The sequence below is a fragment of the Carcharodon carcharias genome (genome assembly GCF_017639515.1).
Source record: "Carcharodon carcharias isolate sCarCar2 chromosome 21 unlocalized genomic scaffold, sCarCar2.pri SUPER_21_unloc_4, whole genome shotgun sequence".
NCBI lineage: Eukaryota > Metazoa > Chordata > Chondrichthyes > Lamniformes > Lamnidae > Carcharodon > Carcharodon carcharias.
This window is the reverse complement of record NW_024470578.1, coordinates 58,782-192,014: the sequence shown is the minus strand read 5'-3', so window position 1 is coordinate 192,014 and position 133,233 is coordinate 58,782. Positions and strand designations below refer to the sequence as shown.

Below are 133,233 nucleotides of genomic sequence, written 5' to 3'. Positions count from 1 at the left end.
GGGGGGTGGGTGGGTGGTGGGTTTAGGGACATAATCTCGGGGGGTTGGGGGGCTGGGTGTGAGGTGGGTTTAGGGACATAGTCACAGAGGGGTGGGTGGGTGGTGGGGTTAGGGACTTAGTCTTGGGGGTGTGTGTTGTGGGTTTAGGGACATAGTCTCGTGGGGGTGAGGGGGGTGGGTGGGTGGTGGGTTTAGGGACATAGTCTCCGGGGGAGTGGAGGGCGGTGGGTGTGTGGTGGGTTTAGGGACATAGTCTCGGGGGGAGTGAGGAGGTGAGTGGGTGGTGGGTTTAGGGACATAGTCTCGGGGGGAGTGAGGGGGTGAGTGGGTGGTGGGTTTAGGGACATAGTCTCGGGGGGGGGTAGGGGGGTGGTGGGTGGGTGTTGGGTTTAGGGACATAGTCTCGGGGGGAATGGGGGGGTGGTGGGTGGGTGTTGTGTTTAGGGACATGGTCTCGGGAGGAGTCGGGGTGGTGGTGGGTTTAGGGACATAGTCTCGGGGGGAGTGGGGGGGGTGGGTGGGTGGTATGTTTAGGGACATAGTCTCGGGGGGAGTGGGTGGGTGGTGGGTTTAGGGACATAGTCTCGGGGGGAGTGGGTGGGTGGTGGGTTTAGGGACATAGTCTCGGGGGGAGTGGGTGGGTGGTGGGTTTAGGGACATAGTCTCGGGGGGAGTGGGTGGATGGTGGGTTTAGGGACATAGTCTCGGGGGGAGTGGGTGGGTGGTGGGTTTAGGGACATAGTCTCGGGGGGAGTGGGTGGGTGGTGGGTTTAGGGACATAGTCTCGGGGGGAGTGGGTGTGTGGTGGGTTTAGGGACATAGTCTCGGGGGGAGTGGGTGGGTGGTGGGTTTAGGGACATAGTCTCGGGGGGAGTGGGTGGGTGGTGGGTTTAGGGACATAGTCTCGGGGGGAGTGGGTGGATGGTGGGTTTAGGGACATAGTCTCGGGGGGAGTGGGTGTGTGGTGGGTTTAGGGACATAGTCTCGGGGGGAGTGGGTGGGTGGTGGGTTTAGGGACATGGTCTCGGGGGGAGTGGGTGGGTGCTGGGTTTAGGGACATAGTCTCGGGGGATGTGGGGGGGGGGGGGTGGTGCTGAAATCTGAATAGAGATTTGCACAATTCTTTCTGTATCTGCTCAACCAAATTTGTACAACTGGAGATAACAATATGTTTGATCATTCACTTCAGTCATTACTCGTGACAAAACATTAATCTGAAACCCCCTGACCGACCATACAGAATAGCAGTTTTGTGTCCAAAACTTACTGTGTGGAGTTTAATGAGTGACCATGAAGGTGGTTTCTCCAAACCTCCTAGGGTTTCCTTCCTTCCTTCTCTCCCTCTCTAATTCCATTCACCTGCTCCGAGTGTGGGAAGGGTTTCACTCAGTCATCTGACCTGCTAACACACCAGCGAATTCACACTGGGGAGAGGCTGTTCAGCTGTACTTCTTGTGGAAAGAGATTCAGGTCTTCATTCAGCCTCATTGTACACCAGCAACTTCGCACTGGCGAGAGGCCATTCACCTGATCCAAGTGTGGGAAGGAATTCACTCAGTCATCCAACTTGCTGAGACACCAGCGAGTTCACAAGTGACTACAGAAGTTGGATTCTGCTGTTATTGCTGCTGTGTCTGGAATTCGCTGCCAGAGGAGGTGGTGGAAACAGGTACGATAGTGGTGTTTAAGAGGCAGCTTGACAAATACATGAATAGAATGGGAATAGAGGGATATGGACCCCAGAAGTGCAAAACGTTTTAGTTGATGGGCAATATGATCGGCGCAGGCTTGGAGGGCCAAAGGGCCTGTTCCTGTGCTGTACTTTTCTTTGTTCTTTGTTAATCACATCCAGGGCTGAACCATGTTCATTCTGACAGTTGGGGTTTGTTTCTGCTGATGTTAAAAATCCCTGTTACTGGGCTGGAGTTTAATATTCTGGATCATTTGCTGGTTGTGTTCTCGGGGCTGCAGTGTCCCTTTAAGAACCGCTGTCTCTGATCCTTCCCCATAATTCAGGAATTCTCATTAGAAATTAGTTTACCACAAGAGGGGGGGACAATGCAATAGTGATATTGTCACTAGACTAGTAATTCAGAGATAAAAACAGAAAATGCTGGAAAATCTCAGCTGGTCTGACATCATTTGTGGAGTGAGAAACAGAGTTAATGCTTTGAGTCTGTTTGACCCTTCTTCAGAGCTAAAGAGAAGTAGAAATGTGACAAAATGTATACTGTTTTAAGATGGTGGTTGCGGGGGTGGAGCAGGTGAAGCTGGATCGAGGGCCAGCGATAGGTGGGGCTAAGGAGAGATTGACAAAGATGTCATGGACAAAATGAAAGACGATGTAAAAGGGAATAAAACATGAATAAATGAATAAAAATGACAATAAGTGGATAAAAAATAAAATAAAATTTTTTAAATGGGTGAAAAAGGGAGGAGGATAGAGGAGAGAGTAGATGCCATGAAGTTGTTGAACTCAATGTTAAGTCCAGAAGGCTGTAAAGTGCCTAATCAGAAGAGGAGGTGCTGTTCCTCCAGTTGAGATTCAATGGAACATTGCAGCAGGCCAAGGACAGACATGTGGGCATGAGAGCAGGGTGGTGTGTTGAATTGGCAAGCGACAGGGAGGTCTGTGTCATGATTGCAGACAGACCGAAGGTGTTCCTCAAAGCAGTCACCCTGTCTGCGTTTGGTCTCTCCAATGTAGAGGAAACTGCATTGGGAGCAGAAAATGCAGTAGACTAAATTGAGGGAAGTGCAAGTGAAGTGCTACTTCTCTGAAGAGGAGTATTTGGCCCCTTGGACAGTGAGAAAGGAGATGATAAAGGTGCTGGTGTTGCACCTTTCACGATTGCATGCGAAGGTGCCTTGAGAAGGGGATGAGGTGTTAGGAGTGATGGAGGAGTTGACCAGGGTGTCCCAGAGTAGTCCCTATGGAATGCTGATGGGGTTGGTGAGGGGAAGATATGTTTGGTGGTGGCATCATGCTGGAGTTGGCAGAAGTGACGGAGGATGATCCTCTGAATGTGGAGGCTGGTGGGGTGAAAAGTGAGGACAAGGGGGACCCTATCATGGCTCCTTCCTTAGTGACTGTCTCCGTCTCTGACTTACCCCGTGTGGATTCAATTGAAGTGGCATCACTCATGTTTTGAATCCACCCAGGAAGAAAGGTATCTCCGGGACATAGAATGCTCCTCGCACTGCTGTTCTCACCTCACTTTGAGATCCACACTCAGTGCCATGCACCGTCGTATGTACACACTCGATCTTTCCCTCCAGCAGCACCGACCCATCCAATCTCAAAGCTCTCCTTGTCGCCAGTTTCATTTATTTATCACTTCCAGAACCATGATTGGGTTGCTCTCCCCCTCACTTTTCCCTCACCAGCCTCCGCTTTTAAAGGATCACAGTGATTCAGTGATGTTCAAAAGAACACAAGAAATTGGAGCAGGGATGGACCATTGATTGATAGACTAATGATTGAACCTGCTCCACCATTGAATGATCTTCCAGCTCCACTCTACTTTCACCCTACCCCCATATCCATTGATTCCCTGAGTGTCCAAGTATTTATGGCTTTCCACCTTGAGTGCTGTTATGATGGAGAACGATGGATTCAATTCAAGTTTTAATCTGGAAAATGCACAAACAAGGTGCACATGAATTGAAAATTCACTTCATCACTGCTTGACAATCATGTTAACTGAACTTTCCACTGGCCCCGTGCTAAAGTCTGGTCGTTCTCTGACTGTTTAAAAATAAGAGATCACCTCTTTAAAATGGAGAAGAGGTGATTTTTTCTCTCTCAGAGGATCATGATTCTTTGGAACTCTCTTCCTGAAAGTGTGGTGGAAGCAGAATCTTTGAATATTTTTAAGGCAGAGGTGGATAGATTCTTGATGAGCGAGGGGGGGTGATATATTACTGGCGGGAAGAGGGATGCAGATTTGAGGTGACTGCCAGATCAGCCATGATCTTATTAAAAGGTAGAACAGGCTCAAGGGGGCATATACCCCTTCTCCTACTGCTTGTTCGTATGTTCATATGTTCGTCTTTTACTAACAAAAACTAAGTTTAAAAGTTCTATTTACGGGAAGAAATATTTGGTTCGCACTGCGGACTAAGACTCCAGAGAGTTCACACTGAACTGTAGAGGATTGTTCTGCTATTTGCACCCAGGACAGAACTATAGCAGAAACCCATGCACTTTGTTTGTTATATCAATTGATAAATAATGTTATATCTTGACTCTGGCATCCAGTCGTCATCGGATCACAAACCATAATTTGCTGTGCAAAAGAAAAGGGCTTTCAATGGCGGCGGGACCACCCAGCATTCAAATGGGAGAAGAATGTGCCCTATCCTCAAAACAGCAGCTCCCTGCACATGCGCATTACTGTCGGTTTCATGAGCTTGCGCAGTGCTGGTCTGTGACTGTAGTTGCTCATCGCGGTTGCGAGAATGTTGAGTGGAGCAAACTAACAGAGTTAGTGTGTGTGTGAGGAGGAATGGAGCCAGCGGAGTGGGCAGGGAGGCTTCCTAAAGACACAGTACAGGCAGCAGATCCCAAGTAACAAGGCAGCGGTTTTGTGTTTGCAGAGAACGGGCCGCAAAAGTCTGGATTTCTCCCTTCGCCAGGCCCGGTGTAATGGCCGCCATCTTTATAGGGGGCAATGTGCAGCAGGGCGCATGCGCGGTCATCCTGGACCAGATAGCAGGAGGAGAGAATGTTGTGAATTTCTATCCTGGACTGACAGGGATGGATTTTGGAAACTCCTTTTACAGGGGTTAGAAGGGGAGAATTTACACACAGCAAACTCAAACCCAGAGAAATGTTTGTCTCTTAGTTTCTAATCTTGAATTTACAGTCTCCTTTTCCAATTCCTTTTACAGCAGGGCTGTAGAACTGAACCCAGCCAGAGCAGAGGGAGAGAGAAAACTGGGAGAGGAAAGAAATGGTGGAGATTGGATCTCTTGGTTTGGATTTCTCATCACAGGAAGGAGAGTGTGTGTGGGACTGTGATTTACAGTTTGGGATGGGGGAGGGGAGATGAGAGGAAGAAATATTCTGTAGCAAGTGGAATTGTCAATTACTAATTTCCATGCTGGACTGACAGTGATGACTTTTATTAACTCCTTTTACAGGGTCTTAGAGGGGAAGGATTTTCAGATGCTAAACATCATCAAATATTAAGATTTGTAGATTGGAAACGCAAACCAAACATCACATCAACATCTAACTGAGTCACTCGATTCATCAAGACCTGAATATAATTGACCTTTGAATGTGGAAGGGGAAATGTTTGACTGTTCTTTCTATGGGAAAAGATTTCAAACATCAGTGTGACTGGGAAAGCACCGAGACACACACACACCCGACTGAGAGTGTTCCAGTGAACTCACTGCGGAAACAGCTTTAACCAGTTACACAGCCTGAAGAAACATTGCACCATTCACAGTGGGGAGAAACTGTACACATGTTCTGTGTGTGGATGAGAAAATGTGAGAATGGTGTGAAGCTATTCAGTTATCCATCCCAGCTGGAATTTTATTGACGCACTCACATTGGGGCCAACACCATGGTGAAACCGTGGAAATGTGGAGACTGTGGGAAAGGATTCAATTATCCATCTCTGTTGAGAAGCCATCAACGTATTCACACTGGAGAGAAGCCGTTCACCTGCTCCATGTGTGGCAAGGGATTCACTCAGTCATCCACTCTGCTGACACATCAGCGAGGTCACACTGGGGAGAGGCCCTTCAGCTGCACTTACTGTGGTAAGAGGTTCAGGTCTTCATCCCACCTGAGTGGACACCAGCGATTTCACACTGGGGAGAGGCCATTCACCTGCTCCGTGTGTGGAAAGGGATTCACTGTGCCCTCCAACCTACTAAAACACCAGCAAATTCACACTGAGGAGAGGCCGTTCAGCTGCAGTTCCTGTGGAAAGAAGTTCAGGCATTCCTCCAACCTCACTGCACACCAGCGAGTTCACTCTGGGGAGAAACCACTCATCTGCTCTGTGTGTGCAAAGGGATTCACTCAGTCAGCCAGCCTTCAGTCACACCAGCGAGTTCACTCTGGGGAGAAACCATTCACCTGTTCTGTGTGTGCGAAGGGATTCACTCAGTCAGCCAGCCTTAAGTCACACCAGCAAGTTCACACCAGCAAGTTCACACTGGGGAGAAGCCATTCAGCTGCACTTCCTGTGGAAAGAGGTTCAGGTCTTCATCTAATCTTAAAGTACACAAGCGAGTTCACACTGGGCAGAGGCCATTCACCTGCACTGTGTGTGGGAAGGGATTCACTCAGTCAGCCAACCTACTGTCACACCAGCGTATTCACAAGTGACTGCAGGGATTGGATTTTGCTGTTACTGCTGCTGTTAGTCACATCCAGGACTGATAGTCAGATAGTATTAGCTTTGATTCTGCTGATATTAATATCCCTATAACTGGCTGGAGTTTAATTTTCTGGATCTGTCACTGATTATCTGAGCTGCAGTGTCCCTTTTTAAAAGCACCATCTGTGATCTTTCCTCTTAATTCAAGAACTTGATTACAATAAAATTATGAATTTTTACTTCAATCCTAAACTGACCTTTGGAGCAAAGACTACAATTCAGTGTCTGAGAGGTTCCACTGATTAACATCTCCAATTAGAGAGTGCTGATTAATCCTTGCTGACAATTCTTACTGACTTGTACATTCCACACAGAGATACCTCCATGATGAAATTAATTTATCAAGGAACATAAACAAAACAGTAAAATATTTTACATGCACATCGATAAAAGCTTCAGCAGTCAACACTGATATTGTTGAATCTTGGAAGGCGCTGAGTTCAATCATTTCTGACAGCAACATTTGGGAAAGGTGGAGCCCACAACAAAGACTGGTTTGAGACCCACTCAGCAGAGATGAATCTGTCATTGAAGCAAAAAGCAAAGCCTGCCTGATTACAACATAAACCCAACAACTAGAACATTATGTAACTTGCAAGTAGCTAAGACAGTTGTTAAAAGACAGGGAGATACTATGTAAATAAACACTGGAACAGCCGATGTCAAGAAATCCAAACTGCCTGTGACAATGGAAATCTACGTGCTGTGTATGATGGGATCAGGAGGGCCCTTGGTCTGACCATCACCAAATGGAGGGTGAAGTTCTCATTGACAGACGTAAACAGATGTCACATTGGGTTGAAACTGCTGTGAGCTGTACTCCTGTGAGAAGGACATCTCCCAGTCTCTGTTTGACTCCCTCCTGCAGCTTCCTGTCATGATTGGGTTGGACGAGGAACCCTCATCACGTGAGCTCGAAAAGGCCATTAATTGCTTAGCAAGCAGAAAGACACACGGCAAGGATGGAATTCCAGCTGAACTGCTCAAGCCCAGAAATTCCCATCTACTGTCACAGCTTCGTGACCTCCTCCTTCTCTGTTGGGAGGTAGGATCTATTCCACAGGACACGTGTGTGATTGAAGAATGACCACAATATACTAAAAGAAAGGTGACAGAGGAGATTGCAACAACTACAGGGACATCTCACTCCTCAGCATCACAGGGACGACCTTCACTAGGGTCAGGCCTAAAAGACTCCATCTACTTGCAGACCGAGTGTATCCAGAAGCACAGTGCGGTTTCTGTGCTGGCAGATCTACAGTGGACATGATCTTCTCCATACAACAGCTACAAGAGAAGTGTACAATTGGGATTGAATCTAAAAAGCTGCCAGCTTCTGTACTGAGAAAAGTGAAAGGTTATAATGACTGAGTGAAAGTAAACCTTTAAGTATGAATCACAATGAACTTGTACAATTGTAAAAGGCATCGAAAAGTTTGATTCCCTAAAGATAAGCTTCAGCCTTGAGGTTCTGTTCCGGAGCTCACAAGCTGTGGGAAGCTCCACCCTCTTTAACTCTTTTCAGTCTCAGAAGGTTGAAGCTCCTTTTGCCTGTGAAAGGGAACTTTTTCAGTTTTATTTTTCTACAGTTTTATTACCGTCATTTGGAAAGGTGCCTGGAGGAAGAAGAAAAAAATAACATTTGGGCAAAGCTGAGAAAAATATCTAGAGAATTGGAAAAACAAAGATTGAAATGGGGTTTGGTTCATCCTTGACCTGAAAATGAAGTTATATAAAGGTGACACAAGTGTGCTCATTTGAGAATGTTTCTTCAGCCCCTTTGCTAACAAGCTGAGAAGTTAACCCTTTCCACTGATAGCACGGTGACAATTTAAACAAAAGGCTTTGCTTTTTAAAGATTTGGCTTCATCCCATTTGTTATCATTCAAGACAAAGTGCCTGAGAACAGGAGATATGGGAGTGATCTACAATCTGATTGCAAGTCTCTGTACTTCTGTCTCTGATCTACAAACACCATATTATGTGAGTATTAAGTGGGACAATATAGATCTTCCAGTGCTCCTGAATGAGATAGAATAGTAATTCATGAAATGATGCATTAAGAATAAAAGATAAAGAAAATCACACCACCAGTTGGGAAATGGAATAATTCACCTGGGTATAGTTCAATGGAATAATCAATCTAATGTACATGTACATTCTAGTTAAAGTCAGGGAAGTGTAGATGAGAACAGTAAACAGAGATTTCTCTTGGTGATATTTGTGTCCTTGCCTCTGTATTTTAAAAGAAACTGAATTTGATAGTCTGGCCACTATCTGAGACTCCAGAAACAGGCAGGGTTAGATCAGCAAAGATCTTCAGGCAGACACCCCATTGATATTTTGATAAGATCACCTGAAAGACCAAGAGTAACTTGCATAGGTTGGCACATGCAGCATGGTATTGGGATACAGCGTGAGTGTGCAGATGTGATATGTTCCATGTGGTGTAATTAACATGTGGAAATGCATGGTGACCCTGCACTGAAGAGCAGGTCCCAGACATGCCCAGCTACTCGACAACAGAACAACATGGAGTGATTATTGTGGAAAATTGAATGAGTCATTTTAAATCATCAGGACATTAACACACACTCCATAGTGAAACTAACTATAAAACAATCAGCATTGAATTAAACACACTCGTATCTATTAAACGGAATGAAGTTAAATTGAAGCGGGAAATAGAATCTGGATTTAGAAAATATCCACAAGGTGGATGCAGGTGAACAGAGAGCCGGAGAATCTTTAAAGTCCGTGCATGAACTTCTGTTTGAACCAGATATATTTACGACATGCCAATAATTTAGAATTGTGTGAGATGATCAACAGCTGGGGAGGATGAATCTGTAAGATCATAAGACATAGGAGCAGAAATTAGGCCATTCGTCCCATCGAGTCTGCTCCGCCATTCAATCATGGCTGATAAGTTTCTCAACCCCATTCTCCCGCCTTCTCCCCGTAACCTTTGATCCCCTTACCAATCAAGAACCTATCTATCTCAGTCTTAAATACACTCAATGACCTGGCGTCCACAGCCTTCTCTGGCAATGAATTCCATCGATTCACCACTCTATGGCTAAAGATGTTTCTCCTCATCTCTGTTCTAAAAGGTCTTCCCTTTACTCTGAGGCTGTGCCCTCACGTCGTAGTCTCTCCTACTAATGGAAACATCCTCCCCACGTCCACTCTATCCAGGCCTTTCAGTATTCTGTAAGTTTCAATCAGATCCCCCCTCATCCTTCTAAACTCCATCGAGTATAGACCCAGAGTCCTCAAAGTTACTCATATGTTAAGCCTTTCATTCCTGGGATCATTCTCGTGAACCTCCTCTGGACCCTCTCCAGGGCCAGCACATCCTTCCTGAGATATGGGGCCCAAAATTGCTCACAATATTCTAAATGTAGTCTGACCAGAGCCTTATAAAGCCTCAGCAGCATATCCCTGCTTTTATATTCTAATCCTCTCAAAATAAATGCCAACAATGCATTTGCCTTCCTAACTACCGACTCAACCTGCAAGATAACCTTAAGAGAATCCAGGACCAGGACTCCCAAGTCCCTTTGCACTCCAGATTTCTGAATTCTCTCTCCATTTAGAAAATAGTCTATGCCTCTATTCTTCCTACCAAAGTGCATGACCTCACACTTCCCCACGTTGTATTCCATCTGCCACTTCTTTGCCCATTCTCCTAACCTATCCAAATCCTTTGCAGCCTCCCCGCCTCCTCAATATTACCTGTCCCTCCACCTATCTTTGCATCATATGCAAACTTAGCCAGGATGCCCTCAGTTCCTTCATCTAGATCATTAATGTATAAAGTGAAAAGTTGTGGTCCCAACACTGACCCCTGCGGACCTCCACTAGTCACCGGCCGCCATCCTGAGAAGGACCCCCTTATCCCCACTCTCTGCCTCCTGCCAGACAGCCAATCTTCTATCCATGCTAGTACCTTGCCTCTAACACCATGGGCTCTTATCTTACTGAGCAGCCTCCTGTGCGGCACCTTGTCAAAGGCCTTCTGGAAGTCCAAGTAGATAACATCCATTGGCTCTCCTTTGTCTAACCTACTCGTTACCTCCTCAAAGAATTCTAACAGATTTGTCAGGCATGACCTCCCCGTGATGAAACCATGCTAACTTTGCCCTATTTTATCATGCACTTCCAAGTATTCTGAAATCTCATCCTTAATAATGGACTCTAAAATCTTACCAACGACCGAGGTCAGGCTAATTGGCCTGTAATTTCCTGTCTTTTGCCTCACTCCCTTCTTAAACAGGGGGGTTACATCAGCGATTTTCCAGTCCTCTGGGACCCTCCCTGACTCCAGTGATTCCTGAAAGATCACCACTAACGCCTCCACTATCTCTTCAGCTATCTCCTTCAGAACTCTGGGGTGTAATCCATCTGATCCAGGTGATTTATCCACCTTCAGACCTTTCAGTTTTCCTAGCACCTTCTCCTTGGTAATGGCCACCATACTCACCGCCGCCCCCCCGACTCTCTTGAACTTTGGGGATGTTACTCGTGTCTTCCACCATGAAGACTGATGCAAAGTACCTATTCAGTTCCTCCGCCATTTCTTTGTTCCCCACTACTACTTCTCCAGTGTCATTTTCCAGCGGCCCAATGTCCACTTTTGCCTCTTTCTTAACCTTTATATATCTAAAAAAACTCTTGCAATCTTCTTCTATATTACTGGCTAGTTTACCCTCATATTTAATCTTCTCCCTCCTTATTTCTTTTTTAGTTGTCCTCTGTTGGTCTTTGTAGGCTTCCAAATCCCCTGGTTTCCCACTGCTCTTCGCCACATTGTATGCTTTCTCTTTAGCTTTTATGCTGTCCCTGACTTCCCTTGTCAGCCATGGTTGCCTCGTCCTCCCTTTAGTATGCTTCTTCTTCCTAGGGATGAATTTTTGCTGTGTCTCCCAAATTACTCCCAGAAACTCCTGCCATTGCTGTTCCACTGTCTTTCCTGCTAGGCTCATCTCCCAGTCAATTCTGGCCAGCTCCTCCCTCATGCCTCTGTAGTTGCCTTTATTCAACTGTAATACCGTTACATCTGATTCCAGCTTTTTCCTCTCAAATTGCAGGGTAACTTCTATCATATTATGGTCACTTCCTCCTAAGGGTTCCTTCACCTTAAGCTCCCTTATCAAATCTGCCTCATTACACATCACTAAATCTAGAATTGCCTGTTCCCTAGTGGGCTCCACCACAAGCTACTCCAAAAAGCCATCTCGTAGACATTCCACAAATTCCTTTCCTTGGGATCCACTACCAACCTGATTTTCCCAGTCTACCTGCATATTGAAATCCCCCATGATCACTGTAACCTTGCCTTTATTACACGCCTTTTCTATCTCCTGGTATATCTTGTGCCCCACATCCTGACTACAGTTCGGAGGCCTGTACATAACTCCCATTATGGTTTTTTTACCTTTTCAGTTCCTCAACTCTACCCACACAGATTCTACATCTTCTGACCCTACTTCATTTCTTGCTATCAATTTAATTTCATTTCTTACTAACAAAGCAACCCCACCCCTCTGCCAAACTGCCTATCTTTTCGATAGGATGTATATCCTTGGATATTTAGCTCCCAGTCCTGATCCCCTTGCAGCCATGTCTCCGTGATGCCCACCACATCATACCTGCCAATTTCAATCTGCGCCACAAGCTCATTTACCTTATTTCGTATACTGCGTGCATTCAGAAACAACTCCTTCAGTCTTGTATTTCCCTTCCCCTTTCTCATTGTCGTCCCTTTATCTGATGTGCTTGAAGTTAGATTCCTAGCCCTTTCCAAACACTCTGTCCTATTTTGTGTTCTGAGGACTTTAATATCCTCTCCTGGGCTCTCCTTTCTTTTCAGTTTTTTCATAATTTTCCATGAAGTTGGATCCACCCCCACCACACGTTAACCTGCTGCTTTGTTTCCCATCCGCTCCACGTCTACTTTGTCTGTCTCCTTTAGCATCTTATATAACTCAATTAGATCTCCTCTCATACTTCTAAACTCTAGCGAGTATAGGCATAAACTGCTCAATCTCTCCTCATTAAACAAGCCCCACATCTCTGGAATCAATCTAGTGAACCTCCTCTGAGCCTCCTCCAATGCAACTACATCCTTCCTCAAGTAAGGGGACCAAAACTGTGCACAGTAATCCAGGTGCGGTCTCACCAATGCCTTGTACAGTTGCAGCAAAACTTCCCTATTTTTATACTCTATTCCTTTAGCAATAAATGACAAAATTCCAATTGCCTTCCTTATTGCCTGCAGTACCTGCACACCAGCTTTCAGTGATTCATGCACGAGGACATCCAGATCCCTCTGCACAGGTGCATTCTGATGTTTCTCTCCATTTAAATAATAAGTCGCCTTTTTATTCTTCTGACCAAAATGGATAACCTCACACTTATGTAGTGAGATGTATCTCTATTAAGTCCGTCTTCTTTACTCCCGTTTCTACTACCCCCTTCTCTTCTTTTCTCTCTCTCTCTCAGACAGTGGAGTTGAAGCCCAAGATCAGCCATGCTCATTTCGAATGGTGGAGCAGCTCAATGAACCGTACGGTTTATTCCGGTTCCTATCTGTTATCTTAAGGAGGCCAGTGTCTTGTGTAGGCCCAGACCAAGTGGCAGGTTCCCTTCCCTGAAGGACATTAGTGAACCAGTTGGGTTTTTATGACAATCCAGCAGTTTTCATGGTCACTTTTCCCTGGTGCCGGCCCCACAAATTCCCAGATTCATTCAGCTCAATTTCACAACCTGCCTTTGTGTTTTTGTGGGTTCTCTCTCATTCCTTTTTTCTATTTTAAATCAATTTCACAGGGTATTAGAAGGGGAGGATTTGCAGTGGTGAAACTGAAACCAAACATCACATCTGGATCTGAAGGAGTCGCCCAATTTATCATAAACTGATTTTGAACATGAAGGGAAAAAGCACTGTTCAAAGTGGGGAGAAACCATGGAAATGTGGAGGCTGTGAAGAGGGATTCAGATGCCCATCTGAGCTGGAAACTCATTGGCGCACTCACAGTGGGGAGAGACCGTTCACCTGCTCCGAATGTGGGAAGGGATTCATTCACTCATCCGACCTGTTGCAACACCAATGAGTTCACACTTCGGAGAGACTGTTCACCTGTTCCGAGTGTGGGAAGGGATTCACTCAGTCATCTGACCTGCTGAGACACCAACGAGTCCACACTGGGGAGAGACCGTTCACCTGCTCTGAGTGTGGGAAGGGATTCACTCATTCATCTGACCTGCTGAGACACCAACGAGTCCACACTGGGGAGAGACCGTTCACCTGCTCTGAGTGTGGGAAGGGTTTCACTCAGTCGTCTGACCTGTTTAAACACCAGCGGGTTCACAGTGGGGAGAGGCCATTCACCTGCTCTGAGTGTGGAAAGGGATTCACTCAGTCATCCAACCTGCTGCAACACCAGCGAGTTCATACTGGGAAGAGGCCGTTCACATGTCCTGAGTGTGAGAAGGGATTCACTCGATCGACAGGGCTGCAACAACACCAGTGAGTTCACAGGGGGGAGAGGCCGTTCACCTGTTCCGAGTGTGGGAAGGGATTCACTCACTCATCCAACCTGCTGAAACACCAGCGGGTTCGCACCGACGAAAGACCTCTTAAATGCCCAGACTGTGGGAAGTGCTTTATAAGTACCCGGGACCTGATGTACCATCAAAGTGTTCACACTGACGAGAGACCGTTCAGGTGCTCTCACTGTGGGACTGGGTTCAGGCGAGCATCTCAACTCACTGGGCACCTGCGAGTTCACACTGGAGAGAGGCCGTTCACCTGCTCCCAGGGTGGGAAGGGATTCACTCAGTTATCGCACCTGCTGACACACCAGCGAGTTCACACTGGGGAGAGACCATTCACCTGCTTCCAGTGTGGGAAGGGATTCACTCACTCATCTAACCTGCTGAGACACCAGCGAATTCACACTGGGGAGAGACTGTTTAAATGCCCAGACTGCAGCAAGTGTTACAAAAGTTCCAGGGAACTGATGCATCATCAACGTGTTCATACTGACGAGAGATCGTTCAGGTGCTCTCACTGTGGGACTGGGTTCAGACGAGCATCTCACCTCACTGCACACCAGCGAGTTCACACTGAGGAGAGGCCGTTCACCCGCTCCCAGTGTGGGAAGGGATTCACTCAGTCATCTAACCTGCTGATACACCAGCGGGTTCACACATAAAGACAGTGATTGGATTTTACTTTTAATTACATTCAGGAGTGAACGATGTTCATTAGGGTCTGTTTCTCTGATGTTAAGTTATAGGCATTAATGTCACGTTGTAGGCATTAATGTTCTGGACAAAAGTCAAATAAATCAGCTTCGTATTACACACACAATATTGAGTCTTTTTAAGATCACAAGTAAATACAATGATGAGATTTTCCTGTTAATTCCACCCGGGACTGAACGATTTTCATTGGGGAGTATTTCTGCTGATGTTCATAAATTCCAGCCCAGTTATAGGTGTTAATATTCTGGATAAAAGTCAAATAAATCAAGTTTGTGTAAAACGCACTGTCTGGTGAATCTGGTTAATCTCTCTAACACAAGTTAGTTCCTTTTGAAGGGCCTCTCCCTCTCCCCTGTCTCCTCCATCCTCACCTCCAACAACAAGTGTGAGGAGCTCATGGAGCTTCTTTGTCACTAAGATTGGGACAATCCGATCAGATCCCTCTGCTGCTTGTCTCCCTTCCAGTAGTCCACCGGGACAAACTATCTCTAAAACTCCCCCTTGTCCGAGCCCAGAATCCACATCTTTCCCCAGTTTCTTTCCCATCTCCCCTCATGCTGTCTCAGTGCTTATCTTGTCCATGAGACCCACCTCTGTTGCCTTAACCCTATTCACACTAAACTGTTGACCACCCAACTTCTCCATCTCAACAATATCAGCTAATGTTTCTGTCTCTCTCCTGGTATTGTTCCCCTCACCTTTAAATCCACCATCATCACCCATCCTGAAAAAAAACTTTTTCCACAATCGTCATTGTAAACTACCGCCCCATCTCCAACCTCCCTTTCCTCTCCAAAGTCCTTGTACTTGGTGTCCCCCAAGGATCTATCCTTGGCCCCTCCTATTTCTCATCTCCATGCTGCCACTCGATGACATCATCCAAAAGCACCGTGTTAGTTTTCACATGTACGCTGACAACACCCAGCTCTACCTCACCACCGTCCCTCTCCATTCCTCCACTGTTACTAAATTATCAAACTGCTTATCCCACATCCAGTGTTGGATGCGCAGAAATTTCATCCAATTAAAAATTGGGAAAACCAAAGTCATTATCTTCGGTCACCACTACAAATCCCATTCCCTAACGGCCGAGTCCATCCCTCTCCCTAGGAACTGTCCGAGGCTGAACCACACTGTTCACAATCTTAGTCTCATATTTGACTCCAAGATGAGTTTCTGACCACATATCCATACCATCACTAATACCAGATATTTCAATCTCCATAATGTTGCCTGTATCCACCCCACCCCAGCTCATAAGACCATAAGACATAGGAGCAGAAATTAGGCCATTCGGCCCATCGAGTCTGCTCCGCCATTCAATCATGGCTGATAAGTTTCTCAACCCCATTCTCCTGCCTTCTCCCCGTAACCTTTGATCCTCTTACCAATCAAGAACCTATCTATCTCGGTCTTAAATACACTCAATGACCTGGCCTCCACAGCCTTCTGTGGCAATGAATTCCATAGATTCACCACTCTCTGGCTATCTGCTGCTCAAACCCTCATTCATGTCCGTGTTACCTTTAGACTTGATGATTCCAATACATTCCTGGCCGACCCCTCACATTCACCCCACCCCCATATGGAAACGTGAGATCATCCAAAGCTCTGCCGTCCATGAGTTTTCTCACACCAAGTTCCATTCACTCATCACCCATGTGCTCATTGACCGACACTGGCTCCTGGTCAAGGAATGGCTCAATTTTAAAATTTGTATCCTCATTTTCAAATCCCTCCATGGCCTCGTCACTCCCTATCTCTGTAATCTCCAGTCACATGACCCTCTGTGCTCCTCTCATTCTGCCCTCTTGAATACCCAGTATTATAATTATTCCATCATTGGTGGCTGTGCCTTGATGTGAAGCTTTTAAATTCCCTCCCTAAATGTGATGTGAGGGAACATTTTTTCACCCACAGGGTAGTTGGAATCTGGTACGAACTTCCTGAAAGGGCAGTAGAGGCAGGTTCGATTGAGGGATTCAGAAGGGAGCTGAGTTGCTACCTGAAAAGAGAGAATGTGCAAGGTTATGGGATAAGGCAGGGGAGTGGGACTAGGTGGAATGCTCTTGCAAAGAGCCAGTGCAGACTCGATGGGCCGAATGGCCTCCTGCACTGTAAAGATTCTGTGATTATCCCTATTCTGGATTGGGGAACTATACTCTATCTGTATGATTGCAGTGCTGTTAATAAAGTCAGTGTGAGACAATCTGTTGTCAGCTTGATTACCTGGTGTCTGAAACCACACAATTCAATATTTAGAGTCAACAAGATGAACAAGGAAACGCCTCATGGCCCAAAACTCCAGCTCGATATTCACAGGAGAAAGCCTGTTATCTAACACCTCGAGTGGACAGAACAGAGGAAGACCCCAAATGTAAGGAACCCTCGAAAATTTGTAAATATCTTTCAGATGCTGACAGGTTCCAGCTGAGTTTCCCTCACATTGAAGTGAATGGAAGGTGAGAATGTGGTTATTCTAGAAATATAAAAAACACTAGTTAGAGCACAGTCCAGTTCTATTCAGCACTTTACAGGAAGGATGTGATCACACTGGAGAGGGCACAGAAAGATTTATCTGGATGATGCCAGGACTGGTGATTTTAACCCTGAGGAGGATTTGGAGAGGTGGGTGTTGTTTTCTTTGGAATAGAGGATGCTGAGGGGACGTTTAATTGATGTGTATAAAATGATGAGGGTCCCAGATAGATTGGATAGGAAGGACCTATTTCATTAACAGAGAGGTCAGTAACCAGGGGGCTGAGATTTAAAGTAATTGGTGGGAAGATTAGAGGGGAGTTGAGTAATGTTTTCACTTAGAGGGTGGTGGGGAACTTTAACTCACTATCTGAAAGGACGGTAGAGGCAGAAATACTCACATTTAAAAAGGACTGGGATATGCACCAGTCGTGCTGTAATCTACAAGACTACAGACCAAGAGCTGGAAAGTGGGATTGGACTGGATAGCTCATTTTCAGCCAGTACAAACATGATGGGCTGAATGGCCTCCTCTGTGCTGTAAATTTCTCTGATTCTGTGCTGACAAGTGGTCCTCATGTTTTTATCCAAGACAGGCTTCAGCCCAGTCATTTGCTCCAAGTGTTGATGTGATGGGTCAAGTGAAGAGGTGCCAGGTATCGGGAGCAGCAGGAGCAGTAAATAAAATCGAGATTTCAGTGAATACTGATAAAGTTTATCAGTATCTTGTTTCATTTTAATAACTTCTGCTGAATGTGGCCCTCTCCCAGTGCCAGGATATTGGATCAGAGCCACCATGGAAAAGGATTTGACACCCCTGAGATAGACAATGTCAAACAGATCCTCAGTATCTCTGTAACTTCTTCCAGCCTCACAACCCTCTGTGTCAATACAAGATGCTGGTGTTGGATTACACCCTGAGATAGACAATGTCAACCTGATTCCCCTCATCCACCAGCACAGCAACTTCTTCACAAAACACAAACAGGTTTCTAAGGTGTGACATTCTTTTCCAGAATCCATATTGAGGATCTCTAATGGATCCTTCTCTCCCCCAGTGATCAGAAACAGAATCAGAAACCTTCAAGCATCTTCCCTGTGATCGTGGCCACACTGATGGGCCTGTCATTCCCTGGCTCTGATTTTTCCCTGATATGGAAAGTGGGAACACCATGAGCTACTTTCCGATCTCAGGGAACAATCGCTGACTCTGTTGAGCTGTTGAAGATACGGACAAGAGGCTCACAGGGCACCCGTCACATCTCTTTAAACCCCCTTGGGTGGATATCATCTGGACCTGGAGCACCATCTAGTTTGAGATTTCCTATTTTCTCCAGGGTGACAATCCCTTTCTATTTTAATATTGATGATGTTATTGTCGACAGCACATCCCACAGCTGGAATCTGAGCATCATCCACAGGAGTGCAGACTGATGTGAAACAGTCATTTAACAGCTCTGTCATAGCCTGGCAATCTGATTCAATCTGTCCTCAACTGTCTTTCAGTGGCTCGAAACTACCTTTAACCATCTTCCCACTCCTGATGGAGCTGGGAAAGCTTTGCTGTTATTCCCACAATTATTCACCATCTTCTTTCCCAAAGATCTCTTCTCTAATGGCTGCTTTTCTCTCCCTCAATTGTGGGTGATATTGGTCCCAGTTCTCCTGGACACTGAATTCATCTTGTTCCAAACTGGGTTCAGTGTCTGGCAGTTCAGGGAGTCGGGAATCATTCACCCCCTAGACCTACACTGAGAGGTAAAGCCCCAGACAGTTCCTCAGTAAGGATTCCTCTGGTTCCTCACCGTATATTAGTCCGGATACTGAAACACTGCTTTCTCCCAATCCACTCCTGGAGGGCCCACTCCCCAAGCCTCCAACCTGCAGCAGGGTCAGTGCTGGAGCTACACAGTGGGAGTGATCCCAGAATAACTTTGAGGGTCGCAACCACATGGATGTTCAGGGATGAGTATTTTTAGTTATCCTGGTGTCTAACACACATCAATAAAACAGGGAACTCCAGGAAATGTGCTGCAGGTCTTTCTTTATCTGTTGTATAATTCTCCCAGCAGTTAACAGATACCTCTGAAATCATCTACCTGCTATTTTAATACAGAATTTTGCAAATTTATTTCAAATGGGTTTAATTCTGCCTTAAAGTAATCGATTTTGGTCTGTCACAAACACAGTAAATCTTCATAGAATAATTAGCACAGTCATTTTCAGACTGGAAATTTAAAACTGATTTTCCCTTTCAGTCAGAAACAGATCACAGTTTTACACCAATCTCTGATTTGACAACACCGTTGTTCCTCCTGACTCTAAACACAGTTGTAAAGGAGCCTTCTGATCCGTGTCTAGGAGCTCTGAACCATGGAAGAGAGCGGCTGGGACACATTTCTTACACACCTCAGGATTAACCCACACGGGGGCTTTGCTGTCAGTGAAGAGAGATGAGAAAGAACAAAGTGCTGTTTGTCCCTCTCAGTGTGACCCTGAGGGACTGTGTCCAGGCTGAAGTTCTGTTCCTGCTGTATGATCCACGACCCAGATTGTCCTTCCTGAGCTCCAGCCAGGTGATGTTAAATACCCAGGTGGGAAAGGCAAAAATCCACAACGTGTTTAAAATAAACCTGATTTATTTCACATTTATCCAGAATATTAAACTTCAGTTCAGTTACAGGGATTATGAACATCAACAGAAACAAACTCTAACTGTCAGAATGGTTCAGTCCTGGATGTGGTTAACAACAGCAATAACAGCAGAATTCAATTCCTGCAGTCGCTTGTGAACTCACTGGGGTGTCAATAGGTGAGATGACTGAGTGAATCTCCTCCCACACACATAGCAGGTGAATAGCCTCTCCCCAATGTGAATGTGTTTGTGTCTCAGCACCCATTTTGCTTTTAAATCTCGGCTCATGGTCAGAACTTTGAAAAGCTTTCTGACCCATGTAAACAAGTCGATATGTTTAGATGAAAGCAAAATACTGCATATGTTGGAAATCTAAAATTAGAAACAGAAAATGCTGGAAAAGCTCAGCAGGTCTGGCAGCATCTTTGGAGAGAGAAACAGAGTTAACGTTTCAAGTCAGTATGACTCCTCTTCAGAACTAATGGGTATGGAGGTGGGATGACGGAGTGAATCTCTCCCACACAGAACAGATGAATGGTCTCCTCCCCAGTGTGAGTGCACTGGTGAACACTGAGTTCACATGATCACTTGAACCCGGTCCCACAGAGAGAGCACTTGAACAGGCTCTGGTCAGTGTGAACACATTGATGGAACATCAGCTCCACAGAACTTTTATAACGCTTTCTGCAATCTACACATTTAAAAGATCTTCCATCAGTGAGAATCCCTCCTCACATATGGAGCAGGTGAATGACCTCTCCCCAGTGTGAACTCACTGGTGTTGCAGCAGGATGGACAACCTCCTGAACCTCTACCCGCAGTGAGAGCAGATGAATGGAGTGGACCCGGAATGAATGCACTGGTGAACCATCAATGAATGTGGGTTTTTAAAGCTCTTGTCACAGTCTAAACAGGTGTTTCAGCAGGGTGGAAGAACTAGTGAATCGACTTCCGCACTTGGAGCAGGTGAATGGCCTCTCCCCAGTGTGAAATTGCTGGTGCACAGTGAGATTAAGTGATTGCCTGAACCCAGTCCAACAGAGAGAGCATCTGAGCAGTCTGTTGTCAGTATGAACACATACTGATATAGCCCCAGACCCGTCATTCAAACCCCCCAACTCCACCCAGTTCACAGCTCAACCTACCAGCTTGCAGCTTCCTGCACCTTAACCCCGCCCAGCCCAGGTGTGGGACAGTCCAAGGTGAGTCATTTGTGTAGCCAGGGGAGTGGGGGGATGGGTGACCTCTCACCTTGTGCGGTGTCCCAAATGGTTCCATTCTCCCCTTCCCCAGGGCCCTCTATATACAGCATGCAGACGGCTGATGGGCTTTGGGGATCCTCACTGACCTGCACAGTTACATTGTCCTGCACCCCGCCCCCAATTCACTGTGTGAAAAGGTTGTTTTTCTTTATTGCTGCTCCCCCATCGCCTAAACACCTTGTTTCATACAAGTCTTGTTTAAGACTTGTTTAATCCCAGGGCAACGGGGCAAAGGGAGGGAAGTCATAGAATCAGAGTTGTACAGCACAGAAACAGGCCCTTCGTCCCATCATGTCCGTGCTGGCCATCAACACCTATCTATTACAATCCTATTTTCCAGCACTTGGCCCATAGCCCTGAGGTGGCACTAGGAAAATTGTTCCTTCAGTGGACAACACAAACAGGATGGGCCAAATGGCCTCCATCTGTGCTGTAACCATTCAATGATTCTCTGAGGTGTCTTTATCCCGCTGCTCCATTCCCAGTGATTCCCGCCTTCCGCTATTGTCCCTGGCTCCCTGTTTAATCAAGTAATTCCTCCCTTTCCTCTACTCACCCTGTGCAGTGTGTGTGTCAGGCTTCCTCCAGACACCTCCCCTCAACACCATCCCGGCCCCTTTAACCATCAGCAGCTTCCTGCTTGTCTGCTTTTAGTTTAAATTTACAGAATTGAAGGATTTAGATTCAAGCTCGCCTTAACTGACTGCTCTAAATCGGAAAATGTTTGTCCCTCACACCTGGATAGTTCATTTTGTTTAAAGTCATACCAAAAATGCAGTTACTCTCCTCAATTGAAGAGGCTCCTCATTTTAATCCGCACCAGACCCGAATATAAAACAGTGAACATTATCCCCAGACCTGAATATAAAACAGTGAACATTATCCCCCAGACCGAATATAAAACAGTGAACATTATCCCCCAGACCCGAATATAAAACAGTGAACATTATCCCAGATCTGAATATAAAACAGTGAACATTATCCCAGACCCGAATATAAAACAGTGAACATTATCCCCCAGACCCAAATATAAAACAGTGAACATTATCCCCCAGATCTGAAAATAAAACAGTGAACATTATCCCCCAGACCTGAATATAAAACAGTGAACATTATCCCCAGACCCGAATATAAAACAGTGAACATTATCCCAGATCTGAATATAAAACAGTGAACATTATTCCACAGACCCAAATATAAAACAGTGAACATTATCCCCCAGACCCAAATATAAAACAGTGAACATTATCCCAGATCTGAATATAAAACAGTGAACATCATCCATCAGACCCAAATATAAAACAGTGAACATTATCCCCCAGACCCTAATATAAAACAGTGAACATTATCCCAGATCTGAATATAAAACAGTGAAGATTATCCGTCAGACCCTAATATAAAACAGTGAACATTATCCCCCAGACTCGAATATAAAACAGTGAACATTATCCCCCAGCCCAGAATATAAAACAGTGAACATTATCCCCCAGACGCAAATATAAAACAGTGAACATTATTCCACAGACCCAAATATAAAACAGTGAACATTATCCCCCAGACCCAAATATAAAACAGTGAACATTATCCCAGATCTGAATATAAAACAGTGAACATTATCCCCCAGACCCAAATATAAAACAGTGAACATTATCCCAGATCTGAATATAAAACAGTGAACATTATCCCCAGACCCAAATATAAAACAGTGAACATTATCCCCCAGACCCGAATATAAAACAGTGAACATTATCCCCCAGGCCCGAATATAAAACAGTGAACATTATCCCCCAGACCCGAATATAAAACAGTGAACATTATCCCCCAGACCCAAATATAAAACAGTGAACATTATCCCCCAGACCCAAATATAAAACAATGAACATTATCCCCCAGACCGAATATAAAACAGTGAACATTATCCCCCAGACCCAAATATAAAACAGTGAACATTATCTCCCAGACCCGAATATAAAACAATGAACATTATCCTGCAGACCCGAATATAAAACAGTGAACATTATCCCCCAGACCCGAATATAAAACAGTGAACATTATCCCCGAGACATGAAAATAAAACAGTGAACATTATCCCCAGATCTGAATATAAAACAGTGAACATTATCCCAGACCCGAATATAAAACAGTGAACTTTATCCCCCAGACCCAAATATAAAACAGTGAACATTATCCCCCAGATCTGAAAATAAAACAGTGAACATTATCCCCCAGACATGAATATAAAACAGTGAACATTATCCCCCAGACCCGAATATAAAACAGTGAACATTATCCCCAGAGCTGAATATAAAACAGTGAACATTATTCCACAGACCCAAATATAAAACTGTGAACATTATCCCCCAGACCCAAATATAAAACAGTGAACATTATCCCCAGATCTGAATATAAAACAGTGAACATTATCCCCCAGACCCTAATATAAAACAGTGAACATTATCCCTCAGACCCAAATATAAAACAGTGAACATTATCCCCCAGACCCGAATATAAAAGAATGAACATTATCCCCCAGACCCGAATATAAAACAGTGAACATTATCCCCCCAACCCAAATATAAAACAGTGAACATTATCCCCCAGACCCGAATATAAAACAGTGAACATTATCCCCCAGACCCGAATATAAAACAGTGAACATTATCCCCAGACCCAATATAAAACAGTGAACATTATCCCCCAGACCCGAATATAAAACAGTGAACATTATCCCCCAGACCCAAATATAAAACAGTGAACATTATCCCCCAGACCCGAATATAAAACAGTGAACATTATCCCCCAGACCCGAATATAAAACAGTGAACATTATCCCCCAGACCCGAATATAAAACAGTGAACATTATCTCCCAGACCCGAATATAAAACAGTGAACATTATCCCCCAGACCCGAATATAAAACAGTGAACATTATCCCCCAGACCCGAATATAAAACAGTGAACATTATCCCCCAGTCCCAAATATAAAACAGTGAACATTATCCCAGATCTGAATATAAAACAGTGAACATTATCCCCTAGACCCGAATATAAAACAGTGAACTTTATCCCCCAGACCCAAATATAAAACAGTGAACATTATCCCCCAGATCTGAATATAAAACAGTGAACATTATCCCCCAGACATGAATATAAAACAGTGAACATTATCCCCCAGACCCGAATATAAAACAGTGAACATTATCCCAGATCTGAATATAAAACAGTGAACATTATTCCACAGACCCAAATATAAAACTGTGAACATTATCCCCCAGACCCAAATATAAAACAGTGAACATTATCCCAGATCTGAATATAAAACAGTGAACATTATCCCCCAGTCCCTAATATAAAACAGTGAACGTTATCCCTCAGACCCAAATATAAAACAGTGAACATTATCCCCCGGACCCGAATATAAAATGATGAACATTATCCCCCAGACCCGAATATAAAACAGTGAACATTATCCCCCCCAGAGCCGAATATAAAACAGTGAACATTATCCCCCAGCCCAGAATATAAAACAGTGAACATTATCCCCCAGACGCAAATATAAAACAGTGAACATTATTCCACAGACCCAAATATAAAACAGTGAACATTATCCCCCAGACCCAAATATAAAACAGTGAACATTATCCCAGATCTGAATATAAAACAGTGAACATTATCCCCCAGACCCAAATATAAAACATTGAACATTATCCCAGATCTGAATATAAAACAGTGAACATTATCCCCAGACCCAAATATAAAACAGTGAACATTATCCCCCAGACCCGAATATAAAACAGTGAACATTATCCCCCAGGCCCGAATATAAAACAGTGAACATTATCCCCCAGACCCGAATATAAAACAGTGAACATTATCCCCCAGACCCAAATATAAAACAGTGAACATTATCCCCCAGACCCAATATAAAACAGTGAACATTATCCCCCAGACCGAATATAAAACAGTGAACATTATCCCCCAGACCCAAATATAAAACAGTGAACATTATCTCCCAGACCCGAATATAAAACAGTGAACATTATCCATCAAACACGAATATAAAACAGTGAACATTATCCCCCAGACCCGAATATAAAACAGTGAACATTATCCCCCAGTCACGAATATAAAACAGTGAACATTATCCCCAGACCCGAATATAAAACAGTGAACATTATCCCCCAGACCCGAATATAAAACAGTGAACATTATCCCCCAGACCCGAATATAAAACAGTGAACATTATCCCCCAGAGCCCGAATATAAAACAGTGAACATTATCCCCCAGACCCGAATATAAAACAGTGAACATTATCCCCCAGACCCGAATATAAAACAGTGAACATTATCCCCCAGTCCCGAATATAAAACAGTGAACATTATCCCCCAGACCCGAATATAAAACAATGAACATTATCCCCCAGTCCCGAATATAAAACAGTGAACATTATCCCCCAGTCCCTAATATAAAACAGTGAACGTTATCCCTCAGACCCAAATATAAAACAGTGAACATTATCCCCCAGACCCGAATATAAATAATGAACATTATCCCCCAGGCCCGAATATAAAACAGTGAACATTATCCCCCCCAGAGCCGAATATAAAACAGTGAACATTATCCCCCAGGCCCGAATATAAAACAGTGAACATTATCCCCCAGACCCGAATATAAAACAGTGAACATTATCCCCCAGTCCCGAATATAAAACAGTGAACATTATCCCCAGACCCGAATATAAAACAATGAACATTATCCCCCAGTCCCGAATATAAAACAGTGAACATTATCCCCCAGGACCAAATATAAAACAGTGAACGTTATCCCTCAGACCCAAATATAAAACAGTGAACATTATCCCCCAGACCCGAATATAAAACAGTGAACATTATCCCCCAGACCCGAATATAAAACAGTGAACATTATCCCCCGCACACGAATATAAAACAGTGAACATTATCCCCCAGACCGGAATATGAAACAGTGAACATTATCCCCCAGACCCGAATATAAAACAGTGAACATTATCCCCCAGACCCGAATATAAAACAGTGAACATTATCCCCCAGACCCGAATATAAAACAGTGAACATTATCCCCCAGACCCGAATATACAACAGTGAACATTATCCCCCAGACCCGAATATAAAACAGTGAACATTATCCCCCAGACCCGAATATAAAACAGTGAACATTATCCCCCAGACCCGAATATAAAACAGTTAACATTATCTCCCAGACCCGAAGATAAAACAGTGAACATTATCCCCCAGACCCGAATATAAAACAGTGAACATTATCCCCCAGACCCGAATATAAAACAGTGAACATTATCCCCCAGACCCGAATATAAAACAGTGAACATTATCCCCCAGACCCGAATATAAAACAGTGAACATTATCCCCCAGACCCGAATATAAAGCAGTGAACATTATCCCCCAGACCCGAATATAAAACAATGAGACTGGAGTTTCATGAGGCCGAGACGTTTGTTGTCGATGAGGTAAATTAATTCAGGACAATATCTTTAAAATTCTCACAGTTTACAATCCTGACATGAATCTGAAAATGCTGGAATTCCTCAGCAGGTCAGGCCTTCATCTGTGGAGAGAGAAACAGAGTTAATGTGACAGCTTTGTGACCTTTCATCTGAACTGAGAATATATAGAAATGTAACAGTTCATTGCCAGGTCAAAAAGAGACACTTTACAGACTTCGGGAATCAAATTGACTTCAACAATTTTCTCTCATAATCTCTGCCTCCATTTGTTTCTTGTTTCTTTAAGTCTTTGTTTTCCTTTCTCATTTCTCTATCATTTTCTCCACATTGTTTTCAGACTGTTGTTATCGTGGCATTCACACCCAATCTAGACACGTCTTTTGTTTTTTTAATGGGGCCATTACCACTCCTTTTGACCTTACATCACGAAGCCTTTTGTCAGTTAATCTGTACCGCCCTGCAGCCTTTCATAGACCTTTCCTTCTGTTCCTCTTCCCACCTCCCCCATTTCACTGGGTCACAGACCTGAAACGTCAATTCTGTTTCTCTCTCCACAGATTCTTCCAGACCTGCTGGAGTTTCCAGTTTTTACTGCTTTCATTTCATACTTTAAGCATCATAGTATTGTTCGTTTTTCCATTCCAAACACTCTACCTGATATTATTAATAACTCAATTCAGTTACTGATAAATTAATTTGTGATCTGTACTTTTTGTCTTGAAATCTGATTACTTATTGAGCTACTTATCAGTTATCAGTGTCTTTAAACATTATTACAATTTCATCACTTTTCTCATTTTCCTCACAACAGAGAATGTTGATGAGGGTAACACGGTTGATGTGAACATGAACTGCTAAACGGTATTTGATACAGCGCCAAGTAACAGGCTTGTCAGCAAAGTTAAAGCCCATGGGGCAGAGGCAGCATTAGCTGCGTGACAGGAAACAACATGCATGGTGAACGGTTGTTTTTTCAGATTGAAGAAAAATATAGAGTGGGATCACAAGGAGTAGGTGTTAAGACCACTGTTTTCTTGATATATATTAATGACATAGACTTGTGTGTGCAGGGCAAAATTTGAAAACAAAGCCAAATTTTCAAGTTGTGTTTACAGTGAGAAGCATAGTGATAAACCTCAAGAAGACATAGACAGGATGAAGGAATGGGTAGACATGTGGCCAGTAAAATATAATTCAGAGAGGTGTGAAGTGATTTTTTTTGGTAGGGAGAACGAGGAGAGACAAAATAAAATAAGGGGTACAATTGTAAAAGGGTGCAGGAGTAGCGTAATCTGGGGCTATATGTGCATACATCATTGAAGATGGCAGGGCAGACTGAAAAAGCAGTGAATAAAGCATGTGGAATGGGGAATAAAGTAGAAAATCAACAAGTTAGAATAAACCTGAATAAACACTGGCTTAGTCCCAACTGCAGTATTGTGTCCAATTCTGAGCACCTCACTTCAGGATGAATGTGAGGCATTACAGAATGTGCAGAAAAGATTCACGAGAGATGATGAACTTCAGTTAGGTGAAGTTGGGTTTGTTTTCCTTGGAAGGGGAACCGTTCTCTTGCATCTCTCCTGGGCCCTCTGACTTCAATTCCTTCTGAAATTGCAGCCATTCAGTGCCAGGGTTGTTAAAAACTTTCTTTTGTGGAATGTGGGCAAGGCCAGCATTTGTTGCCCATCCCCAACTGCCCTTGAAGCAAGTGGCTTGCCACACCATTTCAGAGGGCCATTCAGAGTAACCACATTTCGGTAGATCTGGAGTCACATGTGGGCCACACCAAGTAAGGATGGCAGATTTCCTTCCCTGAAGGATTTTTGAGAACTGAGGCTAGCTTTCAATTCCAGATTTATTAATTGAATTTAAATTCCACCAACTGCTGCGGTGGAACTTGAAACAAAGTCTGCAGGCTGGTCTTGTCGATTACCAGTTTAGTGACGTTTCCATGATACCACCATCTCCCACAACATATATTTAAATATTATTTTGTAAGTGGTTCAATATTTGTCAATATTTTGCTTCATATAGCTTCTATAATGAGTTTCAGACAGATCTGTGCTAAGTGGACATGGTGTTTAAAGGTCGTTCATTTCGCCCTTTGCATGTCGTTGTTCAGTAAAGATACAGAGAATGATGTCCCCCTCTTTAAGTATCTATTGAGGACACTCAGATAGTCAATTCCTACTCCCCTTCTTCTGGGTGGATAATGGATGCTGTATACATTTAAATTTCTGAACAATTTGATTGCTAATTTTATTGAGTGGCTACTGCCCCATTTTATTGAGTGGCCACTGCCCCAATCTCATCACCGCAATTAAATGACCATTTCGGATTGGCCATTCAATGGTGGTGTCCTTACCCAGCATTCGCCGCGGTGGTGAATGACCCCCCTATACACATTGCTGGGGAGCGGTGCGCAGGCGCAGCGATGGACAGCGTTGGGAGCATGCGCAGTGTCAGTGATGTCGATGGGGAGAGAAGTTTCGGTCACGTTTGGAGCCGGTGAGGATGTGGAAACGCGGCGGGAGCGATGGAGCCGGGAGATGGACGGGGAGGGTTTATAAACACCTGGTGGAGGATTTAAAACCCGAATACAAACCTGCAGGTCCCGGGTTGGCATCTCTGGATCTTTTTCTCGAGCCCACAACAACATGATTGACTCTGAAATGACCCCTGAACTAGGGCATCGAGGGATGGGTAATAAATTCTGGCCCGGCCGGTGACGCCCACATCCCAGGAACGAATAAAAAAAATAATAAAACCAGGCTAAGTTTAACGGCCGCCATCTTGTTTCAGCAGGGTGTAGGGCGCATGTGCGGCCACGTTGGTGATGTCACAGTGAGTGGGCGGGGCTTCAGGGTCCCGGTTCCCAACCGGCTCCTAGTTTCCGCAGTAAATGTTTAGAGATACAGGTTTTGAAGCAGCTTCACCCAGTTCCAGGCTGCAGGTGATGTTTGCAGCCGAGAAGAGTCCATGGGCCAGGGTGAGAGGTTGCAGCCCCTGCAGAGTTACCTGAAGGAGCTCATCCTCAACTTTTGGTGACACTTCAGCCCCACGCTCCTAATCTTTGGCCAGTGTGAAGGTGGGGTGTAATTCTTCATGGGCCTGGTTAAGAGAGGAATTTGTAGATCCAGGATGGGTGACACACTTGGGTCTGGTCACATTGGCTGCCAGCCTCTCTTCGTGGTCTTGTCCGTGCCTAGGTGTCCCTGATGAGGGAACGTGCAGTGTCCACCAGTACGCCTGATACCTCCCACAGCCGATGGGCATCTCAGGGTACAGAGTGCCTCATAGACACTGGAAAAACATTGTGGTTTAGTTAGGAAGGTTCCCTTTGCTTTTGTTGGGAATTATTTGCTGATTTGGGCTTCTTTCAGTTTGATTGACCATATGTTTGGGGAAAGAATGTGCAAAAGAAACTCACATTGTCTGTTTTGAATTTCTATCCTGTACTTGCCGTGATGGTTTTTGTAAATTCCGTTTACAGGGTGCAAGAGGGAGATCATTTACACACAGGAAACTTAAACCAAACATCACATCAAGATCTGACAGAGTCACTCCATTCATCAAGACCTGAATATCATGGATCTTTGACTGTGGAAGAGGAAATGTTTGTCTGTTCTGTCTGTGGGAAAAGATTTCAAACATCAGTGTGACTGGAAAAGAACCGAAGCACAGACACACCCGAATCAGAGTGTTCCAGTGAACTGACTGTGGAAAGAGCTTTAACCAGTTACACAACCTTAAGAATCATTGCACCATTCAGAGTGGGGAGAAAGCAGACATTTGTTCTGTGTGTGGATGAGGCTCCAACTGATCATCAAATTTGGAGAGACAGAGGGACACAGGCACCATGGAGAAACTGTGGAAATGTGAGGACTGTGGGAAAGGATTCAATCGTCCATCCCGACTGGAAAACCATCGACGCAGTCACACTGGGGAAAAGCCGTTCACCTGCTCCGAGTGTTGGAAGGGATTCATTCAGTTATCCAACCTGCGGACACACCAGCAGATACACACTGAAGAGAGACCATTCACCTGCTCCGAGTGTGGGAAGAGATTCAGTCAGTTATCCCACCTGCTGACACACCAACGAGTTCACACTGGAGAGAGACCAATCACCTGCTCCAAGTGTGGGAAAGGATTCACTCAGTCATCAAACCTGTTGACACACCAGCGAATTCACACGGGGGAAAGACCATTCACCTGCTCCAATTGTGGGAAGGGATTTACTCAGTTATCCACCCTGCTGAAACACCAGCGAGTTCACACTGGAGAGAGACCATTCACCTGCTCTAAGTGTGGGAAGGGATTCACTCAGTCATCAAATTTGCTGACACACCAGCAAGTTCACACTGGAGAGAGGCATTTCACCTGCACAGTGTGTGGGAAAGGATTCACTGTGTCCTCTGACCTGCTGAAGCACCAGCGAATTCACACTGAGGAGAGGCCGTTTAGCTGTACTTCCTGTGGAAAGAGATTCAGGTCTTCTTTCAACTTCAAAGTACACCAGCGAGTTCACACTGGGGAGAGGCCCTTCACCTGCTCCGAGTGTGGGAAGGGATTCATTAAATCATCCAACCTACTGATACACCAGCGAGTTCACACTGGGGAGAGGCCATTCACCTGCTCCGAGTGTGGGAGGAAATTCACTCAATCATCCAACCTGCTGACACACCAGCGAATTCACACTGAGGAGAGGCCGTTCCATTGTACTTCCTGCGGAAAGAGATTCAGGTCTTCATTCCACCTCAGTGAACACCAGCGAATTCACACAGGAGAGAGGCCATTCACCTGCACCAAGTGTGGGAAGGGATTCACTCAGTCATCCAACCTACTGAGACACCAGCGAGTTCACATTGGGGAGAGGCCATTCATCTGATCCAAGTGCAGGAAGGGATTCAGTTGGTCATCCCACCTGCTCAGACACCAGTGAATTCACAAGTGACTGCAGGGGTTAGATTCTATTGTTGCTGCTGTTAATCACAGCCAGGGCTGAACCATATTCCTTCTGACAGTTGTGGTTTGGTTCTGCTGATGTTAATAATCCCTGTAACAGGTCTGAAGTTTAATATTCTGGACCTATAGCTGATTGTGTTCTCGGGGCTGCAGTGTCCATTTATGAACAGCTGTCTCTGACTTTTCCCCATAATTCAGGAACTCTCGTCAGAAATTAGTTTACAACAAAATTCTGATATTTTACTTCAATCTCAAATTGATCTTTGGCACGAACTCTACAATTCATTGTCTGAGAGGTTTTGATCAGGCAGATAGAGAATGTTTCCTTTTGTGGGGAAGAGCATAACTAGAGACCATAAATATTGGATAGTCACCAATAAAGCAAATTGAGAATTCAGAAGAAACTTCTTTATCCAAAGGGTGTTGAGAAAGTGGAACTTGCTACCACTGGGAGTGGTAAAAGTGAATCGTATAGCTTTTGTTTAGTTGAAAAGAGTGCACTTTGTGGATGTGTTCATTTATTTGTGCAAAGGACAGGGCCCTGTATGTGAATATATGTAGTTTCTAGCATGTGTAATTGAGCTACATTGTGAGACCGACTGATAATCTTAAATTGGTTGTTTGTGTAATTCTCAGCACAGTCAGGATTGTTGAGTAGGTGTTGTCTAATCATGGAATGACATCTAATATTATTTAAGAGAAAGCTAGGCAAGCACAAGAGAAGGAAATAGATGGTTACAATGATACATTTTGATGAGGAATGATAGGTGGAGGCTCTGAAGGAGCTTAAACACCAGCATGGACTGGCTGGGCCAAATGGCCTCTTTCTGTGTCATGTATCAGATGTAATTACACTGCTGAAGGGTCTGGTCCTAATTTTTAGACTATCCCACCTATTCCTAGACTGCCTAACCAGTGGAAATTATTTCCATTTACCCTCTGTTCTCCTTAATATGCTCGATTCAGCTTTTACCGACACTGTTAATCACATCCAGAACTGAACCATGTTCATTATGACAGTTGGGGTTTATTTCTACTGGTGATAATAATCTCTGTAACTGGGTTGGAGTTTAATATCTTGATATTTGTTAAATAAACCAGCTTTTGTTTCAAACTCTCAGAATGTCAAGTCCTTGATTTCTCCAGGATAAGAGGAGACTAATTGATGTCCTGTTACTGACTGCTCCATTTTTGCATCTTTTCTCCTTCCAAATCTATATTCTTTCAGTTCTCACACCGCTGGTTACCTTTATGGACAACTCCCAGCTCCCCACATGGCACAGAGACCCTCTTTTCACCTTGGGATCCAAAGAAGTATCGGTATTAAAAACAGAAAATGTTGAAAGTAATAACCCAAACTTTTCCAAGTCCAAGTTGAGTTTGTCCTGGATTATTGTCTCAAACCTTTCCCCACCACTGATGTGAAGCTGATTGTCCTGGAATTGCTGTGTTTTTGAACAGGGGTGTTACATTTACAATCTGTCAGTGCTTTTACATCACTATGATATAAGGAGGATTGGAAGATTGTGACCAGAGAATCTACATGTTTCATCTGAAGGATGCTGTCTCTGACAGTGCAGCAGTCCCTCAATGTCACCCTGGAGTGTCAGCCTAGATAATGTGCTCAGGTTTATTAATATTTCCTCTTGTTATTGATGTGGATCATTAAGAAACAATGGACTCCTATGATGTCATCCAGTCCCAGTGTGATGATGTCATGAAGACTATTACATACCACCGGAGCCTTAGTGGAGAAAACAGTTTTATTCGAGATGGCAGCAAGTCCATTACTGATAGATCAGCAAATGGAGTGAATGGGAAAGAAAGTGAGGCAGCTCAAGAACATCAGGAAAAGTGTTGTGAATTATGAAGGTGAACAACGTGTACACTATACATGCCCCGTCTCCCGACACACGGCCCCCGTCTCCCGACATGGTATCCCCTATCTTTAAGTCCTATCAGTTTGGTTGATAGATCACCGACCTGAAACATCCACTCGGGTTCCCTCTCCACAGAAGCTGTTTGACCTGCTGAGTGTTTCCAACATTTTCTGTTTTGAGGTTGGATTTCCAGCATCTGCAGTATCTTGTATCAGGGTCTCAGTGGATCATTTTTCTCTGAATTATCGTTCCCTGTTTGAAGGTGAAGAAGGAGCTTTTACAGAATGAGACAATAACTTTCCCCCTGTTCGACATGAAACTAAACTCACTGTTAATTCCTCCTCAGTAACAATTGTAAACACAAAGCTTCCAGCCGGAATTGAACCGGGGACTTTCTCATGTAAAGTAAACATGATAATCAGTGCACTAGGGAAATGAGTGTGAATCCCCCCGGACAGAGGGGAACTGACCATCCATCTCTAGCTCTAATTCCCAAACAGAAAATGCTGCCAAGAATCAGCAAGTCAGGCTGAGTCTGTGGCCGCTCTCACCATCTGAAAACGTCACAATGCCCGGCTGATTGACGGCAGCTCCGGACCAATAAGAAGAGGGGGGTGGCGGAAACGGTGGGGCTGGTCCTCCAACCAATCCGAGTGAATGAGGGGCGGGACAGGGCTGGGAGTGAAGCATGCGCAGTGTGAGTAATGATGATGGAGAGACGCTTCTCGGACCCGTAATCGGTAAGGAAGTGAATCGTTGTGCGGAGGGAGCGATCGCTTGGGCAGGTGGGTGGAGCGGATTGGTAAACTTGTTGTGCAATCAGAAAACCCCAAAATTGAACTTTGCGGTTGTCCGCATGCACGGAGCGGGGGCCGCAAACCCCATAAATCGGGTTATCGGCCGCCATCTTTATTGGGGGCAATGTGCTGCAGGGCGCATGAAGGGTCACCATATTTGTAAGGGGCAATTTTTTGAATGACTGGGAGGAGCTTGTTTCCCATTGTTCAGAATGGAGACAATTTGTCCATCAAGTTGCAATACCCTTTGAGTCCCAATATCTTATTGACGAGGCAGAGCGGCGACAGAGAAAGAAAGAAAAGGAAGCAAATCCTGTTTCCCGAATTCTGCTACCTCGTGGCACGCCCTGCCCCCTATGTCCAAAGATCTGTGGGTCTTTTCAGTCCTACGAAGACCCAGGGCAGAAACCTGCGCCCCTGAGGAAACGTCATCCTGCCTTTGTGTTTCTGTGGGATCTCTCTCACTCCCTTTTTCCTGTTTTAAATCAATTTCACAGGGGATTAGGAGGGGAGGATTTGGAGTCGGAAAACTCAAACCAAACATCACAACAGGATCTGATAGAGTCGCCCAATTTATCGAGTTCTGAATATCATCGGTTTATGGACATGGACGGAAAAAGCACCTTTCACAGTGGGGAGAGACCGTACACGTGTTCTGTGTGTGGACGAGGCTTCAGCCGATCATCAGACCCATCAAAACATAAATGCAGTCAAAATGGGGAGAGGCCATGGAAATGTGCAGATTGTAGGAAGGGATTCTCTGATACAGTTCAGCTGGAAACTCAGCGGGACAGTCACACCAGGAAGAGGCTGTTCACCTGCTCAGATTGTGGGAAGAAATTTGTTAATTCATCCAACCTGCTTACACACCAACGAGTTCACACTGGGGAGAGACCGTTCACCTGCCCTGAGTGTGGGAAGGGATTCATTAATTCATCCAATCTGCTGAGGCACCAGAGAGTTCACACGAGTGAGAGACCGTTCACTTGCTCCAAGTGTGGGAAAGGATTCACTCAGTCATCCAGCCTGGTGATACACCAGCGGGTTCACACTGGGGAAAAGCCGTTCGCCTGCTCCGAGTGTGGGAGAGGATTCACTGACTCATCCAACCTGCTGGTGCACCAGCGTGTTCACAATGATGAGAGACCATTCAGGTGTTCTCACTATGGGACTGGGTTCAGGCGAGCATCTGAACTCACCATACACCAGCACACTCACACTGGGGTGAGGCCATTCACCTGTACGGAGTGTGGGAAGGGATTCACTGATTCATCCACCCTGCTGAGGCACCAGCGAATTCACACTGGGGAGAGACCTTTCACCTGTACAGAGTGTGGGAAGGGATTCACTCAGTTATCCAGCCTGCTGAGACATGAACAAACTCAAACTGAGGGGAGGCCATTCAGCTGCTCTGAGTGTGGGAAAGGATTCGCCCATTCGAACAACCTGGTGAGACACCAGCAGGTTCACACTGGGGAGAAGTTGTTCACCTGCTCTGAGTGTGGGAAGAGATTTACTCAGTCATCCCACCTACAAACACATCAACGAATTCACACTGATGAGAGACCGTTTAAATGCCCAGACTGTGGGAAGTGCTTTAAAAGTTCCGGGGAACTGATGTCCCATCAACTTGTTCATACTGATGAGAGACCATTCAGGTGCTCTCACTGTGGGGCTGGGTTCAGGCGATCATCTCAACTCATTTTACACCAGCGAACTCACACTGGGGAGAGGCCGTTCACCTGCTCCGAGTGTGGGAAGAGATTCACTCAATCATCCCACCTGCAGACACACAAGCGCACTCACACAGGGGAGAGGCACTTCACCTGCACCACATGTGGGAAGGGATTCACTCAGTCATCTCACCTGCTGACGCACCAGCGAGTTCACACTGGGGAGAGGCCATTCACCTGCTGCAAGTGTGGGAAGGGATTTACTCAGTCTGCTAACCTGCTGAAACACCAGCGAGTTCACAAATAACTGCAGTGATTGGATTTTGCTGTTAATCACATCCAGACTGAGCCATGTTCATTCAGGCCTGTTTCTGCTGATGTTAATAAACTCCAGCCCTGTCATCGTGGTTCTCACTCTGAATAAAAATTAAATTAACAGTTTTGTGTTAAACACACTGTGTTGAGTCTCTTTAATATCTCAAACACACGTTAATTCCTTTGAAGGGCTCTCCCTCTCCTTCAAATCTGCCATCATCGCTCTCTCCTCAATAAAACCAACCCTTGACCCCAATGTCCTTGCAAACCACCTCTCCATTTCTTTCCATCCTTCCCTCTCCCAAACCCTTGTCACCTTCCAAATCCATGCCCATCATTCTTGGAACTCCATGTTTCAATCCATGCAATAAGATTCCTGCCCCTGTCACAGTATCGAAACAGTTCTTCTCAAAGTCACAGATTACATCTGATGTGAATGTGACAAAGATAAACTCTCCCTCACAGTCCTTCTCGATCTGTCCGCAGTCTTTGACACCATTGACCAAACCATCCTCCTCCATGCTGGGTGGGACTGCAAGCTCCTGATTCCTTTCTTATCGATCTCATTGTAACCAGAGAATCACCTACAGGAGCTGTGATTACCTGAGTTACATTTTCACAGACTGACTCACCTGGTAAGTGATCAGATGTCACTGAACTTTGATATAAAAATGTTCCATTTTCACTCTCACATTGACCGTATCTTACAGACCAAGCCCTTCTTTCCAGAATAGCCCTTCTGGATAAGATCAACAGAGAAGAGTGAAGACATTCCAGTTCACAACCCAAACTCATAGAGGTAAAAAATGTTTGCTTATTCATGTTAAAAATAGAGCATAGCAGAACAATGTTGTGTTAATGTATGACAGACTTTACTGAAACAGATTAATTACTGAACATTAGCCAACAGCTCCATTCTTGCAGGATGCAGATGGTAGGAGTTGGATATTAATCATTCTTATTTTGCAATCCCTTTGTTAGCAGAAAATCACTAAGTTATACAGACTCGCTCACTCAGTCAGTGATCAGAACTCACTGGACTGTGACTAGTTGTGTTTACCTGAGTTACATTTATACAGGCTCACTAGCTCAGTAAGCGATCAGGTCTCACCGAACTATGACACAATCATATTCTAATCACTCTCACACAGACTGTATCTTGCAGGCCAAGTTATTATACCTACATCAGCCCTTCTGCACAAGATTGACAGAGAAGACTGACTATGTTATTGACCACACAACAAGATCACAGTGCTACAAACATTTGGAACTTCTTGTGAGAATGTAAACTGGGAGAACAATGGTCTATTGGTCTCTTACAGACATAGAGATAGAGATTGACTGTCAGGATTAACCAACAATTTTTACCACATCACAATAGGTATGACGCAGAAGGAGGCCATTTGGTCCATCGTGTTTGCACTGGCTCTTCCAAAGAGCAACTCACCTAGTCCCATTCTCCCACCTTACCCTTTAAGTCCTCCCGTTTCTGATAACAGTCTAATTCCTTCCTGAATGCTTCAGTTGAACCTGCCTCTGCCACACTCTCAACCTGTGCATTCCAAAATTTAATTGCAATGCTGCATAAGAAGTTTCTCCACATATCGCTTTTGCTTCTTTGAATAACTTCTTTAAATCTGTGCCCTCTTGTTCTTGATCCTTTCACGAGTCAGAACAGTTTCTTCCTATAGACTCTGTCCAGACGCCTCATGATTCTGAATGCCTCCATCAAATCTCCTCTGAGCATCTTTTCTCTCATGCCACCATGCTAAGCTTTCCAATCTATCTTCATAACTCAAGTTTCTCAACCCTGGAACCATTCACGTAAACCTCTTCTATACTCTCTCCAATGCCTTCACATCCTTCCTAAAGTTCAGTGCCGAGAACTGTAAGCAATAATCCAGCTGAGGTCTAACTAGTGTCTTATACAAGCTCAGCATAACCTCCTTGCTCTTGTACTCTGTGCCCCTGTTCATAAAATCCAGGATACTGTATCATTTATTAACCATTCTCTCAACCTGCCCTGCCACAATGACTTAGGCACATATACACCCAGGTCTCTCAGCTTCTGCACCCCCTTTAGAGTTGTACCCACTAATATATACTGTCTCTTCCTGCCAAAACTTATTGTCTCACATTTCGCTGGATTGAACTTCAGCTGCCACCTCTCCTCCCATTCGACCAACTTGTCTATGAACTTTTGAAGTTCTACAATATCCTCCTCACAGTTTGTGTTGCTTCTGAGATTTGTATTATCCACAGATTTTGAAATGTTGCCTTTACACTAAGGTCTAGGTCATTAATGTATGTCAGGAAAAGCAATGGTCCCATAACAGACCCCTGTAGAACTCCATTACAAACCTTCCTCCAGTGCAAAAAATATCCACTAACTGCTACTCTCTGTTTCCTGTTATGCAGCCAATTCCATATCCATGTTGCTCCTGTCCCTTTTGTAACCTGAGCTTTAACTATTCTCACAAATCTGTTGTGCAGTACTTCAACAAATGCCTTTTGGAAGTCCATGTACACCATAGTGACAGCATTGCCCTCATGAATCTTCTCTGTTACCTCTTCAAGAAACTCCATCAAATTAGTTAAGCATGATTTTCCTTTAAGAAGTCCATGCTGGCTTTCCATAATCAACCTGCATTTGTCCATGTGATGATTAACTTTGTCCAGAATTGTTGTTTCTAGAAGTTAACCTGATTGGTCTGTAGTCACTGGGCATATCTTTAAGCCCTTTTTTGATCAAGAGTGTAAAGTTTGCAATCTTTAGTCCTCGAAAACTACCCCTGAGTCTACGGAGGATTGAAAAATTATGTCCAGTGCCTCCGCAATTTCAATTTACATCTTGCAGTATCCTGGGATGCATCTCATCTGGTCCTGGCGACTTAACAACTTTAAGTACAGATAACAAATTCAATACATCCTCTTTCCCGATTTTAAACCCATCTAGTGTCCGAATTACTTCGGAGTTTTACCATGGTCTGGGTAGCATCTTCTTCCTTGCTAAAGACAGGTGCAAAGTATTCATTTAATACCTCAGCTATATGTCTGCCCCCTAGTGTAAATTCCCTTTTTGCCCCATATCAACCCTAGTCTGAAGCTTTGGAGCTCGAATACGGTATTTATTATTCTTCAGCCCCTATGCTAAGAGAAACCCCACCCTCAATTCCCCAGGTTCAGACAAAGATTAACTGCGACGTTGTATCTAATGGCGGCCTGATTACCCATAATCCAGTGCGTCTCAGAAACCGCTCTATCTGCCGCGGGTTGTCCGGGTGGATGGCGCATGCTCGGAGTCTCCTGCTCTCTTTGCTTGAGGTTGGTGCCGGAGAGAAGCCGGAAGCGGCGGATAGTGACAGTGGAGAATGTTCATTGGTTCAGATTCAGCTCTGGGGCCGCACTCGGATTTGGAAACCCCGCCCCCGACACTGACCTCTCACCTGACAGCTCACAATGCCCGGCTGATTGATGGCAGCTGCGGGCTAATAGGAAGACGGAATGGGGCAGGAGTCTCGTGTTGGGGATGCTGGTCCTCCAACCAATCGGAGTGAATGAGGGGCGGGGCCGGATCTCCCTCATTGGCTGAAACTCTGCATCATTCTGAAAGCTAATTTCTCTCAAACTCCAGGAGAAAACTGGACCTTTCTGTTTGTGACTTGAAACAGATGAAACCCTGTGGGTGTGGAGCAGACATTTCAACATTTGTTACTGAAATGTGCGAACATGATGAAACAATGTACACACAATACAAGGGCTGACTTCAAGGCATAAATGGGCAGACAGGAAATAACACCATTAGAACAAGAAGGTTCCCTAGTTTCAATAAATGAACCGGCAGAAGGGTTTGGACAGGTTAGGGAGAAGGTTAATGCTGTCATCGTTCAGAACAATAGATGGAAACCAAGGCCAGTGAGAGAGGGGCCCACCGCAGACAGGTCGAGAAAGACCAGAATGGAAAATTTACCTTTGTCACAGTCATAATAGCTTTCAAAATAACTGTTCTGGAACTGTGGCGGGGCAGAAACCTGATCGGAGAGATTCAAACCTGGAGTTCAGAGAAAGATGGACACGGATTTGGGAGATTACAAAAAGTTTAAGTATTTTTCAAAGGAAAGTGAGGCAGGGAATGGGGCAGCAGCATGCAAAGATGGAGAAGTGAAGAATTTATTTTAAGGATAGTGGTAATGATGGAAGATTTAAAGGAGAGCGGGACAGTACTTGAAAAGAGAGAACTGTTGTGAATGTCAGTAGGCATGGGGAAGTTGTGTGGTCTATAGTTTAGTGGGTATAGGGTCGATGGAGCAGGTGGTGCACAGAGAGAGCACTGAGAGGGCATGAGGGGAGACGGGTGGGAAACTCGTGAAAAATGTGTGTTCAGGGTTTGGGCAAATGGGATATTCAGACACAGTTTGTCCCATTGGGCCAGTGGAAGGGAGGGAAGCAGCAGAGGCAGCTGATCGGATTGTCTCAATCTTAGAAACAAAGAAGGTCCATGCGATCCTCACATTGTTGCTGGAGGTGAGGATGGAGGAGACAAGCGAGAGGGAGAACCCTTCAAAAGGAACAAATTTGTGTTAAAGATATTAAAAAGACTCAACACACTGTGTTTAACACAAAGCTGATTTATTTGAATTTTATCCAGAATCTTTAACTGGGCTGGAGTTTATTAACATCAGCAGAAATACACTCCAATGAATATGCTTCAGACAAGAATATCATTGGGAACTAAATCCAACCCAAACAGTTACTTGTGAACTCGCTGGTGTCTCAGCAGTTGGGATGATCGAATGAATCCTTTCCCACACTCAAAGCAGGTGAACGGCCACCCCTGACTGTGAACTCGCTGGCGTTTCAGTAGGTTGGATAAGTCAGCAAAGCCCTATTTATACACAGTGCAGGTAAATGGCCTCTCCCCAGTATGAACTCACTGGTATGTCCACAGATGGGATGACTGAGTGAATCCCTTTCCACGCTCAGAGCAGGTGAACAGACTCTCTCCAGTGTGAGTGCTCCAATGAATTTCCAGCTGGGATGGGTAATTGAATCCCTTCCCACAGTTCCCACATTTCCATGGATTCTCTCCAGTGTGACTGTGGCTGTGGTTCAACAGGTCATTTGTTCGGCTGAAGCCTCGTCCACACACAGAGCATGTATACGGTTTCTCCCCACTGTGAACAAGGCTTTTAACTTCCATGTTCAAAATTCGATGATATTTGGGTTACGATAAATTGGGCGACACCGTCAGACCCTGATGTGATGTTGGCTTTGAAATTCCGGACTGCAAGCCCTGTGAAAGTAGTTTAAAACAGGCAAAAGGGAGTGAGGGAGAACCCACAAAAACACAAAGGCAGGTTATGAAATTGAGTGAATGAATCGGTAATGTTTGGGACAGACACGAGGAAAAAGTGACAATGAAAGCTTTCAGACACAACGGATTCATTAATTCCTATTAGGAAAGGGAACCCACAGACTGGACAGGCCTATACAAAACTCCAAAATCTAGGGTAGGAAAGAGAGGGAGATGGGAGAGCCAGGGCGTGAAGGAGAGGGATGTTGCACATCTGCAACTCTACCAGAGCTTTGGCAGAATCTCCCAAACTTGCAACATCTACCAGCTAGAAGGATTAGGGTAGCAGGTGTCTGTGAACATAATCACCTCCAAGTCACAGACTGTCCTGACTTGACTGACATTCAGTACTGGATGAACAGGAATTTCTTCCATTTAAATATTGGGAAGACTGAAGCCATTGTCTTCAGTCCCAGCTACATTCTCCCATCAATGCCATCCGTCTCTCTGACAACTTTGAGACTGAACCAGACTATTCAACAATCAATTTTAGATCATTAACTCACTCCTCCATCCCCACCCCCTTTCCGATCCCTCTTATATTTTCCAATAATTTATATAGATTTTTCTTTTCCCACCTATTTCCATTATTTTGAAATGTATTTCCATCCATTGTTTTATCTCTACCTTTTAGCCTATTTTGATCCCTTCCCTTCACCCCACCCCACCCCCACTAGGGCTATCTGTACCTTGCTTGTCCTGTTTTCTACCCTTAATTAGCACATTAGATAATATCACCACCTTCAACCCCTCTTTGTCCTTTTGTCTGTGACATCATTTGGTTTGCTCCACCTATCACTGGCCCTCTATCCAGCTCTACCTGTCCCAGTATCCCCCTCCCACCCCCAAGCCATCTTATATTTCACCTCTTTTCTATTTTTACTTAGTTCTGTTGAAGAGTCATACGAACTCAAAACGTTAACTGTAATGCTCTCCGCAGATGCTGCCAGACCTGCTGAGTTTTTCCAAGTATTTTTATTTTTGTTTCAGACTATTCACTATCTCGCTGTCATATTTCACCCCAAGCTGATCCTCTAACTACATACCACCAAGACTGCCTATTTGGACCTCAGTAACTTTGCCAAACTTTACACCTGCCTCAGCTCATCTGCTGCTGAAACTCATCTTTCCCTTTGTTCCTGCTAAACTGGACTATTACTAGCTACCTACATAAAGATGGGGTCATTTAAAACTCTGCTTCCCTTATCCTTACTCGCACTAAGACTCATTCATCCAAAATCCCTGTGCTCACTGAGCAACATCGGCTTCTCATTAGGCAGCACCGCAATGTTCAAATTCTCATCCTTGTTCTCAAATCCTACCGTGACCTCACCCCTTACTATCTCTATAATATCCTCCAATCTACATCCCTCCCAGATATCTGGACTCATTTAATTCATTTAACTGATTTCAATTGATCCACCATTGGTGACCAAACCTTCAGCTGCCCAGGCCATAAACTCTGGAATATCCTCCTTAGACCTCTCTGCCTCCCTCTCATCCTTTAAGATTCTCCTTATAAGCTACTTATTTGACCAAGCCTCTGATCATCTGCTCTGATGCCTGCTTAAGTGACTTAGTGTTAAATATTGCAACATAATATTCCTGTTAAACACATTAGAAGGTTTTGTTTTATCCAGAGTGCTACATAAGTACAAATTGTCCTTGATGATTTGGATATATATCATCGCTGAGTGGAAATCCTGTAACTCCTTACCAAACAGCATTGTGGGAGCACCTTCACCACAGTAACTGCAGCGGTTCAGGAAGAAGGTCCACCGACACCTGACCAACAGAGAACTGGGGATTGACAATATCTGCTGGTCTTGTTAGTGACGCCCAAATCCCAAAAATGGAGTTAACAAAAAACCCCCATTGTTTCTCTCTCCACAGCTGCTGTCAGACCAGGTGAGTTTTTTTTTTCCAGCATTTTCTGTTTTGATTTCACACTTCCAGCATCCCCAATATTTTGATTTAATCTGAATTGGTCTGCCTGTGTTTATAAACTCAGTCTATAAAACAATGAAATGAAAGCAAAACTCTACAATGTTGGATCTGAAATTAAAATATAAAAGACTTCAAATATTCAGCTTGTCAGGCAGCATAAGCCGATTAAGAAACAGAGCTAGGGGCTCAGGTCACTGACCTGCCTTCAGACTGCACGAAAACGCTCAGCGGCAGCCAATGAATAATGGCGGCCGAAGTTCCCACAATGCTATGGGCCCAGAAATCGCTCTATCTAAAAGTTGTTTATTTTCTTATCGAAGGTTGGTTGTCGCAATCTGCGGGTGATAACAATGGCGCAGTGAGAGGTAAGGAGGTGAAGAACTGCAGCAAATTACAGGAATACTTAAACGGACTTGCAGACTACACGGAGAAATGGAAAATTAAATTCAAAATAGTGAAATGAAGGCGGGTTGGGTCCCTGCTAATGGAGATAGACCGTATTCGATCCCACGGTGCATTCTGCGTAGGATGACCCCCCATTATTACGGAAGAATTAAGCCGTGTTTCTGCGCTTGTGCACCGACACCAATGCCGAAAATAACAAAATAAAGTCCAGCTCTGAAGAAGAGTCATACGGACATAAAACGTTAACTCTCTCTTTCTCTCCACAGATGCTGCTAGACTTGCTGAGTTTTTCCAGCATTTTCTGCTTTTGTTGCCAAGACTAACAACTTCCCAGCATCCATGATCACCGCAACCTGCATCCTGGAACTGGGAGTGGGAGAAGCGGGAAGAATGAGGAGAAACAATATAACCCAACACTCACAACAACCTCCAATCCACCTCTATTCCCAGGATAGTGAGACAGAGTTTAGAAACACTCAACAACACGACTCCAGTGAAACATCCACGAGGAAAGGGGGAACAGTGACTGTGTCTGCTCTGATATAGCCCCAGACTTGTCACTCATATCCCCAACTCAGCCCAATTCACAGCTCAACCTACCAGCTTGTAGTTTCCTGCACCTTGACCCCCGCTTGGCCCAGGTGTGGGACAGTGCCAGGTGAGTCGTTTGTGTCACCAGGAGAATGCGGGAGGGGTGACCTCCCGCCCTGTGCTGTGTCCAAAATGGACTCTTCCTCCCCTCCTCCAGGGCCCGAAAACACCGCATGCAGGCAGCTGATGGGCTTTGGGGATCTTCACTAACCTGCACAGGTACATTATCCTGCACATTCCCTCCCCACCTCCATTCACCATGTCAACAAGTTGCTTTTCTTTCTTTCTGCTCCCCCTTTGTGTAAACATCTTGTTTCATACAAGTTTTGTTTAAGACTTGTTTAATCTTGTTTAATTGCAGGGCTATGGGGCAAAGGCAGGGACGTGGCATTAGGTAAATTGTTCCTTCAGGGAGCTAACACAGACATGACCAACCGAGTGGCCCCCTTTTGTGCTGCAACATTCTATGATTCTGTGATGTGTCTATTCTGCTGCTCCATTCCCAGTGATTCCCACCTTCTGCTATTGTTCCTGGCACCCTGTTTAACCAAGTAATTCCTCCCCTTTCCCTTGCTCACCCTGTGCAGTGTGTGTGTCAGGCTTCCTCCGAACACCTCCCCTCACCACCACCCCGGCCCCTTTAACCATCAGCAGCTTTCTGCTTGTCTGGTTTTAATCTAAGTTTACAGAATTGCAGGATTTAGCTTCAAACTCGCCTTAACTGATTGCAGCAAATCTGATCATGTTTGCTCCTCACACCAGGATAGTTTATTTTGTATAAAATCAGACCAAAAATGCAGTGACTGTCCTCAAGCTTCTTCTTTTGATGCTCACAGGACCCGAATATAAAACAGCGAGCGTTCTCCCCCTAGACTGAATACAAAACAATGAACATTCTCCCCCCAGACCCAAATATAAAGTAAAGTAAAGTTAGAATAAACTTCAATAAAACACTGGCTTGGCACCAGGCACAGGATTGGGTCCAATTCTGAGCATCTCACCACAGGAAGAATGTGAGGCATTAGAGACTGTGCAGTAAAGGCTCACGAGAGGTGAGGAACTTCAATTAGGTTAGGTGAAGTTGGGTTTGTTTTCCTTGGAAGTGGAACCATTGTCTTGCATATTTTCTGGACCTTCTGTCTTCACTTCCTTCTGAAATTGTTGCCATTCAGTGGCGGGGGTGTTAAAAACTTTCTTTCATGGCATTTGGGCAAGGCCAGCATTTGCTGCCCATCCCCAACTGCCCTTGAAGCAAGGCTTGCCACACCATTCAGAGGGCCATTCTGAGTCAAACACATTTCAGTGGATCTGGAGTCACATGTAGGCCAGACCATGTAAGGATGGCAGATTTCCTTCTCTAAAAGGCATTAGTGAACCAGATGTTTTTTTTAAATGATAACTGACAATGGTTTCATTGTCACTGTTACTGAGGCTAGCTTTAAATTCCAGATTTATTAATTGAATTTAAATTGAACCAGCTGCTGAGGTGGGACTTGAACCCAAGTCCCTAGAGTATTAGCTGGCCTTCTGGATTACTGGTTTAGTGACATCGGCACAACGCCAACGCCACCCCCCAACATATATATATAATTTTAATTATTTTGTAACTAGTTTAATATTTGTCATTATTTTATTTCATGTGGTTTCTAATATGAGTTTCAGACAGTTCTGTGCCAAATGGACGAGCTGTTTAAAGGTCACTCATTTCTCCCTATGCATGTTAATGTTCATTAAAGACACAGAAAATAATGTCCTCCTCATTAAGTATCAATGGCACTTAAATGGATAATTCCCACTTCCCTTCTTTTGGGTGCATAGGTGGTCTATACATTCAGGTTACTGTATAATTTGATTGTTAATTTTATTGAGTGCCCCAAATTTTAAATGACTACTCCAATCTCCACATCGCAGCACAAATTGACCATTTCTCATTGGGGAGGCAATGGCGATGCCTTTTCCCAGCATTCCCCGCGATGGTGAATGTGCCCTATCCAGACCACTAGAAAGCGGTGCGCAGGCGCAGTGCCGGACAGTGTTTGGAGCATGCGCAGTGTCAGTGATGACGACGGGAGAGAAGCTCCTCTACAGCCGGCGAGGATGTGGATACGCGACTGGCGCAATGGAGCCGGCGGCTGGTCGGGAAGGTTTTTAAACACCCGGTGAAGGCCTCAAACCCCGAACAGAGACCTGCAGGTCCTGGGTTTGAGCTCCAGGGCTTTTAACCGAGACTAGACCCAGATTAACGGCCGCCATCTTGTTTCAGAGGGGAGCAGGGCGCATGGGCGCAGGGCTTGATGACGTAACAGTGGGCGGGGCTTCAGCGTGCCTGTTCCCAACCGGGTCCAAGTGCCCGCTTCGTGTAAAATCTGGGCAACAGGTTTTCCAGCAGAAACAGCATTACCTGGAAAAACTCAGCAGGTCTGGCAGCATCGGCGGAGAAGAAAAGAGTTGACGTTTCGAGTCCTCATGACCCTTCAACAGAGCTTTACCCACTTTCAGGCTGCAGGTGATGTTTGAAGCGGAGAGGAGTTCACGGGCCTTTTATATATTCAGAGTGAGAGGTTGCAGCCCCTGTGTAGTTACCTGAAGGGGATGATCCTCAACCTTTGGTGACACTGCTGTCCCATTCTTTGAATCTTTGTCTGACCATTGTGGAGGGGGAGTGGGTAAGTCAGAGAATCTTCTCCTGAAATTGTTCATGGGCCAGGTTAAAACATGAATTTGCAGATCCAGGATGGGTGACACACATGGGGGTGGTCACACTGGCTGACGACCTCTCTTCCGTGGTCTTGTCCGTGCCCGGGTGTCCCTGGAGAGGGAACATGCGGTGTCCATTAGTACGCTTGATACCTCCCATAACCAGTGGGCACCTCAGGGTACAGAGTGTCTCATTGACACTGGAAAAAACATTCTGCTTTAGTTCGGAAGGTTCCCTTTGCTTTTATTGGGACTTTGTTGCTGATTTGAGCTTCTTTTAGTTTGATTGGACCACATGTTTGGGGAAAGAACGTCCCAAAGAAACTTGAATTGTCTGTTTTGAATTTCTATCCTGTACTTACAGTGATGGTTTTTGTAAACTCCTTTTACAGGGGAGAAGAGGGAGATGATTTGCAGACGGGAAACTCGAACCAAACATCACATCAAGATCTGACTGCGTCACTCAATTCATCAAGACCTAAGTATCATTGGACATTGACTGTGAAAGGAGGTATATTTGTCTGTTCTGTCTGTGGGTAAAGATTTGAAACATTAGTGTGACTGGAAAAGAACCAAGACACACACACACACACAGTGAGTGTGTTCCAGTGAACTGACTGGAGAAGGAGCTTTAACCTGTTACACCACCTGAAACAAAGATTTCACCATGCACAGCAGAGAGAAACTGTGCAAGCGTAGTGTGTGTGGACAAGAATTCAACTGATTATCCAACCTGGAGAGGCACAGGAACATCGACACCATGGAGAAGCCGTGGAACTGCGGGGATTGTGGGAAGAGATTCAGATCCCCCTCTGAGCTGGAAACTCATGGACGCATTCACACTGGGGAGAGACCGTTTATCTGTTGCGATTGTGGGAAGGGATTCACTCGACTAACTAACCTCACTTCACACCAACTTGTTCATTCAGACATGAGACCTTTTAAATGTTGTGACTGTGAGAAGAGCTTTAAAAGCAAAAAGAATCTGCTAATACACCAGCGAGTTCACACTGGGGAGAGGCCATTCACCTGCTTTGACTGTGGGATGGGATTCGCTCAGTTATCCAACCTGCTGCGACACCAGAGAGTTCACACTGGAGAGAGGCTGTTCACCTGCTCCAAGTGTGGGAAGGGATTCACTCAGTTAAGTACCCTCACTTCACATCAACTTGTTCACTCTGACATGAGACATTTTAAATGTTCTGACTGTGAAAATTGCTTTAAAAGCAAAAAGATTCTATTGATACACCAGAGAATTCACACTGGGGAGAAACCATTCACCTGCTCCAAGTGTGGGAAGGGATTCACTCAACTAACCCAGCTCACTTCACATCAGCGTGTTCACTCTGAAAAGAGACCTTTTAGATGTTCTGACTGTGTGAAAAGCTATAAAAGCAAAGTGGATCTGCTGACACACCAGCGAGTTCACACTGGAGAAAGGCCATTCACGTGTTCCATGCGTGGGATGGGACTTATTCACCCATCCCTCTGGCTGAAACACCAGCGAGTTCACACTGGAGAGAGGCCGTTCACCTGCTCCGTGTGTGGGAAGGGATTCAATTATTATCCACCCTGCAGACACACCGATGTATTCACAAGGGACTGCAGGGGTTGGATTCTGCTGTTAATCACATCCAGGACTGAACCATGTTCATTCTGACAGTTGGGGTTTGTTTTTGCTGATGTTCACAATCCCAGTAACTGGGCTGGAGTTTAATATTCTGGATAAAGGTTAAATTAATCAGCTTAGTGTCAAATACACAATGCTTGAGTCCATGATTTCTCTAAGAAAAGAGGAGACTGATTGATGTTCTGTTAATGACTTTTCTGGCCTAAGTCCTTCTCTCCTTTGTTAATGGAAGATGTGTATTTATATAGCACCTTTCACAGCTTCAGGATGTTCCAAAGTGCTTTACAGCCAGTGAAGTCTTTTTGAAGTGTAGTCCCTGTGTAATGTGGGAAATGCATGTCGGACCAGCCGTGAGCTTCGTCCAAACCATGGAGCCCCTCACCTTGCAGGAAATCCACCCCAGCCACAAGGACAAGGTTTTGATGGCACCGTCCCGAGTGTCTCAATGGGATCCATGAGGTCGCTGGACATGACACGTCACCCAACAGTGATTGATCCCAAACAGCAGACCCCCAACAAGGGACTGGTGAGTTTCCCCTCTCACATACCACAATTGGACTGGCGAAGAGTTCGTGTCTCATGGTTTTGATCCCTGGAAAAGCAAAAATGAGCCATGCGAGGCCATGAAGACCCCAGCACCAACAACAAACTGGTCTGTGTGGGTCAAGACTCCAGATACAGGGTGACAGAGAAACACAAACAACAAACTGGTCCTGTGTGGGTCAAGACTCCGGATACAGAGTGACAGAGAAACGCAAACAACAAACTGGTCCTGTGTGGATCAAGATTCTGGGTACAGGGTAACAGAGAAACACAAACAACAAACTGGTCCTGTGTGGGTCAAGACTCCAGGTTCAGGGTGACAGAGAAATGCAAATGCCAATACGGATCATCCAGCTCACCAACCACAACAACTGGGTTGAGACCTACCCATGAAAGAAGGGAATTGAACAAAAGCACAAAACACCCCAGTACAAGACAGAAAAACAGATTCTGGAAACTTAACCACACAAAACCAATCATTACTCTGTAATCACTGGGTGGATGAAATATTTAAACCAAAAAGTGTCCAAGCCATAGAAAAGGAATGCCTTAATCTGAATCAAACAATTATTCACCTTGCCAAATCATTTAAACCCACAATAATACCAGAGAAGTTCGGAAACAGAGGCTACATTTTTTAGCAGTGTGAAATAACATAATGCACAAATCCAGACAAACTGAGAGAAATTCCATAGAAAAATCACACAAGACGACTTTTCTGATTACTCAATTTCAGATAGGACAAGTTCATCGCACAGATCAGATTGGATTCCTCCAGAGAATGAAATGAACACTGAAATATCTGACTTCATCGAAGAAACTCAGGAATCGAGAGAATCCCTGATGTAAAGGATAAACAAAACCTCATGAGGAGAGAAAGACAAGCGATCAGAGAATTAAAAGTCAATACAGATATTGACATAAAACCAGCAGACAAAGGCAGTAACATAGATATGGACAGACAACAAAACCTTACTGAAGCAAATAGACAACTCAACAAGACAGATTACTGCACCAAGTGAACTAAGTCCATGTATCAATAGAGACAAAAAGAAGTTAAGGACAGACTAACAGAACTTAAAGACTCCAACTACATGAATCGAAAACAGATGGAATACCTAAAGGGACAGCAACCACAGCCAAGGACATTTTACAAAATACATAAACACCTGATGGTAACATGAGAAATCCTCCAAATTTCAACCATTACAGGCTGTGGCAGTGAATCATACAGAATGGCAGAACACACTGATTCATTTTTGAACACCCCCACCCCAGCTCAATATTACCCCAATTACATTAAGGATACTTACCGCTCAGAAAAATCCCTCACCGCACCCTCCCGACAGCACACTCTTCACAATGGAAATTGAGAGTTTGGAAAGCAACATAGAAACGGAGGGATTCCAGTCATCCAAAACATATTGAATAAAGTTCCACAATCTCATAGACCAGGCAAAGCCATAATCTGATTATTATATATGGGACTAACAAAAAACAACTTTGAATGCAGATGGAGAATACAATCTTCAAATTAAAGATATAGCCACTGGCAAAAAATTTGCACACCCCTGCCCCTCCCCCCATGTTAATATATAAATGTGTGGGGGAATGGGAAGAGAGTGTTTTCAAAGAATGTTCCAAGCTACCATTATGTTATTACAGATTTCTAGATGATACTGGAAGAGTTTGGTCCCACACGGTGACAGAACTGGAGGAATCTGCACAAACAATCACTATCTGACTATCAAAATCAAAGTTACAACAATGTTAAGAAATGTGACTTACCTGTCTCTCTGTGACGGTTTCTGGCTGGAGACTGAGGACGAGGAGGCCCAGCATTCCCTGGGAGTTCCAGCACGTGTCCAGAGTGGGACAGGCAGCGCGGGCTCAGGAGAAGAGATTGAACCATTGGGAGGTGTGCAGTTGTTGAGGCAATCCGAGTCAGAGCAGCTTTGAGGGATGTCAGAGGCTAGATTCTTGAAAGTGGAGACCCTTGTGAGGGAGATGGAGTTTTCACGAGATTGTGTGACTCACAGTGAACACTGACATCTGGGTGGGTTGCTGAGAAATCTGTGGGATCTGTCTTGACTGTCTGTTATTTAATGTGCTGTGCATTATGTTTGACCACAGCTGCCTGTTACTTCATATTTTTCTCATGTAATTCTGAATGTTAGAGATTAAGATAGATATTGCCAATTGTTTTATTTTTCTGACTTTCTATAATAAAGTTTAACTTGTTTGTTTAAAACCGTGGAAGCTTGTAATTTTATTCTCTTAGTCAGTACTTGGGATTTCAAATATTGTCTACTTCAAACAAAAAGTTACTGGTCCCTAACCAGATTGAAACAAACATACAGAAATAAAATTAATTTCTTAAACACCACAGAGTTCAAACTAACACAATGAGATAACACATAACAAATTAGCAGCAAACGTTTTCTTTAAATCAACAGACACGCGCACCCTATTACATATCAAAAGGCACCATGCTAAACACACCTTCCATCGATTAATGAATTCACAACTGATGCGATTCCATGGCATTTGTACAGAACAGGCAGATTTAACAGTGTCATCAATACCTCATTCACTGCGTTGTGACAGAGGGGATACGCAAAAAGGTTCCTTAAACATATCAAATACAATTTTTGGAAAGAATTAGACAACCCTCCAAGATTAAATAGATTAGGCCCTGAAAATACCACATATTATGGGATATTGCAATAGGATACCACATATAAAGAAAGTAATTGAAACTAATTTTGAAAACTTAAATGAAGGAATCGACTCACTAAACCAAAAAATAACAGCCTTTAGAAAGAATAAAAACCGAAAGGATCTTTTCGTTAGCAGCAAAGTGAGCACACAAACCACAACAAATTGTGGGAATAGAAACTATAACATTCAAGCACTTAAAAGTCCTGAAAACAAGACAAAAATTCAACACAGGGAAAACACCCCTTTAAACCACAGAATCACATGTGAACAACAATGTTGTCTATGCAATATGATATAAACATTGCAAAATCTGATACATGGGAGAGACCATGTAACAGATTAAGAACTAGACTCACATCGTGACAGTAGAAGGAAGAAAGAACAGGAAGCCATCAACAAACATTTTATTGAATATGGACGGGACCCTTTGGAAATGACAAGACTGGAAACAAATCTAAATTGGTTTACATTGCAAAGGAAGAGCAAAGAGGGACAGTGGATTCCAAATTTAGTAACAATGTCTCCAAAAGGCTTAAATTAAAGAAAAAAAAGTGTTGATACAAGAGAACTGTTAATACGTTTAATAACTTGAATGATTCCCATTCTGGGAGGTTTGGTGAGATAGGAAAGAGCTATTCACACCTCCAGGAAAACCACTGTCAATGAGTTTACCCTTGTGGAAATGCGCCTTGGATTTCAAAACAAAAACAGAATTACCTGGAAAAACTCAGCAGGTCTGGCAGCATCGGCGGAGAAGAGTTGACGTTTCGAGTCCTCATGACCCTTCGCGAAGGGTCAGGAGGACTCGAAATGTCAACTCTTCTCTTCTCCGCCGATGCTGCCAGACCTGCTGAGTTTTTCCAGGTAATTCTGTTTTTGTTTTGGATTTCCAGCATCCGCAGCTTTTTTGTTTTTATCGCCTTGGATTTCAGATGTCGTCACATATCTGGGTAGGTCCTTTTGCAATTTACTTGAAGCCTCCTAGAAGCTTGGCAAATATTGCAGTTGTAAAAGGTCAGGTGACCTTTAGCAGCTATTTTTAAGGTTCTTTTTTAAGGTGCCCATTTAAAAGAAATATTAGTTTTTTTAACAAAATCTACCACATCACAACACAACATTTGTGACAAGTTTCTCCCTCTTCCAGTCCTTTAAGTGGGTGACTTAGGCTCTGGCTCAATCCCACACTTCGCTCTAATTCTACTAAATAACACAGCTCACAACAAAACATCTTTCGTGATTTTATTAGTCATTTTGAATGTTCCAGATGTGAATGTGGTCATGTGGTTGAGCAGTGTGTGGTACTGGAATTAGGATCTTGTCTCTTTGGAGCTGTGGGTTTGAATCCCACCACTGCTAAAGTTTTGGGTGGTTTGCTCTGCTAGGTTGTTCCAGAAAGTTCTTCATGTGGGCAAGGGGCAGCTGAGCTGTGCAGTGTTTCATTCTGGTCGGGAGAATGAGGAGAGACAGAGACAGTAAATTACAGGTGACCAGGAAAGGGTGGGGGAAGGGCACAGACTGGATGGACCGAATACCGTTTTTCTCTGTAACACTCCGTATCCATTCTATCATCCTTCCCGAGTAGTTGTGGCCGAGTGATTAAGACGGTGGATTTGAAATCCAGTGGGTTCTCCTCATGCAGGTTGGAAATCTGTCAACTCCGCTTCTCATCACTCCTGATCACAACCAATCACAGAATTAGTTATTGGTTAAATGGAATAAAAACCATCCAAATTCCCAGTGTTTCTTATTTCCCTTCATCCCAAACATTCATTAAATTTGCAGTCTGAAATGGAACAATAATTGGCCTGGTCGGTGACATCCTTGCTTTCTGGGTGTTTGCCCCTCCTTAGGCCTCTGTCACTCTCGGTGCATATGTCTGTGTGTGTTCCTCTGTGTGTATCAATGTCGTTCAGTTCCCTGAGGGGGTGAACATACTTTTACCATCACAAACTTTATTCACATCAGTTGTGTAGCTTCGTAATAAAATGTTACAGAGAAAAAAATATCAGGGGTTTGTCTCTTTCTATGTATGGATGACTACAACAACAACTTACATTTATACATCAGTTCAACATAAACATCCCACAGAAGAATTATGTAACAAAATATGACACTGACCCACATAAGGAGACATTGGGTCAGATGGCCAAAAGCTTGGCCAAAGAGGTAGGTTTTAAGAAGAGTCTTAAAGGAGGAAAGTGAGGTAGAGGCAGAGAGGTTCAGGGAGGGAATTCCAGAGCTTGGGGCCTCGGCAATGAAACCACGGTCACCAATGGTGGAGGGATTCTGATTGGGAATGTACAAGAGGCCGGAATTAGAGGGGCACAGATATCTCAGAGGCTTGTGAGGTTCGAGGAGGTCACAGAGATAGGGAGGGTGAGGGCATGTTGGGATTTGAACACAAGGATGAGAACTTTAAAATAAAGACATTTCTTGATTCAGAGCCAATATGGGACAGCAAGTACGTGAGAGACAGAGGATTGGGACTTGCCGTGAGTTAAGACACGGGGAGCAGTTTTGGATGAACTCAATTTATGAAGGGTAGAAAATTAGGTCAAAAATGAACAAGCTGGACTTCAAATGTAGTAATCTCTGGATTATTCCTAGTGTCACGTGCAAGTAAGTACAGAAATAGGAAGATAAGACAGATGAATGTGTGGCTGGAAAGATGGTGCAGGAGGGAGGGCTTTAGATTCCTAGGATACTGGGATTGGCTCTGGGGAAGATGGCACATATACAAGCTGGACAGGCTGCACGAGAACAGAGCTGGGACTGAGTTCCTGGCAGGGCGTTTTGCTCGTGCCATTGGGGGGGCTTTAAACTAAATTGGCAAGGGTGTGGGAACCAGGAGAGAGCATTAGAGAGGAATACCAGGGTGCACAAAATACGGGGAGAGACCGAAAGCACGAGAAAATAGAATAATAAGTTAATAGTTGGAGTCGGAGTAAGGGAGAATGTCGTAAAGACTAAATCAGGGTTAGTGTGCATGTATGTGAATGCATGGAATATTGTAAATAAGATTGGGGAGTTACAAGTGTAGATTGCCATCTGGAAATATAATGTTGTGGCAATAACAGACCTGGCTCAAGGAAGAGCAAGACATTCCTGGGTACAAGGTGTTCAGAAAAGATAGAAAAGGAGATGGGGTGGCAGTATTGGTTAAGGAGAGCATTGCAATGCTGGAGAAAGAGGATGTCCCGGGGGTTCAAGGACAGAATCAATTTAGTTAGAGCTAAGGAACAAAAAGGGTGCAATTACACTCTTTGGTGTCTATACACCATCGGGAAGGATGCAGAGGAACAAATCTTCAGGGAAATTAGAGATGCAGACATCATAGAGTAATTATAATGGGGGACTTTAGTTACCCGAATGTAGACTGGGACAATGGTAGTGTAAAGGGAGGAAAGGGGCAAGAGTTCCTAGATTATGTTCAGGAGAATTTTCTACAGCAGTGTGCGTCCAGTGCAACAGGAAAGGATGCACTGTTGGACCTGATTCTTGGAAATGAGGTGGGCCAAGTAGACCAAGTGTCAGTGGGGGAACATTTAGGAGACAGTGATCATTGTATCATAAGGTTTAGGATGATGTTAGAAAAGGACAATGTGCAATCCAGGGTGAGAATAATTAACTGGGGGAGAGCAGACTTCAATGGGGCAAGAACAGAGCTAGGCTGGATAGACTAGAACCAAATGTGGGTGGGGAAAAACAGCTGAAGAAATGGTTCGGGCACAGTCAAGGTATAATTCCTCCAAAGGGAAAGGTAGGGCAAGCAAATCCAGAGCTGGCTGGATGATAAAGGAGATAGAAATCAAGACTAAGTAGAAAAAGTGTGCTTATGACAAGTGTCAGGTAGAAAATTCAATTGAGAACAAAGCTGAATACAGAAGGTTCAGAGGGGAGGTGAGAAAGCAAATATGAGAAACAAAGAGGGATCATGAGAAAAGACTGGCAGCCAACAAAATGGGGAATCCCAAAGTCTCCAATTGAGACAAAAATAGTAAGAGGATGGTCAAAAGAAAATAGGACTGATCAGAGACTAAAAAGGGGATTTGCACAGGGAGGCAATAGGCATGGCTGAGGGGTTAAATGAACACTTTGCATCTGTCTTTACCAAGGAAGCAGATGCTACCAAGGCCCCGGTGACAGAGGAGGAAACCTTGTCACTAAAAGGATTCAAAATTAATGAGGAGGAAGTGTTGGATAAACTGTCGGTATTTAAGTTTGTTAAGGCACCGGGACCGGATGAGATGCAACCAAAGATATTGAAGGAAGTAAGAGTGGAAATTACAAGGGTATTGGCCATAATTTTTCAGTCTTCCCCAGGCTCGGAGGAGGTTCCAGCGGATGGAGAATTGCAAACGTTATGTCCTTGTTCAAAAAAGGCTGTAAGGATAAGCCCAGCAATTACAGACCAATCAGTTTCACTTCAGGTGTTGGGAAGCTTCTCGGGATAATTATACGGGATAGAATTAGCGGTCACATGGGAAAATATGGGCTGATTAGGCAGAGCCAGCATGGATTTCAAAAGGAGAAATCATGTTTAACTAACTTGCTGGAGTGTTTTGAAGAGGTAACAGAGAGGGTTGATGAGGTTAATGCTGTTGATGTGGTGCACATGGACTTTCAAAAGACATTTGATGCAGTGCCACACATCAGACTTATAAGAAAGCTTATTGCTCGTGGAATAAAAGGGACAGTGGCAACGTGGATATAAAATTGGATGAGTAATAGGAAACAGAGGGTAATGGCCAATGGATATTTTTCGGGCTTGAGGAAGGTTTGTGGCATCTGCGGCTTCGGTGCCGTAATAATTCTGTGATTCTGTGATTGACACATCACCTGTCCTGCCATCCTTAATGTGTTTTAAATTATTACTCAATTATATTAATCACCTATTTATATTGCTTTTTTATATATTAACTTTACCTCCAATTTGAATACTATTTTAAACCTTAAGAATAGAATAGGCCTTAACCACACACCAGTTACTCACCAAATAGCTAGCTCCTTTCCCTGTAGTAGAGCAAAAACCAATTCCAACAGTGTGAGAAAGATAAAATAAAGGAAATGAGCATCTCCTCCCTCCACTTCACCGAACTCCCCCTCCTCACCAAACTCCAAGTATGCACTCATTTGCCTTAGCTGCTCTGAAGAGGCCTGTATTTATAGCCAACTGAACAGGGGCTAGAATAACCAGATTCAACCAGTTAGCGAATTAACTACTCAACTCTCACAACAGAGAGTGAATTTACCCTGTCAAAGCTGCAATAAAACAAGAACTTAGCCTGCTTACACAGCACTTTTCTGTTACTGCTAAGAGAGTAAAGGTTTTTGGGGGTAGGCTCCTTGTGGAGTTGAAGCCACAATCAGATCAGCCATGATCTTATTGATTGGCTGAGCAGGCTCAAGGGGTCAAATGGCCTACTCCTGCTCTTAATTAATATGTTCAATACAGCACGTTTGATACAGACCTGAGTTATTTGACTAATATTCACAATATTAACCCCTGTAACTGGGCTTGAGTTTATTATCAGCAGAAACAGACCCCAGTGAACATGATTCAGTCCTGGATGTGATTAACAGCAAAATCCAACCACTATAGTTACTTGTGAACTCGCTGGTGTGTCAGCAGGTGGGATGACTGAGTGAATCTCTTCCCACATTTGAGGCAGATGAACGGTCTCTCCTCGGTATGAATTCGCTGGTGCCTCAGCAGGGTGGATAACATAGAGAACCTCTTCCCACACTGGGAGCAGGTGAACGGTCTCTCCCCGGTATGAATTCGCTGGTGCCTCAGCAGGGTGGATGACAAAGTGAATCCTTTCCCACACTCGGAGCAGGTGAACGGCCTCTCCCCAGTGTGAACTCGCTGGTGTACAGTGAGCTTAGATGATGGCCTGAACCCAGCCCCACAGTGAGAACACCTGAATGGTCTCTCATTAGTGTGAACACGTTGATGGAACATCACTTCCCCAGAACCTTTATAACACTTCCTGCAGTCTGGACATTTAAAAGGTCTCTCGTCAGTGTGAACACGCTGATGGGACATCAGGTCTCTGGAGCTTTTATAACACTTCCCGCAATCTGGACATTTAAAAGGTCTCTCCCCATTGTGAGTTCGCTGATGTTTCAGCAAGTGGGATGACTGAATGAATTTCTTTCCACACTTGGAGCAGGTGAACAGCCTCTGGCTAGTGTTAATTTCCAGGTGATTCCGCAGGTTGGATGAATCAATGAATCCCTTCCCACAGTCAAGGCAGGTGAACGGCCTCTCCCCAGTGTGAACTCGCTGGTGTGTCAGCAGGTGGGAGGAGGTAGTGAATCCCTTCCCACACTCAGGGCAGGTGAACGGTCTCTCCCCAGTGTGACTGCTCAGATGTGTTTCCAGGTCAGATGGGTAATTGAATCCTTTTCCACAATCTCCACATTTCCATGGTTTCTCCCCATTGTAACTGCATTTATGTTCTGACAGGCCAGATGATCGGCTGAAGCCTCGTCCACACACAGAACACGTGTACGTTTCTCCCCACTAGGAACAGTGCTTTTTCCTTCCATGTTCAAAATCTAAAGATATTCAGGTTAGGATAAATTGGGTGACTGCATCAGATCCTGATGTGATGTTTGGTTTCAGTTTCCAGACTGTAAATCCTCCCCTTCTGATACCCTGTGAAATTGATTTAAAACACAAAAAAGGAGTGAGAGAGAACCCACAAAAATACAAAGGCAGGTTGTGAAATTGAGCTGAATGAATCAGGTAATTTGTCGGGCTGGAACAGAGAAAAGGGACGATCAAAGCTGATGGATTGTCATAAAAACCCAACTGGTTCACTAATGTCCTTCAGGGAAGGGAACCTGCCACCCAGTCTCGGTACAAGCAAAACCCTGGCTTCTATGGGAACCAGGAAGAGAGAGAGATAGAGGCGGGAGAGGTACCAAGTAAAGCAAAGGGATTTTATATATCTGGAACCTGACTAGAACTTTGACAGAATTTCCCAAACCCTCAACCTCCACCATCTAGCAGGACCAGGGTAGGAGGTGATGGTGTTCACAAACACCTGCAAGTTCCCCTCCAAGTCACACACTGTCCTGACTTGTCTGAAATCTAGTACTAAATGTACAGAAATTTCCTCCATTTAAATATTGGGCAGATTGAAGCCATTGTCCTCAGTCCCCGCTACAAACTCCACTCCCTAGGCACCAGCTCCATTCCTCTCCCTGACAACTGTCTGAGACTGAACCAGACTGTTCACAAACATGGTGAAAACTTTCACCCCAAGATGAGCTTCCAACCACATATCCACATCATCCCCAAGACCGCCTATTTCCACCTCAGTAACATCACCCAACTCCAGCCCAGTCTCAGCTCATCTGCTGCTGAAACTCTCATCCATTCCTTTGTTACCTCTAGACTTAACTATCCTAACGCACTCCTGGCCGGCCTCCCACATTCACCCTCCCTGTAATCTTGAAGTCATCCAAAACTGTGCTGCCCGTGTGCTTACTCGCACCAAGTCTTGTTCACCCATCACCCCTGTGCTCACTGAAGTACCTAAATTTTAAACTTCTGATCCTTTCAAATCTCTCCATGGTCTCCCCCCTTCCTATCTCTGTTATCTCCTCCAGCCTCACAACCCTCCCAGATATCTTCACTTCCTTTATTTTCATAATCCTGACTTGAAATTTTAATTGCTCCAGATTTGATCACAACAGCTGCACATTTCCCCTAAAAAGATGGTGGACACACATGCACACAGCTGCACATCACCCCCAGTAGGGGGGAGGGGATGGCTTAATGGCATTGTTGCTACATGAGCAATCCAGAGGCCCAGGTTCAAATCCCACAGTAGATGTTCGAATTTGAATTTAATAAAAACCTAATTCAAAGTCTAATGATGACCATGAAACTATTGTTGTAAAATCCCATCTGGTTCACTAATGCCCTTTAGGGAAGGAAATCTGTTGTACCTCCCCTGGTCTGGCCTAGATGTGACTCCAGAGCCACAGCAATGTGATTGACTCTGGAATTGCCAAGCGAGACACTCAATTGTATCAAGCCACCACTGAGTCACAAAAAAGGAATGAAACTGGACAGACCACCCAGCATCGACCTAGGCACCTGAAACGACAATGGTAAATCTCAGCCCCTGTCAACCCTGCCAAGTCCTCCTCACTAACATCTGGGGGCGAGTGCCGAAAGAGCTGTCTCACAGGTTAGTCAAGCAACAGCCCAATGTAGTCATCCTCACGGAATCATATCTTACAGATAATGTCCCAGACATCACGATCACCATCCCTGGGTATGTCCTGTTCCACAGGCAGGATAGACCCAGCAGAGTTGGCAGCTCTGTGGTATACATTCGGGAAGGAGTTGCCCTGGGAGTCCTCAGCATCGACTCCGGACCCGACGAAGTCTCATGGCATCAGGTCAAACATGGGCAAGGAAACCTCCTGCCGATTGCCACATACTGCCCTCCCTCAGCTGATGAATCAGTGCTCCTCCATGCTGAACACCACCTGGAGGAAGCACTGAAGGTGGAAAGGACGCAGAAAGTACTCTGGGTGAGGGCCATCAATGTCCATCACCAGGAGTGGCTCGGTAGCACCACTACTGTCCGAGCTGGCTGAGTCCTAAAGGACATAGGCGGTGAGGGAATCAACAAGAGGGAAAAATGTACTTGACCTCATCCTCACCAATCTGCCTGTCGCAGATGCAACTGTCCATGACAGCATCAGTAGGAGTGACCACTGCACTGTCGTTGTGCAGGCGAAGTCCCTCCTTCACATTGAGAATACCCTTCATTGTGCTGTGTGGCACAACCACTGTGCAAAATGAGATAGGTTTCGAACAGATCTAGCAACTTAAAACTGGGCATCCAATAGGCACTGTGGGCCATCATCAGCAGCAGCATAATTGTACTCAAACACAATCTCTGACCTCATGGTCCGGCATATCACCCACTCCACCATTACCATCAAGCCAGTGGTTCAACCCTGGTTCAATGAAGAGTGCAGGAGGGCATGTCAGGAGCAGCACCAAGCATACCTAAAAATGAGGTGTCAACCTGGTGAAGCTACAACACAGGACTACTTGCAAGCCAAACAGCATAAGTAGCAAGTGATAAGCAGAGCTAAGTGATCCCACACCAACGGATCGGATCCAGCCGTGAATGATGGTGGACAATTAAACAACTCAATGGAGGATGCTCCACAAATATACTTATCCTCAATGATGGAGGAGCTCAGGACATCAGTGCAAAAGATAAGACTGAAGCATTCGCTACAATCTTCAGCCAGAAGTGCCGAGTAGATGATCGATTCACAGATGCCAGTCTTCAGCCAATTCGCTTCACTCCACGTGATATCAAGAAATGGCTTGAAGGCACTGGATACTGCAAAGGTTATGGGCCCTGACAATATTCCGGCAATAGTACTGAAGACTTGTGCATCAGAACCTGCCACACACCTAGCCAAGATGTTCCAGCACAGCTACAACGCTGGCATCTACCCGGCTATGTGAAAAATTGCCCAGGTATGTCCTGTACACAAAAAGCAGGACAAATACATCCCATCCAATTACCGCTCCATCAGTCTCCACTCGATCATCAGTAAAGCAATGCAAGGGGTCATCAACAGTGCTATCAAGCAGCACCTGCTTAGCAATAACCTGCTCACTGACGCTCAGTTTGGGTTTCACCAGGGCCACTCAGCTCCTGACCTCATTACAGCCTTGGTTCAAACATGGACAAAAGAGCTGAACGCCTGAGGTGAGGTGAGAGTGATTGCTCTTGACATCAAGGCTGAGTGTGGCATCAAGTAACCCGAGCAAAACTGGAGTTAATGGAAATCAGGGGGGTAAACTCTCCACTGGTTGGAGTCATACCTAACTCAAAGGAAAATGGTTGCAGTTGTTGGAGGTCAGTCATCTCAGTTCCAGGACATCACTGCAGAAATTCCTCAGGGTAGTGACCTCGGCCCAACCATCTTCAGCTGCTTCATTAATGACCTTCTTTCCGTCATAAGATCAGAAGTGGGGAAGCTCACTGATGATTGCACAATGTTTAGCACCATTCATGACTCCTCAGATACTAAAACAGTCCATGTCCAAATGCAACCAGACCTGGACAATATCCAAACTTGGGCTGACAAGTGGTAAGTAACATTCACACCACAAGTGCCAGGCAATGACCATCTAACCATCATACGTTGACGTACAATGACATTCCCATCACTGAATCCCCACTATCAACATCCTGGGGATTACAACTGACCAGAAATTGGATTGGACTAGCCATTTAAATACTGTGGCTACAAGAGCAGGTCAGAGGCTCGGAATCCTGTGACAAGTAATTCACCTCCTGACTCCCCAAAGCCTGTCCACCATCTACAAGGCACAAGTCAGGGGTGTGATGGAATACTCCCCACTTGCCTGGCAAACTGAGAGTGCAGCTCTCAGAGCTCTCAAGAAGCTTGACACCATCCAGGACAAAGCAGCCCACTTGACTGGCACCACATCCACAAACATTCACTCCCTCCATCACGGATGCACAGTAGCAGCAGTGTGCACTGCAGGAATTCACCAAGGCTCATTTGACACACCTTCCAAACCCACGACCACTATCATCTAGAAGGACAAGGGCAGCAGATGGATGGGAACACCACCAACTGGAAGTTCACCTGCAAGTCACTCACCATCCTGACTTGGAAATATATCGCCGTTCCTTCACTGTCACTGGGTCAATCCTGGAACTCCCTTCCTAACAGCACTGTGGGTGTACCTATACCACATGGACTGCAATGGTTCAAGAAGGCAGCTCACCACCACCTTCTCAAGGGCAACTAAGGATGCGCAATATATGGTGGCCCAGCCAGTGAAGCCCACATCCCGTGAATGAATTTTTAAAAAAAGACAGCACTTTCATTCCAGGAATCAACTGAGTGAACCGTCTCTGAAACGCTTCCAATGCAATTCTATCCCTCCTCAAGATTATCCCATAACTATGTTAGCATAAGGTATGAATGGTATGAGCTGGAACTTGGTCTTTCTTATTTTTCAATTTTTGTGCTAAGAGAATCTCCCCCTCCCTTCCCCAGATTCGGACAAAGAGTAACTGAGACTGGGTCTCATTGCGGCCTTAAAAGTGGATAAATCCGCAGGCCCAGATGAGATGTATCCCAGGCTGCTGCGGGAGGCAAGAGAGCAGGAGCCTTGGCATTAATTTTCAAATCCTCTGTGGCCACAGGAGAGATGCAAGGGGACTGGAGCATAGCTAATGTGGTACCGTTATTCAAGAAGTGTGGCAGGGATAAACCAGGGAACTATAGGCCAATGAGTCTAACATCAGTGGTAGGGAAACTTTTGGAAAACATTCTGAGGGACAGAATTAATCCCCACTTGGAGAGGGAAGGCTTAATCGAGGATAGTTAACTTGGCTTTGTCTGGGGGGTGGGGGGGGATCACGTCTAACAAACCTAACTGAATTTTTCGAGGAGATGAGTAGGGGTGTAGATGAGGGTAGTGGAGTTGATGTAGTCTATGTGGACTTCAGTAAGGCTTTTGACAAGGTCTCACATGGGAGACTGGTCAAGAAGGTTAGAGACCATGGGATCCAGAGCAATTTGGAAAATTGGATCCAAAATTGGCTTAGTGGCAGGAAGCAGAGGGTGATGGTCAAAGGCTGTTTTTGTGACTGGGAACCTGTGACAAATGGTGTACTGCAGGGTTCGGTGCTGAGTCCCTTGCTGGTTGTAGTGTACATTAATGATCTAGACATGAATGTAGGAAGTATGATCAGTAAGTTCGCAGATGACATGAAAATTGGTGGTGTGGTAAATAGCGAGGTGGAAAGCCTTAGATTACAGGACGATATGGACGGGCAGGTCAGATGGGCAGGATGAGGAGGGATTTCTTCACCCAGAGGGTGTGGGGTATCTGGAACTCACTGTCTGAGAGGGTGGGAGAGGCGGGAAGCCTCACTACATTTAACAAGGATTTCGATGAGCATTTGAAACGCCTGAGCTGACAGGGCTCCGGGCCAAGCGCTGGGAAATGGGATGAGAGGAGATCGGGGATGGATGACGGGCAGGGACACGATGGGCAAACGGCCTCTTTCCGTGAGCCCGGGTCTGTCACTGGGAGGAAGCTGCGGCCTCGCTCGGAGCAAACGGCGGGAGGCTCCCCCGGGGACCGGGAAGTCCTTTTCCAGGTTTTTTACTGACACAACATGTTTACGGAGCCTCCCGGTCCACCCGCCGGATCCATCGCTCCCTCCGCCCCGCCGGTCACTCCCTTTCCCATTGAGGACCCGACAAAGGAGCGTCTCCCCATCGCCATTACTCACACTGCGCATGCTTCACTCCCAGCCCCGCCCCTCATTCACTCCGATTGGCTGGAGGACCAGCCGCTCCGGCTCGGTCCTCCAGTCACACCCCCTCATCCTATCAGCCGGGCATTGTGAGCTGTCAGGTGTGAGGTCAGTGTCGGGGGCGGGGTTTACAAATCCCGAGTGCGGCCCCAGAGCTGAATCTGAACCAATGAACATTCTCCACTGTCAATATCCGCCGCTTCAGGCTTCTCTCCGGCACCAACCTCAAGCAAAGAGAGCAGGAGACTCCGAGCATGCGCCTTCCACCCGGACAAATAATAATCAGTACATGCAATATATTTAAGGAAAAAGAGTGAACAAGTTTACAAATATCCACCCGGACAACCCGCGGCAGATAGGGCGGTTTCTGCGGCGCATGGGGCTGTGGGTAATCCGGCCGCCATTACAGACCCAGTCTCAGTTAATCTTTAGATACAAGCAAATTACTGCAGATGCTGAAAATCTGAAACAAAGACAGAAAAAGCGTTTCTTTCTCCACAGATTCTGCCAGACGTGCTGGGTTTTTGCAGTATTTTCTGTTTTTGTCTCAGTTAATCTTTATCAGAATTTGGGGAGGGGGATATTCTGTTAGCAAATAGATAGAGAATTCGAAAGATCAAGGTCTGTCTGCTACTATTTGCACCATGTGATAACATAGTTATGGGATACTTTTGAGGAGGGATAGAGTTGGAGGCATTTCAGAGAAGGTTCACTCGGTTCATTACTGGGATTTTTAAAATTCATTGACGGGATGTGCGCTTCACTGGCTTGGTGAAGATAATAGTTAATTAATAAATAATAACTAATTAATTATAATATATAACAATATAATAATAATTATAGGCGCAAACCCTGGAGATTATCGGCCTTTAAGTGTAAGCATTGAGTTCCAAGGTCATTACCACTCATTGTGTAAAATTTCTTCCTCACATCCCCGCTGTACATCTTGCCCCATATCTTAAATCTGTGTCCTGTATCCTTTTACAATCAGATGATATGAACATCAGTTTTAAACCAATCATAAACATGTACACCTCTATCAAGTCTCCCATCAATCTACTTTGCTCCAAGGAGAACAACCCCAGTTTCTCCAAACTAACCTTGCAGCTAAAATCCCTCATCCCTCAACCCATTCCGGTAAATCTCCTCTGCCTCCTCTCATGGACCCTCACATCCTTCATAATGTGTGGTGATCACAGGTTTGCAGAGACCCAGATGTTCTGTGTCCGTGTGTATGACATCATCACACATCGACAAATACACGGTGACATCATCACACATCGACAATTACATGCTGACATCACCCCGCTCCCCAGGTATTTCCTCAACTGGGAGATTTTTCTCTGATTCCAGTGCTTCTGATATCTTTCCAGCTGCAGGCTCCAGCAGGAGAGTTTAAAAATGAAAACAGAAATTGTTTCAGAGCTGAGTAGTTCTGACCATTCACCTACAATCTGGACCTTTAATTGCTATGCTCTGTTTTCTGTGAGAGGTTCCATGGCTCTGAGGCTGGTGTGACTCCTTTACTGTAGATCTCAATCCATGTCCATCTATTTCTCTGTTTCACCTCTGCCCTCCCTGAATACCGCCCTGTCATTTTCTAACTCCTTCTGTCTCTAACAATCAGAGTTTAGCTCTGTTTAGGATTTTACTCTTCCTTCCGTCTGTAAACCTTTTACAATCAGATAATGTGAACATCATTTCTTAAAACAATCATAAACATGTGCACCTCTATCAAATCTCCCATCAATCTCCTTTGCTCCAAGGAGAATAACCCCTGTTTCTCCAAACTGACCTTACAATATCCCTCATCCCTTGAACCATTCTGGTAAATCTCTGACTGTGTCTAAATGAGGTTTCCACTGCTGCCCAACCCCCGACCATGTGCTGCTGGCTTACCAGCTTTATCTTTCCAATATATCTTCATAATCAAGAATTGTTTTTCCTATGCTAGATTCCATTTCTCTTTCACTACTTAGCTTAGATTGACCATCACATACTGCCCATCCTGAAACCTTAATTAATTAGTTCTATTGTGTAATAGAACATTCCAGCGTGTTTCACAGGACTGTTAGAAAGCAACATTTCACACTGAGCCACATGAAGAGATATCAGGGCAGGTGCACAAAGGTTTACTAAAAGAATTAGGGTTTAAGGGTTATCTTAAAGGAGGAAAGAGAGGTGGAGGGGTTTAGGGGGGAAATTCCAGAGCTTGTGGCCTTGGCAGCTGAAGGGGGAGATACCAAAGGTGGAGCAGATAAAATCAGGAATGCTGAGAAGGTCGAAATTAGAGAAGTGTAGATATCTCGGAGGGTTGTGAGGCTGGAGGAGATTATAGAGGTAGGGAGGAAGAGACCATGGAGGGATTTGAAAACAAGGATGAGAAATTAAAATTGAGGTTTGCCTTAACTCAGAACCATTGTAAGTTGGTGAGTACCAGGGTGATGGGTGAACAAGACTTGGTGCGAGTAAGCAGAGTTTTGGATTCCAGGGAGGCTGAATGTGGGAGGCTGGAGGGACTGTGTTAGGATAGTTAAGTCTAGAGGTAACAAATAATGAATTGCAGATTGAGCAATTCCATAAAGGGATATGGGGATAATGTGAGGAAAAGACATTGATTGTATCGAATGGTGGAGCAGGTTCGATGGGCTGAATGACCTACTCCTGCTCCTCTGTTCTTACAAACAGACTGGTTCAGCCCCAGACAGTTGTCAGGGAGAGCGGTGGAGTTGGTGCCTTGGGAGTGGAGTTTGTATCAGAGACTTAAGACAATGGCTTAATTCTTCCTAATATTTAAATGGTGGAAATTTCTGATCATCCAGCACTGGGTGCCAGACAAGTCAGGACGGTGTGTGAGTTGGAGGGGAACATGGAGGAGCGTTGCGTGTGGTGTTTTACTTTAATAGGAGGAATGATGAGAGACGATATAAATATGAGCTGCTGTAGTAAAAAGGCGGTGTGTGGAATTACAGTCACTGAGCTGCTCTGGCACAGAGTCGGTATGTGAACGACATGCTGAATGACCATCTGATGTAGCCGCCTATGTTTTTATACAAATGTCATTAATGCAAATCTGGGGCTTGGATTCGTGACTGAGTGTTTCAGGTGATGGGTTTTAAATGCATTGGGATCTCCACAGGTCAGCTGGAATCCTGCCAATTAAGCTTCTTATCATTCCTGAATTTTACAGTGTACCTGCACAATTAATTGTCTAAATAAGTTGAATAAAAACCATCTAAAGCCAACAGCGATCTCTAATTTCTATTTGTGTGCAAGCATTCACAAAAGTTGCAGCGAGAAATGGAACAAAGACGGAACCCGCTTGGTGTCAGGCTTCATTTCTGGGTGTTTGTCTCTCCTTAGAGACAATCCCTTGCCCTCTGTTACTCTCGGTGTATAAGTCTGTCTGTGTCCCTCTGTGTGTAACAATGTGGTTCAGTTACCCACGGGGATTAACATATGTTTACCTTCAGAAACTTTATTCACATTAGTTTCAAATTTCACAGAGAAAAATATCAGGATGGAAGATGCAAGAGGAATTTGCAATGTTTGGAAGGAGGTGTAGCTAAAAAAGGGAAGATTCAGCGAGTTTTCTTCTCATTTAGCACGAGATTTGGATCAAGATCTGGGAGGTATTTTTGTCGGTGTAAACAGTAAAGCCTTCCTTATTCCCGCTATATTTTGCCTTGCACAAGCATCTCTCTGGTCAGGGTTTTGCAAACTATCACGGACCTTCTCACATTCCCTATCTTCACCTCTATATTTGTTCTCGACCTGTTGCACGGGTGACATTTCCAGCTCTGAGGCAGAACTCCAGCTCTCACTCCACTGATTCTGGCAGAGATGAGCGTCTTCTGTTTTTAATCAAGAAACAACTCAGACTCATTTTAACAGTTTGCACGAGGTCAGTAAATCTCCATTCCCTGACTAGGAATCAAACCTGGACCACAGCAGTGAAAGCAGGGAATCCTGACCACTAGACCACCAAGAAAGCTGCTCACAAGCCTCACAACGTGCCTTATCTATGCTACCTGTGACTTTTATTTTTGCTTCAGACCTCTTTCACCAGAGACACGTTTCATAAGAACATAAGAACATTAGAAATAGGAGCAGGAGTCGGCCATTCGGCCCCTCAAGCCTGCCCCGCTACTCAATAAGGTCATGGCTACTCTGCTCCAGGCCTCAACTCCTCTTTCCTGCCAGCTCCTCATAGCCCTCAATCCCTGATATTTCAAATATCTATCTACCTCCTCTTTAAATACTCTCAGTGAGCTACCCTCCACAACTCCCTTGAGTAGAGAATTCCAAACATGCACTACCCTCTGGGAGAAGAATTTCCTTCGCATCTCACTTTTTAATGAGTGCTTCCTGATTCTGTAATTATGTCCCCAAGTTGGAGGTTCCCCCATTAGTGGAAACATCTTCTCAACATCTATCCTGTCAACTGCCTCGGAATCTTTCACGTTTCAATAAGATCACCCCTCAGTATTCTAAACTCTAATGAATAAAGTCTTCACTTGCTTCACAGTTCTTGATTAGTCAACCCCTTCTTCCCAGGAATCAGCCTAGTGCATCTCTTTTGAACTGCCTGCAATGCCAATATATGCTTCCGTAAATATGGGGACCAAAACTGTACACAGAACTCCAGGTGCGGCCTCACCAACACCCTGTAGAGCTGTAACAAGACTGCCCGATTTTTAAACTCCAACCACGAGCAACACGGGCCAAAATTCCATTTGCCTTCTTAATTACTTGCTGTATCTGCATGCCAAGTTTTTTTTTGTTTCATGCACAGGCACGCCCAGATCCCTCTGTGCTGCACTTTCTTGGAGTCTCCCTCCAGTTAAATAATATTCTGCCTTTCAATTCTTCCTAACAATGTGTATGATCTTAAACTTTCCTACATTAACCTCCATCTGCAAACTTTTGCCCACGGATGTAACTTATCTATATCCCCTTGAAGATTCTTCAAGTCCTCATCACAACCTGACCTCCCACCTATTTTTGTATCATCAGAAAATTTGGATACATTACACTCTGCTCCCTCCTCCATGTCATTAGTATAGATAGTAAATAATTGAGTCCCTGGGACTGATCCTTATGGCACTCCATTAGTTACATCTTTCTAATCTGAAAATTCCCAGCTCTCTGACTTCTGTGTGTTAAATTAGGCTCTCACATTGCAGGGTTTGTGTGGGGTAATAGGGATCATGGTCTCACACACGGAAAGTTTCCCTGTTACATTGCAGGGTTTGTGTGGGGTAATAGGGATCACAGTCTCTCACACACGGAAAGTTTCCCTGTTACATTGCAGGGTTTGTGTGGGGTAATAGGGATCACGGTCTCTCACACACGGAAAGTTTCCCTGTTACATTGCAGGGTTTGTGTGGGGTAATAGGGATCACAGTCTCTCACACACGGAAAGTTTCCCTGTTACATTGCAGGGTTTGTGTGGGGTAATAGGGATCACGGTCTCTCACTCACGGAAAGTTTCCCTGTTACATTGCAGGGTTTGTGTGGGGTAATAGGGATCATGGTCTCTCACACACGGAAAGTTTCCCTGTTACATTGCAGGGTTTGTGTGGGGTAATAGGGATCATGGTCTCTCACACACGGAAAGTTTCCCTGTTACATTGCAGGGTTTGTGTGGGGTAATAGGGATCACGGTCTCTCACACACGGAAATTTTCCCTGTTACATTGCAGGGTTTGTGTAGGGTAGTAGGGATCATGGTCTCTCACACACGGAAAGTTTCCCTGTCACATTGCAGGGTTTGTGTGGGGTAATAGGGATCATGGTCTCTCACACACGGAAAGTTTCCCTGTTACATTGCAGGGTTTGTGTAGGGTAATAGGGATCACAGTCTCTCACACACGGAAAGTTTCCCTGTTACATTGCAGGGTTTGTGTGGGGTAATAGGGATCACAGTCTCTCACACACGGAAAGTTTCCCTGTTACATTGCAGAGTTTGTGTAGGGTAGTAGGGATCACAGTCTCTCACACACGGAAAGTTTCCCTGTTACATTGCAGGGTTTGTGTAGGGTAATAGGGATCATGGTCTCTCACACACGGAAAGTTTCCCTGTTACATTGCAGGGTTTGTGTAGGGTAATAGGGATCACGGTCTCTCACACACGGAAAGTTTCCCTGTTACATTGCAGGGTTTGTGTAGGGTAATAGGGATCACAGTCTCTCACACACGGAAAGTTTCCCTGTTACATTGTAGGGTTTGTGTAGGGTAATAGGGATCACAGTCTCTCACACACGGAAAGTTTCCCTGTTACATTGCAGGGTTTGTGTAGGGTAATGGGGATCACGGTCTCTCACTCACGGAAAGTTTCCCTGTTAGATTGCAGGGTTTGTGTGGGGTAATAGGGATCATGGTCTCTCACACACGGAAAGTTTCCCTGTTACATTGCAGGGTTTGTGTAGGGTAATAGGGATCACGGTCTCTCACACACGGAAAGTTTCCCTGTTACATTGCAGGGTTTGTGTGGGGTAATAGGGATCACGGTCTCTCACACACGGAAAGTTTCCCTGTTACATTGCAGGGTTTGTGTAGGGTAATAGGGATCACAGTCTCTCACACACGGAAAGTTTCCCCGCTCGAAAAGGGATAGAAAAATTAACGAATTAAGTTTGAGGAAAGGTTACATCGTTCCCGTTTGTTGTTAAATAGTAACTGGATACAACATTTCAAAACCATGTGACATTTATACTTCTCCAGGTTTTGAGTAATATTCTGAAAAATGCATGGCTCTGAAAAAAGAGAGAAAGATGGGGACGGATTTGCTTCAAGGTTATTCGCACATGTGGGAAGTTTTGAATGAGCTGCTGATGTGCTTATGTCATTTGATGATTCTAATGTTCGATCAATTTCTCTGCCGCAGGGCTAGGCTTCTCAGCCGAATTGTACTTCCATAAAAAAGGTTCGGAACTGCAATAAGACAGCAAAGTTTAATATTCTAGGTTGTTCTGCGAGGAGCTGCGTGTAGTTTTTGTAGTCCAGTGATTATCACATTTGCTTTACATGGGGAAGATTCTCTGGTTCAAAACCCACTGCAGAGTAAGTAGAACTGGCAACATTTGTGGAAAAATTTCTTGCCGCCGTTGACAACCCAAATCTGTGGGACAATGAATGTTGATGGGAGGAAAAAACATTGGAACCTTCATCCCTGAGAACCGCCAAACTTTCAGTTAGTCGAACACGCTGATCAATTGTGCTGTAGGGACTGATGTAACTTTCCACGTTCTTTGCACAAGTGCAGCCGAGTCTCTTTGAACATCAGCACATCTTTCTCACCTTTTCAAACGTGTTCTGCTTTGTTGCTTTTGAAAATTTACTACGACTAACTGAGTTGCTTCAGTCTTTGCCACATTTTTCTCCATCTTACATCTTGTTGTCCAATCACTTCTTATATATTATAAAAACAGAAAGTCCTGGAAAAACTGAACAGTTTTGAGTTTTATCACAGACTTGGTGGTGAGGGAAACACTGTTCACGTTTCGAGTCCGTATGACTCTTCTTCAGAGATGAAGGGAAGTAGAAAGTGATGGAATTTACACTGTTTAAGTGAGGCGGGGAGGGGGCGGGGCGGGACAGGTAGAGCCGGTGATTCTGGATAGAAGGTCAGCGATACGTGGGGGCGAAGGAGGGACTGACAAAGATGCCCTGGACACAAGACAAAGGCGATGTTAATGGTAGTGGTAAGGGCTGAAGAAGGTGCTGATAGTGGTATAAAGGTAAGAAAGCAGGATGTGTGAATAGCAGAACAAGGATCAGCGCTCTGTTAAAAACAACATGGAATGAGTAACAGATGGCCCTTTGGTGGTGGGATGTGGGAGGGGGAGATAGTTGGGGGAAAAAGATAGAAAAGGGGATAATAAAGGGGTGAAATAATGAATAAATGAATGAAAAATATGTTAATAAAATACTTTTTTATAAAGAGATTTTGAAAAGGGTGAAAATGGAGGAGAGAGTTCGTGATCTGAAGCTATTGAACTCAATGTTAAGTGTGGAAGGCTGTAAAGTGCCTAATCAGAAGATGAGGTGTTGTTCCTCCATTTTGCGTTGAGCTTCACTGGAACAATGCAGCAAGCCAATGATAGACATATGGGCATGAGAGCGGGGTGGAGTGTTGAAATAGTAAATGACAGGGAGGTCTGGGTCATGCTTGCAGACCGACTGAAGATGTTCCACAAAGCGGTCGCCCAGTCTGCGTTTGGTCTCTCCAATGTAGGAGAGACCGCATTGGGAGCAGTGAATGCAATGGACCAAATTGGAGGTGCGAAATGAATCGCTGCTTCACCTGAAAGGAGTGTTTGGGCCCTTGGAAGGTGAGGAGAGAGGCCCCTAAAGGGCCATCTGTCATTGCTCTATGTTGTTCTTTCACAGAGTGCTGATCCTTGTTCTGCTATTCACACATTCTGCTTTCTTACCTTTATGCAAATATCAGCACCATTTATAGCCCTTACCGCTACCATTAACACTCTCTTTGTCTTGTGCCCATAATATCTTTGTCAATTCTTCCTGACCTCCCCACCTGCTCCACCCCACCCCTTGTAAACAGTATAAAAACAGTGAACAATTCTGCTTCTCTTTAGCTCTGAAGAAGATCACACGGACTCGAGACATTGACTCTGTTTCTCTCTCAACAGATGCTGTCAGATACTGAGTTTTTCCAGCATTTTCAGTTTTTATTACAGATTTCTAACATCCGCAGTACTTTAACTTAAAATTAAAATGCTTCACCGCAGAACTTTGCTTTTTCTTCTTATATATTAATCTGCGGTTTTTCAGCTTTTCACATAACTTCGTATTCTCAGCTAAAGGTTAACGATAGCCTCTAGTAATGGTTGAACTTACAGCCTCTGGTTTGCGAGGACAGTACTCTAATTACTGAGCTATTGAGTCACCATCTAACAGGACCTCACGGGAAAGTCGACCATATTCAATAGACTGAGGCAGATGCTAAGTACCAGGAGGGTGACATTTGATAGACGTGGAAATGTCTGAGATGGAGTACAGGAAGTTAAAAGATGCGACATGAAAGCGGCAGAATTTGATGTGTGTCAGTTACTTTCAGTGATGAATTTCTGCCGTGTGTCGCCTTGTCAGTTTCACAGGAGCCGCAGGGATGAGGTTGGCGGCACCTGGTTAAAATGAGGAATAATGTGAACTGTAGTCAGCAGGATTCAAACCTTCAGGGGGAGACCCCAACGGATTTCAAATCCGTCACCTTAAACATTCAGCTCGACTAACAGCTGCTCGCGAGCTCAAATGTGTTCTCTTCAAATCAGAGATGGCTGCAACATAAGTGAATCGGCCCGTCGTGTCTGTGCTGTCTCTCTGGAAGAGCAGCTCTACTGATTCCACACACCCGCCTTTACCCCCACAACAATTTATATTTGTATTGCCTCTCAGTGCTTTTCCAAACAAAATAAAGGACCACAACCCGCCCTATATTAAACTAGAGCCCCATCTTGTTCTCCGAAAGGGAATTCCTAAAGTACCCAAAAGTGGGTATGTGACTTAAACTGCGGCAGCGCTGGGATTAGAATCAACTCCTCGAGGAACTGGAAGGAACCCAAGTCCAAATCTCCATGTCACTGGGTCAGGGAAACTGTGCATGGATTCTGCAGAAACTCCTTCTTCAAAAGTGAATTAGACAGTTAGTTGAAATAGAGAAATCGAGGCTTATGGAAAGAGAGAAGAATATTGAGACTAATTGATTGCTCTTTAAAAAAGAAGCTGCGATGATCTAATAACTCTCCAACACGCTGTGCCATTTGATGATGACATTGTTGATCAGTCTGTCTCCAGCATTCCTGATGAGAACAGCCGAATTCCATTTCTTCAAAACATGGACCCAAAGTGCTGCTGCGGAACTGCATTTTATCAGGTGCACTTGACGAACTCAGCATTAAGTTTCTGTAGTGTAGTGGTTATCACATTTGCTTTACACGCGAAAGGTCCCCGGTTCAAAACCGGGCAGAAACATTATTGAAACTTGTTCAATTAGGGGAGAGGGAAATTTGCTTCGCTCCTGGCTTGTTGTTGAATGTTAGCTGAATGAAGAATCTCACATCTGTATTGCACATACTCTTTGTCTTTTCACAAAGTGGACACTCAGCAAAGTGAGGATATCCTTCAACTGGCAGCGTGTGAGTGGAGAATATTAAAAATGAATATTCAATAAAAAAATATCTGTTGGAACTCGCCGGGTAACAGGAGAGTTGGCGATTTCTGTCCTTTTTTGTCACTTAAGGACCCAATGACAACGCGGGACTGTGAGACAATGAATGCTGCTCCAGCTAACAGCAATCTCTGTTGTCATTGGCTGAAGAAGTCGTTTGCAGTTCCACATAAACGTGTCATTTTGTGGGAGAAAAGTGCCTCTGGTGAAAGAGATGTGAAATGAAAATAAAATACACAGGTAGCATGGATAAGCCGGGCTGTGAATTTGCAAGCCTGGGGGTCTAGTGGTTAGGATTTCGGCGCTTATAAATGTCATGCGAATGATTAAAATAAATGTGCATCACTTCTGATTGAAAACTGAAAATGCATATCAGCTCAGCCTGAATCAGTGGAGTGAGAGCTGGAGTTTTGCATCAGAGCCGGAAATGTCACCCGTGCAACAGGTCCGAACAAATACAGAGGTGAAGATAGGAAATCAGAGAAGGGCTGTGATAGGCTGAAAAGCAGTGACCATAGAGATGGTGGTGCATGGGAAAATGTAGAGGTGATAGGGGAGATTTTATTGTTTGCACTGACACAAATATTTCCCAGAGCTGTTTCCAAATCTCGTGCCAAATGAGAAGGAAATTTCCCACTGAATTTATTCAGTTCCATGATCTTAAAGGAGCAGAACACAAGGGAAGAAGGTGGATTTTGCTGGAAAGGGTTGTAAGATGATGGCATGACTGTGAAGGCAGCAGCAGTGAGGATGGAAATGAAACAATTATAGAAAATTACAGCACAGAAAGAGGCCATTCGGCCCGGCGTGCTGCTTTGAAAAAGCAGTTGTGATTGGTTGATCAGAGATATTTGTCCCAGTTTGAACAGCAGGAAGAAAAATCTGTCCCATTCCCACCCACATTTTGCACCATCATCCCTTTAGTCAGTTTCTCTCTCATGCCTTGTAACCTATCACAGTCCTTCCCTTTTGTCCTTTCACTCCCCTCTCTCCGCCTCTGGACTTGTTTTCCACCTGTTACATCTCTGGCTTTTCCAGCTCTGATGAAGGTTCATCCAGCTGGAAGATTAACTCTCTTTCTCACTCCACAGACGTTGCCAGATCTGATTTCATTCAATAAGGAATTCCTGTTCATTGTGACAGTTCACACAACGGAAAGGAAAAGCTTTTTTCTGCATGGGAATTAAACCTAGGCTGCAGCGGTGAAAGCACCAAATGTTCAGAATTAAATACTCTGACTTTCAATGACGCAGAGAGCAGTTTTCACTCAGAAACCAGCAGCTGTGATATTAACAAAGCAGGATGGAGAAAGACTCAGTTTCAGCGGTGACACTGCCGGAGGAATGGAGACCTGGGGATCACCCATGAAAGCAGCAAAGTTTAAAAAGGGAATTTCGCTGAGCACAGGTCGCAAACGGAACAGACCTGGCATTAAGAGTCTCAGACACCGTCAACTGAACTCGCCAGGCATGTAAGAAGAGCGAAGTATTCCACACCCCAACATCCATGGAGATCACTGCTGTTTTCGACCTCAAGCCTCAGCTTGTTCTGAATTTCAAAGGTGATCGACCTCCAAAAGCCCCAAGGTTGCAATACATTCCTCTCAATCATCAATAACATCATTCACATCTTCCACTTCTTAGCTACACCTCCTTCCAAACATTGCAAACTCCTCTTCAATCTTTCGTCTTGATATTTTTCTCTGTAACATTTTAGTATTAAACTGCACAACTAATATGACTAAAGTTTGTGATGGTGAAAATGTGTTCAACCCCTCGGGGAACTGAACCACATTGACACACACAGAGCTTTACACCGAGAGTGACAAACACCCAGAAAACAAGGATGTCACCAACTTGGCCAATTATTGTCCCAATTTAAGAGTGAAAATTTAGTGAATGTTTGCAGATGAACGGAAATAAGAAACAAGGAAATAGTTGGATGGTTTTTATTTCATTTAACTGATCATTAATTCCGAAGGCAGTTTGCTAAAGTCAGGAGTTGATCCGGGCTGTGTCGCAGGAAAGAGAGGAATGAGGATCAGGAGGAGGCCATTCAGCCCTTTGAACCTGCTCCGCCATTCAGTAAGATCATGGCTGATCTGATTGTGGTCTCAGAGCCACTTTGCTGTCTTCTCAATATTTGGAAAATATTGTCAGCTGGCAGGTGGGAAAATGGAGAAGGAACCTAAACAAAAAAAACAGTCTCCAGCTTTGTGAATCTTTAGAAACTCTTTGGGAACCGGAATCCGAGGAGCAATGAAGGGTGATCTGTTCGACTGACCAGAGACATTCAAGGCACCTTTCCCTTCTTTAAGACGCTGGAACATTAACTCTGAAGTTATCAGTGAAGTTATCTGACCTGAGAGATTGAAATGATTCTCGTTACTGCACATCAGAAATTCAAACCTAACATCGGCTTCAGGACAATCAGAATAGTTGGTAACAGTCAAGACACCGAAAGGCTGGAAGGAAGACGGCACCGGTTGTAGGAGAGCTGGTTCCCGGTGACATGGATGTGTCTGCAGTGGGTGGGATCAGACTGTTTCCATGTATCCACAGTGAATGTCCCTCCCTTTATTTTGGAAGAGTAAAAATGAAGAGAACAATTGTCATCCCGGTAGCAGCAATCTGAAGCTTAAACTCGCTGACACCCTGGTTTAGGAAAGTTGGCAGGTCAGCTTACTTCAGTCTCTGTGGCGCAATTGTTTAGTGCATTCCAATGTTAGCCAAAGGTTGGTAGTTCAATACCACCCAGGGACGAAGATTTCACTTTTTTCTCCCTATCAGCTTTCATTGTCACACAGTTCCGGGCTGTCATTGGCTACTTGAGCTGCAAGGAATTATCCCGCAAACTTTACCCTTAACCAGTGTGTTCCCACACCGATGTTTTTGTTTTGAATGTTCATTTCAAACACAATAAAAAACAATAAACGACTATGTAATTACACCTAACTCATTAGACACCTGTGAAATTATTGGTTTCAAACAAACCCGTCAATTATTCTCTCTTTCTCGGCTCTACAGTGAGTGAGACAGGGAAAAGCAGATAAGTAGCAATATTCCGGCGCCCCACTCTCCAATCACCCACTGCCAGCTGAAAGATTTTCTCACTTTGCTGAGGGTTTATCCTGTGAAATGGTGAATAGGAAATGTAATGTGACTCAGAGATATTACATTCACTTAACATGCAACTACAAACACGAATGATGCAAAAGGTGCCAGCTCACTGTCAAAAATAGATGCCTGTCATGCTTCATTTTAACAGGAAGAGCGAGGAGAGACAATATAAATTTAAATTGCAGTGGAGAAAATGCGGGGTTATCAAATTAGTTGAATTCCTTTTGCCATCAGCCAGCATGGACACGATGGGCTGAATGTCATCTTCCTCTGCTGTAGATATTTATGATTTTATACTATCGACATTAACCAGTGCACAGGGCCAGTTGTCGTGGCCGATTGGTTTAGGCGATGGAGCCCAAGTCCATTGGGATTCCCTGCTTCTCATTATTCCTGTTTTTAACTGTGTCTATAGAGTTAATTATAGGTTAAATTGAATAAAATCTATCCAAACACTTGGGGGTTTTTCTATTCCTGTTCATTCACGAAAACACTCACGAAACTTGGAACTGGAATAAAACTTGGCCTCGTGCTTGCTTTCTGAATATTTGCCTCCCCTTAGAGACAAACCCTTGCCCTCTGTCACTCTCAGTGCATATGTTTGTGTGTGTTCCTCTGTGTGTGTCAATGTGAGTCAGTTCCCCGAGGGGTGAACACATTTTTACCATCACTAACTTTATTTAAATTAGTTGTGCAACTTCATGTTAAAAAGTTAGAGAAAAATATCAGGATGAAAGATGAAAGAGAGAGTTTGAAATTTTTGGAAGGAGGTGCAACTAAGAAGCGGAAGATGGGAATGATGTTATTGATGATTGAGAGGGATGCATTGCAACCTTGGGACTTTTGTAGGTCGATTCCCTTCTACACTTTAAGATTCAGAACAAGCTGAGGCTCCAGGTGGAAAAAAAACGCCTGTCGCCATATCTGTTGGGATATGAAGGCTTCCTTCCCCCATTCCCGGCTACCTCAGTCAATAGAATATATTCAGGGTCATGTGTTCGAGCCCCATGCTGGGGGCTGTTGTCATTTACAATCTTGCTGCTTTAAAACAAAAAAGAACACAACTTCATTCAGTGGCACCTACAAGGCAGACATTTATCACTGGCACCAACTGACAGACATCAAATTCAAAGCACTTTCATGTCGCGTTTCTTTCTGCTTCTGTCCCTGTCTCGCCTCCAGCTCCCCCTGCCCTCACATTTCCCAGGTCAACTAGCTGCTTGATGCAGACACAGTCAGTTCGTAGGAATGTAAGACACAATACGATAGGTTTGCAGACCATAGAGTAAAAAGATACCACCTTCCTGATTCTCCCAGATACTGATTACAGGAATGTGCACAGTGCCGATTATCCACAGTCACACTCTCCTTCCAGTCTTGTCTACGTTAATCAGCTTTGAATTTGTTCACATTTTTACACTGGGTTTCAATGTGAAGAAAGCAGAGCTGTGATAAGCTTATATTGTTCAGCAGATGTACTGCAGGAAGGTGCCTAACAGGCTGATGATAACAGTGCTCTTTGGACGCGGTGAGCTCCAGTGAAGGATTGGCACCATTAATGTGTCGCTCATTTAGTCTCGTGACAAATCTCGTGCTGGAAATGACAAGAAAACTCGCGGAATTTGCTCCGTGTTTTGGTTTCCGACGAGCAGAATACAAGGCAAGAAAGCGCATTTCGCTAGAGTGGGTTATAAAGTGGCAGTGTTGGCGGTGTTGGGAAACATAACATTATAGAAAATTACAGCACAGAAAGAGCCCATTGGGCCCGGCGCGCTGCTTCCAAAGCGGAGTTGATTGATCAGAAGTGATATTTGTGCCGGTGCAAATGGGAGACAGTAACATTCGTCCTTCTCCCACCCATATTTCGCCTTGCAACCAGCCCTTCTTCCTTTCTGTTTGTTCTCGACTTGTTCGAAGTGTGACATTTCTTGCTGTGAGGCTAAACTTAACTTTCAGTGGAGCTGTTTGCAAATAGTAAGTGACCACACTCAACAAACCTTAATCCCTGAACGAGAATCGAACCTGGGCCTGTGACAGTGAAAGCGCCGAATCCTAACCACTAGACCACCAGGGAATCTATTAAAGTTGTTGATTTGGCTTATCCACGCTGCTTTTGCCTATTGTTTTTCAGTTCAGATCTCTTTCACCTCAAAACTGCCTGTTTAGGCTTAACACAAACGAATTCTTCAGCCAATGATAACAACGGTTGCTGTGAGCTGGAACATGAAATTAACAATGAGGTGAAATAGTCCCACAAGCTGCACATGCGTAACTTTCAATTTCCAGACCCTCCACCCTATTCGCTGTTGGTCCAATGGAAGCGCCGATCCCCAGTCATGAGGCATCAGGGAAAGTACCAAAAAGGTTTGACATTTGGCATTTAGAAGCTACTTTCGACTTTTGTTTTCCATTCCCGATATTTTCACCAGAGAGAACTTTCTCCGACTAATTGGTCTGTTTAGGTTGAACACAGGAGACTTCTTTAGCCAATGAGAAGAAACATTGCTGTGAGCTGGAACATGAAATCGATACTTTCCTCCTGTAAGACAGTTCTTAAAGCCTCCGCCTTTGACCGAGCTTTTAGTCATCTGACCGATTATGTGGCTCGGTGTCACACTTTGTTATATAATGATCACGGGGGACGCCTTGTGACCTTTCAACAGATTAAATGCGCTTTATAAATATGTTATTATATGCAGAAGCATTATCAAAACTTGCCCTTTTAAGTGAGAGGAAAGCTGCCTTGTTCCTGTTTGTTGTTGGATATTAACTCAGCGCAGTATCTTATAAGCGACTTAGATTCGCTCTTCACCATTACACAGAATAAACACTCAGGAAAGTGAGTGTATCTGTTTGCTGGCAGCGGGTGATTGGAGAGTGCGGGGCCGGAATATTGCTGCTTTTCTGCTTTTTCCCTGTCTCACTCACTGCGGAGCTGAGGAAGAGAGAATCATTAACGGGTCTATTTGAAACCAATAATTTCATAGATTTGTAGGTACCTGGTTGGTCAGTTGTTAAATTATATTTTAAATTTATATTCAGATAAAAAAAATCACTGCTGTTGGAACCCGCTGAGCAACAGGAGAGTTGGATTCTTTTCTCTTTGTCGCTTAAGGACCCAATAACAACCCGGAACTGTCTGACGATGGATGTTGTTTGTGTTTTATATAAACGTGTCAATTTGAGGGAGAAACGTGTTTCTAATGAAAGAGGTTTGAAATGAAAGTAAAAGGCACAGGTAGCATGGCTCACCCAGGTTGTGAGGCTTGTGAGCACCTTCCCTGGTGACCCAATAGCTAGGGTTCTATACTTTCATAGGCAGGGCGTGGGTTCGATTCCTGGTTAAGCAGCAGTGAATTTGATAACCTAGGGCGAAGTGCTAGGATGACCCTAAGTAATAAAAAACACAGGCAACCTGCATATCACCTCTACCAGAATGAATGGAGCAACAGCTTGTATCAGAGCTCGGAATTGCAACAGATCAAGAGCAAACACCGAGGTGAAGATCTGGGATGTGAGAACATTGCAAATTCCTCTTTCATCTTGATACTTTTCTCTGTTACATTGTAATGTGAAGCTGCATAACCAATGTGTAAAAAGCTTGTGATGGGAAAAAATGTGTTCAACCCCTCGGGGGACTGAACCACATTGACACACAGAAAGGAACACACACGTACATGTACACCGAGAGTGACAGAGGCCTAAGGAGAGACAAAGACCCAGAAAACAACGGTTTCACCAAATTGGCCAATGATTGTTCCGTTTCAGACTCCAAATTTAGTCAATGTTTGCAAATGAAATAACTTTGAGTAACACGGATGAGAAGAAGATTTATGATTAATTCTGCTGACAGTTTGTAATTCATTCTCGAGATGTGGGCTTCGCTGGCTGGGCCAGCATTTATTGCCCATCCCATTGTCCCTTGAGAAGGTGCTGCTGAGCTGCCTTCTTGAAACGCAGCAGTCCCTGTGGTGTAGGTACACCCAGGGTGCTGTTAGGAAGGGAGTTCCAGGATTTTGACCCAGCGACAGTGAAGAAACAGTGACATAATTCCGAGTCAAGATGGTGAGTGCCTTGCAGGAGAAATTCCAGGTGGTCGTGTTCCCATCTATCTGCTGCCCTTGTTTTTCTAGATGGTAATTGTCGTGGGCTTGGAAGGTTCTGTCTAAGGAGGCTTGGTGATTTCATGCACATGTGATAACCACTCCCCTACAGAACAATACCTGACAAAGCCAGAGGCACCTGCACACTATGTTAAACTGTGAGGTCCTGCAGCCGCACTTTGGGTCTTTGTTTTACAGAAATGGAATTCGGGTGGCAAATTTAGAAATGTTGTCATCAAATTAATCTGATGATGTCATCATAAAATGGCAGAGTGCGCGAGGAGACCATTTAAACCATCATATCATTACCAGCATCTTACAATGTTCTTTCCAATTAGTCTCAATTTCCTTCTCTTTCTCCATCATCCTGATCGTTTTTCTCCCTTTCAAGTCATTGTCCAATTCCATTTCGAAAACTCTGAGTTAAGAAAAACAATATTGAAAGAGGTGCAGGAGCTGCTGCCGTGTCCATGCTCAGTGTGTGAAAATTAACAAAGTTTCCCTGACCCAAAGACATGAAGAGTTAGGCTGGGGATTCTTACACAGCTTTCAAAAAAATTAAGTTCATTTCAAATGGAATTTGAAAAGGAATTTTAGTCTGATGAAGCATCTCCTTATTTTTCTTATTCGATCGTTACAATCTAATCCCCCTGTCTGTACAACCTGTTACAGAGGCTGTTATAGGAAAGAGGGAAAGGTTTGCTGCAGCTATACAAAGCCCTGTTTAGGTCACACCTGGAGGACTGTGTCTCGTTCTGGGAACGGCACCTTATAAAGGATCAACATTGACCTTGAAAGTTTCAGAGGAGCAGCATTGATGAAGATGGTGGGTCTTGGAAATTGAAAGTTGCACATCCGCAGCTTGTGGCACTATTTCACGTCACTGTTCACTTCATGTTTATGTCTAACAGACTCGATGCTGTTATTGGCTGAACAAGTCTTCTGTGTTTGAACTAAACACGCTCCTACTCCTGGCCCTCCTCAGGGAATGTTGTTTTCTTGTTGTGTGAACTGTCACAATGAACTGTTCCCGGATTCTCTTTTCCCTGGGATCTACAAAACCCATCACTTCTCTTCCTCTTTCATTCTCTCTTGTTCATTCCCAGTTTGGGAGGGAGAACGAGGAGGGACAGTATAAATTGCAGGATTTCGGGGAAAAGGCTGAGTTGTTGCAGTGACAGGGTGGGAAGAAGACGCTTTTTCTCGGCTGTAACTATTCTATGATTTTATATATGAAATATATATTTTTCACTGTCCAGGTCTGTAGTCGTGGCTGAGTGGTTAAGGCGATAGATTTGAAATCAATTGGGGTTACCCCGCGCAGGTTCAAATCCTGCTGACTACGTTTTCCATTATTTCTGATTTTAAACATTGATCTCAGAAACAGTAAATGGAATCGACATTTTCGCAACACCTGTAATAGCGAAGATTGACCAATGGGTGGCAGTGTAACCGTGATTGCTCACATCACATGAAGCAGGCGCTGTCTCAATTATTACTGCATTTGACACTGTCTCTGTTCATATTAAATTAGACGCCGTTTCTATTTCTATTACACTAGGACATGTCTCTAATCATATTAGAGAAGGTCACCTCTCAGTTGTTTCTGTAATTGGCTCAGTCACAGTTGTTTATGTACTGGACGAGGGCCACAATACAGTTGGCACTATCTCAGTCATGACTGCACTGAAGCAGGTCTCGGCTAAAGTTACAATAAGCCTTGCCCCAGTTGTCACTGCACTAGAGCTTGTCTCTGGTTATAGAAAACTAGAACATGTTTTTATTTGCATTTAACAAGACTCTGTCTCAGCTATTACTCCAGTAGAACCTGCCACGTGTCTATCAAACTGGACCCTATCTCAGGTAATGCCGCACCAACACATTCCTCCATTCATATCACACAATTCCCTGTTTCTATTGTTATTGTCCAATACCATTACTCTCTTATTGCTGTACTTGTCCATGTCTCTGTTTTTATTAATCTCAGACCTTTGCCGGTATTTAATTCACTGCGTCAGATTATATTACTAAGAGCGCTGGATTATGTGAAGCTCCACTAGACTGTGTATCAGTTTTCTTATACTGGATCCGGTCTGTGTTATTACTACACTAGGCTGGTTCGTATTACACAAGGTGCTGTCTCAATTATTACTGCACTCTGCACTGCCTCACTTATGTTCCACTTATCGCAGCCCTGCTTATAACACACTCAATCATGTCTGCATTTATATTCCGCTAGACCATTTCAGAACAAGTTGCACCAGATTTTGTATCAGCCTGTATCACACAGGACCTTGTCTGTCTTTTCAATTAAAATGGATCCTGTCTTTGCAGAGGCTTTGTCTTTGTACCTCTGTCTCTGCTTCTATTCCACTCTCCCTTTCCCTGATTTTACTCCACGAGATCATATCTGTCTCTCTTACACTGGCAGCAGTCTCAGTTATTACGACTTAGACTCTCTCTAGGAAGCAATTACTCTAGGCCCTGTGCCTGTAATAACTGCCCTATTTCACTTGATATTGATCCAGGCCCTGTATTCCCGTCTCCGCTATTATAGCAGTAGACCCTGTCTATGTTAATATAGCACTTGTCCCCGTCCCCGTTATTCGTGCACTCGGTCACGTCTTTGCTTAAGTAACATTAGATGTTGTCTCGATTGTTACTGCACTTGTAATGTCTTTGCTTAAATTGCACTAGGCCCTGTCTCAGTAATTACCACACCAGACTCTGTCTCTGTTGTTATTTCACTTGTCTATGTCTCTATAAGGTGGATGTTGCGTTAGAAATGGGCCTCTGACTTTGGCCTAAAACTAGAAGTTTCCTCTTTACTGGTTGTTCCGCGCAGCTCCTCATATTAATTTTCATTACAGCCAGCAGAATTACATATGAGATATCGCCTTTAGTGTGTCTGTGTGAAAAGAAATCATGCTGCATCATTCCGCAAAGATAAAAGATTTATCTTCACCAGAATGTTTTAGCTTTTTTTATTTTCTCTTATTCAACCTGAAACTGCAGATCGCCTAATATCGTAAATATTTATTGGTAGTACATTTTGTTGTGCTCTTGTTTAGAATTTCATGTGATACTAACCATTTCTTTGCTAAGATGTGCATGTTTGTCAGCACGCTTACTTAATGTCTGTCATCTCTCTACCTGAGACAGAGTCTAACTCACTGAAACTTATTGAACTCTCTCTCTCTCCCTCTGTCTCTCTGTCTCTGGGAAATTGCCTATTCATTTAAATCTCCGATTTTCTAATAATGCTTTTTTAAATAAAGAACTGATTAAAGAATAATTCCCCTACATTAACTTCAGTGATAACCTTCTGCCCATCTCCACCCTCAGTGAATGTTTTAAATCTGAAAGTGTTCCTGCATTTTAATTGCAGATAGTTTAATACTGCAACTATTTATTAATAACTATTCGGTTGTTTTCTATTGTTTACAAAGTGATATCAGGCTGTCCATTTCGTTTCCAAGAATCGGCTTTTCTGTTCCCAATGATCAGTTAGAAAATTATTTATTATTATTTCACGGGACGTGGGCTTTGTTGGTGAGTCCAACATTTTTCTGTCCATTCCTAATTGCCCTTGAGAAGGTGATGGTAAGCTGCCTTCTTGAACTGCTACAGTCCATGTAGTGCAGGTACACACACAGTGCTGTTAGGAAAGGAGATCCATAATTTTGACCCAGCGACAGCGAAGGAGCAGTGATACATTTCCACGTCAAAATGGTGAGTGACTTTGAAGGAAATTCCAGGTGGTGGTCTTCCCATGTATCTGTTGCCCTTGTCTTTCTAGATGGTAGAGGTCGTGAGTGTGAAAAGTGCTGTCGAAGGAGCCTTGATGAGTTCCTGCAGTGCATCTAGTAAATGGCACACACTGCTGCTACTGTGCAGCAGTGGTGGAGGGAGTGAATGGTGAAGCTGGTAGATGAGCTGTCAACAATTGAGCTCCTTTGTCCTGGATGGTGTCGAACTTCTAGTGTGTTGTTGGAGCCGCACTCACCCAGGCAAGTGGAGATAAGTGGAGCTGCTATCAGACCTGCTGAGCTTTCCAGCGTTTTCTGTGTTTACCCCTGGGGTGATGTTCAGTGAGTTCAGGAAATTGGTATCAGAGGGAATGGAGCAGGGAGGGAGGATCCCTGGGGTGATGTTCAGTGAGTTCAGGGAGATGGTATCAGTAGGACTGAGCTGATCAGGAATGCAGAGATAAAAACAAAAAAACTGCGGATGCTGGAAATCCAAAACAAAAACAGAATTACCTGGAAAAACTCAGCAGGTCTGGCAGCATCGGCGGAGAAGAAAAGAGTTGACGTTTCGAGTCCTCATGACCCTTCGACAGAACTTCTGTTGAAGGGTCATGAGGACTCGAAACGTCAACTCTTTTCTTCTCCGCCGATGCTGCCAGACCTGCTGAGTTTTTCCAGGTAATTCTGTTTTTGTTTTTGATCAGGAATACAGTTCATTTTCGAAGCAGAAGGGAGAATGACAGGGCTAATGGATTTAACAGAAAAGATGGAAGTGGAGAGTCAGTGTGTGTTTACCAGAATAAGGACCGTGCATATGCTTAACAGAAAGGGGTGGGACAGGGCGAGGTGCGGGCTATGTCTGTTTGTGTATTTAACAGAAAATGCGAAGCCAGTGTCTCAGTATCCGATCGGCCCCAGGGTCTGGGAACAAGCCTCTTGTTTATGGTTACTTGCTGCATAACGTTGAACCCCGTCTTTGGGCATTTTCGCAGTTTTGTCCCCCCCGGTATGTCCAAGAGACCTAAAGCTCTGTAATAATTTGCAGGAGTTGTACTTAATAATATATCAATGCCAGACACGCTTCAGTCCCTGGATACGCCCATTGGTTTGTGCTCCTTATTCTGCCTGTGTTATAGATCTAGCCTGATAGCTATTAATTCCAAGATTCTGAACTCTGTTAGATATCTTTTGTGAATTTTGATCATGTTTGTTTATTTGTGGTGGTAATGTTTGGCACATAATTAATGTAAATCAGTTTTTGATTGAGAACATTGCTTCAGCCTGTCTCTTGGGTCTTTATGTGCTCCCAGCAATTTTTGGAAGATGTGTCCGTTAAAAAAAAAGATTTAAAATATACTTTCGTCTTTAGCCTGGCATCTGCCTTTGTGCTTTTTAAATATTTGCGTATATGTGCACGAGTATCTTTTGTTCTGCCTTTAACTGTGTTTGTGTGCCCTGTTGTATGAAAGTTGATGTGTGTGTTCATGTGGCATGAGTGTTGATATGCTTATTTTTGTGTGGCCCGTCTTTGTGTGTATGTTTGTTCATTTGTAAATGAATGTATCAGTGTGTTAGTGTGTCTATATGCGTTGATGTTTATGTTCACTTATTAATGTTTGTGTTAAAGAGTTTGTTTACGTCATGCCTGTTAATATATCTGATATTGTGCCTTTTTATGTTCTATGTTTGATGCGCTAATGATTGTGCCCCCATGAGCGTATGAGTATGTTGAGGCGTGCGTTTATGTGTTCATGAATGTTTCTAGCTATGTGTTAATGGATGTTTTTATTGTGAGTGCGTGAATGTATTCATAGTTGTTTCTTGTTCTATGTTTGTGAAAATATTACTGTCTGTTCATCAATTTGTCTGTATGTCCGTGTGTCAATTTTTAATGTGTGTGTAGAAATGCCTATGCATGTGCACTATTGTATATGATAGTGTGTCATTATATCTATATTGTTGTGCTCGTTGAAGCACAGTAATGAACATGTTCATGTATATGCTTACAGGTCCTGTCTGAGTCTGCTTATGGGGCTGTGTATATCTGTAATTGTGTCTGTTGTGTGTACCCATGCATGTGTATTTGTGTGTGTTTGCGCACACACGTTTGCATGTGTGTGACTGTGAGTGCATGTGTGTGAGAGAGTATCTGCATTTTTACGTGCCTGCGTGTGTGTGCATGTGTCAGTGGGTGTGTGTGTGTCTGTTTGTCGAGAGTGAGTGTATATTTCTGAGTATGAGGTTGCATCTATGCATATGTGCGGTCTGTTACTTTGAGTTTGCATGTCTACAATTTTTCTATGTATATGTGTGCTCTTGTGAATGTGTGTGTGTGTATATGCGTGTGTGTGTCAGTTTGTGTGTATATGCATGCTTGGGCTTGTGTATGTATGTGTGTGTGCGTGTGCGTGTGTGTCTGTCTATGTGCGTATACATGCTTGCATCTATTTGCGTACATGTGCCTCTTTCCCCATGCCTATGTATGAACCTGTGTGTGTGTGTGTTTCTGTGTGCCTGTGCATGCCTGTGTATGTGTGTGTGTGATCTTCTGCCTGCCTGTGTGTTTGTTTGTGTATTTTTATCAGTGTGTGGAGGTGTGCATTTACATGTGTGTCTCTGTGTGTTGATTATGTGACTTATTTTTTATATGTGTGTATACGTCCATGTGTTTGTGTGAATTTGTGTGTATACATGCGTGCGGGTTTTTGTATATGCCTGTGTGATTCTGTGTGTGTGTGTGTGTGTGTGTGTGTGTGTGAATGTGTGTTTTTGTGTGTGTGTGTGTTTGTATGTTGATGTGTGTGCTTGTTTACGTATGTGTGTGCGTGTGTGTGTGTGTGTGTGTGTGCTTTTATGTGTCTGGGTGTATGTCAGTCTGTGTTTATGTGCTTGGATATGTGCGCATGATCCAGTGGGGTGTGTGTGGTTGTGTGTGTGTGTGTGTTTGTTCATGTATGTTTGTGTGTGTGCTTTTGTGTGTGTGTGTGTGTGTGTGTGATGCTTCTGTGTCTGGCTGTGTGCTTTTGTCTGTCTGTGTCAATGTTAGTCTGTAATTATGTGTTCGGGCAAGTGTGCATGATCCAGTGGGTGTGTGTGTGAGTGTTGTGTGTCTGTGTGTATGTGTGTGTGTGTGTGTGTGTGTGTGCGTCTGTCTGCCTGCATGCATGCCTGAATGTGTGTATGTCTGTGTATAACTTCATGTGTGCTCGTATATGCATGTGTTTGTGTGTCTGTAAGTGCCTGTGTGCGCATGTCTGTGTCAATGCCTGTTTATGTCTGTGTGTGTGTGTGTGTGTGTGTATGTGTGTGTGGATGTGCGTGCTTGTTTACATATGTGTGTGTGTGTGTGTGTGTGTATGGATGTGTGTGCTTGTTTACGTATGTGTGTGTGTTTCTGTATGTGCATCTGTGCCTGTTTGTGTGCTTTTCTCTCACTGTGTGTATGTCAGCCTGTTTTTTTTGTGTTCGGGCATGTGTGCATTATCCAGTGGTGTGTGTGTGCTTGTGTGTGTGTGTGTGTGTGTGTGTGTGTGTGTGTGCATGTGGATGTGTATGCTTGTTTACATATGTGTGTGTGTGTGTGTGTATGCATGGATGTGTGTGCTTGTTTACGTATGTGTGTGTGTTTTTGTATGTGCATCTGTGCCTGTCTGTGTGCTTTTCTCTCACTGTGTGTATGTCAGCCTGTTTTTTTGTGTTCGGGCATGTGTGCATTATCCAGTGGTGTGTGTGTGTTTGTGTGTGTGTGTGTATGTGTGTGTGTGTGTGTGTGTGTGTGTGTGTGTGGATCTGTGTGCTTGTTTATATATGTTTGTGTGTGTGTGGATGTGTTTCCTTATGTATGTTTGTGTGTGTGTCTGTCTGTCTGCGTGTTTTTGTCTGCATGTGTGTGTGTCTGTCTGTGTTTATTTGTTCGAGCATGTGAGCATTATCCAGTGCATGTGTGTGCCTGTCTGTGTGTGTGTGTGTGTGTGTGTGTGTGTGTGTATGTGTGTACATGTGTGTGTATGTGTGTGTGTGGGTGTGTGGATCTGTGTGCTTATTTATGTATGTTTGCATTTTTTTGTGTGCATGTGGATGTGTTCGGTTTTCTATGTATGTTTGTGTGTGTGTGTGCATGTGTGTGTGTGTCTATCTGTCTGCGTGTTTTTGTCTGTGTGTGTGTATGTCTGTGTTGATTTGTTCGAGCATGTGAGCATGATCCAGTGCTTGTGTGTGTGTGTGTGTGTGTGTGTGTGTGTGTGTGTGCCTGCCTTTGTGTACGTGTGTGTATGGAATTTGGTTTCAGTGCATGTGTATGTGTCTGTGTGTGTTTTTCTGTGAGAGAGGGAGAGAGAGAGAGATCTGGTGTCAGATTGTGTGTGTGCCTTTGTTGTGTGTGTGTGAGTCTGTGTGTGATCTTCTGCCAGGGTGTGTGTGAGTCTGTCTTTGTCCGTGTGTGTGTATGTGTGTGTTCGTGTGTAGGTTTGTTTGCGTGTGTTTGTGCGTGTGTGTGTGTATGTGCATTTTACGTACTAGTGTGTGTACATTTTCCTCTCACTGGTTGTGTGTGCATGTGTTTGTGTCTCTGTGTCGCTGTGTGTGTTGTCTGTGAGAGAGAGAAAGAGAGAGATCTGGTGTCAGTTTGCATGTGTGCCTTTGTTGTGTGTGTGCGTCTATGTGTGAACTTGTGCCAGGGTGTGTGTGAGCCTGTATTTGTCTGTATGTGTATATGTGTGTATGTAGGTGTGTGTGTGTGTGTGTGTGTCTGCCTTTGTGTACGTGTGTGTATGGAATTTGGTTTCAGTGCATGTGTATGTGTCTGTGTGTGTTTTTCTGTGAGAGAGGGAGAGAGAGAGATCTGGTGTCAGATTGTGTGTGTGCCTTTGTTGTGTGTGTGTGAGTCTGTGTGTGATCTTCTGCTAGGGTGTGTGTGAGTCTGTCTTTGTCCGTGTGTGTGTATATGTGTGTTCGTGTGTAGGTTTGTTTGCGTGTGTTTGTGCGTGTGTGTGTGTGTGTGCATTTTACGTACTAGTGTGTGTACATTTTCCTCTCACTGGTTGTGTGTGCATGTGTTTGTGTCTCTGTGTCACTGTGTGTGTTGTCTGTGAGAGAGAGACAGAGAGAGATCTGGTGTCAGTTTGCATGTGTGCCTTTGTTGTGTGTGTGCTTCTGTGTGTGAACTTGTGCCAGGGTGTGTGTGAGCCTGTATTTGTCTGTATGTGTATATGTGTGTATGTAGGTGTGTGTGTGTGTGTGTGTGTGTGTGTGTGAGAGTCTCTGCGTGTTTGTGATCTTGTGCCAGGGTGTGTGTTTGTCTGTCTTTGTCTGTGTGTGTGTGTGTGTGTGTGTGTGTGTGCATGTATGTGTGCATGTGTGCATTTGTGTGTGGATGTGTGTGCTTGTTTATGTATGTTTGCAGGTGTGTGAATCAGTGTGTGTGTGCATGTGCGTTTCTGTGTGTGTGTGTGTGTTTGTGTGTGTATTGTTACACACTAGTGTGTTTGCATTGTTTCTGTAGTGTGTGTGTGAGTATGTGTGTGTGTTTGTGTGTGATTCTGTGTGTGCGTGTGATTCTGTGTGTGTGTGTCTTTGTGTGTGTGTGTGATCTTGTGCCAGGGCATGTGTGAGTGTGGCTTTTCCTCTGTGTGTGTGTGTGTGTGTGTGTGTGTGTGTGTGTGTGTTTATGTTTGTGCATGTGCGTGTTTATGAGCTTGTGTCAGTGTGTGTGTTTTTTTATTATTGTTCCACGTATCACTGAACATCAATAGCGTGGCCTGACCGTGAAGGTATGATCGATTTAGAACACTATTCGCCATTCTGTGTAGGAATGTGTATTCTTTGGGGTTCAATGTGACATCAAGCCATAGAATGCAACAATTAAACAGAAGTACACCAGAAACATTAGAAACAGAACTGGAAAAACAGGATAGATGGAATTAGCAGTTCCAGTTTTGGATTATGAAAAATCATCAGCAACTTATGATTTACAAGAACAAGAGATTGAAAATCATTTCAAAACATCATGCTGCACTATGTTTGCCATGATTGAAGATTACAATCCGAGCGCAGGAAGCTAGAAGCCGTCTTGTATCTGAACCCATATCATAGACAGCTGTTCACTTCTAAACCCTCTGCTCTGGGACTGGGAGGTTAGTGAGCTAATGTTCCGCTCTCCACTCCCTCTCGTTGACTAAACAATTTCCTCTCCGGTTGTCTCTGTTGGGGATGTGCAGGTACATTGCATTAACTAATGCCCTCCCTCCTTTCTATGTTGGCTAAGTGGAGATACATTTCGCCTTCCCGTGTGACCCTCACTTCAGTTCCCAGTGGGTGCGATGCAGCAACTTCCAGCTGGTAGAAGTTTGAATGGATGGACGAAAAGTGAAGCAGGAACAACGGGATCTAAATACTTTATTATTTCTACTAGAGTATGAAATGTAAGTAATAGATTCTCATTGACATGAATTAACGGTGTCCATCAGTGCAAGGGAAATGTTCACAAAACTCGGTTTACCACTGGTTTTATCAACCGTTCTGTTGATGATCTTCAAGAGAATGGCTTCATGTCCCACCACACAGGAGTAAGAAGCACCGCTGGCCCACTCCTCTGCTGCAATGGATAACAGGCTGTACATGAAGAAGGAGTTATTGCCGTTCTCCGCCATCACCTCAGTGTTCTTGTAGTTCCCCGGATTCACTGGCTTGTCATTGATGGTCCACTTGGTGAAGATCTCTCGGGGGGAGAAACCTCTCACTAAGCAGCTGAGGGAGATGAATCTCTGAGCGGAGACATCTTCAGCCTGGGGCAGGAGGACAGAGACGGACGGTTCCCGCGGATATTTAGCTGCAAAAAATTTACAATAAATGTCAAAAAATCTGGGGAATTCCAGGGACAATGACACCTGTGGTTAGATGTGAGAGAAATGTGTTTTGTTTTGATTTTTCAAGATCTCCATTTTTCACTTTGGGGTCTGACCCGCTTTCTAGCTCGGAGCAGATGTGGATGCAATCATTTACTCTGAGAATATGCGGGATTGGACTGCAAAGTTTCATCAGTAACAGTAACAGGCCATTCGGCCGAACAGCTCTGTGCTGGCGTCTGAACTCCACACCAAGCTCCTCCCACCTTATATCATCAAATCTTGGAGTACTGTTCATTCGCCTATTTATGAACTTACTGCTTAAATGCATCATTTACGGGCCTAGGGGTTATAGTTAATGAAATTACCAATCAAACTAGCTCATTAATGCACTGTACATTAATTATTGGTTTTTAAACTTACACTGGGAATTTGCACACTGGCTCACTTATTGATTCATTCTCAGCACTCACGTTTTTCCTTGTGAATGGAATTTCTTAAAGGAGTCGGCAGATCCTGATGGCTCACCACGTAGTAGAACTCAGCCCCACTCAGCCAGGCTTGTGTTGAGATGTTCAGGTGGCTGACCACGCTGTTAGGATCCTTGCCCGGCTGGATAACAATCTCTGATTTCAAAGGCTTCTGTTCTTGTGTCCAGGACACGAGGACTCCATAAGGGGCATTACTCACTATACAGGTTAAGGTCACTGTCGCCTCTAGTAAGACCTGTGCTATTGGCGGCGGCTGTAGAGTAATTACGGGGTCGGTGCAGTCGGAAACTGTGAAGCAGAAATGAATGTCAACCAAAACATCATCTTTAGAATGAGAAACCCAGTATTCAGCTTTCACTCTTATGACGGGAATATTTATTTGACCTGCCCCTGCCGTGTTAACGTCTTCATTGTTTGAAGGTCAGTGACTTGCAATAATTCCGGGAGACTCCATAACATTCCCTGTGTATTTCCAGCCAGAACCACTGGGAATGACTAAACCAAATGCCGGTCCACCAAGGTAAATACATTCAGGTACAATCGTCTTACAGACAGAATATCACTCGTCCCGAAATCAAGGAATCAGACACAGCACAGCACAAGAGGAGACGATTCAGCTCTCTATGTCTCTCTGCAGGGATTAACCACATTTATCCTCCCCGTTCTGTCATGTGCGATAACATTTTCAAAAAAAAGTTAATCTCTTTTTTTGAAATGTCAATTGAGTCCCAGCCTCAGAAATTCTTGGGGAAAATGAAAGTGATAATATTTCACAGTGTGAGGAAAATGTTGCCAAAATCACCTTCCTCAGAATTTTCCTATCTCTAATTTGGAGGACTAAACATCTTCTCCCTACTTCCAGTTTTATTAATTAATCGAAACACCGCAATTTGATCACTCATTAGATGATTGTACTCAAAGGAAGGCAGCCGAGACTATGAAAACTACTATCAGCGCTGCTCAATCTGAAAACAGCAGCAGAAAAAAAGTGCACATCTTTGTCAGAATTGAAGTCGTGGGCAATTACCAGTAAAGGCCTGCACACACCGATCCTACCCACAATCAATTTCGGATAAAACTAAAACCAATGACTCATCACTCACTGTCCAACTTTTGAACAAAATGTCACCGTGTTTTGTGAGTTGATGGAATCCTGGACACCGGGGGATTCTGATTCAGAAAGAACATGTGTTCAATCCCTACTCCAGATGTTTGAACACGAGTGTAGCTGATACCAGCAATGTAGTACTGGGTGAGTATTTCATTGTGAGAGGTACCGACTTCAACATCAACTGTTAAGGCCCAGGAATGCCTGCTTTGTCAGTGTGACGTCAAATTTCCCCAAATTCTCCCAAGTTTTGCGTGGTCCACAAACCTTTAAACTGTCCCCTGCAAACCAAGATCGAGATCATTTATATATATAAGTATTTATCCACTTAGCTATTGTCCCTTTAATTTCATGATCTATAACTTTCCTCACAGGTCTGTTGTGTGGCATTGTATTGAAAGCCTTTTGGAAGTACAAAGAGACCACATCAATGGCCTTGCCCTCATTAACCATCTCTGTTACCTCTTGAAAAAACACTAGCAAGTTAGTTATACAGGATTTTCCTTTAATAAATCCATGATGATTCTTCCTAATCAATCTACATTATCCCATATGATATTAATTCCATCCAGAATAATTGGTTCTAGAAGTTTCCCCACCACCGAAGTTAAACTGACTCGTCTGTATTTGCAGGGAAGACTTTTACAAACTTTTTTGAACAACAGCATAATATTTGCAATTCTCCAGTCCTTTAACACCTCCTCCAAATGTAGAGAATGCTGAAAGATTATTGTCAGTGCCTCTGCAATTCCACTCTCACTCCCATTAATACTCTTGGACGCATCTCACCCTGTCCCGGTGCCTTATCCACTTTAAGTGCCGACAGCTGATGCAATACCTCATCCTTATCAATTTTAAACCCTTCTAGTGACTGAGTTTCCTCTTCTGTCACCATGGCCTGGGCAGCATCTACCTAAAGGTAAAGACGGATGCAAAATATTCATTTAACACCTCAGCCATACTTATTGCCTATCTGCGTAAATCCCCTTTTTGATCCCTAATCGGCCTATTCCTCCTTTTACAACCTTTTACCCATTGATATGCTTATAGAATACCTTGCGATTTCCTTTTATATTAGCCATCAGTCTTTTTTTCATAATCTCTCTTTGCTTCTCGTATTTGCTTTTACACATCCCTTCTGAACCTCCTGTATTCAGCTTGGTTCTCAAATGTATCACATTTTCCCTTCATTAACTTCATTTCTATCTCCTTTGCCATCCAGGGATCTCTGGACTTGTTTCTCCTGCCCTTCCCTTTTGAGGGAACATACTTTGACTGTGCCGAAACCATCTCCTCTTTGAAGTTAGCCCATTGTTCAGCTACTGTTTTTCCCACCAACCTTTGGTTCCAGTCTATCAGGCCCAGCCCCATTATTGCCCCATTGAAGTCCGCTCTCTGCCAGTTGGTGACTCTTACCCTGGATTGATCAATGTCATTTTCCACCGTCATCCTAAACCTTATGATACAATGATCACTGTCCCCTAAATGCTCCCCTCCTATCAGTTTGTTTACTTGGCCCACCTCATTCCCAAGAACCAGGTCTAGCAGTGCCTCCTTTCATCTTGCAATGGACACACACTGCTGTAGCAAATTGTCCAGGGTATAATCCTGGAATGCTGCTCCCTCACTGTCCCTTACAGTCCCACTATCCCAGTATATATTCGGGTAATGAACCCCTCCCCCATCCATTATAATGACTCGATGATATTTACACCTCTGTTATTTCCTTGCTCCTCTCTATCTCCCCACTAGCTATTGTGGTCTATACATTACACCCAACAAGGTAATTGCAACCTTCTTATTCCTTTGCTCCAGCCAAATTGGTTCTGTCCTTGAATCGCCTGACACATTATTTTTCACCAGTACTGCAATACTCTCCTTAAACAAAAACGCCACCACGACCCCGCCTCCATTTTGTGTCATTTCCTGTCTTTTATGAACATCTTGTAACTAGGAATAATTAACACCCAATTCTGTCCTTCCATAAATTAGGTCTCCGTTATCGCCCTATCATAATAATCCCAAAAGGCAATCTGTGCCTGTAACTCCCAAATTTTATTAACTATTTTCCGTGCATGCACATACATGCATTGCAACGCTGATTTAGAATTCATTGCTTGCTCCCTTATCCTGACTCCATCTATTAACTGAATATTCCCTCTTTTAGAGTTAGCTGCCTCTCCCAGAATCCATGCTATTACATGCTGAAATTCTCTCGTTGTTCCCACGCTCCTCCTGAGTTAGTTTAACTCTCCCCAACAGCAAAACCAATAATGTTCTTTAGTTCTAAAAGCCAAATATTGCTGGAAATTTGAAATAAAAATGAAAAGAAAACGTTCGAAATGCTTAGCTGAAGTGTGTCTGTTTCCTGGACATGTGTCCCTGAACAAACAGAATGAAAACAATAAATAAATAAATAAATCCTGTCAGCATCATACCCCAGTTTCTTGGAGACTGTTGTACAGCAAATCGCTGCTGAATATTCTACTTTACCACAATGAGCACATTTCCACGGTCATTTATTGGCTGCTAAGTGTTTTGGGAGAATCTGATGCTGGGGAGGACGCTATATAAATGAAAGGTTACCTTCAGTGTGTTTTGTTTCCTTTGGAAGGAAACGCAAACGGGCAAATTGGCAAATGAGACACATTCTCTGACTTTTAATCATTCCAAACTATTTCTTGGCTTGGACAGAGATTGGCACCAAGAATGGCCTTGAACTTTCTCGGGTTGTGTCTCTTACCCTCAGGTTTGGTGATGTTTCGGCTTTGAGTGACCCCTTTATGAGTGACCTGGCAGGTATAGAGCGTGTGACTGAACCAGTCCCCAGCGGGGACTGTTAACCGACTGGTCGCCGAGAAGTTCCCGTTCACTTCAAAGCCGGGAGAGGTGACGAAGCCCGAGGCCATGGCCTGTCCATTCTTCAGCCATTTCACCTTGATTGAATTTGGACGGAAATCAACGATTGAACAGACGATGGTTACAGATCTGCTGCTTGTGATTTCTTCATTGGGGCTCACGGTGAGGAGAACAGTTGGATGATGCAGCACAATATCTGCAAGAAAATACAGATTATTTGGAATTAATTTTGCTTCAAACCAAACAATTAAAAACTGTAAAACTTTTTACATAAAATCCACAGGACAGAACCAGGCCAGCCGGCCCCATAGTTCAATGCTGGAGTTTAGGATCCACACGAACATCCTCTCGCCCTATTTCACCTCGCAGTTTAAAAACCACCTCCTTTACAATCTCCCTCATGTACCTATTAAGATTCCCCTGAACAGGGTCTCGGTAACGTCTCACCTCCAGGAATTCCCATATTCTGCTCACTCTTTGTGTAAAGAAGATTCAGATTTGCCAATTTTTTTTTTTTACATTCTGTTGTAAACATGAGCTCTAATTCTTGTCTAATCTATCAAATTATTTCGGAAGTCTGAGGACCTTTATTCGGTCACAACACAACTTTTTATTTTGTAGAGAATAGACCACCAACCTATTCGCTGTTACTTAACAGAAGTAATCTATCAGCTCTGGTATTGTCCTTGTACGTAGTTTAGCTCCTATTGCAACGCCCCCTGTAGCATTCTTCTTACGTGGAAACCAGAACTACATACAGTGTACTCGATGTGATTTGGAGGGAGATAACTGCACACAGTACACCTATTGTGATGTGGAGGCCTTAATTATACACAGTACACTACTTTGTGATGTGGAGAACAAAACTATCCACAGTACAATAACTGTGATGTGGAGACCAGAGCTGTGCATATCACACTAAGTGTGATATGGAGGCCAGAACTCTACACAATCCATTAAGTGTGCTGTGGAGAATACAGGTATCCACACTAAGTGTCATATGAGCACCTGAACTATACACAAAACTCTAACTCCATTCTAACCCATGTGGTGCAGAATTTGAACATAACTCATTTGCTGACCACGTTCCCCCTTCACCCAGCCCCGCCACTGCCGCCCTGTGCATCCCACAACACGAACCTGGCATTTCCTTCCACCAGACCGAGTCGCTCCGTCGAACCTCGCAGTAGATTGTGCTGCTTCCCACCTCTGATTCGGTGATGGTTAACTGGCTGCTCAGGGTGTAGGTTCCCTTCTTGTTCAGCACTGAAGGGTAAGTCTTCAATCCAGCTGTGATCGTCTCTTGATCTTTCTTCCAGGAAACGCTGGTGATTTCGGGGGAGTAGTCCGCAGCCAAACAGCCGTAGGTGACGGAGCCGGCAGTGTTTGCTTGTTCACAGGAGGAGAGCAGAGCGTAGAGGGTGGGGGGAGACGGTGTCGCTGCGAATTAAGAGTCAATTGAACAAGTTAAAAATGTGATTCGTGAGTATGAAATAAGCAAATTGTTCGAAGTTTAATATTGGTATAATTAATTTCCAAAATATCCTGGTCATAAACTGCATTTAGGAGTTGATATGCCCGACGGGACACGCCGCCATGATGGCCAGTCTTGTACACAAGATGAGGCACAAGTCGGAAAAGGGAAATACTGCCCATGAGGCCACATAATTGCGAGTTAAATAAGGGATATTGTAACCTGGGCTTCCTCCAGCCCTTGCTCCTCTGTTGAGGAAAACATCAATCATTCCTCAAACACTTTCACTTTAGACCCTTCCACATTATTTCCACTGAGCTCTCGCTTAAGGTATTTTACTATCAACCTTTTATCACCAGCAAATGACTAATTTAATATGGAAACATTTAGCTATCTCTGGGCCAGGTTGGCCGATTATCTTCCATGAAGGACATCAGTGGGCCAGAGGGGTATTTACACAAATCTATTATAGTTTCATGATCAACATGTTGTCGTTTTCAGAGGATAAACGTGGATGATGCTTGGCAGCATTTTCTCTAAAGATTATGTAACTCCGACCGGTGGATCGACTAGCTTCATTACTTACAGACAATTTTTTAGCACTTTTATAAAGCATGACCCAGAGTTGTTCAATGAGACTATTTGATAGCATGGACAGTTGGCTTTCGGCCAATCACAATTCTGAATTAACTCTCCAAATTTGCCAATGCTCAATGATGTTTACAAATAATCAATTATTATCAGCTATCTTGGTTAGATAAACAGATAGATAGACAGTTAAAGAGATCGGCAGATAGATAAATAGACAAATATATATATATAGATAGATAGATAGATAGAGATCGAGAAAGAAAGTGAGACACAGGCAGATAAACAGATGGGTGGATGGATAGATAGATAGATAGAGAGAGAGAGAGAGAGAGAGAGATAGAAAGAGATAGAGATAGGGAGTGATAGAAGATAGAGAGAGAGACAGACAGACAGATAGACAAGATAGGCAGGTAGACAGAGATATAGAAAGACAGATCGATCGATAGATAGATAAATAGATAGATAGACCATTCAATATATCGATCATTGCATCATTGGATGAAAAAATGGATGCATGAATAGATACATGTTCAGAAAACGATGTTTCATCTACACTGCACAATCAAACGTTCACAGTTCACAGACTGTATTGATTAGATACAAGAGAGAAGAACATTGAAGATCCACATAAAACCCACAGCCCTAGTAAAGCCCTTGGAACAAGAGTAAAACTGCCTCTCTGATAGTTCATCAAATGTCCTTCGGGCAGTTGGAATCAGGTTGTGCACTGAGTTAAGTTAAATTCATATTTTGCCAACTTTCATTCCCACCGTAGTTTGCATTAGACACGGAGTAAGGCACCATACTGTCCATTTAAGTTGCACAATTTATTTTCAGATTCGATCATATCGCAGAAGGTAACGTTACAGTCACTTCCTGTAACTGTCCTGAAATTGAACTTTAGATCAGGCCAATCTGATTCAAATATTATCTGATATTGAAAATGTTTAATCATCATCCCTTCATCAAAAACTTGTTTTTTTTTAGAATGAAATGTACGTTAAATTAACGATCTGCTACTTCATTGGAGGAATTGAAGCATTTACTTTTACATACCTAATTCGGAGCACTTAATATGTTTGATACTGGTTAAAGTTCCTTGAACATTGACATTGCCAACACTCTCATGTCAGATACAGAACAGGTGAATTATACTAAAACTCTCTTTGCACAGTCCTGTGAAGCGCTGTATTTCAGGAATATTAATGGTGGGATGCATTCTAAAACGCCCTCTATTCCGCATTGTTAGTTAAAACTTGCGCTTAGACTGGACCATCAACAAACCACAGGCTCTGATAGAGCAAACACTGAACAGGAAAAATATCTTTCTACACTTTGCATTCCTTCTGAATTCCACAAACTGGGATACTGATCTTATTTCTGAGACACATTCTCAAACTTAAGAACAGACTTGCACCTTTCTCGGATATACAAACTTCTTAAATAAATGGTCCGAAATTAATTCCCTGAATTACAGGAGAATGAACCAGAAAGTTCACAAACAGCCAGAAGGCTCCTGATTACTGCACAGTGACCACGCACATAGAAACAGAACAGACATAAACAATGCAAAAATCAGTCTATTAAAGATAGATTTCTCCAGTATCCATTAATCCGTTTGAATAGATTAAAACGTTTGTAAATTTATGACCATGTCACTTCTGTGAAATTATTTTGATTCTAAATGGAAAAACTCCATTTGACGAGCCTCAATTTCTCCCTGTCTGTGTACAGCTTTCACAACAGCCTTAGAGTTAGTTTGGCTGAGAACAGGTACATCAAAATAATTTACATTCATGGTAATTTATGTCTATAACAGGGACATTGTAACAGAGCAAGAATTTAACAAATCGGGAGATATTTACACTGAACTCCTATTATTCACTGACATAATTTCAGAATAATATATAATCATTGAAACTGCTGAGGCAAAACACGAAGATAATTAATTAAATTGTACAGCAACATCCAATGGAGCTGAAGGTAGTTGAGTGAGAAACATGTTGCTTTCCAAGTTACTTGAAAATAATTTTAAAAATTCTCCAACCATGAGTTTTAACTTTAATCCTGGACTCAGCGCAGCACATTTGAGAGATTTTTTTCTAATGAATTTGCATTGATCTTAGACTCTATTTTCGTATTGGTGATATTTAACCCCATTATACCAAATTTGTTAATAATTTTATTCTTCTTCTGATTTGTCTCTTGTTAATAATAGGCTTATTTAAATTAAGGTGACACTTAAATTAAACAAATAACTCCATACACTTTCGGACAAATACATTACATTAGTTTTAATAAATTAAGATGATCAAAAATTTATAAGAATGTGCTCTTATATCTACACCCGTGTAAGATTTTCATGTTTGTGATTATGTTTGCACGACATAAAAGCTCTTCTGTTCTAAACGTGTATTTCACATGTTAAATTTATAAGTGGGCAGCTTAAAATTGTTCAAGCACTATCCGGGTACTCATATCGGTAATAAAAAATGGAGTGCAACATCCTCTAGTCACTAAAGCAGGACTCCGGAGTTTAAATATCAACCCACATTTCAACAGCAGTTTTATTTTTAATAATTAATGTAGCCCTGGCAGTTTGGCGCCATTTTCGGAGCCTCCCCTAGATAATAATACAGCCAAACTTCGATATACCATTCCCGTAATCCACACAATGCACGTAAATGAGTTTCAAATATATAATGAAAATAAAATGCTGCGGATGCTGGGAATCTGATATAAAAACGGAAAATGCTGGCAAAACTCAGCACGTCTGGCAGCATCAGTGGAGAGAGAAACAGAGTTAACGTTTCGAATCCGTATGACTCTTCTTCAGATCTCTGCTTCTCCATGGACAGATGCTGCCAGTCCTGCTGAGTATTTTTTCAGCATTTTCTGTTTAAATATATAATGCTACTTATTGAAATTAAGATCCACAATCATCAATGCAGAACTGAGAGATAACAATTCCTCTGCATCACCTGAGACACTGAAACTCAACGAGCAAAAAGAACAACGATTTTAATGAGAATTAAAGGTAGCTCCCATTTAATTCAACCCGTATATCTCACAGCTTTGCAAGATTGGTTGTTGTTCTTCAATTCAAAAGTTACATTTATAATTAAGCCAACCTGCTTCAATAGCAATGTTTGTCCATCTCCAGCCATATGCATTCTGAACTTTCTCTGAATTTGAATTGAATTATTGAGCAATTCCGACTGCAAACTGTTTAAGATTAGCTTCGTGATAATGGGCTACACCAAAATTGAAGGAACAGCGCTGTTTGGCTGCACCACAAAGCTTCAGCAACCCGGCAGATATATTAAATTAGCTTGCTGCAATTTACAAAATGCATTTAATATTGATAATTAATTAGCACCTTTCAACCTACGTTAACCAGGGAGGAACCAAATAATTTAAAATCCTTGTTCAAACTAAACACTGCAGTGCGATCAGTGTGTATTATAATTAAAAAAAAAACACAATGGAAATTGCTGGAACCTCTGCATTTGTCCGGCTGATATTAATTGTGCTGTGTTTTGCAGCAGAGTTGTGGATAGCACAGATTATCTGCTAAATGTCTAACAATAATATTTTTTATTGTTGTAATCTTGGGAAATATTGCCGCGTTATAACCGTTTGAGTTATATTCATTTAACTCCCCATCACAGTTGAAATTCGCTCGTTATGTCCTTTAACATTGCATTATTACCTTAAGTATTAAATAGGAATATCGGAAACAAAATATTAATTTTTGAATCTGCAATTAGCACTGAAATAAAAATGCATCAATATATCTATCACAATTGATTAAAAAGCCTGCCTGCTTTATAACTATAACCTTCCTTCACAATGGTTTAAGCACATCATCAACACACGGTAGATGTGATCGAAAATACGCGTTGTAGAATCACCAAACAGTTCCACGAGCTTTAACTGTTCAAAGTAACCCAGGCACATACTCTCCTCAGCACTTAACACCAAATCACAACACCGAGGGACTGAATCCAACAACTGCTTAATTACCTAAGTCCTTTCAGCAGAATCAGATGCAACATTTCAAATCAACCTCAATACATCGCACCGAAATCGCCTTTCATTGAACAAGTTATTTATTAAAATAAACAGAAATATGAAACAATGGCAGAAGAATTGTACTTCGATGCGTCATGTTTAATGCATTGTGTTGATTTTTACTGTATATTTTAGTAATATCTGGCGACATTACTGCATTTTAATGTTTCAAGTTGTTTTCATTTAATCCTGACCCAGGCAGCAAATTTGTTAACCCTGTTGTTCTTAGTTATCGTAGCATTTCACTTATTTAAGATGAACGTTGGTCAGCATTATATTGATATTTTACAGCGCAGTTAAACACAAATAAAAATGGCAAACATTTATTTTAAAACCCATAGTTTAAAATGACATTTTTGACCTTGATAGCACTCGGTTTCCTGTCTATAATCTTATTTCCAACACTTTTAAACACAATGTAATCAGTCGATTAGAAAACTTGCAGCAATCAGATGTCACCGAGATTAAACATGGTAGAAACACCAAACTGATTAACAAAATTCATGTATTTAAAGTAAGCCAGGCACAAAGCCTCATCAGCAGATAAAAGGCAAATCACACAAAGAAGTCCTTAAAATTCCCATAGCTTTTTTTTTTGCCGAGTAGCCGGAGAATTGTTCAATCCCTTTGCAGCATAATTAAATGAAACATTGTAAACACAGAATGCAAAGTTTCGGTTTACAAATTAATGACTAAAATAAACAGAAATGTGAAACAGTGAAGCAAATCCAACAGCGCAGAATGAAGGCATGTTTCTTACCTGCAGTCACCGTCACCATGGTTCCTTGGCCCCAGTAATCCATATAGTCACTGTGTTACATTCGCTGGTCTGGGTCACACAATAACCAGTTCTGCACACAAGGGGAGAAATTCAATATTAATTTAAATGTTACGAACCGAGAGGCAAAGTAAAATCATGATCGACTTTATCAAAAATGTAAAATTGCGAAATATTTTTAAAACTTTATAAATTACACTGTTTTATTTATATTTCACAGAGTATCTGATGATCATGCATTGAAATCAGCAACCACTGATTTAATAATTAACACTTTAGCACCTCTTGAAACCTGTCAGTTGGGGAGCTCCAGGCACAGATAGGAGTTTGTTTAATATAGTTGTATTGTAAGAAAAAAAAATGCATCGACCGAAATGCAATCAATTAGCCCTGACAAGGTTTTTGCATTAACAGTAACGGCTGTGCCATCCTGTATCACTGTGAGACGCACCATGTCAGAAACTGCGGCGGACTGTTAAATGTGAAATACAGAGATTCAAATCCACAGCGGTCTGAGAAACCTGATTCTGAATACTCTAGGAATACATCACTGTGATATTTCAGTTAGAACTCTTCATTATGTTTATAAAGCGGATCGAAATACGCCTTTAACAACTGTGCCCCTATTTAGCAAGACAATCAAAATTAGTAAATTCGGAGACTTTTATACATTTTTTCGTAAATCAGTGTTCCTTAAAACCCTTATTGTTGGTCATTTTATTTTCTTTGACTTTCCTGCTGTGATACTGATCGCAGATTTGATCAAAGTCCCTCTCTGGGGTATTTGTATGAGGAGTTCACTATACACAGCACCGTGACCCCCTGTAGTACCACAGTGACACGAACCAGCACAGATACTGCTCTCACTCACTGATTGTTGCTATAAGAAATAAAACCTTTCAGTCAGCAGAAGATTTGCAGATTTTGATTACAATTCATTCAAGAGTTTTAATCAGGAGCAGAACCTTGGGCTAAAATTATCCCCATTCACGTAATAATTTGTCAATATTTCAATTTGGCTCCTAGTCATCAGTTGTGCACATTCTAAGCGGTAACTATGCTCTTTAATATACAGAGTTAGTCAACATTTGTTTTTATTCTTTGCCACTTTATTGCTTTGGAAAATGTAACTTTTCAATCGAGGTTCAAACACATCTCTTAACCTATTTTGAGCTAATACTGACCTATGATTCACTGTAATTATTCTTCTGCGGTTTCTGTACGAGCTCTGGGCTTGTTCAGGTCGCTGTGAGTTTTTTGCACAGTAATACCTCGCGGTGTCTTCGGGTCTCAGATTTTTGATCTCAATGTAAGTTGTGGACGAAGTTCTTGATGGGATGATTCGACCTTCGACCCCAGGCGCGTAATACGTGGTTGACGAGGGTTTTCTGTAAGCAAGGAGCCACTCCAGCCCTTTCCCAGGAACTTGTTTAACCCAGTGCACATAGTAGCTGTCCAGACTGAACCCGCTCACCGAACAGGACAGTTTGCGAGATTGTCCGGGCTTAGCGGTCTCTGAATCCGGCTGGGTCAGCACGATGGCGGATTGGACATCTGTTAGCGAATGGAAAAAATGTAATTACATTAAAAAAACAATCAAATCAGTGAATGGAAATAGCAACGCGATATCAGAAAAGAAGCAGACTTCTGTTGTATCACTTATACTGTCAGGGATACTCACAGGTGAAGTAAGCCAATAAGAAGCAAAGGCACAGCGCAAATCCCATCCTCAGTCTCTGGGTATAACTGACTTAGGAGCGTGACTCTCTGTCGCAGCGACACCTGCGGATTGTGAACCTGGCGCTGAACCGTCCCGCTATTTATACCGGCTAGAGTCAAATAAGAGAGAGAGAGAGAGACAGAGCTGGAGAATGGGAGTCACTCCCCTCCCCCAGTTAACAGCCTGGCTCCTCCTCTCTTTTCCTGTCTGGGTCCAGCTGTATAAACAATTATTAACAATTAATATTCCGTGTTCCACAAACGTATCTTTTTGATTGTCTATTTATCCTTTGGGATGTGATACTCTCTCTCTAAAGCAGGTTTAAATTGATTCAGTGCGAATCTTTACATTCCCAATAAACACCTCACATGTGCTCAGTGTCCAATTGCTCTCAGAAGGACCTAAACGCTCCCATGGAATTATTCCGAAGATGAAGGGAGAGATCCCCTGGGGCCAATATTTCTCGTTCAGCCAACATCCCAAAATCAGCTTATCTGGTGATTTATCACAGTGCAGTTTGTTGGATCTTCCTATACGTAACTTCACGGTCGTCTTTCCTTGCAATACAATGGTGATTATAGGTTTATAAATAAACAAACAAATCTTCATTGCCTATAAAGCGCTTTAAGTTGTCCTGTGGTTGTGAAATGCACTGTTTAACTGTATGTCTTCTTTATTTCCATGTTCCCCTATCTGTGTGATAATAGATACAAATGTTACTGATATTTGTCCAGAGAAAGCCATTATATTTGTCCCAGGACATCGACAGTTTCGGAATAATGTCACTTAATTTCAGATATAATCCATCGTGAAATGTGAAACTTCACTTTAAAACAATCCTCCGTGAATCAATTTTCCACTGGGTTTCAGGTCACCAGTGTGAATATTGTTCTTTCATTTCACAGTGAATGATTCTAAATGGGAGAAGTTGAGATTTGCACCGAGGAATGTGTGTGTGATGAGGCTGCACAGTCCAGCCGAACCCTGTTTAGTTAAGAATTAAATCACCATGTCTACCTTTCTAATTGATGTGACAGATTTATCCCACAAAACATTGGGAAATATTTAGCAATGCAGATAGAACAATATCGATCTGGGTGACCCCACTGAACCATAAATTATATTCAGAGATTTGGGGCATCACGAGTTTGATTTTTTTTTTGATGTTGTTAATTTGAATGAGAAATCATTGAATTTATGGTGATATCAAGCCAGTTGTGTTCAGCTTTTCAGGTGCCAATATCAAATGTGCCAACGAGTTACATATGAAAATATAAAGCCTGCCATTACAATTATACTAACATTTCAGTGAATAATTTGAGTTCCCAGTCAGTCTCCAGATTGGGATTGTAACTCCAGCCGTCTGCAGACCATTGGGTAAATTACAAAATTATTAAATGAATCAAACATTAGTATCAGAGTAGTTAATGTGTTCTTTATATCTGTGTGATACCAGCTCAGCTGGCATTCCCTGTTACAGGATTGTAAAAGAACTTCCCAATTATCAGAATCAAATTGGCCTTAAATAAGTAAAATCGCAAACTCATTGTATTGTTGTTGTCGCATTTAGTCTGTTCTGCACCTGCCATTCACAAAACTGCAGTTTCCTTCAGTATCATCTCATAAGAAATGCAATTAGATTAATATTGCCTAACGATTCATTTGCTGATAAATTTATTCCCAGTTTGTTGAAAAACACGTTCATCCCATATCTCTGCCCAACAGGCAGTGACAGGAATCCAGCATTCTACCATCAGGGAGGAGAGAATATTCACATTTCAATTTACAGGAAACATCTGTGGCTGCTGTGCAGAAACTTCAACAATCAGTTTCCTGCCCGCTGATCAAATATAGCAAGGCAACAAGAATCCAGCTGTTAGCAAAGGAACCTATTTATACACAGATCTGCCCAGCAACAATGTGCCCAAACAGTCCAGGCTCATCTCCATTGGGTATATGGACGTTCATTTCGAATGAATTCATAACTTGAGATTGTTTCCCAGAACCTGTATCCTCTCTGAAGTACCAGGGTGTGAATCCTAGGAAAGATTCTCAGATCATGAGGCAATTGTGACAGAAACCATCTGACGCTCCAGGGAGCACAAATCCTGAATGTGATTCCTAGAGACTGGGGGATATTAGAAGCATCAGGGAGCATAAATCCTGGGGTTAGTATCAAGCACCTGGGCCCAGCAGACTCACCAGGGAACATAACCGCTGGGAATTGTCCCCAGAACCTGGATTTTCTGATGTATGACCGTTTAGTTGTTCAAAACCTGGGAATTGCTAATAGGTGCAGGGATTATCTGATACGAAGTGCCCTTGAATCACAAGTCATATTAATGATTCCCAGCGGCTGGTCCCAGGTCACACAGACACACATTGAATCACAAGCCCTGGGCATTATCTCCAGATGCTGGGCCTATTTGATACAGGCAGTCATGCGAGCACAAACCCTAGGAATGATTATTTGTTACTGGTCCTATATGACACCGACAGACATGGGAGCAGAAACCCAATTAATTATTCCCTGTATCTGGGTCATCATAACAAGGCAGTGGACTAAAACTCCCATCGATCTCTTCGTCACTTCTAGACCTGAATATTCCAATGGTTTCCTGACCATCCCCCGAAGAGTCTACCTTCCATAAATAGGAGCTCAAGCTAAATGCTCTTGCCCATATCTTAATGCACACATGTCCCGTTAGCCCATCAACCCTGTTCTCCCTGATCCACGGCGGCTCTCGGTTAAGTAATGCATCAGTAATAAAATTATCACAGTTGTTAAACTCCCTCCATGGCCTCCACCACCTCTCCCCCGACCTCACCACCACCACCACCTCCATCCCGGTCAGCTCCTTCAGTCTCATAATTCTCCGAGATTCCTTCCCTCCTCGAATTCTCACATCTTTTGCATCCGTGAATTTTATCACTTGTTGCCAACTGCCTTAAACCCCTTCTCCCTCTCTCCTCCTTTACTATCCTCACTAAAAGTTACATCGTTGACCTACTGTATGGTCATCCGCCCTTGTGTATCCTTACTGTGACTCGGTGTCAAACTTGGCCTGTTAGTGGTCTGGTGAGTCAACGTGCAGCGATTTACGACATTAAAGGGCTATATAGTTGCAAATGGTTGTTGGATATAATTCGTTTTCTTTCTGACTGAAGGAAATGTTTTATTAATCTCAGGTCACGGATAGTGAGATTCTCACTTTTACTGCAACATGCCGAAATCAATACAAGGTCCCGTGAGATGCGCTGATGATCAACTAACAATCTGTCACAAAGAACAATGTGTTCATACACGTTATGCATGCTCCGATTTAATCACTTTTCACAAATGATTTCTGAGGACAGATAGACATTGCCTTGGTAACGGATCGGTGGGACAATGCGATCTAAATATGAGAACAAAATAAATGGATAATCAATGCACATTAAGGATATTACAGGACCTAAAATTACATTTTTAATCAAAGGGAATAAAATATAGAAACATAACTGGAAAACATAATCATTTACCTTTGCAGAATTCGCATAGAAACATTAAGAATGATGTGTTTAGACAAACACGCACAGGCACATAAGTAAACAAGCAGACACACAGAGATACAGGCAGACAAACACAGACGTACACACACACGCGCACATACACACTCACACACACACGCACACACACAGACGTACACACACACACACACATAAATGTTCCCTGATCAAAAGTCCTCCCTTCAATTAACGCCAATAAATGTACATTAATATAAATTAACAGGATTTGAACCACATTGTCCTTTTGCTAATGTTTCTTTGCGCAACAAAGCTTCACTCAGATGGAATCCTTTGCATTGTTATCCTTTGCCACCCCCTGTAGAATGTAATGATCTTGTATATCATTGTAGCTTGTTTTTAGATGCGTTAATATAAGAGACAATAACTGATGAAGGCATTTTACAGTAACATCAATGGCAGTCTTTCGCCACCAGGTGGCAGTGCTAGCGCGATTGCTTCCATGAAAACATACATACGCTGCCTCAGTTATTACTGCTCCACAGCATGTCTATGGTTATATCACAGCAGACCTTCACTCAGTTATTGCTAGTTCTACTTCATTCACAGATGTTGACATTTCTGTCAAGGCCGACATTTACCAGCCATACCTAATTGCCCTGGAGAATGTGTTGGTGAGACACCTTGTGTGTGTTTCAAATCCAAAAACAGTGCAGGTGGGAAGGGAGCTCTGGGGTTTTGACTCAATAACAACGAAGGAAAAAAATCTATATTTCCAAATCAGGATAGTGTGTGTGACTTGGAGCGGCACTAGCAGGTGTTGGTGCTTCCATTCACCTGCTGTCCTTGTCCTTCTATGTCGCAGAGCTCTCGGGTTCTGAAGATGCTGTCGAAGGTATTATCAGAACGGGGTGAGAGGCTCCCGTTATTTGGAAAAACGATAGAAAGAGCATCCTAGAGCAGAGAAAGTTAAGAGATGTTTTGAAAGAAGTGTTCAAGTTTCTGAAGGGTTCTTCAAGGCCATAAACTGACCATGTCTCAGTCCATATTATTCTAGGTCCAGTCACGGACATTAGTGCAATAAACTCTGTGCCCATCCAAACTTTACATTAGGCCCTTTTTCACTTATTGCTGCACTGAAGCATGTGTCTGGTTATATTGGGCTCATCCATGTCCTTATTTATATTACACTAGACTCTTTTTCGCTTACTTCTGCATTATGTTATGCCCCCCTTAAAGTTGCATGGGGCCCTCTCCCTGTTTATATTCCACGGGGTCTGCCATAGTTATTCACGCACCGGACTGCTCGGAGTGCAGGAGTCCTTATAGCTGTTTATGTTAAATAAGGCCCCTTTTCTGTTATGACAACACTGGGCACTCTGTTTAAATTAATCTATTGCCAATGTCAGTTATTGTGGTACTGTATTTTTTTCTGTTTTGGTAAAATAGACAGATGGATGAAGGGAGAGGTATGTTTCATAATAATTAAAGAACATATATTTGACTGGGTGGGAAGATGGATTTTTTTTTTGTTGAAAAAATACGTTTAGTCTTGGTCACAGCTATCAGGAGCTGTGTACAATTTCTCATTGCTCTGGTGTTATGTAACAGTTTTGTTGAAAGTACAGGTCGAATCTTATGACAATCTCAGAAATTTGAACTGGATTGAGGGACTGAAGGATAGGTGAGCCAGAGTGCACTGCAGTTTATAAAGATTTGTGGAAATCTCTGCTGTGTCTATTGTACACCATGTTTTAATGTTAAGGAATGTTTCTCCTGAGGGCCTTTACATTCACGTTTTCCGTGGCTACTGGTTGTGTGACCGAGCCTGAATATCTGTATCTGCGTCTATTTGTGTCTGTGAGTGTGTCCATACAAAACACATTATTCCTAATGTTTGCAAGTTACATCCACAAAGGTGGATTTGCTTCACCAGTTATTTTCACAGCATTTAATTCCCTTTCATTAAAAATGCGTTGAGTGGAATATAAGTGCAAATTTGTTTGTTGATACGTTTCAATCAACAACAGTACGAACGTCGACATTTTCACGTTAGCAGTAATGGCAACGATTGGCCACCAGGTGACAGTGCAAGTTGGTTTGCCTAAATTATACCAAACCAACATTGCCTCAGGCGGTGATAACTGAGAAAGGGCCTCGTGTAATGTAGGGATGGGCATGGATGGTTTATGTTACATTAGACAGTCTCTAATGTTTTACTTATTTATTATCGACTGATTTGGAGTAGTTGTTAAGTCAAACATCTCTACCCATTCCCAATTCTCCTTGAGAAATGGCGAATTGCCACCATCTTGAAAGTATCAAGCGGTTTAATACCTTTGAAACTGCATAAATCCCAAAGCCCGCCCGAATTGTATCCTCGGCATAGGAATCACCATCACTTTATAATCCTTTGAAACTTCAGGCACTGAGACAGGGCGAGAAGGCAGCTAACGTTGTGCCCTTGTTCAAAACGCAGAAAGGTATAGACTGAGTAATTACAGAACGGTGAATATAATCTTGGAGCAGGGAATAGTATTGGAAAGAGAGCATTCTAAGGGACAGGGTGCATCTACATTTAGAATGACACTGACTAAGCAAAGCTGGACAGCAAGAATTTGTTAAAGGAAGGGCGAGTCTGACTATTATGGTTAAATGTTTTGAAGGGATAATAAGGAGTGCCGATGGATACAGTGCGTTCGATGTAGTCTATGTGGATTTTAAAATGACCCGGTTCTACATGGCAGAGCGGTTCCGAATTTAAAAGCCAATGTGATCCAACGCAAAATGGTGAGGTAAATCCAAAATTGGTTCAATGCCAGGATCAAACTGTAAATGACATGGGGTGTTTCTGAAAATGGGAGTGATATCCCCAGACCTTAGTAATAGGACACTTGCCTTTTCTTGTATATATCAATTACTTGCACATGACTGAAAAGAGCATGATTAAGAAGGCTTTAGATGATTAAGAATGAAGCAGAAAGCTGTATGCTGCAGGCAATCGACCAGTCAAGTAGACATACGAATGGCATAAAGATGATTGTGAGGTAGTGCATTTAAGGAAGGCTAACAAGATAAAGTAATAAACAATAAATAAGACATAAGAACTAGGAGCAGGAGTGGGCTATTCAGCCCCTCGAACCTGCACCGCCATTCATTACGATCATGACTGTTCTCATTTCGGCCTCAACTCCACTTTCCCATCTCCTCCCCATAACTTTTCTAAACATTACTAATTAAAAATCTGTCTATCTCCTCCTTAAATTTATTCAGCATCCCGACATCCAGTGCATTCTGAGGTAGAGAATTCCAAATTCCACAGATTCACGAATGATATGACACTGAGAATTAAAATGGGACTATAGAATGCAGAGATTCCTAAGGGTGTCTGGACAGGTAGATAAGGTGATCAAGAAACAGATGGGATTCTTGCCTTTATTCTCCGAGGCCTAGAAAATACGAGTTGAGACGTCCTGCTGGAACTGTGTAAAACACTAGTTAGGCCTGAGTTAGAGTATTCGATGCAGCCCTGGGCCAGGAACGATCAGAAAGATTTGATTGGGCAAGAAACTTTACAGCGGAGATTTAATATTTGGGTTTGCTATTTGGGAGGACAGGTTAGGTTTGTTTACCTTTGAACTAAGGAAGCTGAGTGAAGACAAGGCTGAATAAAAGGGATTATTCTATGTGCCTCCCTAACTCCTTGCTGTGGCGCATGCTTTGTGTGATCTGTGTACAAACACATGCAGATCTCTCTGCACTGAAGAATTCTGCAGCCTCTCAATTTAAATAACATGTTGCCTTTCGACTTACCCTGCAAAATTAGGCAAACTCATACGTTTCCAACCTTATATTCCATATGCCAAATTTCAGCACAATCACTTAGCTTACCAATATGTGATTGTGGCCTCTTTGTATCCATCCTCAGAACCTATTTCCCTTTCCAGTTTGGTATCATCAGCAAATCTGGCTACGATACTGTCGACCCCTTCATCCAAGAGTAAATAGGTCATGGCAAATGTTTTCACCCAAAGGATGATAGGCATCTAAAACACATGATGTGAAAGGGTTGGAGAGAGTGGAAGTGGAAAAACCTTAAACGTTACAGACCAAGAGTGGAAAGTTGGACAAGGCTGGTTACTGCTTGTGTGCTGGGATGAATGCCCCCTTCCGTATTGTAGATTTCTATGATTCATTGCTGTTAGAAAGGGGGTTTCAGGGTTTTGACCCAATGACAGTGAAGAAATAACGATATATTTCCAGCCAATGTGGTATTTGGCCTTGAGGGGAACTTATAGGTCTTTCCATGGGCCTGTTACATTTGTTCCTCCCGGTGTAAGCAGTCAGGGGCTTGCACGGCACTTTCAAAGGGCAGTTGGCGAGTTGCCACAGTGCATTTCGTAGATGGTGCACACTGCTGTATTTGTGCAAAGGTGCTGGAGGGAACGGATTTATAAACGGCGGATGGGATTGCCAATCAGGCGCGATGATTTTTCCTACATAGTGTCTTCCTTCTACCAAATATGAGAACTAGTATTAGGAGAAGATAATGTGGTTTCTCGGACCTGCTCTGGAAATGTGTTGTTGGAACTGCCCTGATCCAGGCAAGCTGAGATATTCAATTACTTCCCTAAAGTTTGCATGGACATTGTGGACAGATCGTGGGGAGTCATGAGGGGCGTCACTCTCCATACAATGTGCTGCCTCTGACCTTTTCTAGATTCTTCATATATGTTGCTGGTTCAGTTAACTTAATTTACTGCTGTGGCCCCCACAATGTTGCTGGTGTTGGATTCCGCGATGGTAATGTCAATCAATAATAACGGGAGATGGTTAGATTCTATCTTGATGGAGATGGTCACTGCCTGGCACTTGTAACAGGTTATGTCACTTTCCACTCATCAGCCAAAGGTTTAATATTATCCAAATGTTTTATTTCTGCATGGAGCCATGAACTGCTTCAGTATCTGAGGAATCGTGAATGGTGCTGAAAATTGTGCCAACATTCATGAACATCGCTACTTCTGACATGATTATGAAAATAAGGTTATTGATGAAGCAACTGAGGATGGCTGGGCCTAGGACACTTTACTGGGGAACTCCGAGAGTGATGGTCTGGCGTGGGGTTTTTGGCCTCCTGCAACAGCAATCATTTTCCCTTGTGCTAGGTATGACCCAATGAGTTTTCGCCCGATTGCCATTGACTTCAATGTTGCTAAAGATCCTTGGTGTCACAATCTGTCAACTGCTGCCTTGATGTCAAGGGCATTCATTCTCATATTAGGAGTTCAGCTGTTTGTCTTTATTCAGATCAACAACGTGATGTAGTCGGGAACTGAAAGGTCCTTGTGAAGCCTAAACTGAGCATTGTTGAGCAGCTTGTTGGTGATGAGTTGCTGTTTGACTGCTCCGTCAGTGAAACCTTCCATCAGGTTGCTGATGGCTGAGAGTAGAATGATTGAGGGTCAATGGGCCGCATTGGATTTGTTCAGCAATTTTTCACCATGTTACAGCTTGATCAGGCTGACACCCCATTTTTAGATGCTCTTGTTACTGCATCTGGCCCACTCTTCTGAATTCATCGTTGAACAATCATTGATCCCCTAGCTTCAACCTAATGGTAGAGTGAGGGTTAAACATCCCATGACGTGCATATTGTGGGGGGATAAGAATGTTGCTCAAGCTAATGGCCTCACTGACGCACTGTATTTAACTGCCAAATATTCTCCAAATCTATCGCATTTAGCATGATGATTATGACACACAGCCCGATGGGTGGTGCTCCCTGTCTGAAGATGGGTCTTTGTATGCAAAAGGAAAGTGCAGTGGACACTGCCACCAATACTGACGTGGGGAGACCTACCTGTGCCAGGTAGAGTAATGAGCGCCGTCTCAAGTAAGTTTACTCCTTGTGTTCTCTCACTATCTTCTGGAGGGCTGGTCTGGTAGACACATTCTTCATGACTCGGCCAGCTCAGTCAGTATTGGTATCGAGCCATTCTTTCTTAGGGGCATTGAATTTCCATTCCCTTTTCTGTTCTCAGTGTTTCACCAAAATTGTGTTCAACATAGAGACGCGCTGATTCATTAGTTGAGGCAAGAAAATAACTCGAATTCGGAAGGAGATTTTCCACCGTTGCCTGTTCTGCTCCCAGGAGTATTCACGACTCCTGGATTCAATCTTGCGTACCCCCAGGGACACTCCTTCCTGACTAATATACCGCCATCACTTGTTGGTCAACCAGGCGTGGGGATATTGGTTAGAAGGTATTAACATTGTGCATGACTATGTCAGGCAGGTGTTCACTAGTCTGCGTTCAGTGTTTCTCAGTTGTGATAGATGTCCACAGAAGATCATTTGGAGAATTTTATAGAGTTAATTGGACTGCCTGTATCTTTGCCTGTGCCTCAGTTGATGCTGTCTGGCTTTACTGACTGTGCTCAGGTTGCTGCTTCTCATAGCTGTTTAATAAAAATGACTGCACGCTAAGAATTTTTAGAGGGAGATTAAAAGTTAACCACCTTGCTCTTTATCTGGAGTCCCATCGGGGAAAAAAAAAAAATGTAAAGGAGGAAATATATTTCCGAAACGGATATTTATATATCAGGTGTGTTTTGATGAGTCTGGGAGATGCACGTTTCCCATTACTGATATTGAGTGTATTTTTAATAGTTCAGGTGTATCAAACTAACTACATTTAAATTCCCAAAAGCCTTGTTGAAAGTTGACCTCTGTTTGTGTTACATAAGGCAACTTTTTCAGTTATTGCTGCAGTAAACTGTTTCTGTTTATATTTCATAGGACTTGTCTGAGTTTTTAATGTACTGGGCCATGTTTAAGATTATTTTAAACTAGGCCCTGTTTCAGATATTACACTACTGGAGCAGCTTTCCACTTATATTATACCAGGCCCTATCTCTGGTTACAGTATATTGGACCCGAACTCAGGCACGACCAGGCAATGGTGCTGTCACAGATTCGCAGTGCAGAAGAGGCCCTTTGGCCCATTGAATCTGCAACGGCACCTGGGAAACACCTGACCTACCTACCTAATCCCATTTACCAGCACTTGGCCCATAGCCTTGAATGTTAGGACGTGCCAAGTGCTCATCACTAGCCCAGACACCCAGAGGCCCAGACTCATCTTCTGGGGACATGGATTCAATCCCACCACAGCAGCTGGTGGAATTTAAATTTGAATGAGACAAGAGCCGTTCAGAAGCTGGGAATTTTGAAATTGCCTGTGCACAATCTACAAGGCAAATGTCCGGAGTATGGTGGAATACTCCCCAATTCTCCGGGCAACAAGGGCAGCAGAAGGAACAACATAAACTGGAAAGAGCCTGTTTCTTCACTATCCTTGGGTGCAAATCATACAACTCCCTTTCTAGAAGCACCGTGGGTGTCCCTACAACACGTGGACTGCAGCGGTACAAGTGGTTTGCACAATAACACCTTCTCAACGGAAATTGTGTTTAGCTATTGAATGTTGATTCAGCTGAAAAAGCCCAAATCCCATGAATGAATAAAAAATGGAAATGGAACTGGATCGTTACAATTTTCATTGCTGTAAACACAACTGGTTCACCACTGAACATTCAGTGAAGTAAATCTGCATCCTTCCCCAGCCTGGCCTAAATGTGACTCCAGGCCCACAGCACGTGGTTGACTCTTAACTATGCTATGACTCTGAAAAGGTCTAGCAAGCTATTAATTCCAGGACCGCGGAGCATAGGGGGAAATGCTGGCCGTGTCATAGATGCTCACATCTCCTGGATGAATAGACAGAAATAAATACTTCAGCCTAGTGAATGATTAAAAACAACATTTGTAACAGTACTCCCTATTGTGTTTCCATGAGTATTGTACATAATTATTCCGGGAACTATGTTTTACGAAGCATCTGAAGATTGCAGAGTGGATGAAGAGGAGGTTGACTCGAATGTTATAAGATCTTGAGATCGTGAATTGTTTTCCTTAGAATAGAGGGTGTTAAGAGGGGCTTTGATCGAGGTATTTAAGACCATGAAGGGTGTTGATACGTAATGACTGGGTCATGCCTTCCTTTAAATTACACATAACTCTGCCTCAGATAGTAGTGCAAAAGGCCTAGTCTCATTTTGCGTTTTACACTAGGCCCTGTTGGATTAAGTGCACTGATGCATACATCTCTTCTCATTATACAAGACCGTCTAGCTGTTTGTATCATACGAGCCACTGAAAAGGTTATTTAGCATTAAACTGTCTATATTACGCTAGATGTGATGTATATCAGTCTCTCTATCTGTCTACCCATCTAGCTGTGCACCTGTCAGTTTGGCTGTCAGTCTATCTATCTATATTTCGAACCGTCCATCTAGCAATTCCAGATCATCAATTACCATTAACATTTCATGATGCTGACGTCTTCTTCGAGTTCTTGTGTGGAAAGTGCCTATTCAGATTCCAAAGTGTGTTTAGCTGCCCTCAAAATTCAGTTCGAAAGTGGATTAAATCACATGGAGAATAAAGGACATCTACCCACCATTCTCTCTGTTTGTTGACAAGTGATCACTTGTGCTTCACTGGAGTGTGTGATGATCTGTGCAAGAGACGGTGAAAATACAATTTTACCTATACCTGATGTGTGCATAATCAATCTGTAATTCTCTCACTTGGAGTGGAATGTAACACTTTGCACTCTCAATGAAATTCAATAAAATAAATAATAACTTGTTTCCATTTCCTTTGTCTTGTGCTGCATGTTAACTTCATTACTTCCTCCCGCGTTTCCAATACGTTTGCCATGATATAATTCAATGTTTACTGGCGCGGGTAAAGTGTTAGCTGAACAGAAACATGGTATAGGGCAGTAATAACTGAGAAGGGGCACACTGTAAAATATAAAGACATATATTTTCCAGTGCAATTTTCACAGAAACAATAGTGTAAAACATTATAAATGGAGACAGGTTCCAGTGCAGTAACAACAGAGAAAGGATCCAGCATAATATTAACACGTACATGTCTAATATTGTAATAATTGAGACATGGTCGAGAGCGACATAAATAGACACGGGGTATGATTAATTAATAACTGAAACAGAGAGTTATATAATATAAATAGAGAAATGCTCTAATGTAGTAATAACTGATTCGGGGGTCGGCCTAAAACAGAGGCATGATTAGTGCAGAAATTACTTTGGCAGAGCCGAGTGTAATAAAAATACAAATACCAGATTATGTATCCATAAATTTCACAGGCTTCAGCAAAACTAAAACTGTGACTTGAACTCAAACAATAATAATTGAGGCGGGATCTGGTGTAATATAAAGGGAACTAGTTGCTAGCGAAATATTTCTCCTCATCGCCCGTTTACAAATCTGACTATATATATATATATTTAAGCTATGATCACTCGATATTGACACAATGAACAGAAGGAATTAGCTTTCTCTGCTAATTCTCTCAAAATCTCTCAACATCTTGGAAATAGCGATTAGGTTTATGCTTAATCTTCTTTATCACAAGCAGAATGCTGCCAATTTGTCCAATTTATCGTTGTTACTAAAGACCCTTATCTTTGTTAACAAACTGGTTACCCTCCTCTGTTACTTTCTGAGACCTCAACACACTTCATAGCATCTGAAAATCATAGATATGTGCGGCACAGAAATAGACCATTCCGCACCTCCTGTCCATAATGGCCTGAAATGACCCATCGAGTCTAATCCCACTTCCCAGCTTTTGTTCTAGGGTGCTTGAGCGTATAGTACTTCAAGTGAACATCCAAATATATTTTGATATGTGATGAGGGATACGGTCTGGAACATCATTTCATGCAGTGAGTCCGAAACACCATGGAACACTCCTAAAGATAGACACGGGACAGTTCAGACGCAGAGCAAAGCTGTCTCCACATTGGTAAATTGCGGGATGAGACACCAAGTAAAGCTCTCTCTAAACTATGCCACCAAACACTCGCAGGACATGTGTGGCGCTGGATAGACACAGGTCCCTCTACATCATTCGATCGAATACTCCCATGAATGGTGCAGCAATATCAGATGCTGAAAAAAGATCCCTCTACAATGCCTCATATATGAGTCACAGGAAGGCATCGGAATGTCAATTTGCAGAGGAGCGCTCCCTTTAGACTGTCCCTTTAAATGCTCCCATGGTTTTGAGTGCACCAGACACATTTTGGTGTTAAGTTCTACCTGTGAACAGCCATCCATTTCATTAAAAGTCAATGAATAGAGCTGAGGTTAAACTTTAGTCAGGTTCTGACCTCATGTTATGAGTTCAAGTCGCTGACACATTAATCAGAGGCCAAATACAGCGATAGGGGAGAAAGGGACACAGCGGGATAGAATGCAGAAAACTCCGCGGACACATTTTCAATGCTGCTATATACCGGATCAAAGGAGGCTTCGCCAGTTTTAAACGCAAAAAAAATCTTTATATTGTTATCCCATAACTTATAGAAATGTTCCAAATATCAATCATTACTGGAATCCTTCGTGTGATTTGCATTTCTCTCTGTTGTTATTTCTATGTTCTGTTGGTGGGGAAACATCTATTGTATTTCTGTCGCTCAATATTCTATTCTGAGGCATCTATTTCTGTGTTTATTTACATAAACGCCTCACTAGTTTCAAAGTGGTGTCCATGGCAGCAGAATCAGATCAACAGTCACTTACTGATTATGTTCAGCGCAAAACAAATTTATTTTAAGAATATTCACAGATGGTATAAGAACTGAAAACAATTTTCCCAAAACAAATTGGTACAGATGTTATTTATTTTAAACAAAAGAAGCCATTAAACTTAAGAAAAAACATTTCTGAAAGTTCTGCTGCTTAAATCAATTAAACATTTCTGAGCAGCCTGTTATTCCGCTGAATATCGAATGGTGAAAGGATGAACCCCTTTCACATAAACATGTTTAAATATTGAACAGAGAAATGACCGTTAATCACATTCGTCTCAGACTTTCTAACACATCACCACGTGTGTTTTGAAATGTTCACTTTTAGTAAAATCTCTGTGTTTATACAGCACATTTCACCATCTCAGGACGTCCCAAATCACATATCTCATTAACCTCATTGATGTGCTTTATTTCGAATTATAATCTCTTGTGTCACGTTAGAACTACAGGAGGCAATTTGTGCACAGGAAGCTCCCACCAACAGAGATGTAATAAAAGCCCAGATCACCTGTTTATTAGTGATCTTAGTTGCGCATTAAATATTGGTCTAGGATACCCCTGCTCTGTAAAATAATGTCAGCGGAGATTGATGCTGAGCATTTCCAGATTTGCTGGCCTTATCTTAGGTTGAGAGCATCCGTAATAGTTTACAAAGCTTTGACCGTTGTTTTTATTTGTTCTTTTGTTGTGAACGTCGAAAGCAAGGCCAGCCTTAACTGTGCATTCAAAAGTACCCTTGAGAAGGTGGCAGGGAGCCAACATCTTGAACAACTGAAGTTTGTGCCGTGCGCCTCTTAGTTGACTATCGAGGAAGTGCTTTGACCCAACTAAATGGCCTTCTGGACCATTCCAAGGACCGTTAAGAGTCAACCACCTTGTTGTGGGTCTGGAGTCTCACGTGTGCCAGGCTGTTAAAGGTAATATTTCCTCCCAGAATGACATTTGTGAACCAGTTGCAACTTCATGACAATTAGGTTATTCGATTATTAATACAATGAGTATTTCTATTCCAGTTTCGGTTTTAATGAATTAAATGAATGGAAATCCCGCCAGCTGCCGTCGTGGCATTTAAATCATGTCTCTGGAGCATTTCTGATCTTCTCTGTATTACCAGCCCAGTTAATTCACCTCGATGCTGCTATTCCCTAAGACTGAGATGACAGTACCATCGCCAAATCTGAATGATCACTCCACTGCCCATGCTTCAAACCTGCAGTTGTGGCTCTGAATAAATTCATATGGAATCGAAACGTTAAATCTTTCTCTCTCCTCAAACCCTGCCAGTCCTGCTGGGTCTTTCCAGCACTTTCTGTTTTCAGTTCAGTAGTGGTTACTGTCCATGCATGAGAGCCACTAATGCAAGGCACTGGACATGTTGCAGTTGCTATTTTGAAATTATAGTATTTGGTTCCATGTTCAGGAGCAGGCTCCAGTCTTACACACATCAATTGTAAGGGATCCATTGCCTTATAGCCCGGTGACTCTGCCTGACCCTGTTGTATTTCCACTGTGCCTATATAATAGTGTCAGCGATTGCTAAATGCTAATTTCGAAGCAACAAGACAGAAGAGTTCCTGGAACTTAAGTTTGCACTGCACCTCACACTCTGCACAACAAGGAACTGGGATTGCTCTTCTCATCAACGAGAATCTTAGGATAGGTTTATCAGAAATGGTCGAACGTGTGAGGGATGTTTTTGAATATTTAAGGAGAAGCTGTTCCACTGGCAAATGCTGGGGCTTATATTAATTCGATATTAATACACTTATTATATTGCACAGTAAGATGTTTCTAATGATGTAACACTAAACCCTATCTCTCTGTATATTACACCAGGTAATGTATTAATTATAACTGCATTACTCCCTGTCCCTTTCAATATGCCGCAAAGCCCTGCATCAATTGTTTCCACATTAGATTTATCCCTGGTTGACTTACACTCGGTGCTGTGTCAGAGATTATCACTTCATTCCCTGCCTCAGTTGAAATTAATCCATACGTTGTATCAGCAATCACTGAAAAAGACGTTGCCTCACTTGATATTAATTCATACATTGTATCAGCAATCACTGAAAGAGATTCTGCCTCACCTAATTTTAACACAAACCTTGTCTCAGTTATCAATGTAATAGACCCTTTCTCGGTTTACATTAACCTAGGCCCTGTATCAGAAATCACTGTACTACACCAAGTATCAGATTATGTCAATTCAGGCCCTGTATCAGTAGTTGCTTTAACACACCCTGTCTCAACTTACACCAGCCCAGACCTTGTATCAGTAAACACTGTAATAGACTCTGTCTCATATCATATTAACCCATGCCTTGTATCAGCAAACACTGTAGCAGACCCTGCCTCAGTTGATCTTAATCCATACCTTATATTTGTAACCACTGAAAGAGACCCTGTTGCAGCTTATATTAATACAGGCCATGTATAGTGATCACTGAAAATAGACCCATTCTCCATCTATATTAATCCATACATTGTAACTGTAATCATTGAAATAGGCCTTCCCTCAGTTTATATTAATCTAGGCCCTGTATCAGTAATTACTGTAATAGACCCTACCTCAGTTGATATTAATCAGTAACCACTGAAAGAGGCCCTGTCTCCCTTTATATTAATACAGACATTTTATCATTAGTCACTGTGTAAGACCCTCTCTAGGTTTATATCAGTCAGTACATTGTAACAGTAATCACTGAAACAGACCCTAGATCTGTTGATATTAATTAATGCATTCTATCAGTGACCACTGAAGTAGACCGTGTCTCAGTTTATATCAATACAGGCCTTGTGTTGGTATTCACTGTAATAGATCATGTATCTATATACCTTAATCCATACCATATATCAGGAATCATTGTAATAGATTCTGTCTCAGTAAATATTCTTCCCAGACCCTGCATCAGTAATCATTGCAATAGACCCTGTCTCAGTTGTTATGAATCCATAACTTGTATTAGTAACCACTGTTAGGGACCCTGGCTCCGTTTATATTAACACAAACTTGTGCTGACTGTTGATATTAATCAATACCTTGTATGAGTAATCACTGAAGGAGACCCTGACTCAGTTTATATTAATACAAACCTTGTCTTGGTAATGACTGGAATAGCCCCTGTCTCAATTTATATCAATCCAGACCTTGTGTTATTAATCACTGAAAGGGACAGTGTCTCTGTTTACCTAAATCTAGACCATGTATAAGTAAGAAATGTAACAGATCCTGTCCCAGTTTATTTTAATCATACCATGTGTCAGTAATTAGGATAATAGACCCTGTCTCTGTTTATATTAATAAGGACATTGTATTGGTAATTACTGTAGTAGACTCTGTCTCAGTTTCTTTTAATCCATACTATGTCACTGTAATAAACCCTGTTTCATTTTTTATTAATCCATACCATGTATCCATAGTCACCGTAATAGACTCTGTCTCAGTTTATACTAATTCAGTCCCTGCATCAGTAATCACTGTCATAGATCCTGTCTCAGTTGCTTTGAATTCATACCTTGTATCAGCAATCACTGTTATGGAGCCTGCCTCATTTTATATTGATACATAAGTTGCATCAGTAATCACTGTAATAAACCCTGTCTCAGTTTATGTTAATAGTTAACTTTTCTCTGAAATCACTGTAATAGACTCTGTCTCAGTTTATATTAATCCATACCTTGGATCCGTTATCACTGTTATAGACCATATCCCAGTTTATATTAACCTAGACCCTGTATCAGTAATCAACATAATAGACCCTGCCTCAGTTGGTATTAATCCATACCTTGTATCAGTAAACACTTTTAGATAACCTGTCTCAGTTTATATTAATGCAGACTTTGCCTCAGTAATCACTGTAAATATCTCCGTTGATATTAATCAATGCCTTGTATCAGTAAGCACAGAAGTAAGCCCTGACAATTAATATTAATCGAGACCCTGTATCAGTAATCACAGTAATAGAGCCTGTCTCAGTTGATATGAATCGAGACCTTGTATCAATAATCAGTGTAATGGACCCTGTCTCCATTTATATTAACACAGACATTGTATTGGTAATTACTGTAACAAACGCTGTCTCAGTTTCTGTTAACTGATACCATATATCAGTCATCACTGTAATAGATCCTGCCTCAATTGATATGAATCCACACCTTATATCAGTAATCACTGTAACAGACCTTCTCTCAGTTATTATTCATCTAAACCCTGAATCAGTAATCACTGTAAGACCCTGATTTAGTTGATAATAATCCACATATTGTAACAATAATCAAATTAACAGAGGCTGTCTCAAATGATATTCGTCAATACCATGTATCCGTAATCGGTGAAGTATACCCTGACTCAGTTTGTATCAATCCGATCCTTGTATTGGAAATCATTGTAATAGGCCCTGCCTCAGTTGATAATAATCCATACCTTGTATCATTAACCACTGAAAGAGACCCTGTCTTAAATTATATTAATACAGGCCTTGTATCATTAATAATTACAAAAAAATCCTGTCTCATTTTATATCAATCCATACATTGCAACAGTAATCATTGTAACAGACTCTGTCACTGATGATATTAATCAAAACATCGTATTCGTAATCACTGAAATAGATGCTGACTCTTTTTATATTAATGCAGATGTTTTCTCGATAGTGACTGGAATAGACCCTGTCTCGGCTTATATCAATCCAGGCGTTGCATTGGTAATCACTGAAAGAGACCCTGTCTTTACCTTAATCCAGACCATGTATCAGTAATAAATGTAACAGAACCTATCTCAATTTATTTGAAATCATACCAGTATCAGTAATCACTGTAATAGACCTAGTCTCAGTTTATATCAAAACGGATGTTGTATTGGTAATTACTGTAATAAACCCTGTCTCTGTTTATATTAATTCATATCTTGTATCAGTAATCACTGTTATAGACCCTGTCTCAGTTTATATTTATACTGACCTTGTCTCAATAATCACTGCAACAGACCCTGTCTTGGTTTAAATGAATCCACCCATTGTAACAGTAATCACTGCAAAAGACCCTGCCTCAGTTTAGATCAATCAAAGATTTCTATTGGCAATCACTGTAATAGAACCTGCCTCTGTTTATATTAATCCAGACTCTGTATCAGTAATCACTGCAACAGACCCTGTCTCAGTTTATTTTAATTCATACCATATAAGAGTAATAGCTGTACTAGACCTTGTCTCAGTTTATACTAATACAGACCCTGTATCAGGAATCACTGTAATAAGCCCTGTCTCAGTTAATAGTAATACAGACATGGTATTGGTAATTAATTTAATGGACCCTATCTCAGGTAATGTTAAACTAAAACTTGTATCAGTAATCAATTTAAAGGACTCTGTCTCAGTTTATAGTAATGCAGACCTTGTATCAGTAATCAATGTAATAGACCGTGTCTCAGTTCATATCAACATGGACATCGTATTGGTAATTACTGTAGTAGAACCTGTCTCAGTTTATGTTTATCGATAACTTGTATCAGTAATCACTGAAATAGACACTGTCCTGAGTCCATATTAACCTAGATCCTGTATCAATAATCATTCTGATTGACCCTGTTTCCATTTATATTAACCTAGACCCTGTATCAATAATCACTGTAATGGACCCTGTCACAGTTTATCTTGATTCAGACTGTGTACTGGTAATTAGTCTAATAGCTCTGTCTCAGTTTATATTAATCTTGACCCTGTATCAGTAAGCATTGTGATAGGCCCTGTCTTAGTTGATATAACTCCACGCCTTGTATCAGTAGCCATTGTTAGAGACCCTGTCTCCATTTACATTAATACAGACCATATCTCAGTAATCATTGTAAAAGAAGCTGTCTCAGTTTATATCAATCCATTCGTTGTAGCAGTAATCATTGCAACAAGCTCTGTCTCAGCTGATATTAGTCAAAACCTTGTATCAGTAATCATTGTAATAGACCCTGCTTCAGTTTATATTAATCTAGACTCTGTATCAGCAATCACTGTAATAGACACTATATCTGTTAATATTAATCCATGTCTTGCATTGGTAATCACCTTATTAGGCCTTCTCTCAGTTTATATTAATCTTGATCCTGTTTCAGTAATCATTGCAATAGCCCCTGCCTCAGTACACATAATTCCATGCCTTGTGTCAGTAACCACTGTTAGAGGTCCTGTCTCTGTTTACATTAATACAGACCTTATCTCAGTAATCATTGTACAAGACTGTCTTGGTTTATATCAATCCATTCATTGTAATAATAATCATTGCAAAAAACCCTGTCTCTGTTGATATTAATCAAAACCTTGAATCAGTAATCATAGTGATATTAATAGTTATATTAATACAGATCTTGTTTGGTAGTTACTCTAGTAGACCCTGCCTCCATTTATATAGACCTAGACCCTGAATCAGAAATCAATATAACAGGCCCTGTCTGAGTTTATTTTATTCCATACTATATATCAATGCGCTGTAATGCGCCCTGCCTCAGTTTATATTAACCGAGACCCTATAACAGTCATCACTGAAATGGACCCTGAATCAGTTGATATTAATCAACACTTTGTATTAGTAACCACTGTAATAAACCCTGTCTCAGTTTATATTAATGCAGACCCTATCTCAGTAATCACAGGAACAGACCCTGTCTCAGTTGATATTAAACAATACCTTGTATCAGTAATCAGCGAGGTAGATTCTGACTCAATTTATACCAATCCAAGCCTTGTATTGGTAATCACTATAAAAGACTCTGTCTCTGTTTATATTAATCTAGGCCCTGTATTGGTAGTCATTGTAGCAGGCCTTTTCAAGCTATTTTAATCAATACAATATATATCAGTAATCAAAGTAAAAGACCTTGTCTCAGTTTACAGTAATCCTGACCCTGTATCAGTAATCACTGCAATAAACCGTATCTCAGTTTATACAAATCCATACTTTTTATCCATAATCATTGTAATAGACCTTATCTCATTTTATATTAATCTATAATTTGTATCAGTAATCACTGTAATATACCCTGTCTCAGTTTATATTAATCTAGACCACTCATCATTACTAACTGTAACAGACCCTGTCTCAGTTTATATTAGTACAGACGTTATTTCAGTAATCACTGTGATAGACCAAGTTTCAGTTTATATTAATACAGACATTGTATTGGTACTTACTGTATTAGGCCCTGTCCTCAGTCTATATTAATGTAGATCTTGTATCAATAATCACTGTGATTGACCCTGCCTAAATTTAGATTAATCTAGACTCTGTATCAGATATCACTTTAATAGACTCTGTAATAGACCCAGCATCAGGTTATATCATTCTAGACCATGTATCAGTAATTACCATAACAGACACTGTCATATTTGCTATTCATCGTTACTTTGTTTCAGTTATCACTGATGTAGACCCTGACTAAGTTTATATAAATTCAAGCCTTGTATTGGTAATCACTGTAATCGACCTTGTCTCATTTTATATTAATCCAGACCCTGTATCAGTAATCATTGTAATAGACCCTGTCTCAGTTTACATTAATCCATAATTTGTATCAGTAATCACTGTAATGGACCTTGTCTCAGTTGATATGAATCCATTCCTTGTACCAGTAATCACTGTAATATACCATGAGTCAGTTTATATTAATCCATACCTTTCACCGGTAATCACTGTAATAGTCCCTGCCTCGGTTTATATTGACCTAGACCATGTATCAGTATTCACTGTAATTGGCCCTGACTCAGTTGATATTAATCCATACCTTGTATCAGTAATCATTGTAATAGACCTTGTCTCAGTTTATATTAATCTAGGCCCTGTACCAGTAATCACTCTAATGGACCTTGTCTCAGTTGATATTAATCCATACCTTGTATCATTAATCACAGTAATAGACTCTGTCTCAGCTTATATTAATGCAGACCTTGTTTCAGTAATCACTGTTAGAGATCCTGTATTGGTTTATATTAATTCATATGTTGCATCGCTAATCACTGTAATAGACCCTGCCTCATTTTATATTAATCTAGACCCTGTATCAGTAATCATTGTAATGGACCCTGACTCAGTTGTGAATAATTCATATCTTACATCGGTAATCACTGTAATAGATCCTGTCTCATTTTAGATTAATCCAGGCCTTGTATCAGTAATTACTGCAATAGACCCTGTCTCAGTTAATATTAATCTAGGCCCTGTATTAGTATTCAGTGCAATAGACCCTGTCTCAGTTTTTATTAATCTAGACCCCGTATCAGTAATGACTGCAATGGACCCTGACTCAGTTGATATTAATCCATACCTTGCATCAGAAATCACCGTAATAGACCCTGTCTCAGTTTATACTAATGTAGACCCTGTATCAGTAATTACTGGAATGGACCCTGACTCAGTTTATATTAATGCAGACCTTGATACAGTAATCACTGTAAAAGACCCTGTCTCGGTTTATATCAATCCATACATTGTAACAGTAATCACTGTAACAGACCCTGCCTCAGTTGCTATTAATCAGTACCTTGCATCAGTAATCACTGGAGCTGACCCTGACTTAATTTATATCAATCCATATCTTGTCATGGTTATTGCTGTAACAGACCCTGTCTCTGTTTATATTAATCTAGACCCTGTATTAGTAATTATTGTAACAGGCCCTGTCAGGTTATTTTAATCCCGACCATATATTAGTAATAACCGTAATAGGCCTTGTGTCAGTTTATATTAATCCAGACCCTCTATCAGCAATCACTGCAATCGGCCCTGTCTCAGTTGATATGAATCAATACTTGTATCAGTAATCATTGTAATAGACCGTCTCAGTTTGTGTTAATCCACAATTTGTATCAGTAATCACTGTAATATACCTTGTCTCTGTTTATATTAATCTAGCCCATTTATCATTAATAACTGTGACAGACCCTGTCTCAGTTTATATTAACCCAGACACTGCATCAGTGATGACTGTAATAGATGCTGCCTCAGTTGGTATGAATCCATTCTTTGTATCAGAATTACTGTCATAGACCCTGCCTCAGTTGATATGTATTCGTACCTTGTATCAGTTGCCTTGTAATAGGCCCTGTCTCAGTTTATATTAATACAGGCATTGTATTGGTAATTACTGTTATAGACCCTGTCTCAGTTTACGTTAATCCAAAATTTGTATCAGTAGTCACCATGATAAGCACAGCCTCAGCTGATATCAATCCATACATTGTATCAATAATCACTTTAATAGACTGTGTCTCAGTTTATATTAGTACAGACCTTGTATCAGTAATCACTGTGATTGACCATGTCTCAGTTTATATTAATACAGACATTGTATTGGTAATTACTGTCATAGACCGTGCCCGCAGCCGATATTAATTTCGATCCTGTATCAATAATCATTGTGATTGACCCTGTCTCAATTTATATGAATATATACCCTGTATCAGAAATCACTGTCATAGACCCTGCCTCAGTTTATATGAATCTTTACCTTGTATCAGCACTCTCTGTAATAGATTCAGTTACAGTTTAAATTAATATCGGCCCTGTATCAGTAATCAATGGAATAGACGCTGTCTCAGTTTGTATTAATCCATAATTTGTATCAGTAATATAAATCAGTAATATATCAGTAATATAATCACTAAACTGTCTCAGTTTATACTAACCGAGGCACTGTATCTATAATTACTGCACAAGGCCCCTACTCAGCTTAGAATACTTAGGGTCTGGTAAGTTATTATTGCACTGGACTCTATTTTAGTTAAGACCAATCTAGTCCCTGTTTCTGTAATAGTCATTCAGGTTAATCTAGGGCCTGAATTAATAATCACTGCACTATGTTCTGCCTTAGTTTAAATTCATCTAGAGACTGTCTCCTTCTTCTTAGTCATTCCCTCAGGATTGAGGATGACATGCTGCCATGCCACTTCGATATGTTCTGATTTGGCTGTTAAGCCCAATGCACCATCTGCGGACGTGCTAAAGATGGTTGGATGTAGGAAATTACTTTACTGAACTCCTGCAGTGATGTCCTGGAACTGAGACGATTGATCTCCAACAACCACAACCATCTTCGTCTGTGTTACATATGACACCGACCAACAGAGAGTTTCCCCCGATGCCCATTGACTCCAGTTTTGCTAAGTTTCCTTGATGCCACAATCTGACAGATGCCGCCTTGACATCAAAGGCAGTTGCTTTCACTGCACCTTAAATTTTAGCTCATTTGTTTGGACCGAGGCTGTAATGAGACCATGAGCTGAGTGGCCTTGGCATGACTGCCCTGAAGGACATTAGTGGACATCAGCCTTCCTGAGTAAGCCTAATTGATTATGGTCGGCCACAAACTAGGGACCCCCATGAATTGGCGGATATGTTCAAACTTTTCAGGGATGCTTTGAGCACATCCCTCACGCAATCTATTTGCCTCCTGCCATGACAGAGTTCCAAGTGGATTAATGACTTTGGGAGTTTTGTGTTCGGCATACGAACCATACGTTCCACCCAGCAGAGCAGGTATTGAGTGATGAGGGTCTCTCTGTTGGGCATGTTTGTTTGAGAGAGGACACTGCTGTTTGACTGCCTTTCCTCACTTTGGATTTGTGGAACCTTCTAACGGCACCACTGGTGTTAATTCTTCAGAGCATAGAGGTGCCTACTCGACGTTGTCCAAGTCTCCGAAGCATTTAGGTGCACAGAGATCACTGCTGCCCAATATACCATGGCCAGAGACTTGGGTTTGGAATTCTAGTCCTCAAATACCCTGATCATATCATCTGTCGGCCGAAGGCTAACCTGCAGCATTAGAATTGATGATGAATTTTGTTGTCTATTTCTGCCTTCCTAGAGAGAATTCTCCGAAGATATTGAAGAAGATCCACATTTTTCAGGATCTTGCCAATGGGAAGAGGTTTTGTGGCCTGGGGTCTGGTAGAAAGTGAGTCTTACCTTTCCAGATATTTATTGAAAAGCCAATCTTTTCATATCCTTCAAAGAAGGTGTTGGCAATGACCTGGAGCTTAGTTTTCAGTAAGTGCGCTCACAAGAGTCAACTGCTTACTGAAGCTCAATGAATGATGCTGGGTGAGTTAGGTTTTGGATTGAAGGTGGTGTAGGATCAACATTTTCCCGTCTGTTCTGCAGATTATCTACATGCCTGTGGGTAATCTGCTGGAGGTGAGGTTAAGTATTACAGAGAGAAAACTTGTAGGATGACACAAGCCTGTCTGACCCCAGTTTTCAGTGAGGTAGGGTCTGTACTGCTTCCGTTGGTGAGGATCAGGGCTTGCAATCCATCGTGGAACAGATGGAGGGTGGTGAAAATATTGTGACAGCACCAAATTTGAGGGGATACTCCGTATGTCTTAATCATCGGCAGAGGAGAAGGCATTTGTGATGCGGAGCAAGGCTGTTTGCAGAGACTGGTGGTGCTCCTGGCATTTCTGGTGGATTTGCCACACAGTGAACACCATGGAGCCTCTCGATGGGAGAAAATGTCACTGTGCCTCTGTAAAGAGCTCTGTGGTCATGGTAAGGGTGTGACTAAGGAGGTTCCCTGCAATAATCTTCTCTCTGGAAGATAGCAAAGTGGCTCCTTTCGGGTTACTGAAATCGGACTTGTCTCCCTTCTTGAGTAGACTCATGAGAATAGCATCCTTGAGGTCCCTGCGCATGCAGTCCTATTCCCAGGTGAGGGCTATGAGGTTGTAAATCCAAGTCAGGTGATGTATCGGTAACGGCTGCACTAGATTCTGTTCTGTTCATTTTAACCCAGGTCCAATGTCAGTAATCACAGGACTTGATCCTCCCTCACTTTATATCAACCTAAGTCTTGCATCATTAATCACTGCTCTTGCCCCTGTTCCAGTTTATATTCACCAAGGCTCTTAATCAGCAATTCTTTCACTTGGCACTGAGTCAGTTTACATTAATCTCTGCACAGTAACAGCCTTCGTTGCACTAGGCACTGTCCCAGTTTTTCTCAATCTAGGTCCTTTATTAGTAATCACTTCACTTGACCATGCCTCAATTCATTTAAGTCTAGACCCTGTAACACTAATCACTGCAACTGGACCACGTCTCAGCTTGTATTCATCCAGGGACTTAATCAGTAATTCCTTCACTAGGCACTGATTCAATTTATATTAATATAGGCCCTGTATCGCCAATCACTGCACTAGTCCCTGCCTCAGTTATTATTGAAAAAAGACTGTGTCATCAGCCAGTGCACTTGGCCATGTCTCCGTTTATGCTGATCAAACACTGTAGCATCAATCACTGCACCATGCACTGTATCAAATTATTATACTCCAGACACTTTATATATAATATGTGCAATGGATTCTGTCTCAGTTTTTCTGCTCTAGACCGTGTCACTGTAATTATTACAGCCAAACCTACCTCATCCAATATTAAAATAGTCCATATCTCTATTTCTATTAAATTAGGCCCGTCTCAGTTATTACTTTCAAGCCCGAGTGTTCTTACGTTCCAATAGTTTGTTCCTCGGTTAGACTGATCCAAACATTGTTTATATTTACATCACAACCGGTCTCAGCTTATTTAAGGCTACACTAAACACCATCTGAGACAGAGAGACAGATAGATAGATAGATAGATAGATAGATAGACAGATAGACTGACTAACAGGTTTCTAGAAACTCAATTGACCTCTCCCTCTATCTCTCTCTTTCTGTCTGTTTCTCTCTCTCTCTCTCCCCTTCCCTCTCCCCACAGCTCAGCCACTCCATTCTGTCCAAGACAGCAACTCACTCACTTTAACTCTTTCAGACACAACCTAAATTATTTAAACCAGCTCTCACACAGAGGCCATTTAACTCTCTGAAACTCTTCACTCCCTTTCTCAGATAACACATGATTCACCAAAAACTTTCTATATCCAAAGAGCCATCCGTGAGGGTTTTTAAAACTTTATTTTCTCTTTTTCTTTCTCCCCGAGATAACCCTCCACCTTCAATAAACGTGCTACAACCAATAGAAACTCACATGTCTTGTTCTTTTATATGGGAATGGAGGTGAATGCAATGTTAAAACTAGGAACAATCTATGCTGTGCTTCTTGATGCTGTCAGAGTGAGTTCACCCTCACAGGCAGGAGGACTGTTCATGGAGATAACATGAAATTGACTGTTACTGTTTCATTCTCAGGTAACAAAACTTCCTGTTGCTTTGCTGTTGGTTCCTAACCACACAACTCACTTGTGAGCAGAAAATAAATCCAGTGGCCACAATCTGGTGGAAACATCTGTCAAGACGGCCTATATCTGGCCACAGAGTCAGTGCAGATTCACACAGATCATATTGCGGTGAGATTTACAAATGGGGCTGCTGTGATCTATTTAGAGTTGCCATTCCAGGACATAACTGGAGGTGTCTGTGGATCAGTCTCTGAACTTACCCTGTTCTCCAAAGCCTGGAACTGACCGCTTACTCTCTGTTATTTTGCGCCATTTTCTCTTATTTACTTG

At 42.9% G+C, this 133,233-nt stretch overlaps 4 protein-coding genes, 1 long non-coding RNA gene, 2 other non-coding genes and 1 gene segment (V, D, J or C); 6 read left to right on the top strand and 2 right to left on the bottom strand.

Moving 5' to 3' along the window:
- The first annotated feature begins 13,721 nt into the window (after nucleotides 1-13,721).
- Nucleotides 13,722-14,725, top strand: LOC121273456 (zinc finger protein 664-like). The gene has a single exon (XM_041180624.1). The coding sequence runs from the start codon at nucleotides 14,096-14,098 to the stop codon at nucleotides 14,624-14,626; it is 531 nt and encodes a 176-aa protein (XP_041036558.1). The 5' UTR covers nucleotides 13,722-14,095; the 3' UTR covers nucleotides 14,627-14,725.
- Nucleotides 14,726-29,506: 14,781 nt separating this feature from the next.
- LOC121273455 (gastrula zinc finger protein XlCGF8.2DB-like) lies at nucleotides 29,507-32,637 on the top strand. Its single transcript, XM_041180622.1, has 2 exons — nucleotides 29,507-29,646; nucleotides 30,052-32,637. The coding sequence occupies exon 2, from the start codon at nucleotides 30,418-30,420 to the stop codon at nucleotides 31,444-31,446; it is 1,029 nt and encodes a 342-aa protein (XP_041036556.1). The 5' UTR covers nucleotides 29,507-29,646; nucleotides 30,052-30,417; the 3' UTR covers nucleotides 31,447-32,637.
- A 2,065-nt stretch (nucleotides 32,638-34,702) lies between these two features.
- On the top strand, nucleotides 34,703-36,324 carry LOC121273454 (gastrula zinc finger protein XlCGF26.1-like). Its single transcript, XM_041180621.1, has one exon. The coding sequence runs from the start codon at nucleotides 34,801-34,803 to the stop codon at nucleotides 36,178-36,180; it is 1,380 nt and encodes a 459-aa protein (XP_041036555.1). The 5' UTR covers nucleotides 34,703-34,800; the 3' UTR covers nucleotides 36,181-36,324.
- Nucleotides 36,325-46,553: 10,229 nt separating this feature from the next.
- Nucleotides 46,554-51,605, top strand: LOC121273457. The gene is made up of 2 exons (XR_005942032.1): nucleotides 46,554-46,990; nucleotides 47,574-51,605. It is a non-coding gene; the product is annotated as an uncharacterized LOC121273457 (long non-coding RNA).
- Nucleotides 51,606-53,300: 1,695 nt separating this feature from the next.
- On the bottom strand, nucleotides 53,301-79,424 carry LOC121273453 (gastrula zinc finger protein XlCGF17.1-like). Its single transcript, XM_041180620.1, has 3 exons — nucleotides 79,248-79,424; nucleotides 57,682-58,604; nucleotides 53,301-53,748 (listed from the first exon to the last, which is right to left on the bottom strand). Exons 1-3 carry the CDS (start codon nucleotides 79,422-79,424, stop codon nucleotides 53,727-53,729), a joined length of 1,122 nt encoding a protein of 373 aa, XP_041036554.1. The 3' UTR covers nucleotides 53,301-53,726.
- trnav-uac lies at nucleotides 74,363-74,435 on the top strand. The gene has a single exon. It is a non-coding gene; the product is annotated as a tRNA-Val (tRNA).
- Nucleotides 79,425-83,116: 3,692 nt separating the features above from the next.
- Nucleotides 83,117-83,198, top strand: trnas-uga. The gene has a single exon. It is a non-coding gene; the product is annotated as a tRNA-Ser (tRNA).
- An 8,799-nt stretch (nucleotides 83,199-91,997) lies between these two features.
- Nucleotides 91,998-105,125, bottom strand: LOC121273458. The segment is given in 6 exon segments: nucleotides 91,998-92,428; nucleotides 92,918-93,223; nucleotides 96,787-97,098; nucleotides 98,043-98,342; nucleotides 103,802-103,892; nucleotides 105,004-105,125. Coding segments are annotated over 5 exon segments (1,353 nt in total).
- Nucleotides 105,126-133,233: the final 28,108 nt, after the last annotated feature.

What these genes read in the sequence shown, in the direction of transcription:
- LOC121273454 (XM_041180621.1), top strand. Translation starts at nt 34,801, where the DNA reads ATGGACATGGACGGAAAAAGCACCTTTCACAGTGGGGAGAGACCGTAC.
- LOC121273456 (XM_041180624.1), top strand. Translation starts at nt 14,096, where the DNA reads ATGTACCATCAAAGTGTTCACACTGACGAGAGACCGTTCAGGTGCTCT.
- LOC121273455 (XM_041180622.1), top strand. Translation starts at nt 30,418, where the DNA reads ATGGAGAAACTGTGGAAATGTGAGGACTGTGGGAAAGGATTCAATCGT.
- LOC121273453 (XM_041180620.1), bottom strand. Translation starts at nt 79,424, where the DNA reads ATGCGCTTTCTTGCCTTGTATTCTGCTCGTCGGAAACCAAAACACGGA. An exon ending in AGCACTGTTATCATCAGCCT is followed by an intron (nt 58,605 to 79,247) that starts GTTAGGCACCTT and finishes CACTGTTCCTAG; the next exon opens with TGGGGAGAAACGTACACGTG. An exon ending in ACACACCAGCGAGTTCACAA is followed by an intron (nt 53,749 to 57,681) that starts GTAACTATAGTG and finishes GGTTGTGATCAG; the next exon opens with GAGTGATGAGAAGCGGAGTT.